Here is a 144,179-nt window from a genome sequence, read left to right on the forward strand (position 1 = left end):
GAGAAATTCCGGTCAGAGTTTATTGAGCTTAAAAACAATTGATAGGCAGGCTATATAAAGAATGACATCCTCAAGGCATGTAGATTTATAATATTTTAACTTAAAACTAGGCTACTTTTTGGGGCGCCCCAGTGGCGAACCACATAGCGCACTCAGCCGCGACACGCCGACCCGGGTTCGATTCCCGAACCCGTCGTTATTTGCCGAATGTCTTCCCCCCACTCGGTCTCCCATTCCTCCTCTATCTCTCTACTGGACTGCCCAGTAGAAATAAAGCGATAAAACACACAAAAAAAAAAAAAAAATTAAAAACTAGGCTACTTTTGCGTATACAGTCATTATATTCCAAATAAAATAAGTCCAGAGACTCCGTGCTGCTGACTTTAAATCAAATAGGTGTCTGGCCCGACATTAATAAACAGCAGTCTGTTATAATCACATTTTTATGAGCTAACGACATTTGTATTAATTATATCAAGCGAAGAACTGAGAAATTTGGCAGAGAGAGACGGCAACATTATCGTGGGTTTGCGTGATGAATCTCCACCTCCCAACGACTTATTTGCGAGAGTATGCCGCTGCAGAGATGCAGATTGAGCTGTTTTCAGGCCCTATCTGGGGACCGCTCAGCAGCGCCCCCCACCCAACAGCTGAATTGCCAATGGCTGAATTGGAGTATTGCACTGTGCCGGCACAGCTGGTGGGTTCTGTGGCTCTGCAGCTGCATGCACTCGCAAACCCAGCACTAAGCTCTCGCTGACAACGTCGTTGTCATTATTAGACCTGCTTGGTGAAGCAACGATGAAACAAATGTAATGATTGTTTCGTTCATCGCATAGGCTATTTAATTTTAGCCTATTTTAATACAATTCAAATAATCAAATTGTGCTTAGAAGGAATTATTTTCACCTGACATTATGACCGGAGAGATTAAATATGTCGGACTTCAACAGATTTTGCCGGTCAAATACCGGTAATTACCGGCTAACGGAAACCCTGGTGTACACGTTATGTTATTGTCATGTCCGTTACAACCAACACAACGACATACGCTACTGCATCAATGTTATGATTAACAAAGCAAGGCATTCGTTTTGTTGCATTAACGTTATATTACTATTGCTATCGATAAATCTAGGTGTTCTAAAATCTATTGCTATTACATAAAACTTAATGTTACTGTCGGGAAAGTCTCGCATAGCGCAATGGCGGACTTTCAGGAAGTAAACAAGCAAATGAGAGCTTCCGATTGGTCATTTCCTTTATTTCCCTTGAAACCAGTCACGTCACTCTACTGTGATTGGACCGTTGGCTTGAGTGCAATGTGGGACTTGTAGTTTAACGATTTATCGGCAAAAAAAAAAAAAAGCACGACTGAGGCTGAAATCATCACTTGCGAGTAATTGATTTTTCAGGTTCGCACACACATATTTCTAGGGGCATATGCGAGCAATATGGTCGCACTGTAGAGCCCTGCTACGGTTCCTAGCGGACCAGCGCCAAGTGCCGGCAGGTGCGCTTTGGGATTATCATCACATATGGCTACAGCAGTGCCGTATGTCGAGGTGGATGGAGAGAACGTTGAGGCGGGGGCTTGTGTTGCAGTTTGCACAACCCCACCCTCCGTTTTCAGGTTTGGTGCAGACCTTGTTGTCAGGGTCAGCAGCAGTGAGAGCTCTGGCCGACGAGATCCAATCTCTGTTAGCGAAGCAAGCCATAGTCGTGGTCCCAAGGGAGGACGCGATGTGTGGCGTTTACTTCCGGTATTTTCTGGTGCCCAAGAAAGCGGGAGGTGTCAGACCTATTCTGGATCGGTCTGCATTCAATCGGCTGATTGTGGCGAGGCGGTTCAGGATGTTGACCGTCAAACACCTGATAAACTCAGTCAGGGTGGGAGACTGGTTCACCTCCATAGACCTGAAGGATGCATATTTTCAATTTTCCCTCCTCACAGGAAATTCCTTCGCTTCCTTTTTCAGGGTGTGGCGTACGAATACCAGAGGCTGCCGTTCGGCTACTCTCTGGCCCCCCGCACATTCACCAAGTGCGTAGAGACCGCACTGGAGCCTCTACGTTGTCAGGGGATACGAGTTATTTTCTATCTCGACGACATTCTGCTCCTCAGCCGGTCGGAGGAGGTCGCCAGGTCTCATACCAGGCTGGTGGTGGAATTCCTCACCAAGCTGGGTTTTGCTGTGAACTGGGAGAAGAGTGCTCCTCTTCCCAGTCAACAGGTGGAGTACTTGGGCTTGGTTCTAAGCTCAAGGCCCATGAGGGCAACCCTCTCGGAGCGGCGGCGAGTGGCTATCCTCGACGCGCTCAGGGGGCTCCGTCCTGGCAGGACGGTTACGGCGCTGTCCGTGATGCGCCTACTCTGTATGATGGCATCTGCTCACTCTGTGGTCCCTCTTGGCCTCCTCTTCATGAGGAGGATACAGAGGTGGTTTTCCAGTATGGGAATAGACCTGGTGAGAGGCAAGTGGAAACGTCTGAAGGTTCCCATGTCAATACTGGGGTATCTCGACGGGGATGGGGGGGGGGGGGGGGACATGTCAGACCAACTCAGTAGGGGGCAGCTGGACGTGCCATGCTGCCCGGTCTGCTCTGCAAATCAAGCGGCTCGGCCACTAGGTGGTGGGCGAGCACGTGTTGGTCAGGATGGACAACACGACGACAGCGTCGTATATCAACAGACAGGGTGTTAGTACGCTCCATCCGTCTGCACCGGGCGGTGGTTGAGCTCTGGCTATGGGTGTCTCTCAATCTGCGCAGCCTGAGGGCGCTCCACATCCCTGGCAAGCAGAATGTGGGCGCGGATGTGATGTCGCGGGCGGTCCACGTTCCGACAAATGGGGACTACGTCCAGACAGTCAGACAAGTCTGGGACCGGTTCGGGGAAGCCACGGTGGATCTGTTTGCGAGCAGACAGTCTCACCAGTGCCCCTTATGGTTCTCGGTCAGTCGGGGGGACAATCCTCCCTTGGGGGTGGATGCCTTCTCGATGAATCCATGGCCGCCCGGGATTCTGTACACGTTTCCCCCATACATCTGATAGCTCAGCTGTTGGAGCGGATACGTCGGGAGCGACGGACCTTGATCGCGCCGGACCGGGGCACGGCTGTGTGGTTCCCGGTCCTGATCCAGCTCTTGGTAGCCCCGCCGTGGCCTGTTCCTTGGTCATCGCGGGCTCTCTCTCAGGCGCACGGGTCTCTGTGGCTGTTGCCTGTTCTGGGACGCGTGATTACCAAACCAAGCCGCATTTCTCGGAGACGCTCTCTGATTGGCACTGACTGACGCTCTCTGATCGGCCACTGACATGTTTGCCCAATAGCGTGACGAGCTGTGTCTTTGCCCATTTCCGCGTCGAACAGCCTGCAAACTAGGGGTGGACGGTATAAACGGTATACGGTATAAACGGTATGAATTTGCTCTATGGTATGGATTTTGACTATACTGTGTAACCGGTAGGGCAGCTCTAAAATAGTAATGACGTCATGTAACCACAGCGCGACTATTTCAATCGCATTTGCCCCTAAAAATAGATCGAATTAGTCATAGATAATAGATATGTGCAAACTGGAAAAAGTTATTTAGGAGGCTTCGCGCAGTGGGCGCATTGGGCGTATCAACACGCAATTGTCATTTCATAATAAACACATATCACCGCGGCGCACAGCAAGTTTCAATTTCAGTTCCTGGCATTTTTAACCAGTGGAGAAAGGTAAGAGATCTTACCTATCGTTTTTCTTATATGAATTATTCTACGTTAATAAAACATACCTGGTGATCAACTACAGTTTGCTGTAAACATTATGATATGTGTGTACTAGTGTTATGATAACGACGGGAGGACGGCTGCAGCAGTGGATTTGCGAAATATCATGCAGCTGCAGAGCCGCAGAGCCAGTGGCTCTTTCAGGTCTGGTCACAGGCCCGCTCAACAGCGCCCCCCCCACCAAACGGCTGAACGACCTGAAAGAGCCACTGGCTCTGCGGCTCTGCAGCTACATATGCTTCTAGCAAAATCCAGCCCCGCTGTTTGCAATGGGAGCAGCACGGAGTCTCGACTCGGGACTTATTTTATTTGGAATATAATGACTTTATACGCAAAAGTAGCCTAGTTTTAAGTTAAAATATTATAAATCTACATGCCTTGACTGCCTATCAGGCAAAAAAAAGTATTCTAACGGAAACACTGATACCGTGATATATACCGTTACCGTCTATGCTTCAAATTATACCGTGATATAAATTTTAGACCATATCGTCCACCCCTACTGCAAACTACCTGCCGTTCTATCGCCATGCTCTAAGACAAACTCTAACCTTAACCAACTTCGAAAGAGTGCCTAAGCTTAACTGTCGAAAGAACTTGCCGTCACGCTCTAAGACAAACTCTAACCTTAAGAGCAATTCCAACGTTATGGATGTTACATTCAGAGAGAACATTGGAAACTTAACTTAACATTGACAAGGCATCGATTTGATTTGGAAGTATAATTTACACATTTTAGTTACACTTATTGAGATAAAGATGAGCCTGCAGTAAGAAATGTTTTGACCTTTTGGATTTTGAGATAGGTGACAAAATACACAGCATTATGGATGTTACGGAAATTGACAAGCTTTTCGGACTCACTGAACACATGATGAAAACTCTGTGAATATCAAATTTTTTAAAGAATAACATGTTTACTATCACTTTGTAGGAAAGGGTTTGAGGTACACAAAAAGCACATTCAGGAAAACCTGGCATTTCCTCTCAAGGAATGAATCACAAAAAGTGCCGTTATGGATGTTACATTTTTGCGTTATGGATGTTACACGTCTGAAATAGACAAAAAACACTATCAAAAATAGGGCTTTACCCACATGTGTTTGACTTCGGTGGACCATTTTGAGGGTCACACCAGTCTGGATTCATGTTGTAGTATGAAAAAATGCCAAGAAATGCTGAGAATTGTTGAATATATATAGAACACAAATGTTCTAGAATGTTCGATTATGCATACTGTGACATCACAAATGTTCTAGAATGTTTGATTATGACATGATACTGTCTGTGACATCACAATTGTTCTAGAATGGTCTATTATGACCAGTGTTGTGCTAGTTACTGAAAAATAGTAACTCAGTTACTTTACTAGTTACTTCATTTCAAAGTAACTCCGTTACTGTACTAGTTACTTACACCCAAAAGTAATGAGTTACTGTGAAAAGTAACTATTTAGTAATTTTAAAAAAAATTTAAAAAAAAATTGCTCCCGAGTCCCATGCCCCAGATAGTATTCAAAATCGGTTGATCAACTTGACAGTTTCCATTCACATCACCGAACTCTGCTAAGCAATGTGGTCTAGATACAAACACAAATCTGACACAAACAAATGTTGTCCCGAGTCGATATAATAAGAAGTGCGGCGGTTGAAGGAACAGCCTTGATGTCGCCGGAGCCTTTCATTATAACCATTATAATTCAAGGGTACTACGACTATGCGTGCACCTCATGGTACCAAAGCACCTCAAAGGCGCTTAAAACAAAATTACAAACATCACAAAACAAACTGGTCAGACTACTACTTGACCTGAACCCCAGAACCCACCTCACCCCTGACCACTTTGACAACCTAGGATGGCTTAGAGTAGACGACAGAGTACAGCAACTTGCAATGGGCCTGGTCTACAAGATACACTATACGACCGGGGTACCCATGTACATGTCAAAATACTTCCCAAAGGTCAGTGAATACCACAACCACTACACCAGAGGAAGCTCAACAAATCATGTAAAACCCAGATTCGGCTCAAACAAGGGACTAAACACGTTTCGCAATTATGCCACAACAATGTGGAACGCCCTACCCAAAGCTAGGGGTAACAGTACTGTATATTTGAATACCGTTTATGTCACAAATGTATCAGTACTAAATACCTATATGTCCCTATGCCATAAATGTCATGTATGTTGTGTATGTCATAAATGTCTATATGAATTGAAAATGGGGGACCCTGATGGAAACAAGACAAACGTCTTTCTCAGGTCTGCATCCCCTTAACAATTGTATGTATTGAGCCGTACTGTATTGTACCCATTCTGCAATCTGTTAAATAAAGTTTTTCATTCATTCATTCACCATCTTGCAAGTTGCAACGTTGTTTAAGATATCAATCAAAGCATTGCAGCGTTAGAATAGTTAGGATATCAATTGTGCATGAAAGGACTATATTTATATTGTTTGATTAGTATTATGAGATTCCCTGGCAGATTTCGTACAGTCAAAATCCGTTGATCAACTTGAGTTTCAGTGAACACATTGCACTCGCCAAAGTCTGCGGTGGTCGAGATGTAGTAACGTTACGTTAGTCCAGTTGACTCCAGCAGCGCCTCAAACATGTTCTTTATCTCGTTTCCATGTTGTATATTAATTATCTCTCCAAGTAGTTGCTAAATGGTTTGTTAGTTTGTTACTGCGTTCTTTTTATGTAGATTCATAGCGAGCGTTTGTTTTCAATAGAGGGTCTATTTCTTTCCGTAGCCGCATTTCTGGTTTGCGCACTTCTGATTGGCCAGTGGCCAGACTCGCCTCGTATCATTCTACGCGGGTGGGGATGAGGATAATAATAATAATAATAATAATAATAATAATAATAATAATAATAATAATAATAATAATAACTACCGCTCGCTATCAATCTACGCCGTATATAACGCAAATAACGCAGTGACAAACCATTCAGTAACGTAAGTAGCGTTACTGAATTTCAAAAGTAATGCGTTAGAGTACTAGTTGCGGCAAAAAGTAACTTCGTTTCTGTAACGCGTTAGTCCCAACACTGATTATGACATCATACTGTGACATGTTCTAGAATGTTCTATTATGACATCATACTGTTACATAACAAAAATCACACAAAAAAAATATTCTGAAAATAAATTACAAAAAGTTTTTGGAAAATAGCTCTTTATTTGATTAACACTTTGATCGCCAAAAACGCCTTACCACGTCATTCCCCGCCATGCTCATTCTGCCAAAGACGCCGTACCACGTCTTTGATATCAATATTTCAAAAATCTGTGATCGCAATCATATTTCTCCCCCGGAGACTTGAGATCTACTGTTGATCCCCTCTCAACTCTCCAACGGTTCAAGAGCGCCATCTGGTGGCCGATCCAAACCGGAAACAGGAAACGGAAGCTGGTGCTCATTCCAATTCGGTCCAATCACTCGCTAATAGTCCCAGGACTCGAGCTAGACACAATGGATAGAAATCTGTTACCAATAACTCGATAAACAACATGAGTTTAGACGTATATACTATTATACAACCTGGAGATGGATCGCATATTTCTACATCCCATAATAGGAATATTTCTGCTCCACGCTCATCGCCCAACACTACGAGGAAGCTACGGTGAGATTCAGCGTTTTTTTTTAACGTGTTCGATATAAACTGCTCTGATGATCATATCACCCACACTAGATGAATCATCTAACGTTGGCCACGGAATTATAAACGACCCCCCCCCCATCCGGTCAACATCAGATGATAAGTAGTAACTTCTAGAAGCACGTCCATTTGAAATTTTTTATCTCGCGCAGATGATCATCAATATAATGCATTTAGGGCTATAAATCACGTTCTGGAGAATGCTGCAGAAAACGATAAAAACACTTATACTTTAGACCGTATTTTAGTATGAATATGTGAATGAAAAAGTATAACGTTGCTACACCCTGAACAATAGATACTTGACGTTGAATGGGCCATAGTAATGTCAATTTAGCAATACAATTTAAAAAGTTATAGCCCTGCAAAGAAGGGGAACTTCTCCATAGACAAATAGAGCTGGCGTGGGATGGTTTATTGTGAATATAAGCCTGGCGACCAAAGTGTTAACATAAAAAAGTGTTTTCTATACAGAGAACAGCAATATTAATATCGGTTAAATCAGAAAATGAGTTTTGGAGCAATTCCATGAAAATGTCAACCTCACCATGAAAAAGAAAGTTATAAAAAAATCAAGTCCAATTCACTCTGCCTGGACTGGTTCAGAGAAATGGTATCTCCCTCTGTTATCCATGTGAGGATTGAAGTGTTCACGAATCTGATCAAAACTGACCCAGGACTTGTCCTCTTTGGTTGGAAGTGCAGCGGTAAGCCTCCATAAGGGACATGGACATGTGGCATTTCTGAACCCTCTGCTTGACTCCTTCTCTTATGGTCACTGCATCCTTCATTCCTGGCGCCTGTCTTGAAATGTCGTCCCTGGAATAATACTGGAATAATGCTGGAATAATACTCATTTACTTTTTGGTTTCATTTGGGGTTTCTGTGTCTTTTGGGGTGGGTTTCTTGTCACGATACTCGGCAAAACAATAACAAATACACATGTAGGCTGAGCAGACGCGAGGGGGAGATGGCCGACAGCAGCCGATTAGCAGTAGGCTAACGTGGACACTGCTCTGCCTAGACCAACAATGTGTCAAAAAGTTGTGTCTGGGAATATGTTGGATTTTAATCAAACAAGGAGTCATAAAATACTTCTGATTTAAATCAAACAAAGGGGTCAAAGTTTACTACAATATACTCCTCTCCTGAGTCCTGACTAGTGACTTCATAGTCTTTCCAAACGCACGCACACACACAGAGAAAGGGAGAGTGCCCCCCCCCCATTTCCCTTTCCCCAGTCCACACTGTCTGCTGTTCTCTATGGCTCTGCCGCTGATCAGGATTAGCTTGTTAGCTTACGCTAACATAACGTTCATTTCGGGCGATGTGGGCATAAAGGAATGGCGACGATGCAATGCATGTTAGATGCATTTGACCCGTTGTGAGAAGAAGAAAAAACCACAGACTTATTTCGGCTCGCAAAATAGGCGCACTGCTGTGTAGCTCTGCTCTCAGGGAACAAACTTAACTTTTTGACTTACCAGCCATTTGGCTGGTAGATTTTAAAAACTACCAGCCAGGCAGATCTTTTACCAGCCATTGGCGGTTGACTGGTACTTATTTTGTTCCCTGCCGGAGGGTCATCAAAGAGAAGCCGCCTATTCTCAGTCCTTGCCCCACAATGGTGGAATGAACTACCCATCCCAGTTAGGACAGCCGAATCCCGTCCAATCTTTCGCCGTCGACTAAAGACTCACTTCTTCAACCATTATCTGAAATGATTATAAAAAAATAAATAAAAAAAACCTAACCCTGACTAACCTTACTGTCATGCACTTGTCCTAATAAACTAACCTACACACTGTAACACGCAACACTTGATGAACATTGTTACTCAGCTGATAGAGTTGTACCCTTCTTGCTGTCTTGTCGTACAGAACTTTTAAGTCGCTTTGGATAAAAGCGTCAGCTAAATGACTAAATGTAAATGTAATGTAAATGTGTAACATCCATAACGCAAAAATGTAACATCCATAACAGCACTTTTTTGTGATCATTCCTTGAGAGGAAATGCCAGGTTTTCCTGAATGTGCTTTTTGGGTACCTCAAACCCTTCCCTACAAAGTGATAGTAAACATGTTATTCTTTGAAAAAGATATTCACAGAGTTTTCATCATGTGTTCAGTGAGTCCGAAAAGCTTGTCAATTTCCGTAACATCCATAACGCTGTGTATTTTGTCACCTATCTCAAAATCCAAAAGGTCAACATTTCTTATTGCAGGCTCATCTTTATCTCAATAAGTGTAACTAAAATGTGTAAATTATACTTCAAACAAAGGGGTCATAATCGGACTTAACAACACACATTCACAATGTAACATCTGTCACTTGCAATGTAACATCCATAACGGTAACATACATAACACTTGTAAAGAATACAAAAAATAAGACCAGAATGACTAATTGTTGCTAATATGTCATCTTTATAAAAGTTAGCTTTGCTTAGGAAGTTTGGTTGACATTGCATTCCAGATGCATGTTTTATGACAACTTTTCCTGGAAAACGTTATGGATGTTACATTCGCTGTCCCATAAAGGGGCATTATAACAGCATGCTTCACCTGCCAATGGAAAGACACAAAGTACATAATTGATTCACATATTGATACAACAGCCCTTCATGACCAAAGGTGAGGTTAGAAAAATATCTGTTGATTTTTTTGCCATTCTGGCCATTCAGAAAGTCATACAATAGGTTAATCGAAAAATACATTTTTACATCATTGCGTCTCCTCCTGTAGTGTGAAAAAAAAACATGCATTCTCATAAATATTACGATCAAATCTATTTTGTACTTCAAAATATAGACCTTGATGATACATTTGAAATTAGTTGGTTATGATCATGTTATTTAAATTTTTTCATGGTGAGGTTGACATTTGCATGGAATTGCCCTTAACCAACTTCGAAGAGTGCCTAAGCTTAACCAGTGTAGAAACAGGCGTCGGCCAATCAGAGAGCGTCTCCGAGAAATGCGGCTTGATTTGGTAATCACGCTTCTGGGACGCGTGAATACTTTCGGCAACCAACATGCCCTTCCGCGTTTCTCTGATTGGCCAGCGATCGGCCAGCCCTCTACGCTCGTTTTCCCCCTACGCCGGTAACGTGCGCATGCGCATTTCGTACTTGTCTCCCTGTGGGGAGGCGGGGGCCGCTGGTGTACAGCTGAGAGCTCCAGCATAGCTATGTCCGCGAGCTAGGCGCAAGACAGAGTAAAACACAGTTTTCAATCAATCAATAATAACATTAACGAGACTCTCGTTGTGTCTATTCTGCTAACGCTACCTCGCATTGCTTTAACATTACCTAGGCTCTCGCGTCTATCTGCTAACGTTAACGTTAGCATTAGCATTAGGCTAACAAGCTGTAACGGCACCAGTCTCCCGTCTATCTGCTAACGTTAGCATTAGGTAATAACCGGGTTAAAATTGATGGTGATTACCTCACGTTGTGTCTATTCTACTAGCATTAACCATTAGTTACTAGTACAAACAATTAGGGATGCACCGATATGAAAATTGGCCGCCGATACCGATACCGATTGTTCAACTAACACTATCGGCCGATACCGATACCGATATTTGTATATAAGTATTTGTAAAAAAAAAAAAAAAAAAATTATTTTATTTTTATTTTTTTTAATGAAACTACTGTATATTTGTATGTGTATGTTTGTATTTGTAGGCCTCTTTACTTACTTAAAAAAAGGAAACATCAAGAAATATGTTTATGGTATCACTATCTCTCTCCCAGTATCGTCTTGCGGCCTGCAGAGGGATACTATTTTCTCAACCAGAGCTTTCAACCAATGAAATGGAACCATTCTTGCGGCCTGCAGCGGGATACTATTCTCTCAACCAGAGCTTTCAACCAATGCAATGGAACCATTTTGATTGACAGTCGATTCGGCCAATTACGCCACACCGCTAGCACCCACCTCCCGCTTGCCGACCAATCGGCAAGCGTTTATAAATGTTTCTACTTCCGGGCATGCCGCCATTGTTCTGTTTGCGAGAGCAGAACACACTTAACGTAGCTGCCCGCCGACCGGCGCTCCACGCATGACCAAATGAGACATAATGATTTTACTGCAACAAATGTTATAATAAAACAAAGCCTTTCTATACATTTGTCTGGTTGAAAACTTTATTAACAGATTGCAGAATGTGTAGTTGGGTACGGAATGAGCAACGGAATGGAACCGAGCTATGAACGGACTAACGGAGTAATGCCTTGTTTACTGCTATGTTCGGGTAAATAATATGCTTGTTATTGAACGTGTAACACTTCATTTTAACAGCAGATACTTTCTTAAATGCCATCTTCCCGAGAGAGGGTGTTGACGGGGAGTTGTGTTATTAATAGCATTGAACAGCTAACCGAAAGCTAGCGTTAACTATTGTTAAAGGTTTAGCCATAACGTTACCTTGGCTAAAGTTGGGGGTATTCATAATGCAGCAATAATGACTGCAGACCTGCAAGCAAAGTACAGCAAGTTGACAAAGGAGTATTCCAACGCAAATCACATTTTCACCAGTAACGTTAGTCTTGCATCTAATAGCTAATAACGTAGCTACGTTAGCTGCCCGGCCCGCCGACCGGCGCTCCACGCATGACCAAATGAGACATAATGATTTTACTGCAACAAATGTTATAATAAAACAAAGCCTTTCTATACATTTGTCTGGTTGAAAACTTTATTAACAGATTGCAGAATGTGTAGTTGGGTACGGAATGAGCAACGGAATGGAACCGAGCTAATGAACGGACTCGGAGTAATGCCTTGCTGCTATGGGTAATAATAATATGCTGATGTTATTGTCCGTGTAACACTAACTATATAACGCTAATGCCACAAAACGAATGCCTTGTTAATCATAAGTAGTTATTTTGATGCAGTAGATTGTGTGTGTGTGTGGGGGACGGCGGGCGTTGTGCAGGTAGGTCTCGAGTGAATTTTTTTTTTTTGCCTTTTGACGCTACACAAATTGATGGGTATTTATCGGCGACTGCTATCGGCACATTTGAGCTTATCGGCCGATAGGCCGATAGCAGTCAACAAGGCACTTATCGGCCGATACCGATACCCGACCGATATATCGGTGCACCCCTACAAACAATCAATAGCGAGTTATATTGATCACGCTATGTACGATAGCCATGCTAAAACGCTAGCACAACATTAGCACCTAAACTAACAACAAGCTCAACAAGTCAGCGATCTTTTTGTGAGACTAAACTCTCCGCTCTGTCTGTGGCTAATTGTGTTGATGTCGGTTTTGTTTCATCAATAAATGAGGCAGAATACACAGTGACTGTATCCTTTTTTGTTTATTGCACTTGTTCCTGCTGCAAATGAAATCCTATGCGAGACATTAAAGATGGCGGCTTTCTGTTTTTGTGGAGAGCCTCCAACGAGTGACGCGTCTCTCTTCTTTTTTTTCTTTTTTTTTTATTGGTCTTTTTCCCCCTCCATTTTCCTCCGATTTTCTCCCATCCCAATGTTAGTCGTATGCCAATTCCCAGTCCCTTCCTGGTCGCTGCGCTTTACCCCCCACAGTCAGATCATTTGGGAGAGTGGAGGCTACCACGTGCTTCCTCCGACACACGTCCAGCCAATCACCGCTTCTTTTCACCTGGCAGCGCGGATTCTCATTGAGAGGGCGTAGCGTGTGGGAGGACCACACTATCCCCCTCACGTCCAATCCGCGCTTAGCAGGCGCCCCGACCGAACTGTAGGAGTCGCTGTTTACAACGACCCGGACCCACCCCGCCAGCTTCTCCCACCCTCTGATACAGCCAATTGTATCAGTGCAGACGGCCAGCCAAGCTGGTGACAACCCCGGAGCTGTGAGCTGGATTCGAACAGGCGAATCAAGCTCACAGCTCCGGGGCTGGTGACGAACGCAATCTCCGCTCGACCACCTAACCGCCTGACGCGTCTCTCTTCTGACCAATCAGTGGTCTGCAGTGTTTCACGTGACTTTTCTGGTACCACAACATGCCTTTTGCGTTGCTCTGATTGGCCAGCGATCTTCTACGCTCGTTTCCCCCTACGCCGGTAACGCGCGCATGCGCATTATCGCTGGCCAATCAGAGCAACGCGGAAGGGCATGTTGGTTGCCGAAAGTATTCACGCTTCTGGGACAGTCGCTGATGGTTTGGCTGTTGAGAGGGTGAGTCTGGAGGGGATGGGTCTTGACCCTTCTGTGGTCGACACCATCCAAAACGCGCGTGCTCCCTCCACTATCGCGCTTTACGCGGGTAGGTGGCATACTTTTCAAGAGTGGTGTAAGGTGGGGGGCTGGGACGCTGTCCTTTCCTTCCTTCAGTCTATTTTGGATAAACTGTCGGCTTCGACGGTGAGGGTATATGCCGCGGCTATATCCTCTTGTCATGTGGGGTTTGTGAAGCGTTTCCTGCTTGGCGCTCGGCATCTCAAGCCGGTGGAACGTTCTGTCTCCGAGTTGGGACCTCCAACTGGTCCTCGGCCGGTTGTCTGAGGCCCCATTTGAGCCTCTTGAGCAGGCGTCTTTGGAGCAGCTGTCTTTCAAGACTGCGTTCCTGCTGGCCATCACCTCCGCTAAGCACGTGGGTGAGCCGTGTGCTCTCTCGTGCGGCCTGAGTACTTGTCTATTCGTGCCAATAGCGGTGCGACTCTGGCCTAATCCAGTCTTCGTGCCAAAAAATATCCGGAGCTCTTTTCGCTCCAGGGATTTTGTGATTCAGGCGTTTCATCCGCCTCCTCACGCTAGAGGCGAGCCTTCACCTGTCGTGTCCCGTCCAGGCTTTGGGGGTTTACCTCAGTCGGACTCGGGATCTCAGGGCTGCCGATCAGCTTTTTGTTTGTTACGGTGGCCCTCGCGCTGCTACACGTTGGCTGGACAGGCCCCCCCTGGGGGTGTCAGGGCGCACTCCACTCGTGGGGTGGCGGCCTCTGCCGCCTTGTTAGGGGGGGCCTCGGTGGAGGACATCTGTGCTGCGGCCTCCTGGTCCTCCCCGGGTCCTTTTGTCAAGTTTTACCTCATGGACATGACTGGGGGTTCTGTCTCCCAGGGGGTTCTGTGGTCTGGGACGCGTCTATGCCTTCTACAACGCTGTTCGGTTTCCGCGTTGCGGTTTTGCGCTCCGATTGGCCGAGCGCGCGCATACGCATGAGCCGCGATGCGGCCCTCAGCCGTGCTGCGATAAGGCTTTCGCCAGCGGGGAGAGGGGCTACCGCGAGCGGCATCGCTGCGCTCATCAACGACCCTCCGTGCTCCGGCTTTCAACAGCGGGGAGAGTATTATGGGGCTTATGCCGCGAAGCAGTAACACACATAGTTGCAATGCATCCGTCAGTCGTACTTAACTATGTGTTCACTGTTGTGTCACTGCTTCGCGGCATAAGCCCCATAATACTCTCCCCGCTGTTGAAAATTCCTCCCTCCCTCTTGCCGAGAGCAGTCGCATATTTCTTTCCTCTCCCTAGACCTTCAAGGTCGTTCCTCTCGCCGGCCCTAACTGCCTCCCTGACGGCGTGGATTCTACTTTCTTCAACAGACTTGGCTCCCTACTCAACTACAATGGATCAACTAGTAAGCTGGTCATTTGCAGCAATTGATCGAATTTTCTCTTCAAGGAAGCAGAACGCAGCTGATCCGCTGTGTCCAATCGGGACATATCAAGCGGGCTTTGCGATTGACAGTTGGAATAAATGGCGCTCAATATGCCTTTTTTTCTCTTGAAATTGAGGATGTTGAAGATGTGTACATCATCACAATCCTACTGATCGGCTTGGGAGCGATCGCAATCTGGATCTGGATTTGTACAAGAATAATCGGGAAAAGAGACGAACAAAAGGATGATAACCGCGTGGACCGCTGCCTGACAGCTGTGGCCAGACTGGAAGTCTCCCACATGGAACTTGTTAAAACCCACATGGAACTTGTTAAAAGACTCGCTGTCCATTCATCTGACGAACAAACAGAGTATTATGGGGCTTATGCCGCGAAGCAGTAACACAACAGTGAACACATAGTTAAGTACGACTGACAGATGCATTGCAACTATGTGTGTTACTGCTTCGTGGCATAAGCCCAGGGGAGGAAATTAGGCCACTTTACTCGCCAATTGAGAGTATTTTTTACGTTTGGCGAGTAATTCATGAAGAGCACTCGCCAGTCTGGCGAGTACTAGTAATTACAAAAACAAAAAAATCATTCTGCAATCTGCTGATTCGCTCACTGGCACAAACCGAACTCTGACTCCCCCCTTGATTCCTCCCATTTGCGCCACATAATAATCAGACCATAACCAATGAACATCATCGTTGTACAGATGCGCTCTAAGCTCCTCCAATCAACACTCGTTTTCTAGAAGATGCCGCCCATCTAGGGGAAGTGGACAGACCACTGCGCGCAGACCTACAAACTCCTGCCACCGGCAGCCGGCTTGACAACGTAGACAAACTTACAAAAACACATCAGTGGATGAAAATAATTGCATGTAGAGTCGTCGCTTTCGGATATCAGTGCGGTCTGACATGGGGGCGAACAACAGCACGCGACGCGTCTCATTCGAGTCGGATGAGAATGACAAGTCAACCAGCATTAGCCGGCTAGCTACCTAGCATGTAACAAGCTACCATAACGCGCATTCAACATAGTGGACGACTATACTGAGCGGCTTTGCTTAAATGCAGCCGAGTGACATTTTATTATTACCGAGTTTCCCCCCATATCACCACTCGCCCATATGCCCTTCACAACGGTGATGTTGTCATATTTGGCATTCAGAATACACCTGCTGAACCCCTAGCGTTGTCGATTCGGTTCCAATGTATTGTCATCTTACAGCACAAGTACAGTACAACCAGAATACATTTGGCATACAACCAGAGTGCAAATGTAACAAGTCAAGTTCAAGTTGTTTTATTTAGCTATTACATTACAGTGAAATGCTTGGTTCTTTCACTGCCCAACTCAGTCCAACCTAAACCAACCCAGTATTGATTGATTGATTGAAAACTTTATTAACAGATTGCAGAATGGGTACAATACAGTACAGCTCAATACACACAATTGTTAAGGGGATGCAGACCAGAGAAGGACTTTAGTCTTGTTTACATCAGGGTCCCCCATTTCAGTCCCGTTTGCTTAATGCCTTGTCCACTTCCTCCACACTCCAATATGCCCTTCAACCCTGCTCCTGTCAAACCTGCTCTTTCCATTCCCTCCATCATGTCCCCCCTTTCTGATGAATATTTCCTGCACTTAAGAGTCAGACACACATTCCTAGTAGTTGAGCTGTGATGAATGAATGAATGAAAACTTTATTTAACAGATTGCAGAATGGGTACAGTACAGTACGGCTCAATACATGCAATTGTTAAGCAAGGGGATGCAGACCAGAGAAAGACTTTCGTCTTGTTTACATCAGGGTCCCCCATTTTCAATTCATTTTCAATTCATCATTCAGTATAACCTAGACCAGCCCAACCCAGCATCTTTCACTGCCCAGTTCAGCCCAACCCAGTCCAGAATAGTTCCCTCTTTCATGTTAATATGTGATTTAATGATGTAATATTTTGAAGAGTAGAGACAGTGTGATTAATTTACTATGATTGAAAATCAATTTTAGACGAAGACGTACAAAGAAGTAATTATCACAATTAGCGATTTTTTTTGTCTGGTAAAAAATCTGTTTGGCTGGTAAAAAAAAATCAGATACCCGCCAGTTGGCTGGTAAGCCAAAAAGTTAGTTTCCTCCCCTGCATAAGCCCCATAATACTCTCCCTGCTGTTGAAAGCCGGAGCACGGAGGGTCGTTGATGAGCGCAGTGATGCCGTTCGCGGCGCCCCTCTCCCCGCTGGCGAAAGCCTTATCGCGTCGCGGCTCATGCGCATGCTCGGCCAATCAGAGCGCAAAACGGCAGCGCGGAAACCGAACAGCGTTGTAGAAGGCATGGACGCGTCTGGGACCTCCCCTGCGTCCCGCCTCTCTGTGGGTTAGCAGGGGTGTGTGCCACGGGGTGTTGTGTCACGCATGGTCCCGCCTGTACTGTGCGTTTTTAGGTGTCTCTAGTTCCCTCTTTTCATATTATTTGTGCAAGTAGTCTTAAGAAGTATTAAGTACAAACATGGCAGTGTCATAAACTACTTGTGATAAAATAGAAATTAACCACATGCCATCCTTTACTTTGAAATCATCACCGGAAGTGTTCCTCAGTGGAATTGTCTAGTTTTAGTGGTCGAATATATAATACTGCACATACGAAACGTCCTATTGATTCGATGTTAAATAATACTGCAGATACGAAACGTCCTATTGATTCGATGCGCATTCAATGTGTATTTCTGTAAGATCTACTTGTGAGACTGTATTCGAAAGTCACTTCGGTTAATTACAACAGCTTCCCGTGGTTGTTTTAATGCATTACCGTAAACCTGGAACTAATCGCGCACTCGAAAAACAGGAGCGGCTGGTTTGACCACGCAAAAGTGAAAGACGGCTCACTTGACCGCAGGGCCCAGGTGTGGATGAGCTAAAAGGCTATTAGGCCTACAGCCTTTCATTACACAGTAAATCATATAAAACGTTTTCAAAAGAAACAGACACAAACATCTCCATACCTGTGTGACACATCAGATGCACAATCATTAGGTTTGGTGTGCAGTTGCTTGGTTTCACCTGATAAACAGAACAGAACTAGCTACTGTAGTCAGCATGGAACACTATTAATGGACAATAGCTAGTTCGCCAGCTATACAGGAGCTAGCCAACATGCAGTCTCGTTAGCATTAGCCTACTTTCTCCGAGACTAAGCGAATACAAAGGTCAGTTAGTGATCTTGGATCCGAACAGAATGTACACAGGATGAGTGGAATATTTTACGGAACATGTAGCAACAAGTAGATAACGTTTAAAACACAAATTACAACGTTTATCCGGCGGAGATTAACCCGACACAACTCACCTCACGCTAGGCGCGTCTCTACAATTCGTAGCCGCATTTCTGCAGACCCCTCTCTGATTGGTTGAGGCCATTTCTGCAGACCCCTCTCTGATTGGCCGAGCGCGCGCATGCGCATGAGCCGCGACAAGCTCCTCTAGCCAGGAGTCGAAACTCCGTTAAGCTCCAGAGAGAGAGGCTGAAAACCCACAGTTGTTGCCCGACGGATGGGAGCCGAATCCCGGATCCGAGTTTTCTGATGAATAGCCCCAAAACATGGAGATCGCGAACGCAATTTATGAATGAATGAATGAATGAATGAATGAATGAATGAATGAATGAATGAATGAATGAATGAATGAAAACTTTATTTAACAGATTGCAGAATGGGTACAATACAGTACGGCTCAATACATACAATTGTTAAGGGGATGCAGACCTGAGAAAGACGTTTGTCTTGTTTCCATCAGGGTCCCCCATTTTCAATTCATATAGACATATATGACATACATGACATACAGATAGTCAGTACTGCTACATCTATACATTTATGACATACCAGATTTGCAAATACAGTACTGTTTGTGATACAGAAGGAGTCAAGAAAAGGGAGTATATACATTTGACGTAGAAACTGTACATTGGAGGAGGTTGGGTGGGGGGGGTTGGGTACATTGGGATATTGACAACCATACTGGGTAATTTACATTGGAGGTGGTTGGGGGGGGGGCGGGGGGCACACTGTATAAACAAGTAACACTGTACATTGAGGGGGGGGGGGGAGGAGACACTGTACAAACAAACACAATTGTACATTGAACTATTGACAAAACCATACTAGGTAAATGACTGTACATTGGAGGGGGTTGGGTTAGGATATTTACAGGGGCCAGTGTTGAATTGCAGTCTCCCGTAGGTGTCCCTTGAGAGAGGTTTTGAAAGTGGGTAGTGATCCACATTCCTTTACAGCTTTGGGTAGGGCGTTCCACATTGATGTGGCATAATTGCGAAACGTGTTTAGTCCCTTATTTGAGCCGAATCTGGGTTTAACATGATTTGTGGAGCTCCCTCTGGTGTTGTGATCGTGGTATTCACTGACCTTTGGGAAGTATTTTGACATGTACATGGGTACCTTGGTCGTGTAGTGTATCTTGTAGACCAGGCCCATTGCAAGTTGTTGTACTCTGTCGTCTACTCTAAGCCATCCTAGGTTGTCAAAGTGGGCAGGGGTGAGGTGGGTTCTAGGAGTAAGGTCAAGCAGTAGTCTGACCAGTTTGTTTTGAGATGTTTGTAATTTTGTTTTTAGCGCCTTTGAGGTGCTTTGGTACCATGAGGTGCAAGCATAGTCGTAGTACCCCTGAATGAGTGCTCCTGCCAGAGTCTTCAGGGTGTTCTTGTTTACCAGAGAGGAGATCCGGTACAAGAATCGAGTTCGTTGGTTGACTTTTTTTATTACATTGGATGCCATTTTGTCACAGGAGAGATTAGCCTCTAGGATGGAACCCAGGTAGGTAATTTCATCTTTCCTTGTGACAATATTGTCACCCACTGTAACTGAGAAGCCGTCGGTCTTGCTGAGTTTGTTATTTGAACCGAAGAGAATGGACTCTGTTTTGCCCATGTGTAATGATAGTTTGTTATCAGCGAGCCATATGCAGATTCTGCCTAGTTCCGAGCTGAGGGTTTTTTCAACCTGTAACTTGTTCTTGTCAGAGACCAGCAGGGCTGAGTCGTCCGCAAACAGGAACAAGTTGCAGTCACAAGCTGACGACATGTCATTTGCATAAATTAGGAACAGTAGCGGTCCTAGTATGCTTCCTTGTGGAGCACCACAGCTCACTGTGAGGGGGGGGGATAGGGTACCGTTTACCTCCACCATCTGTTCCCTCCCCTCAAGGTAGGATTGCATCCAGCTCACTGATAGACTATCAAAACCAATTGCTTTTAGCTTGTCAATCAGAATGGAGTGATTGACCGTGTCAAAGGCCTTTTGTAGGTCCAGCATGACCATGCCGCAGTATTTGCCTGCGTCCACCTCTTGTTTGATGTGGTCATTCAAATAGAGAAGGCATGTGTCAGTGGAGTGGGATGTTCTGAAGCCAGATTGGAATTCGTAGATTAGATTTTTTTCCGCTAGGTACTTTTCGACCTGTTCGTAGACAATTTTTTCCATGACTTTCGAGATGGAGGTGAGAATAGAAACAGGGCGGTAGTTGCCTGGGTCTAATTTGCTGCCCTTTTTGTGCAGAGGGGTCACCCTCGCAATTTTGAAGTCCTTGGGGACGTGTCCCTGTTTTATGGAGAGGTTTATTATGTGTGTGATGATTGGTGTGATGGCGGCTGCTGAGTCTCTGAGGAATTTGGAGGGGATGTTGTCATGGCCAGTGGCCTTGTTAGGTTGGAGGGCGCTCAGTTTATTGAGTACCTCATCTGTTGTTACCATTTCCAGCTTGAAGTCGTCCTTGCGGACCCCTAGGTTTTTGTAGTAAGCTACTATGTGTTCTACCCCATAAAGCCCTGAGTGGGAGGGTAGTTTGTTTACCAGTGTTGTGGCTATGTTTGTGAAGAAAATGTTTAAGTAATTGGCTACATCCAGCTTGTCTGTTATACGCATGGAAGTATTGATTACGCCATAACGAATCATTAAAAAAATATACCGTTAACTGGAATATGTTGTGTGTGCCTTTACACATATGTTGGATAGGATTATGTAATTGGTTTGTCATTAAAAACCAATAATAATCGCTCGCCGGCTTCGCTGACCAGAGCTCTCTCAGATTCAAAGTTTTAATTGCAGCCTGGATTTCGGAACCAATGTGTAACTAGACAGTTACAATATAACATTTATAGTAATTAACCCAGTTAATGCCTTAAGAGAAAGAGTCTGGTGGTCAATTGCTATGGAAATGTTGTGTCTTACATCTTACTAATAATAACTAATTCCTTGGTCAATAGAAGTCTCTGTGATACTTTCTGAATATGATTTGGGAACATCAAATGGGCAGGCCGCGAAATAACAACGTTACAATGTACAGTTTCTGACAGCTGGCTGTGTTGTGAAATGTGCATAACGTTATAAATAAACCACGAAGTCACGCGAAATAACGTTATACGCGAATCTGGTAGTACATTTCCAATCAGAGAGGGGTCTGCAGAAATGGCCTCAACCAATCAGAGAGGGGTCTGCAGAAATGCGGCTACGAATTGTAGAGACGCGTATGGCGTCCGAAAATACTGCGGCGGAGCCGTGCGCAAACGCACGTAATGACGTCACGGTGGGTGCGTTGATTGATTGATTGATTGATTGATTGATTGATTGATTGATTGATTGATTGAAAACTAGTATACAGCTCAATACATACAATTGTTAAGGGGATGCAGACCAGAGAAAGACTTTCGTCTTGTTTACATCAGGATCCCCCATTTTCAATTCATCATAACATAATGACATACATATAGACAATACTGCTACATCTATACATTTATGACATACCAGATTTGCAAATACAGTACTGTTTGTGATACAAAAAGAGTCTAAAAAAAGAGAGTATATACATTTGACATAGAAACTGTACATTGGAGGAGATTGGGTAGGTGGGGTGGGGTGGGGTGGGGTGGGGGGACTGTACATTGGAGGTGGTTGGGTGGGTGGGGTGGGTTGGGTAGGAGGGGTGGGTGGTTGGGTGGGTGGGGTGGGTTGGGTAGGAGGGGTGGGTGGAGGAAACTGTACAACTGTACAAGCAAAACTGTACATTGAAATATTGACAAAACCATACTTGGTTCCAAGAGGAGGGTCTCGTGTATTCTTGGGTTAGGTCATTTACTGTACATTGGAGGGGGTTGGGTTAGGACATTTACAGGGGCCAGTTTCGAATTGCAGTCTCTCCCATAGGTGTTCTTTGAGAGTGGTTTTGAAAGTGGGTAGTGATTCACATTCCTTTACAGCTCTGAACTCTGCAGAATCTGCACCTGGCTCGCTGATAACATACTATCATTACACCTGGGTAAAACAGAGTCCATTCTCTTTGGATCAAATAACAAACTCAGCAAGGCCAACGGCTTCTCTGTTACAGTTGGTGACAATATTGTCACAAGGAAAGATGAAATTACATACCGGGGCTCCATCCTAGAGGCAAATCTTTCCTGTGACAAAATGGCAACCAATGTAATAAAAAAAAAGTCAACCAACGAACAAGATTCTTGTACCGGATGTCCTCTCTGGTAAGCAAGAATACCCTGAAGACTAACAGGAGCACTCATTCAAGGGTACGACTATGCTTGCACCTCATGCCCATTTTGACATCCTAGGATGGCAGAGTACAGGAGCTTGCAATGGGCCTGGTCTACAAGATACACTACACAACCACTAAGATGCCCAGGTCGAAATACTTCCAAAAGGTCAGTGAATTCCATGACCACAACACCAGAGGGAGTTCCACAAATCATGTTCAACCCAGATTCGGCTCAAACAAGGAACTAAACATGTTTCGCAATTATGCCACAACAATGTGGAACCGGAACGCCCTACCCACAGCCGTAAAATAATGTGAATCCCTACCCACCTTCAAAACCGCCCTCAAAGAGCACCTACAGGAGGGTGCAATTAGAAACTGGCGCCCGTAAATGTCCCAACCCCCTCCTAATGTACAATTTCTTCCACCTCAAATGTATATATTTTCTTTTAGGATCCTACCATCGGATCCCGGAGTCCATGGGTCCCGTCAACATATTCAATCACAGATGTGATAATTTCTCTATATTCATTCCTCAGTGACCTTGAGTCAGCGCCACCATATTCACTCAGTTCAGATCCGTATCGACCCTCGTTTGGCTGTTAAACGTCAAGCTGTCATGGGCAGAACACATTGATACCATAGTGAAGAAGATGGGGAGTGGTATCTCCATGGTGAGGAAATGTCTTTCTTATGTCCCTACATATATTGTGGGACAGGTGGCGAAATCTTTAATTTTATGTCACCTAGATTATTGTGCACCAGTATGGTCCTCTGCATCCAAAGGTCAACTAAAGAAATAGCAAACTGCCCAGAACAGAGCTGCAAGGTTAGTCTTACATTGTTCCATGAGAACAAACACTATAACTATGCACCGGCATCTCTCATGGTTAACGGTAGAGAATAGGCTGATTTTCAACAGTTAAATTTTTCAGGAAGTCTTTTCGTCTCAACCCGTTTTCTTATACAAACAAATTGTCAGATGCAGTCAGGTTCATTCTTATTTTACTAGGTCAGCTGTAGGACAGATTATGTTACCACGTCCAAAATCAAATGCTTTAAAGAGGACTGTTGTTTATCGTGCCATAAATCATTGGAATAACTGCCCACTGAACATAAGTAAATTGAATAGTAAAGTGTCTTTCAAATACCACCTGAGAATGCACTATTTAAATATGTGAGCAAAATATTCTGATGTTGATAATGATGTCTACAATGTTTTACCGTTTTTAGATTATCATTGTTAATTGTGATTTATGTATCTCATGTTATGTTTTGCGTTTTCTGTTGTCTTTGTGTAGAGTGTGGACCCCAGGAAGACTAGCTCGCCACTAGGTGACAGCTAATCGGGATCCTTTTAAACAATAAGTACAGGCAAGAGAGACAATTGTCGAGAATTGCACTCCCCTGCATTTAGCTGACGCTTTTATCCAAAACAATTTACAAGTTCTGTACAACAAGTCAGCAGGAAGGAAACAACTCTGGCAGCTAAGAGTAAGTAACATTGTAAATCAAACAGTGTTGAGACTTTTTATTTTCCATGAATCGTTTAGTAGGCTCAATGACAGTATATCAAAAATAAATTAAACTTTAATGTTGATACAAAGAACAGAAAGTACAAAAATGCTCTCATTCCGAGTTTTATAATCCGTGAGAGAAGTTAGACATCGATCACTTATACAAGTTCAGTTCATTCTAACAGCACATTTAAAATGCAGACATTGAGCAAAGCAAAAAACACACATTGAACAGCCGACCACATTAGGCGTGTAGTTCACCAGTCTGAAAGGAATTAACTTTTTTTGGAAACTGAATATACAGGACCCTCGGCTAATCTATATTTAAAATTTAAAAAAAATTACATGGCTGAGGCATTGCTGCCTAGCAAGCAACACTTAGGAATGTACTACGAGACACAAAAGCCTGTTCGAGCTACTAAATGGATTTCTCAGTCAATAACTTGGCAGGCGGTAGGTTGGACAAGCATTAAAATGAAGCATAACTCAAACAAAAGTAAAACAGCCCTATTGAATTTCCCCTACATCCGGGGGAAAACAGGAGCTGCTTAACAGTGCAAGGTAGGAATGGTGCTTCAAAATCCTGGCTGATCAAGAAAAAAAAGCAGCTAGATCATTTCGATTGTAGAGTTTTCCAATTTCTCATTTAACGGCACCAATCAAATCAGATATTGTACTTAGTTAATAGGTGTGAGGTTAGAAAAAAGCTGCAAGAACAATTGCCCTCAAGTAGGAAAAAAATCTTCAACTTGTGTTTAAACATAGTTTGTCAATGAATGGCCAAAACTATGGCTACATTTGCACGATGCTTGAGCTGCAACATAGTAGAACTACAAAGAGAATCGGTCAACAACACATGGACATTTCTTAAGGGAGCGCATCTTTTAAATACAGCCAGTCAATGGATGATCTTGAATCGGGGAGAGTTTCTCGTGTGCAGCATAGCTGTATGATCCAGAGCGCCCCCCGTAGCTACCCCCGCTTCTAACTACTCCCTGTATCCACCGCCACTTCTGTATCCACCACCGCCGTAACTCCCACCGCCGCCATAGCTACGCTCTCCATAGCTTCCACCGCCGCCGCCTCCTCCTCCGCCGCCGTATCCTCCACCTCCGCCGTATCCTCCACCTCCGCCGTATCCTCCACCACCACGACCTCTGCTGCCGCCGCCGCCACCCTGCCCTGCTTCATTCACACGAATGGCTCTGCCGTCCAGTCTTGCCGTCCATTCCATCCATCGCATCTTTGGCGTCCGCTGGGTTTTCATATGTAACGAAGCCGAAGCCGCGAGACCTTCCCGTCTCTTTGTCCATGATGACGTTGCATCTGGCGACGTTTCCGTACTTTGAGAACGCTGCCGCCAACGAGTCATCGGTGGTGTCGAAGCTCAGTCCGCCGACGAAAAGTTTTCCCTCGTCGGACATCTTTTGTCTGTAAGCTACAGTAGCAAACTCGTGGCAAATGGAGGACCTGTGCGGTGCTGCTGCAAGTGAAGAGTGGGAGAGGTGAGACATAATTAGCATAGTAGGCAGTAATATAGGTGAGGTACATTCCTTAGTTAGCAAAGTTCATAATAGTACAAGGTTATTTCAGTCGACGACAGCCAATTGGGCGTGTTTGGGTAATGGTTTTGGTTTTGTAGGGCAGTGCAGATTTAACCCAATTATGGCCAGAAGGAATGGTTGACAGCCTACATTTAATTGCTGGGCCTGAGCGGTGGCAAGAGTTAGAATTCCTTTTGGAACATCACCAGTGAAGACCAGAATAGAATCAAAGCCTCTGACGAATGACCCCTCAAACCCTGCCCTCTTTTCCTGATCCTCCAATCACAACGGCTGCTTTCCTCTGACAAAACAGTTTGTCCAAGGGAAGCAACAGTTGTGATTGGATCAAGAAAGGGGGGTGGAGCTTATGTTACCGGCCTCAGACCTAGGAGAATCTGAATCGGCACAATCGATACGCAGACAAGGGTGCGCTGTGGATATGTGAATGATGTAGCCCCTTTCGGGTCTGTGATGCACGCCTGTCCGAAACCCTCGTGCAACAGAGTACCTTTGAAATGTCTGTGCGATACTTGTACAACGAGCGTTTTTCTGAGGACCAGTTCTTCAGAGTTAATTGTGGGATTTTTCTATGAAGGTATAAGGGACTGTGTATTCACTCGTCCAACCTTGTTGGCGTGCATCAGACCCGAAAGGGGCTATGAATGATGGAGAATAGACACCTTATCTCTTCTAGCCTCGCTCTGCTGGGAGTGGTTTGTTCTGAAGACAATATTCCTTTAACATTCCAATACTCCAATTACAATACTTTAATTCTTATTGTACAAAAATATAATAAACCAAATCATACAAAAATACAACCTTCAAATGTATTCTTTAGGAAACGAAATAAAGTGCAAAACAATTAACACTTTGACTGCCGGGACACGTCTTTTCACGTCTTTGCTGGCCATGCTAAAGTTGCCGGGGGACGCTGTACAGCGTCCTTATATCAATATTTCAAAAATCTGCGATCGGATTCATATTCCCCCTCCGCTGGCCTGAGATCCACCAGCAGGACCCACTCAGCTCTCTGGCGGTTCAGGAGCGCCATCTGGTGGCCGATCGGCGCAATCGCCACACAGGATATTGAATAGAGGTTGTCATGACGACCGTAGTACTTCCGGGCGCTCGCTATGGTTCATGGGACTCTGGCTCGTCACGCTACACGGTGATCAATTGGCAATAACTCGATAAACAACATGATTTGGACGTATATACCATTATACAAGCTGGAGATGGACCGGGTAAAAATATATCCCATAATGATAAAATTTCTACTCGACGATGATCGCCCAACGGCGCGCGGAGACTGGGGTGAGTTTTAGCGTGTAACGTTACCGTCTTAGATACTAACTGCTAGGGGTGCACCGATATATCGGTCGGGTATCGGTATCGGCCGATAAGTGCCTTGTTGACTGCTATCGGCCTATCGGCCGATAAGCTCAAATGTGCCGATAGCAGTCGCCGATAAATATCCATCAATTTGTGTAGCGTCAAAAGGCAAAAAAAAAATTCACTCGCGACCTACCTGCACAACGCCCGCCGTCCCCCACACACACACACAAGCTACTGCATCAGTTACTACTTATGATTAACAAGGCATTCGTTTTGTGGCATTAACGTTATATAGTTAGTGTTACACGGACAATAACATCAGCATATTATTATTACCCATAGCAGCAAGACATTACTCCGAGTCCGTTCATAGCTCAGTTCCATTCCATTGCAGCATGAGCTACCGGGAGGCAGAAGACTAACGTTACTGGTGAAAATGTGATTTACGTTGGAATACTCCTTTGCCAACTTGCTGTACTTTGCTTGCAGGTCTGCAGCCATTATTGCTGGATTATGAATAGCCCCAACTTTAGCCAACGTAACGTTATGGCTAAACCTTTAACATTAGTTAACGCTAGCTTTCGGTTAGCTGTTCAATGCTAATAACACAACCAAGCGAACCCATCAGAGCTCCCCATCAACACCGCTCTGTCGGGAGGATGGCATTTAAGAAAGTATCTGCTGTTAAAATGACACAAACATTCGTTTTGTGACATTAACGTTATATAGTTAGTTACACGTTCAATTACATCAGCATAGTATTTACCCGAAGATAGCAAGCAAGCCGTTCATAGCTCGGTTCCATTCCGTACCCAACTACCCATTCTGCAATCTGTTAATAAAGTTTTCAACCAGACAAATGTATAGAAAGGCTTTGTTTTATTATAACATTTGTTGCAGTAAAATCATTGTGTCTCGTTTGGCCATCCTGTGGAGCGCGCTGGTCGGCGGGCACTGCCGGGCAGCTAACGTATTAGCTTGTTGTGGTTCTGAGTTTGACTCGCATTCTCGCAAGCAGATCAATGGCGGCATGCCCCCGAAGTAGAAAATGAATAAACGCTTGCCGATTGGTGGTAAGAACAGCAGGAGGTGGGTGCTAGCGGTGTGGCGTAATTGGCCGAATCGACTGTCAATCAAAATGGTTCCATTGCATTGGTTGAAAGCTCTGGTTGAGAGAATAGTATCCCGCTGCAGGCCGCCAGAATGGTTCCATTGCATTGGTTGAAAGCTCTGGTTGAGAAAATAGTATCCCTCTGCAGGCCGCCAGACGATACTGGGAGATAGTGATACCATAAATTAAACATATTTCTTGATGTTTCCTTTTTTTAAGTAAGTAAAGAGGCCTACAAAGTTAGTACACTACACAGTATTGTATATTATATGGTAACTCAGTTACGTCTACTCTGCATCGAACATTGTACATATGTCTATACTGAACACTGTGACCTCATTTTTTTACTTCTAATTTACATGCTATACTATGTTATTTTATTTCATACTTATCTTGTCTTGCACAGTCTCTGGAGCGTAACAGTAAGAAGCATTTTGTATAAAAGTATTCTGTACTTCTGTATGACAACTATTAAAGAAACTTGAAAACTTGAACTTGAAACATACACATACAAATATACAGTAGTTTCATTTAAAAAAATAAATAAAAAAAAATTAAAATTAAATTAAAAAAAAAATTTAAAAAAATTACAAATACTTATTTTTTGCCACAAGTATCGGTATCGGCCGATTGTGTTAGTTGAACAATCGGTATCGGTATCGGTGGCCAATTTTCATATCGGTGCACCCCTACTAACTGCTATTATCAACATTTGACCCACATTAGATGATTGGTATAACGCTGCCCACGGAATTATAAACGCCCCCTCGCCCATCCGGTCAACATCAGATGACGTGTAGTAACTTCTAGAAGTACGTCTAGTTGGAATTTTTTATATCGCGCTGATTGCCATCAAACTGTATTTCATCATCAATATAATGCATTTGGGGCTATATATCACGTTCTGGAGAAAGCTGCAGAAAGAGATGAAAACATACTTATACATTAGACCATACTTTACTATGAATATGTGAATGAAAAAGTTTAACGTTGCTACACAATGAACAATACATATAGGACTTTGAATGGGCCCTAATAATGGCAATGTAGCAATAGAATTTAAAAAGTTATAGCCCTGCAAAGAAGGGGACTTTCTCCATAGACAAATAGCGCTGGCAATCTATGGTACATCATTAATTTAACCCAAGGCAACCAAAGTGTTAACCTTTTGGCATAAATTCAAACTATCCTTGAAGTGCAACCAATAAACCCTTTTGCATCGCCATCTATATTCTTACTTACAAATAAACGTAATACCTCATCCTGTAGTCCGAACAATCACATTCAATTCAATGTACAAAAACCAATTGTATACATCTTAAATTGAATACACATTAGCTACATAACCTTAGCTCAAATACACATTGACGGTAACACGCTGTCTTACACGCACGTACACACACACACAAGCACCGTCTATCTGTATGTCATGTATGTCATATGTTATGATGAACTGAAAATGGGGGACCCTGATGTAAACAAGACGAAAGTCTTTCTCTGGTCTGCATCCCCTTAACAATTGTATGTATTGAGCTGTACTGTACCCATTCTGCAATCTGTTAATAACGTTTTCAATCAATCAAAGCACCACGTGTACTACTGTCGGTGTAACACTGAAAATAGCTAGCTAGCAGTTAGCCATTATTCAACTCGACCATTTAAAAATACTCGTCCAAACTTGCAAACATGATCACGTACACACTCAAAACGTTACATAACATGTCACTGACAGTTCACATTCGTTTTTAAACATCGTTAGGAATGTTTTAGATAATAATTGTATTACCTGTGAATGGAGAATAGACACGTTATTTCTTCTAGCCTGGCTCTGCTGGCAGCGGTTTACTCTGACTGGACTGCGCATGCTTGGGAGCCAAGACTATACTGATTTCCTCTATCACTCACAGGAGCGCCATCTACTGACTTGGAAGTCTAATAATATGTAGCATCTCATTCAAAAGTAAATGACTGTACAGTTAGAGTAGTTGTGAATAATCTTAAAAAATAGGGCTTGTAGGGCGGCTACGTGGCGTAGTGGGCAAGGCGCTCGCCATGAATGCGGAGACGCTGGGCTCGCCTGTTTGAGCCCAGCGCTCCACATTGCTTTCAGTTTAGCTGGTCGTTCATACTAATACACATTGGCCGTATTAGGGGGTGGGAAACTGATGGGTGGGGATCGGGCGTTGTGGACAGCGACTCCTACAGGTCGGTTGGTGCGCCTGCGCAGTAGGATCAGGAAGTGTCTGGGGCAGCGTGAGCCTCCCACGCATTACTCCTCGCCACTGAGAGATCGAGCTGCGCAGGTGAAAAGATGCGACTGCTGTTACCTCAAGTACCGGAGGGGACTTGTGCTATGTATGACTTAGTCCACATTGCAGCCGGCTTGTGGGAGGCAAGAAACAGCGTTAGTGACAGGGGAGGGTTGAATTGGATGATGCGAAATTGGGATGGGAGAAAAATGTAGAAAATGGGAGAAAAAGTGGATAAAAAAAAAAATAGGGCTTGTATGTTTTTGTATACAACTTTACATGGAGGCATTTTCAAACCCTCTACAATTAGATACATTGAAAAAGGTCTGAGCTGGGCCTGGCTCACTCCTACGACCTTACTGGACACCTCGATGAGCCTGCTTAGACTGGGCTGTTAATGTCTGGAGAATAAATGTCTGAACCAGATGTTAATACAAAAGAGATTCAATAAATAATTCAGTGACAATTGACTTTAGGGGGTACAGATAAGAGCTAAGAAACCAGTGCATAGGAACACATTCAACCCGATTAGTTACCTTTAGAATTAGAGGTAAACAATACATTTGGGTAAATTGAGTTGAGTCAAATGGATAGTTCACCAAATGTAATTGGAAAGCCTTCAGGTAGAAGCCATTCAGGAAGGATTTCCTTTCACTGAGGATCTATTAAAATACAGAGCCCAAATAATTGCATTCAGTAACCACCTCAATCGCCCGGCCTTGAATGAATTATAACGGTTAAGCTACTACTTGTCTGAATCTGACCCTCAAGTCAAAACTCTTGTATTAACGTCACAATTTCCAGTGAAAGTTTATTGGTTTCTCAGATTACTTCTGTAAAGGGCGGCTAAGTGGCGCAGTGGGCAAGGCGCTCGCCACTAACGCAGGAGATGCTGGGTTCGAGCCCAGCTCTCGGCGTTGCTACCAGCTTGGCTGGTCGTTCATACTAACACAATTGTCAGTGTTAGGGGTGGGAAAGCTGGTGGGTGGGGATTGGACGTTGTGGACGGCGACTCCTACAGGTCGGTTGGTGCGCCTGTACAGCAGAATCAGGAAGCATCGGGGGCAGCGTGAGCCTCCCATGCGTTACTCCTCGCCACTGAGAGGTCACGCTGTATAAAAAGATGCGACAGCTGCCTCCTTGTGTACCGGAGGGGACACGTGATGCAAGGCTTGGACCTCACTGCAGCCGACCAGTGGGAGGCATAGTCTAGCAACATTCGAGACAGGGGAGAATTGAGTAAAACAGAGTTCATTCTCTTTGGATCAAATAACAAACTCAGCAAGGCCAACGGCTACTCTGTAGCAGTACTGTTGTGAAGGATCAGATTAAACCGAATATATATATTTATTTATGGATATATATTTAATAGTATTTGTATATCGTTTGATATCCCTTGTATATTCTTTGTACATATACACTGAATATCCCTTTAGTCTACTACAGCCCATAATAGTTCATTCTCTCATTGGACAAGAACCTGGCGCCAGCAGACAAGCCCCTTGAGTCAAGTTCAATAGTGCCGACGAACATGTCCCAACTAGCCCCGGTTCCGCGTAGGAATACGGCTACCGAAATACGAATGGTACTATTTGTTCACCGTGCATATAAATATGGCGCAAGTAAAGTAGAACTTTCTTTTAGTCCATTAGTCCTTTACCCTCCAACCTAGTAACAGACGTGAAGCCTCACCCACGACCCACGTGTGGTGCAGTATGGCCTATTTAGCCCCAGAATAGGCATTGAGACCTCGTGTAAATTCATAGCTGAATTGTCATAGTTTGGCACTGTACCGTCGAGTGGGACGTATTTCTATTAAGTTAATAATAGTCTATTATGTATGGTGCATCGTTCGGTTAGAGTTCTAAAGTGAGCAGCACCCCCATCGTTTCCTCGCGTTATCTAGAGTCTTAACCAGGCTGGGCAGACCACGCGTGGTGCTTTCATCCGAGGAGTTCTGGGCGAGGACGAGTGGACCTGCACATTGGATTACCTACCCGGACGACTGCTGAGCCTATACGGCATGGAATATCTATTTGCTTTGGGTGCTTTGATTTGTGGAGCGGATAACAGCCAACGCCGGTGAGTGTTGGAATTACCCCCGAGAGGAGCCCCGGTGAGACGGCGCTCAACCCAGACCGAGGCCGCCTCGCTTCTCCTTCGTTGTGGACCTACAGCCTACAGCTACCGTCTACAAGAGGGCCCAAGTGTATTCATCTGTGGATCAAGATCCTGCGGGCACTGTGTTCTGTACCTGAATTCTCCCCAGGAATCGTTGGCCAGATGGGATGCAGCTGACGGCTCTCCAAACCCCCCCCCCCCCTACTGACTTACAACCAGCAGGACCCCTTTAGTATCCCGCTATAATCCTTAAGTACCATCGCTATAGTTCCCTAAAGAACCAGGTTGTATACTTGCTTCCTGCGTAACCAGAGATTGGACATTCAGTGTTGATTTGCCTACGAATACTCATTTGCCTTACAAGTGCATTCAAATCATAAATGTAATTAAGTGAATGTTGTATATACCTTTTGCTATATTAAACCTTCGACTGTTATATTTGTGTGGACCTGATTTCATATGTGGGAAAGTGTTCATCATACTTAGATATTGTGTACTGTATGGCCAGACGTTAAAGTACATCAAGCGGTAGTGGTTTAATGATACCATACTTATCAATACAGTCAGGGAATTGTACCCCTCAGTTACAATTGGTCCTTCGAGCCGGAGGGTAACTAGTGTAATATTAATATAGTGTTATTAATATTGAAATGGCCTATGATGAACACTCCACGAAACGGTCCTCCTAACGTAGAACGCCCGCGGCGCAGACGACAGACACCTCAGTACTTAGAGGATTACGCTGTCAGTCAACTACCTAGCCTTCTACAGACGGTAAACGCGGTAAAAGTAGAAAGTAAAATTATGTCTGACCTTAACGACCAGGTTACCCCGACCACAGAGGCCCTAGTGGGTTCTAATGTAACTGACCAAGCTCACGGTGGGGACCAGGAGGGAACAGACATGCCTTTACCCCCCGCCAATACCGAAGAAGTAGTCCCTGACCAGCTCCGGGAGGAAGACAACCCTCCAGAGGTGGAACCCTGCACGGAACAAGATGAGGAGAGCGCCGAGGAGATAGAGCTCCAGGACTCCCCAACGAGTACAGCCAGGAGCGGCTCACCTCTACAAGCGTCTTCCCCCAGCGAGGCGGAGAGGATGCTGTCACAGGCGTTCCTCGTCAGCCTGACAGCCTCTACCGAACGCGATCGACTCCAGGGTGAACGCGATCGACTTCAGGGTGAACGCGATCGACTTCAGGGTGAACGCGATCGACTCCAAACACAGCAACGGAGCGAAGAAGAGCACAAACGCCTGGAGATGAGACGCCTTCAGACGGAAGAGAATATGGCAAGAGACCGGTCCGACACCCAGCGCGCCGCTGACGGTGCCCAAAGAGAAGCAGAGCGCGACATCGCTCTCATCCAGCGCGAAGCCGAGCGCGACAGACTACAGGGCGAGCGCGACAGACTACAAGCGCAGCTAATGGAGCAGCTGATCACCAAGGCAACACCCTCTCCCTCCGCCAGGGGTTTAAGGGCCTCGTCGAGACAACAGTCAAGGGCAGCATCCCCTAACCGACCAAGCGACCCTGAACTTGACCACCAGAGAGAGCCTATACCCCCCGCAGACCCCCTTCCCCGACCGGTCCAAGCGAGACCCAGCTACAAGGAAGGAGCAGCATACACTGCGGAGAGGCTAAATAAACGACTACAGGATCTAGAGGACCTGACAGAAGAAGAAGAGGGAGAGGAGGAGAACCAAGCCCGACGACAGCACAGTACTCCACCGGACCAGGAGGTCCAGTACAGCCCAGGCTATACCCCCGCGGCGCTGCGCTACAGACCCCCGACTCTATTCACGGGTGAGCATGACGCACGACCAGCCCCGAGGAACAGCACCTGGACCAGCGGGCCATGGTACCCTGCCGGTACCAGCCCACAGAGAGGCGCAAGAGGAGACTCGCCTAGGAGGCCTCTCTCCCAACGCTCACCGATGTGCCAGCCATCCACGGCGTCATACATTGGCACACCGACGTTTCCAGACTTCACCCATGAGAATCGAGCACAGTACACAGAGCTCCGGATGTGCTTAGAGACAATGATGGTGGATGTCGTTGACGAACGCCACAAGTATGCAATATTACTGAAGCACCTGAAAGTACCCCGAGCGCACAATATAGCGCTAGCCTATGCCACCTCTACGACCCCATACACCGCGGCTCTAGCAGCGCTGGACCAGAGATATGGACGTATATGGGATTACGTAATCCAAGAGATAAGGCATATTGACCGCCTACCCCCAGCAACAGACAATCGCTCACTAGACGACCTGTCTATAAAAGTGCAGTCCCTGGTAGGGATGCTGGGAGCGCAACGAGAAAAGGGTATGCACGAGCTATACTCCAACTCTAACGTCGAGAGTGTTGTAAATTCCCCATGATTTGTTATGCTGTGTATTGTCATTTCCAGTCAGGCACTTCTTTGATGGCCCAGGGGTCCTATTATTTATAGTCTGGCATCTCTCTGGACAGCCCAGGGGTCCTAATGGGTTTAAATACAGCGGCCATCTTGCCGCCCATGTGTTCCATTGCTGTCTGCTTTCCCAGTGAGAGAGTGCGTTCATGAACTAAAACACCACTCACTCAATCTTTGATTGCTCCATCCAGCCCTACGACCTGGATGGAAGCATATCGCTCAACAACAGAATCCTTAATAAATACGAAAGGACTGTTCTCTGTGTCTGCGTCCGCTCTCTGACCGGGGTGTGCCCTTCTGGATGAAGTGGCTCCAGCAAACTTTGCAAACAAGCATTATATCTTCAATATTGGTCCTTCGAGCCGGAGAACTTCACCCACGACGGCGCCATGGACACACAGAGAACAGCAGCAGACGAAAATGGAAGACGAGGAGGAAGGCTGCGACAGCTTCCAGCACACCTGCAAGGCTATCAGGTTAGCTTACCACAGTCCCTCATGCCTAATACTGCACCGCCTCTACCAGATGACAGCGAAGGTGCCACCGCACAGCAGCTGCGGTCACTCAGCCTGCAGACCGAGGTTGCAGCTACAGGTGACCAGCTCCACACTGCGCTCGGGCCCCCTCCCTGCCACTCATTGCCGGGAGCAGTCGATCAGACGCGACACGGGGACCTATCACCGTATGCTAACACCCGGCCTGACCAGCGGGAAGTGTGTGTGGGGCTCACATCGCCATCCCCATCAGAGCAGAGCCACCACAGTCGGAGCCTAACAGGTGGCACCTCTGACGCAAGAGGACCTTGCTCTACCATGCCCCTACGCCTTCCACCACCATTGTCACATCATAGTCTGAGTGTCCCACCCAGCCGCTCACCATGGTCGAGCCCGCTGCCACTAATACCGCTGCTGTGCCCAACAACTGCAACGTTACAGTCTCAAGCCACAACCTGTACACCGGGCCAAAGGCAGCAAGCCTACATGTCGACTCAGTCTCTACCGCCGACAGTAACCGCCGCACAGCTGTTCGGGGCAGCTCTGAGGCCCCCAGCCCCCACCGCGATGAGTCTGGTCATGCCACAGTCTGACTTCCAGGTGATGCTAGCAGTGGGTCACGTGGGCCAGCAAATGCCAACGGTACCAAGTCACCAGTCTACCTACCGGTCAAACCAGCCTGTGTCATCAATGGTGAGGAGCAGGCATGGCAGCACACCAGCGGCCGCACGGACCCGGTATGAGTTTACGCCGATGAGATCTGCATATCAAGCGTATCAATATACCACAGCTATGCCTGCACAGCCTAACTATCAACTCCAGACTGCAACAGCGCTCTACCCTGCACAACGGTTGCCCACTGCAACTGCTCTCCAGCCAGTGGGCCAACATACAGCAGGTGCACCTCAGCAGTCTACCCATCAACTACCCTCCTGGACAGCGGCATGTTCACCATACACAACCGCTGTTGCAGCAGCGAGGGCATATCGGCCTCAACCAATCATCACTGCTCAGCAAGTGTACCAAGCATTGCCGCACCAACTGAGCCACCATCCACAACCAGTGTATCAGCCTCAGCCTGCTCCATCGACTCAGCCAGCCTACCAGCTGGTGCATCCAACACCCGGTCCAGCACCCTACTATCATGTAGCAGTTCCACCGGTCCAGTATGTCCGTCAGGCCCAGTACACAGCACTACAGGATCCATACGCTCTCCAGCCTCCCAGGCAGCCAGTCCCTGTACCTAAACTGCCTAACCTGGTCCATGACAGCGAGAGAGAGTTTACAGACCTTAAGATGGCGCTGGATCACCTGCTCGATGCCCACCCTGAACTTTCTGAGCACTACAAGTACCGTGTACTTATGGAGCAGCTGGTTCTAGATGAGGCTAAGCTGATAGCCCAGTCCTGCAGGCATTATGCGCAACCCTACACCGCCGCCATGCAGGCCTTGCAGCGGCAATACGGACAGCCATATCAGCTTGCACAAAGCGAGATTGCCGCACTACTGAACGCTCCTGATCTCAAAGCAGGAGATACCAAAGCCTTCCAGAGCTTCGCCCTTAGCGTCGACTTGCTAGTGGGAATGCTCACATCACTGGAAGGACCTAACGGGATGGAAGTCAGGTCGACCGGCCATGTGGACCGGCTCCTGTGTAAACTCCCTACGCAAGTGAGAGATGGCTTTGTGGAGCACCTACAGGCTCGAGGTCGCCTCGACACGACCAGCCTAAACCCGTACGACCTTCGAGACCTCGCCGACTGGCTCAGGGTAAAGGCTGACGCTCAAAGACTGTCGGAGAGAATGGCACAGCGCCATCGGATGGAAGGGACACAGTTCCCTAAGAGAGATAAGCAAGTTCCCCCACCCAGACCTCGCAACCAGCCTTTCCACGTTTATCATGGCTCCGACAAGCCTGAACATGACAGCCGTCAGCCTGCTGAGACATCTCGATCAGAAGCCAAGAAGCAGCAGTTCAAGAGGATGTGTCTCTTCTGCAGGAGTGCCGAGCACTACCTATCGCAGTGTCCAGACATTGTCCAATGCTCGCCAGGAAAGGTTGAGGAGTGGATAGCAAATGGCAAACGTTGTCGTCATTGCGGTCGTACCAGCCACGAGCAAGATGCCTGCACCTTGAGGAAAGCATGCAGTGAGTGCCAGGAGGTCCACCTCAGAGTCCTCCACGCCATTGCCAAGCCAGGCCCCCGCTTCTACCTCATCACACCGAAGGAGGGCGCCTCTCTCTCCAACTCCAGACGAGGAGGGAAGGTGTACCTTAAGGTGGTACCAATCGTCATTACCAACGGAAGCAAGTCACTGCACACTTATGCGATCCTAGACGATGGAGCCGAACGCACGATAATACTGCCAGCTGCAGCTCGACACCTGGACCTTAAAGGCGAAGCGGAGTCCCTCGCACTGCGGACGATTCGCCAGGACGTGGCTCGCCTCACTGGCAAGTCTGTAGACTTCCATGTGGCCTCCCTGACTCATCCTTCTGAACAGCACCTGGTGAAGGGTGCCTTCACAGCGGGTCGATTAGCCCTGTCAGAGCAGTCTTACCCTGTGACGGCACTTCAGGAACGCTATCGCCACCTGAGGGGGCTCCCATTGCAGGACTTCAGTCAAGTGCATCCACTACTGCTAATTGGTGCAGACTGCACCCATCTGATCACACCGCAAGAACCCATCAGATTCGGCCCCAAAGGTGGACCCGCAGCAGTCCACACAGCGCTCGGCTGGGCACTCCAAGGCCCAGATGGTCTTGCGTCGCATGCTACTTCATGCTACTTTACCTCTCTCAAGTCTGCACCGGACGACCTCTATCAACACGTTGAACGTCTCTGGCAGCTTGATGTGCTTCCATTTAGAAGCGAAAAGCTAGCAGTAAGGTCCCGTCTGGACCACGAGGCTGTGGGCATCCTGGAAGCACGCACTGAGAGGGTGAAGGTTGGTGACACACTCCGATACGCCACGCCTCTGCTCCGCGTAAAGGACGCGCCGCCACTGAAAGCCACTGCCGAAGCAGTCATGCCAATACTCCGTAGCACCGAGCGACGACTGGTAAAGGATCCAGCCAAGGCTCAAATCTATGGAGCAGAGATCCAGAAGCTCATCGATGGAGGATGTGTTACCAAGCTGGGTAAAGAAGAGGTGACCAAGTCTGACGAGTCATGGTTCATCCCCCATCACCTTGTCCACCATAATGGGAAGGATCGTCTGGTCTTCGACTGCTCCTTCACCTGTCGCGGCCTCTCCCTCAATGAGCAACTTCTTCCAGGCCCAACCCTCGGACCAGCGCTCATCGGGGTCCTCCTGCGATTCCGGCAGTACACCGTCGCCATTAGTGGGGACATCCGAGCGATGTTCCATCAAGTTCGGCTGTTACCTGAGGACCAGCCACTGCTGCGGTTTTTCTGGCGAAACCTGCAAAGGGAGGAGCAACCGGACGTGTACCAATGGCAAGTCTTGCCGTTTGGGACCACAAGCAGCCCCTGCTGCGCAACATTTGCACTGCAGAAGCATGTCAAAGATCATGTGGAGGGAAACGAGGATATCCTGCAGTCCATAGAGAAGTCGTTCTATGTGGACAACTGTCTCCAGAGCCTTTCAACGCCAGAGGCTGCCAAGCACCTTGTGGACAAGATGCGGCAGTGTCTAGCCTTGGGAGGATTCGAGATCCGGCAGTGGGCGAGTAACGTCCCATCCGCGGTCTCCCATCTGCCCTCCACCGCTAGATCGGACAGCACAGAGCTATGGCTTGTAGAGAAGAACACTGACACCCAGGAGCCGGCCCTGGGCCTACGGTGGCATTGTCCAACTGATCAACTTGGCTACAAGTCCAAGCCTTTGGAGAGCGAGATTCCCACCATGCGCTATGTCTACAGGGTGCTAGCCCGCCAATATGACCCTCTTGGAGCCATCATTCCCTACACAACACGGGCCAAGGTTATAGTCCAGAGACTGTGGGCTAAGAAGAGGGACTGGGATGACCCAAATCTCCCTCCTGACATCCTTGAGGCCTGGTTACGCTGGGAAAGGGAACTCCCTGACTTGCCAAACATCTCCCTACCGCGAAGCTACGCACCGCTGGAGGTTGCCACAGAAGCCACAGACTACACTCTCCACATCTTCTCTGATGCCTCTGAACAGGCGTATGGCTCGGTAGCCTACCTCACAATGAGGAGTAATGACAGAGTCCACGTCTCATTTGTTATGGCACGGTCTAGGGTGGCCCCAAAGCGTCAGCAGTCGATGCCACGGTTAGAGCTCTGTGCAGCACTGGCAGGAGCCCAGTTGTGCTCCCTGATTCATCGGGAGCTCATCCTAAGCATCTCCCAGACCTTTCTCTGGACTGACTCTACCACAGTCTTAACCTGGCTGACATCAGAGTCCTGCAGGTTCAAGGTGTTCGTGGGAACCAGGGTCTCCGAGATCCAAGACCTGACAGCCCTGCACACCTGGCGCTACGTGGACACAGCCAACAATCCAGCCGATGATCTCACCCGCGGCAAAACCCTAGCTGAACTGGCGGCACCAAATCGGTGGATTCAAGGACCATCATTCCTCCGTGGTCCACCAGACAGATGGCCATTGCTTCCCACCTCTACAGACCCAGAAGATGCGGCCGAGCTCAAGCAGAGTATCTTCTGTGGCCTCACACAGATTAATCCGGCATCCCAAACACCCGATGTTTCGCAGTTCAGCAGCTGGACGGACCTGGTCAAAGCCACCCAGCAGTTTCTTTACGGGGCGGCGGCCGACTCCTCTCTACCTCACCCTGACCTGCACGACGCCGAAGTCTTCTTGCTGAAGGCCAGCCAGGCGGACTGCTTCCCCGAGGAACTTAAGTGTCTCAGAGCCGGAAACCCAGTACTGCCCAGTAGTAAGCTCGGTACGCTCTCACCAGAGATGGATCATACAATGGGTCTTCTGCGAGTTGGTGGACGGTTTCGCCACCTGGACATCTCCTCCTCTACCGACATCCACCCCATAGTTCTCCACCCTGGCCATGCAGTGACAAAACTCCTCATCAAGGATGTGGATGCACGCCTACTCCACCCGATCGGGTCTTTGCAGAAGTCAGGCGCCAGTACTGGGTCCTGCGGGGTAGACAGGCCATCAAACATCATCAAAGGACCTGCCCAGAATGTAGGAAGTGGAGAGGGAAGCCGGTGGTTCCAATGATGGCCGACTTACCTCCTGCCCGCTTGCGGATCCTTAAGCCGCCATTCTTCTCGACAGGAATCGACTGCTTCGGGCCATATACCATCAAGGTCGGGCGGGGCACCAGAAAATGTTGGGGAGTCATCTTTAAATGCCTGACCACTCGCTGTGTCCACTTAGACCTGCTGAGTAGTATCGACACCGATGCCTTCCTCTTGGCTTTGAGACGATTCATCGCCCGGAGAGGCACCCCCTTTGAGATTCTCTCGGATCAGGGGACGAACTTCCGAGGTGCAGAAAGGGAACTGAGGGAGGCATTCGCCTCGATGGAGCCACAGCTGCAGTTCAACCCACCAGCAGCTCCCCACTTTGGTGGTGCCTGGGAACGTGAGATACAATCCGTCAAGAAGGCTCTGCAGGTGGTGATCGGTACTCAGCCTCTCCAGGAAGAAGTCCTGCTCACTGTTATGGTCGAAGTGGAAGGCATCCTCAATGCCAAACCTTTAGGATACGTGTCGTCAGACATTGCGGATCCGGACCCTGTGACACCAAACATGTTGCTGATGGGGCGGCGGGACGCCTCCCTGCCACAAGTGTCCTACGCTCCGGACCTACTCACCAGGAGACGGTGGCGGCATTGCCAAATGATGGTGGACCACTTCTGGGTGCAATTCCTCAGAAGCTACTTGCCATCCCTTCAAGTCCGCCAGAAGTGGCGACAACACACTGATGGTCTCCTCCAGGACACCGTCGTGATGATTGTCGACCCTCAGCTGCCACGTGCTCACTGGCCCGTTGGGAGGGTTGTCAGACTAAATGCAAGTGCAGATGGATGCATCCGGTCGGCTGAGGTCCGAGTTGGAGACAAGACGTACCTACGACCGGTAGCACGCCTTGTCCAGCTGCCGGCTGTGGCACACGATGTTGACAATCCATAGACCTCGGTAGCCACTTAGGGAATTTGACTGTTTACATAATAGCTATGCTATTCTTGGGGCGGCTGTTGTAAATTCCCCATGATTTGTTATGCTGTGTATTGTCATTTCCAGTCAGGCACTTCTTTGATGGCCCAGGGGTCCTATTATTTATAGTCTGGCATCTCTCTGGACAGCCCAGGGGTCCTAATGGGTTTAAATACAGCGGCCATCTTGCCGCCCATGTGTTCCATTGCTGTCTGCTTTCCCAGTGAGAGAGTGCGTTCATGAACTAAAACACCACTCACTCAATCTTTGATTGCTCCATCGACCTGGATGGAAGCATATCGCTCAACAACAGAATCCTTAATAAATACGAAAGGACTGTTCTCTGTGTCTGCGTCCGCTCTCTGACCGGGGTGTGCCCTTCTGGATGAAGTGGCTCCAGCAAACTTTGCAAACAAGCATTATATCTTCAATAGAGAGGATTTTAGAGAAGCTGCCGCCCGCCAGACAAGAGCGCTTTAGGCGGCAAAGAGACCACCGTGATCCTAACGGTCCCGAACCATCCCTCCTCGATTTAGCCGACTTCCTGACGAGAGAAGTCAGCAGCCTACGCTTGGATACATTCGTGCGGAGCACACCAAGCTCCAGAGAGGGACCTAGGAGAGTAAACGATGGAAGAAGATCAGTGACTGTCATGCACCAATCAGAATCAGTACCGAGCAGTAAGAACCACAGTACCCCCTCGAGAAAAGAGAAGTGGAAGATGGTGTGCCCGTACTGCGAGAAGGAACACTGGCTGTCACAATGTGACCTGTTCAAGAAGATGAATGCAGAAGAAGTGAGTCAATGGATAAAGTCCAACAGGCGCTGTTACCGATGTGCGCGCAGTCACATGGCAGCCGAGTGCCGCCTAAAGAAGAGGTGCAGTCGGTGTGACGGAGCCCACCTAGATGTCCTACACGACAGTAACAGAAGAAAGCCTGCACCTGCACCATCGAGCAGCACAAAGGCAAGTGTCATGTACATTGACCCCGCCAGCAGCAGCGGCGCCCAGGTGCTCTTAAAGGTAGTCCGTGTAACATTGAGCCACCAAGATAAAGTCATGGACACTTACGCCGTCCTTGATGACGGGTCAGAGAAGACCCTTCTCCTCGCATCCGCTGCGGCCCAGCTGGGACTGCGGGGGAGCGAGAACCAGATGACGATTCGGACAATAAGAAGAGATTTAAAGACGATAAAAGGCGAGAATGTCTCCTTCACTATCGCAGCAAGCGGGCAGCCAGAGAGACGGTATAGGATTACAAATGCTTTCACCAGCCAAGAAATAGGACTATCACAGTACACCTACCCCATCGCCAAACTGATGGATAAATATGTGCACCTGCGTCAACTACCTATCCCGCTCATAGACGGCGCCACCCCGACCCTGCTGATAGGCTCCGACCATGCAGACCTCATAGTCCCGATAGACCGGGTCCATACAGGACCCAGAGGCTGTCCTGCAGCAGTCGAGACCCGCCTAGGATGGACATTACAAGGCCCCCTCGCTAAATCTCTCAACCGAACAGCAGCCACTAGCTGCCTCCACTCCAGAGTGACAGAAGAAGACACCACTCTCCTGCAGCATGTCGAGAGGCTATGGACACTAGAGACAATGCCCTTTAAGAACGAAAAGAAAGACATTCGTTCTAAAGAAGACATTTACGCCATAAACCTCCTCGAGCAAGGGACAAAGAGAGTCACAGTCGGCGGAGTGATGAGATACGCAACTCCACTCCTGAGGCGAGAGGGAATGCCCACCTTTCACGCCACGAAAGAAGCTACGGAGCGGTATCTATTGAACACAGAGCGGCGCCTAGCCAAAGACCCCGCTCAAGAGAGTGTGTACCGCGCTGAGATTGAGAAGCTAATCACAGCGAGACACGTAATGAAGATTGACATTAAAGAGGCCGATCAGACGACCGAATCATGGTACGTGCCGCACCACAAGGTCCACCACAACGGCAAGGATCGCATTGTGTTTAACTGCAGCTACCAGATCGGATCCCAGAATCTGAATAAAGAGCTCTTGCCCGGCCCCACACTCGGCCCCTCTCTACTAGGCGTGCTACTACGCTTCCGCCAAGACAAGGTGGCTATCAGCGGGGATATCAAAGGGATGTTCCTGCAGGTGAGACTAGTGGAGGAGGATAAGCCCCTACTGCGGTTCCTATGGAGAGAGAGGATCGGAGATGAGCACCCAGCCATCTACCAATGGGAAGTCCTCCCCTTCGGAACCACATGCAGCCCGTGCTGTGCTACATTTGCACTGCAGAAACACGTCGCAGAGGACCCAGCAGCAGATGAAGAGGTCCGACACAGTGTGAAGAACAGTTTCTACGTGGACAACTGTTTACAAAGCGTTTCGACCCAAGAAGAAGCCGAGGCTCTCCTACTCAAGCTACGCGCCTCCCTGATCAAAGGCGGCTTTGATCTCAGGCAGTGGGCCAGCAGCGACCCGCAAGTATTGCGCAGCCTCTCCCCCGCGGACAAGGCAGCCAGTAGAGAGACCTGGATGGCGACCATCCCAGGAGAAGCCCAAGAAATGACACTAGGACTAGTCTGGTGCTTCAAAACAGACTCGCTCCACTATAGACACAAACCCCTGACCACGGAGCAGGGAAGGTCGACGGCGATACCGACCACCAGACGGAGTGTGTACAGAACACTCGCCAGACAATATGACCCGTTGGGATGTATTCTACCTTACACCACCAGGGCAAAGATGATTGTACGAGCACTATGGGACAAGGACCAGGGCTGGGACGACCCAATACCCGCACACCTTGCCTCCACATGGAGAGAGTGGGAGACGGAACTCCGCTCACTCCCAGGCGTCAACATACGCCGCAGCTACTTCCCACCCACAGTGAGGCCAGAGACATGCAAGATGGATCTACACGTCTTCAGCGACGCCTCCGAAGTAGCCTATGGATCTGTGGCCTACTTGCGTGCCCAAGAGAAGGGAGGAGAGATACACACCGCTTTCATCCTGGCTCGCTCAAGAATAGCCCCACGAAAGCAACAATCTATCCCGCGTCTAGAGCTCTGCGCAGCCCTAGCAGGAGCGCATCTAGCCACGTTAATCCAACGTGAACTCACCATCCCGGTGCAAAGAACAATCTTGTGGTCAGACTCTACGACAGTACTCACATGGATCAAGTCTGATTCATGCAGATACAAGGTCTTCGTGGGAGTCAGAGTCACAGAGATTCAAGAGTTAACAGAAGCAGCGAGCTGGCGGTATGTGGACACCAAACACAACCCAGCTGACGTCATCACCCGGGGAATGTCCCTAGATGACCTCACCCGTCACAACATCTACAGTGACGGACCAGAGTTCCTCAAGCTCCCGGAAGAAGAGTGGCCTACGCCCACCCCACGGGAGGCGAGTAAAGAGGAGGCTGAAAACAAGAAACCTATGTTCTGTGGATTGAGCACAGTTGCCTCCACAGACCCCAACATAGATGATTGCCTCACCCTACAGAGTGCGCAACTAAAGACATTCCTGTGGCACCACCCAGAGATTCAGCCCACCACTGACATTTCAGCAGCTGACTACGAAGAAGCAGAACTTCTTCTACTACAACGAGCCCAGAGAGACTCGTTCCCCGATGAGCTAGACTGTCTACAGGGAGGAAAGCCCGTCCCATCAGACAGCAGACTGCTCCACCTGGCACCCGAGAGTGACGCCCATAATCTCATCAGAGTGGGTGGTCGTCTGCGGAGAGCCCCCGACCTACCGGATGACGTTAAGTACCCGATAGTCTTGAACAGCCGACACAAGGTCACAGAGCTGATCATAAAGAAATACGACGAGGATGTGCACCACGCAGGAGCAGAGAGAGTCTTCGCGGAGATCAGACGTCGCTATTGGATACTTCAAGGGAGAGAAGCAGTGTGACGCTTCCAGCGAACCTGTCTAGACTGCCGAAAGTGGCGCGCGCAGCCCAGCATACCCCGGATGGCTGACCTACCTCCCTGTCGCCTCCGACTCGGCGACAAGCCCTTTCACTCCACAGGCATGGACTGTTTTGGCCCGTTGTATATAAAGAAAGGAAGAGGAACCGAGAAGCGGTGGGGTATTGTATTCAAATGCATGACCACCAGAGCGATACATATCGAACTCCTTCCAACCATGAGCACAGACTCATTCCTTATGGCCTTCCGAAGATTCACATCGCGGAAAGGAAAACCGTCTACATTGTTGTCTGATCACGGGACAAACTTCAAAGGCGGAGAAAGAGAGCTGAGAGAGAGCTTCCAAGCTATGGGCCCAGAACTTAAGACCCACCTCGCTCCATCCCAGATTGACTTCCAGTTTAATCCCCCGAACGCACCCCACTTCGGTGGAACCTGGGAACGAGAAGTACGTTCTATAAAGACAGCCCTGTACGCCGTGGTTGGGGCCCAGACTGTGGCGGAAGAAGTCCTAATGACAGTCCTCACGGAGATCGAGGGAGTATTGAACTCCAAGCCCCTCGGTTACGTCTCAAGTGATGTAGCAGATGTCGACCCAGTCACCCCCAACACACTCTTGATGGGGCGGCTGGACCCCGCGCTACCCCAGACAATGTACAGGCCTGAAGAAGCGAACGGCCGAAGAATGTGGAGGTACAGTCAAGTACTGGCTGACAAGTTTTGGAATAGCTTCCTACTCCACTATCTACCGTCTCTACAGACCCGCCAGAAGTGGGTAAAAGAGAGAGACAATTTGACAGAAGGAACAGTCGTCATGATTATCGACCAGTCACTACCCAGAGCTATGTGGCCGGCTGGCCGCGTAAGCAAAGTGATCACCGGTGCCGATGGCAAGGTCCGAGCAGCTGAAGTGCTCGTCCAAGGGCGGGCTTACACACGACCCGTGGCGAGGCTAATAGAACTGCCAAGACTCCCAGACACTATCGATGACGACCATGACCCCACGACTTTGTGAGTTGACTGACCCTTACAGCGGACCTTGAGTGGTAGACAGTGCGGTTAATCTGTCTCTGCTTAGCTAATTAGGTGGGACTAATTAGGGGGCGGCTGTTGTGAAGGATCAGATTAAACCGAATATATATATTTATTTATGGATATATATTTAATAGTATTTGTATATCGTTTGATATCCCTTGTATATTCTTTGTACATATACACTGAATATCCCTTTAGTCTACTACAGCCCATAATAGTTCATTCTCTCATTGGACAAGAACCTGGCGCCAGCAGACAAGCCCCTTGAGTCAAGTTCAATAGTGCCGACGAACATGTCCCAACTAGCCCCGGTTCCGCGTAGGAATACGGCTACCAAAATACGAATGGTACTATTTGTTCACCGTGCATATAAATATGGCGCAAGTAAAGTAGAACTTTCTTTTAGTCCATTAGTCCTTTACCCTCCAACCTAGTAACAGACGTGAAGCCTCACCCACGACCCACGTGTGGTGCAGTATGGCCTATTTGGCCCCAGAATAGGCATTGAGACCTCGTGTAAATTCATAGCTGAATTGTCATAGTTTGGCACTGTACCGTCGAGTGGGACGTATTTCTATTAAGTTAATAATAGTCTATTATGTATGGTGCATCGTTCGGTTAGAGTTCTAAAGTGAGCAGCACCCCCATCGTTTCCTCGCGTTATCTAGAGTCTTAACCAGGCTGGGCAGACCACGCGTGGTGCTTTCATCCGAGGAGTTCTGGGCGAGGACGAGTGGACCTGCACATTGGATTACCTACCCGGACGACTGCTGAGCCTATACGGCATGGAATATCTATTTGCTTTGGGTGCTTTGATTTGTGGAGCGGATAACAGCCAACGCCGGTGAGTGTTGGAATTACCCCCGAGAGGAGCCCCAGTGAGACGGCGCTCAACCCAGACCGAGGCCGCCTCGCTTCTCCTTCGTTGTGGACCTACAGCTACCGTCTACAAGAGGGCCCAAGTGTATTCATCTGTGGATCAAGATCCTGCGGGCACTGTGTTCTGTACCTGAATTCTCCCCAGGAATCGTTGGCCAGATGGGATGCAGCTGACGGCTCTCCAAACCCCCCCCCCCTACTGACTTACAACCAGCAGGACCCCTTTAGTATCCCGCTATAATCCTTAAGTACCATCGCTATAGTTCCCTAAAGAACCAGGTTGTATACTTGCTTCCTGCGTAACCAGAGATTGGACATTCAGTGTTGATTTGCCTACGAATACTCATTTGCCTTACAAGTGCATTCAAATCATAAATGTAATTAAGTGAATGTTGTATATACCTTTTGCTATATTAAACCTTCGACTGTTATATTTGTGTGGACCTGATTTCATATGTGGGAAAGTGTTCATCATACTTAGATATCGTGTACTGTATGGCCAGACGTTAAAGTACATCAAGCGGTAGTGGTTTAATGATACCATACTTATCAATACAGTCAGGGAATTGTACCCCTCAGTTACAAGTACTGTCTATCTGTATGTCGTGTATGTCATATATGTTATGATGAATTGAAAATGGGGGACCCTGATGTAAACAAGACGAAAGTCTTTCTCTGGTCTGCATCCCCTTAACAATTTGTGTGTATTGAGCTGTACTGTATTGTACCCATTCTGCAATCTGTTAATAACGTTTTCAATCAATCTGTTACAGTGGGTGACAATATTGTCACAAGGAAAGATGAAATTACATACCGGGGCTCCATCCTAGAGGCAAATCTTTCCTGTGACAAAATGGCAACCAATGTAATAAAAAAAAGTCAACCAACAAACAAGATTCTTGTACCGGATCTCCTCTCTGGTAAGCAAGAATACCCTGAAGACTTAACAGGAGCACTCATTCAAGGGTACGACTATGCTTGCACCTCATGGTACCAAAGCACCTCATGCCCATTTTGACATCCTAGGATGGCAGAGTACAGCAGCTTGCAATGGGCCTGGTCTACAAGATACACTACACCACTAAAATGCCCAGGTGGAAATACTTCCAAAAGGTCAGTGAATTCCACGACCACAACACCAGAGGGAGTTCCACAAATCATGTTCAACCCAGATTCGGCTCAAACAAGGGACTAAACACGTTTCGCAATTATGCCACAACAATGTGGAACCGGAACGCCCTACCCACAGCCGTAAAATAATGTGTATCCCTACCCACCTTCAAAGAGCATCTACGGGAGGGTGCAATTCGAAACTGGCCCCCGTAAATGTCCCAACCCCCTCCTAATGTACAGTTTCTTCCACCTCAAATGTATATATTTTCTTTTATGATCCTCCCATCGGATCCCGGAGTCCTGGGTCCCGTCAACATATTCAATCACAGATGTCATTACTCTATATTCATTCCTCAGTGACCTTGAGTCAGCGCCGCCATATTCACTCAGTTCAGATCCGTATCGACCCTCATTTGGCTGTTAAACGTCAAGTACAGGCAAGAGAGACAATTGTCGAGAATTGCACTCCCCTACATTTAGCTGACGCTTTTATCCAAAACAACTTACAAGTTCTGTACAACAAGTAAGCAGGAAGGAAACAACTCTGGCAGCTAAGAGTAAGTAACATTGTAAATCAAACAGTGTTGAGACTTTTTATTTTCCCTGAATCGTTTAGTAGGCTCAATGACAGTATATCAAAAATAAATTAAACTTTAATGTTGATACAAAGAACAGAAAGTACAAAAATGCTCTCATTCCGAGTTTTATAATCCGTGAGAGAAGTTAGACATCGATCACTTATACAAGTTCAGTTCATTCTAACAGCACATTTAAAATGCAGACGTTGAGCAAAGCAAAAAACACACATTGAACAGCCGACCACATTAGGTGTGTAGTTCACCAGTCTGAAAGGAATTAACTTTTTTTGGAAACTGAATATACAGGACCCTCGGCTAATCTATATTTAAAATTTAAAAAAAAATTACATGGCTGAGGCATTGCTGCCTAGCAAGCAACACTTAGGAATGTACTACGAGACACAAAAGCCTGTACGAGCTACTAAATGGATTTCTCAGTCAATAACTTGGCAGGCGGTAGGTTGGACAAGCATTAAAATGAAGCATAACTCAAACAAAAGTAAAACAGCCCTATTGAATTTCCCCTACATCCGGGGGAAAACAGGAGCTGCTTAACAGTGCAAGGTAGGAATGGTGCTTCAAAATCCTGGCTGATCAAGAAAAAAAAGCAGCTAGATCATTTCGATTGTAGAGTTTTCCAATTTCTCATTTAACGGCACCAATCAAATCAGATATTGTACTTAGTTAATAGGTGAGGTTAGAAAAAAGCTGCAAGAACAATTGCCCTCAAGTAGGAAAAAAATCTTCAACTTGTGTTTAAACATAGTTTGTCAATGAATGGCCAAAACTATGGCTACATTTGCACGATGCTTGAGCTGCAACATAATAGAACTACAAAAAGAATCGGTCAACAACACGTGGACATTTCTTAAGGGAGCGCATCTTTTAAATACAGCCAGTCAATGGATGATCTTGAATCGGGGAGAGTTTCTCGTGTGCAGCATAGCTGTATGATCCAGAGCGCCCCCCGTAGCTACCCCCGCTTCTAACTACTCCCTGTATCCACCGCCACTTCTGTATCCACCACCGCCGTAACTCCCACCGCCGCCAGAGCTACGCTCTCCATAGCCGCCTCCGCCGCCGTATCCTCCTCCGCCGCCGTATCCTCCTCCGCCGCCGTATCCTCCACCTCCGCCGTATCCTCCACCACCACGACCTCTGCTGCCGCCGCCGCCACCCTGCCCTGCTTCATTCACACGAATGGCTCTGCCGTCCACAGTCTTGCCGTCCATTCCATCCATCGCATCTTTGGCGTCCGCTGGGTTTTCATATGTAACGAAGCCGAAGCCGCGAGACCTTCCCGTCTCTTTGTCCATGATGACGTTGCATCTGGCGACGTTTCCGTACTTTGAGAACGCTGCCGCCAACGAGTCATCGGTGGTGTCGAAGCTCAGTCCGCCGACGAAAAGTTTTCCCTCGTCGGACATCTTTTGTCTGTAAGCTACAGTAGCAAACTCGTGGCAAATGGAGGACCCGTGCGGTGCTGCTGCAAGTGAAGAGTGGGAGAGGTGAGACATAATTAGCATAGTAGGCAGTAATATAGGTGAGGTACATTCCTTAGTTAGCAAAGTTCATAATAGTACAAGGTTATTTCAGTCGACGACAGCCAATTGGGCGTGTTTGGGTAATGGTTTTGGTTTTGTAGGGCAGTGCAGATTTAACCCAATTATGGCCAGAAGGAATGGTTGACAGCCTACATTTAATTGCTGGGCCTGAGCGGTGGCAAGAGTTAGAATTCCTTTTGGAACATCACCAGTGAAGACCAGAATAGAATCAAAGCCTCTGACGAATGACCCCTCAAACCGTGCCCTCTTTTCCTGATCCTCCAATCACAACGGTTGCTTTCCTCTGACAAAACAGTTTGTCCAAGGGAAGCAACAGTTGTGATTGGATCAAGAAAGGGGGGGTGGAGCTTATGTTACCGGCCTCAGACCTAGGAGAATCTGAATCGGCACAAGCGATACGCAGACAAGGGTGCGCTGTGGATCTGTGAATGATGTAGCCCCTTTCGGGTCTGTGATGCACGCCTGTCCGAAACCCTCGTGCAACAGAGTACCTTTGAAATGTCTGTGCGATACTTGTACAACGAGCGTTTTTCTGAGGACCAGTTCTTCAGAGTTAATTGTGGGATTTTTCTATGAAGGTATAAGGGACTGTGTATTCACTCGTCCAACCTTGTTGGCGTGCATCAGACCCGAAAGGGGCTATGAATGATGGAGAATAGACACCTTATCTCTTCTAGCCTCGCTCTGCTGGGAGTGGTTTGTTCTGAAGACAATATTCCTTTAACATTCCAATACTCCAATTACAATACTTTAATTCTTATTGTACAAAAATATAATAAACCAAATCATACAAAAATACAACCTTCAAATGTATTCTTTAGGAAACGAAATAAAGTGCAAAACAATTAACCTTTTGGCATAAATTCAAACTATCCTTGAAGTGCAACCAATAAACCACTTTGCATCGCCATCTATATTCTTACTTACAATTAATAAACTTAATACCTCATCCTGTAGTCCGAACAATCACATTCAATTCAATGTACAAAAACCAATTGTATACATCTTACATTGAATACACATTAGCTACATAACCTTAGCTCAAATACACATTGACGGTAACACGCACGTACACACACACACACAAGCACCGTCTATCTGTATGTCATGTATGACATATGTTATGATGAACTGAAAATGGGGGACCCTGATGTAAACAAGACGAAAGTCTTTCTCTGGTCTGCATCCCCTTAACAATTGTATGTATTGAGCTGTACTGTACCCATTCTGCAATCTGTTAATAAAGTTTTCAATCAATCAAAGCACCACGTGTACTACTGTCGGTGTAACACTGAAAATAGCTAGCTAGCAGTTAGCCATTATTCAACTCGACCATTTAAAAATACTCGTCCAAACTTGCAAACATGTTCATGTACACACTCAAAACGTTACATAACATGTCACTGACAGTTCACGTTCGTTTTTAAACATCGTTAGGAATGTTTTAGATAATTATTGTATTACCTGTGAATGGAGAATAGACACGTTATTTCTTCTAGCCTGGCTCTGCTGGCAGCGGTTTACTCTGACTGCGCATGCTTGGGAGCCAAGACTATACTGATTTCCTCTATCACTCACAGGAGCGCAGGAGCGCCATCTACTGACTTGGAAGTCTAATAATATGTAGCATCTCATTCAAAAATAAATGACTGTACAGTTAGAGTAGTTGTGAATAATCTTAAAAAATAGGGCTTGTAGGGCGGCTACGTGGCGTAGTGGGCAAGGCGCTCGCCATGAATGCGGAGACGCTGGGCTCGCCTGTTTGAGCCCAGCGCTCCACATTGCTTTCAGTTTAGCTGGTCGTTCATACTAATACACATTGGCCGTATTAGGGGGTGGGAAACTGATGGGTGGGGATCGGGCGTTGTGGACAGCGACTCCTACAGGTCGGTTGGTGCGCCTGCGCAGTAGGATCAGGAAGTGTCGGGGGCAGCGTGAGCCTCCCACGCGTTACTCCTCGCCACTGAGAGATCGAGCTGCGCAGGTGAAAAGATGCGACTGCTGTTACCTCAAGTACCGGAGGGGACTTGTGCTATGTATGACTTAGTCCACATTGCAGCCGGCTTGTGGGAGGCAAGAAACAGCGTTCGTGACAGGGGAGGGTTGAATTGGATGATGCGAAATTGGGATGGGAGAAAAATGTAGAAAATGGGAGAAAAAGTGGATAAAAAAAAAAAAAATAGGGCTTGTATGTTTTTGTATACAACTTTACATGGAGGCATTTTCAAACCCTCTACAATTAGATACATTGAAAAAGGTCTGAGCTGGGCCTGGCTCACTCCTACGACCTTACTGGACACCTCGATGAGCCTGCTTAGACTGGGCTGTTAATGTCTGGAGAATAAATGTCTGAACCAGATGTTAATACAAAAGAGATTCAATAAATAATTCAGTGACAATTGACTTTAGGGGGTACAGATAAGAGCTAAGAAACCAGTGCATAGGAACACATTCAACCCGATTAGTTACCTTTAGAATTAGAGGTAAACAATAAATTTGGGTAAATTGAGTTGAGTCAAATGGATAGTTCACCAAATGTAATTGGAAAGCCTTCAGGTAGAAGCCATTCAGGAAGGATTTCCTTTCACTGAGGATCTATTAAAATACAGAGCCCAAATAATTGCATTCAGTAACCACCTCAATCGCCCGGCCTTGAATGAATTATAACGGTTAAGCTACTACTTGTCTGAATCTGACCCTCAAGTCAAAACTCTTGTATTAACGTCGCAATTTCCAGTGAAAGTTTATTGGTTTCTCAGATTACTTCTGTAAAGGGCGGCTAAGTGGCGCAGTGGGCAAGGCGCTCGCCACTAACGCAGGAGATGCTGGGTTCGAGCCCAGCTCTCGGCGTTGCTACCAGCTTGGCTGGTCGTTCATACTAACACAATTGTCAGTGTTAGGGGTGGGAAAGCTGGTGGGTGGGGATTGGACGTTGTGGACGGCGACTCCTACAGGTCGGTTGGTGCGCCTGTACAGCAGAATCAGGAAGCATCGGGGGCAGCGTGAGCCTCCCATGCGTTACTCCTCGCCACTGAGAGGTCACGCTGTATAAAAAGATGCGACAGCTGCCTCCTTGTGTACCGGAGGGGACACGTGATGCAAGGCTTGGACCTCACTGCAGCCGACCAGTGGGAGGCATAGTCTAGCAACATTCGAGACAGGGGAGAATTGAGTAAAACAGAGTTCATTCTCTTTGGATCAAATAACAAACTCAGCAAGGCCAACGGCTACTCTGTAGCAGTACTGTCTATCTGTATGTCGTGTATGTCATATATGTTATGATGAATTGAAAATGGGGGACCCTGATGTAAACAAGACGAAAGTCTTTCTCTGGTCTGCATCCCCTTAACAATTTGTGTGTATTGAGCTGTACTGTATTGTACCCATTCTGCAATCTGTTAATAACGTTTTCAATCAATCTGTTACAGTGGGTGACAATATTGTCACAAGGAAAGATGAAATTACATACCGGGGCTCCATCCTAGAGGCAAATCTTTCCTGTGACAAAATGGCAACCAATGTAATAAAAAAAAGTCAACCGACAAACAAGATTCTTGTACCGGATCTCCTCTCTGGTAAGCAAGAATACCCTGAAGACTTAACAGGAGCACTCATTCAAGGGTACGACTATGCTTGCACCTCATGGTACCAAAGCACCTCATGCCCATTTTGACATCCTAGGATGGCAGAGTACAGCAGCTTGCAATGGGCCTGGTCTACAAGATACACTACACCACTAAAATGCCCAGGTGGAAATACTTCCAAAAGGTCAGTGAATTCCACGACCACAACACCAGAGGGAGTTCCACAAATCATGTTCAACCCAGATTCGGCTCAAAACACGTTTCGCAATTATGCCACAACAATGTGGAACCGGAACGCCCTACCCACAGCCGTAAAATAATGTGTATCCCTACCCACCTTCAAAGAGCATCTATGGGAGGGTGCAATTCGAAACTGGCCCCCGTAAATGTCCCAACCCCCTCCTAATGTACAGTTTCTTCCACCTCAAATGTATATATTTTCTTTTATGATCCTCCCATCGGATCCCGGAGTCCTGGGTCCCGTCAACATATTCAATCACAGATGTCATTACTCTATATTCATTCCTCAGTGACCTTGAGTCAGCGCCGCCATATTCACTCAGTTCAGATCCGTATCGACCCTCATTTGGCTGTTAAACGTCAAGTACAGGCAAGAGAGACAATTGTCGAGAATTGCACTCCCCTACATTTAGCTGACGCTTTTATCCAAAACAACTTACAAGTTCTGTACAACAAGTAAGCAGGAAGGAAACAACTCTGGCAGCTAAGAGTAAGTAACATTGTAAATCAAACAGTGTTGAGACTTTTTATTTTCCCTGAATCGTTTAGTAGGCTCAATGACAGTATATCAAAAATAAATTAAACTTTAATGTTGATACAAAGAACAGAAAGTACAAAAATGCTCTCATTCCGAGTTTTATAATCCGTGAGAGAAGTTAGACATCGATCACTTATACAAGTTCAGTTCATTCTAACAGCACATTTAAAATGCAGACGTTGAGCAAAGCAAAAAACACACATTGAACAGCCGACCACATTAGGTGTGTAGTTCACCAGTCTGAAAGGAATTAACTTTTTTTGGAAACTGAATATACAGGACCCTCGGCTAATCTATATTTAAAATTTAAAAGAAAATTACATGGCTGAGGCATTGCTGCCTAGCAAGCAACACTTAGGAATGTACTACGAGACACAAAAGCCTGTACGAGCTACTAAATGGATTTCTCAGTCAATAACTTGGCAGGCGGTAGGTTGGACAAGCATTAAAATGAAGCATAACTCAAACAAAAGTAAAACAGCCCTATTGAATTTCCCCTACATCCGGGGGAAAACAGGAGCTGCTTAACAGTGCAAGGTAGGAATGGTGCTTCAAAATCCTGGCTGATCAAGAAAAAAAAGCAGCTAGATCATTTCGATTGTAGAGTTTTCCAATTTCTCATTTAACGGCACCAATCAAATCAGATATTGTACTTAGTTAATAGGTGAGGTTAGAAAAAAGCTGCAAGAACAATTGCCCTCAAGTAGGAAAAAAATCTTCAACTTGTGTTTAAACATAGTTGGTCAATGAATGGCCAAAACTATGGCTACATTTGCACGATGCTTGAGCTGCAACATAATAGAACTACAAAGAGAATCGGTCAACAACACGTGGACATTTCTTAAGGGAGCGCATCTTTTAAATACAGCCAGTCAATGGATGATCTTGAATCGGGGAGAGTTTCTCGTGTGCAGCATAGCTGTATGATCCAGAGCGCCCCCCGTAGCTACCCCCGCTTCTAACTACTCCCTGTATCCACCGCCACTTCTGTATCCACCACCGCCGTAACTCCCACCGCCGCCAGAGCTACGCTCTCCATAGCCGCCTCCGCCGCCGTATCCTCCTCCGCCGCCGTATCCTCCTCCGCCGCCGTATCCTCCACCTCCGCCGTATCCTCCACCACCACGACCTCTGCTGCCGCCGCCGCCACCCTGCCCTGCTTCATTCACACGAATGGCTCTGCCGTCCACAGTCTTGCCGTCCATTCCATCCATCGCATCTTTGGCGTCCGCTGGGTTTTCATATGTAACGAAGCCGAAGCCGCGAGACCTTCCCGTCTCTTTGTCCATGATGACGTTGCATCTGGCGACGTTTCCGTACTTTGAGAACGCTGCCGCCAACGAGTCATCGGTGGTGTCGAAGCTCAGTCCGCCGACGAAAAGTTTTCCCTCGTCGGACATCTTTTGTCTGTAAGCTACAGTAGCAAACTCGTGGCAAATGGAGGACCCGTGCGGTGCTGCTGCAAGTGAAGAGTGGGAGAGGTGAGACATAATTAGCATAGTAGGCAGTAATATAGGTGAGGTACATTCCTTAGTTAGCAAAGTTCATAATAGTACAAGGTTATTTCAGTCGACGACAGCCAATTGGGCGTGTTTGGGTAATGGTTTTGGTTTTGTAGGGCAGTGCAGATTTAACCCAATTATGGCCAGAAGGAATGGTTGACAGCCTACATTTAATTGCTGGGCCTGAGCGGTGGCAAGAGTTAGAATTCCTTTTGGAACATCACCAGTGAAGACCAGAATTGAATCAAAGCCTCTGACGAATGACCCCTCAAACCCTGCCCTCTTTTCCTGATCCTCCAATCACAACGGTTGCTTTCCTCTGACAAAACAGTTTGTCCAAGGGAAGCAACAGTTGTGATTGGATCAAGAAAGGGGGGGTGGAGCTTATGTTACCGGCCTCAGACCTAGGAGAATCTGAATCGGCACAAGCGATACGCAGACAAGGGTGCGCTGTGGATCTGTGAATGATGTAGCCCCTTTCGGGTCTGTGATGCACGCCTGTCCGAAACCCTCGTGCAACAGAGTACCTTTGAAATGTCTGTGCGATACTTGTACAACGAGCGTTTTTCTGAGGACCAGTTCTTCAGAGTTAATTGTGGGATTTTTCTATGAAGGTATAAGGGACTGTGTATTCACTCGTCCAACCTTGTTGGCGTGCATCAGACCCGAAAGGGGCTATGAATGATGGAGAATAGACACCTTATCTCTTCTAGCCTCGCTCTGCTGGGAGTGGTTTGTTCTGAAGACAATATTCCTTTAACATTCCAATACTCCAATTACAATACTTTAATTCTTATTGTACAAAAATATAATAAACCAAATCATACAAAAATACAACCTTCAAATGTATTCTTTAGGAAACGAAATAAAGTGCAAAACAATTAACCTTTTGGCATAAATTCAAACTATCCTTGAAGTGCAACCAATAAACCACTTTGCATCGCCATCTATATTCTTACTTACAATTAATAAACTTAATACCTCATCCTGTAGTCCGAACAATCACATTCAATTCAATGTACAAAAACCAATTGTATACATCTTACATTGAATACACATTAGCTACATAACCTTAGCTCAAATACACATTGACGGTAACACGCACGTACACACACACACAAGCACCGTCTATCTGTATGTCATGTATGACATATGTTATGATGAACTGAAAATGGGGGACCCTGATGTAAACAAGACGAAAGTCTTTCTCTGGTCTGCATCCCCTTAACAATTGTATGTATTGAGCTGTACTGTACCCATTCTGCAATCTGTTAATAAAGTTTTCAATCAATCAAAGCACCACGTGTACTACTGTCGGTGTAACACTGAAAATAGCTAGCTAGCAGTTAGCCATTATTCAACTCGACCATTTAAAAATACTCGTCCAAACTTGCAAACATGTTCATGTACACACTCAAAACGTTACATAACATGTCACTGACAGTTCACGTTCGTTTTTAAACATCGTTAGGAATGTTTTAGATAATTATTGTATTACCTGTGAATGGAGAATAGACACGTTATTTCTTCTAGCCTGGCTCTGCTGGCAGCGGTTTACTCTGACTGCGCATGCTTGGGAGCCAAGACTATACTGATTTCCTCTATCACTCACAGGAGCGCAGGAGCGCCATCTACTGACTTGGAAGTCTAATAATATGTAGCATCTCATTCAAAAATAAATGACTGTACAGTTAGAGTAGTTGTGAATAATCTTAAAAAATAGGGCTTGTAGGGCGGCTACGTGGCGTAGTGGGCAAGGCGCTCGCCATGAATGCGGAGACGCTGGGCTCGCCTGTTTGAGCCCAGCGCTCCACATTGCTTTCAGTTTAGCTGGTCGTTCATACTAATACACATTGGCCGTATTAGGGGGTGGGAAACTGATGGGTGGGGATCGGGCGTTGTGGACAGCGACTCCTACAGGTCGGTTGGTGCGCCTGCGCAGTAGGATCAGGAAGTGTCGGGGGCAGCGTGAGCCTCCCACGCGTTACTCCTCGCCACTGAGAGATCGAGCTGCGCAGGTGAAAAGATGCGACTGCTGTTACCTCAAGTACCGGAGGGGACTTGTGCTATGTATGACTTAGTCCACATTGCAGCCGGCTTGTGGGAGGCAAGAAACAGCGTTCGTGACAGGGGAGGGTTGAATTGGATGATGCGAAATTGGGATGGGAGAAAAATGTAGAAAATGGGAGAAAAAGTGGATAAAAAAAAAAAAAATAGGGCTTGTATGTTTTTGTATACAACTTTACATGGAGGCATTTTCAAACCCTCTACAATTAGATACATTGAAAAAGGTCTGAGCTGGGCCTGGCTCACTCCTACGACCTTACTGGACACCTCGATGAGCCTGCTTAGACTGGGCTGTTAATGTCTGGAGAATAAATGTCTGAACCAGATGTTAATACAAAAGAGATTCAATAAATAATTCAGTGACAATTGACTTTAGGGGGTACAGATAAGAGCTAAGAAACCAGTGCATAGGAACACATTCAACCCGATTAGTTACCTTTAGAATTAGAGGTAAACAATAAATTTGGGTAAATTGAGTTGAGTCAAATGGATAGTTCACCAAATGTAATTGGAAAGCCTTCAGGTAGAAGCCATTCAGGAAGGATTTCCTTTCACTGAGGATCTATTAAAATACAGAGCCCAAATAATTGCATTCAGTAACCACCTCAATCGCCCGGCCTTGAATGAATTATAACGGTTAAGCTACTACTTGTCTGAATCTGACCCTCAAGTCAAAACTCTTGTATTAACGTCGCAATTTCCAGTGAAAGTTTATTGGTTTCTCAGATTACTTCTGTAAAGGGCGGCTAAGTGGCGCAGTGGGCAAGGCGCTCGCCACTAACGCAGGAGATGCTGGGTTCGAGCCCAGCTCTCGGCGTTGCTACCAGCTTGGCTGGTCGTTCATACTAACACAATTGTCAGTGTTAGGGGTGGGAAAGCTGGTGGGTGGGGATTGGACGTTGTGGACGGCGACTCCTACAGGTCGGTTGGTGCGCCTGTACAGCAGAATCAGGAAGCATCGGGGGCAGCGTGAGCCTCCCATGCGTTACTCCTCGCCACTGAGAGGTCACGCTGTATAAAAAGATGCGACAGCTGCCTCCTTGTGTACCGGAGGGGACACGTGATGCAAGGCTTGGACCTCACTGCAGCCGACCAGTGGGAGGCATAGTCTAGCAACATTCGAGACAGGGGAGAATTGAGTAAAACAGAGTTCATTCTCTTTGGATCAAATAACAAACTCAGCAAGGCCAACGGCTACTCTGTAGCAGTACTGTCTATCTGTATGTCGTGTATGTCATATATGTTATGATGAATTGAAAATGGGGGACCCTGATGTAAACAAGACGAAAGTCTTTCTCTGGTCTGCATCCCCTTAACAATTTGTGTGTATTGAGCTGTACTGTATTGTACCCATTCTGCAATCTGTTAATAACGTTTTCAATCAATCTGTTACAGTGGGTGACAATATTGTCACAAGGAAAGATGAAATTACATACCGGGGCTCCATCCTAGAGGCAAATCTTTCCTGTGACAAAATGGCAACCAATGTAATAAAAAAAAGTCAACCGACAAACAAGATTCTTGTACCGGATCTCCTCTCTGGTAAGCAAGAATACCCTGAAGACTTAACAGGAGCACTCATTCAAGGGTACGACTATGCTTGCACCTCATGGTACCAAAGCACCTCATGCCCATTTTGACATCCTAGGATGGCAGAGTACAGCAGCTTGCAATGGGCCTGGTCTACAAGATACACTACACCACTAAAATGCCCAGGTGGAAATACTTCCAAAAGGTCAGTGAATTCCACGACCACAACACCAGAGGGAGTTCCACAAATCATGTTCAACCCAGATTCGGCTCAAACAAGGGACTAAACACGTTTCGCAATTATGCCACAACAATGTGGAACCGGAACGCCCTACCCACAGCCGTAAAATAATGTGTATCCCTACCCACCTTCAAAGAGCATCTATGGGAGGGTGCAATTCGAAACTGGCCCCCGTAAATGTCCCAACCCCCTCCTAATGTACAGTTTCTTCCACCTCAAATGTATATATTTTCTTTTATGATCCTCCCATCGGATCCCGGAGTCCTGGGTCCCGTCAACATATTCAATCACAGATGTCATTACTCTATATTCATTCCTCAGTGACCTTGAGTCAGCGCCGCCATATTCACTCAGTTCAGATCCGTATCGACCCTCATTTGGCTGTTAAACGTCAAGTACAGGCAAGAGAGACAATTGTCGAGAATTGCACTCCCCTACATTTAGCTGACGCTTTTATCCAAAACAACTTACAAGTTCTGTACAACAAGTAAGCAGGAAGGAAACAACTCTGGCAGCTAAGAGTAAGTAACATTGTAAATCAAACAGTGTTGAGACTTTTTATTTTCCCTGAATCGTTTAGTAGGCTCAATGACAGTATATCAAAAATAAATTAAACTTTAATGTTGATACAAAGAACAGAAAGTACAAAAATGCTCTCATTCCGAGTTTTATAATCCGTGAGAGAAGTTAGACATCGATCACTTATACAAGTTCAGTTCATTCTAACAGCACATTTAAAATGCAGACGTTGAGCAAAGCAAAAAACACACATTGAACAGCCGACCACATTAGGTGTGTAGTTCACCAGTCTGAAAGGAATTAACTTTTTTTGGAAACTGAATATACAGGACCCTCGGCTAATCTATATTTAAAATTTAAAAGAAAATTACATGGCTGAGGCATTGCTGCCTAGCAAGCAACACTTAGGAATGTACTACGAGACACAAAAGCCTGTACGAGCTACTAAATGGATTTCTCAGTCAATAACTTGGCAGGCGGTAGGTTGGACAAGCATTAAAATGAAGCATAACTCAAACAAAAGTAAAACAGCCCTATTGAATTTCCCCTACATCCGGGGGAAAACAGGAGCTGCTTAACAGTGCAAGGTAGGAATGGTGCTTCAAAATCCTGGCTGATCAAGAAAAAAAAGCAGCTAGATCATTTCGATTGTAGAGTTTTCCAATTTCTCATTTAACGGCACCAATCAAATCAGATATTGTACTTAGTTAATAGGTGAGGTTAGAAAAAAGCTGCAAGAACAATTGCCCTCAAGTAGGAAAAAAATCTTCAACTTGTGTTTAAACATAGTTGGTCAATGAATGGCCAAAACTATGGCTACATTTGCACGATGCTTGAGCTGCAACATAATAGAACTACAAAGAGAATCGGTCAACAACACGTGGACATTTCTTAAGGGAGCGCATCTTTTAAATACAGCCAGTCAATGGATGATCTTGAATCGGGGAGAGTTTCTCGTGTGCAGCATAGCTGTATGATCCAGAGCGCCCCCCGTAGCTACCCCCGCTTCTAACTACTCCCTGTATCCACCGCCACTTCTGTATCCACCACCGCCGTAACTCCCACCGCCGCCAGAGCTACGCTCTCCATAGCCGCCTCCGCCGCCGTATCCTCCTCCGCCGCCGTATCCTCCTCCGCCGCCGTATCCTCCACCTCCGCCGTATCCTCCACCACCACGACCTCTGCTGCCGCCGCCGCCACCCTGCCCTGCTTCATTCACACGAATGGCTCTGCCGTCCACAGTCTTGCCGTCCATTCCATCCATCGCATCTTTGGCGTCCGCTGGGTTTTCATATGTAACGAAGCCGAAGCCGCGAGACCTTCCCGTCTCTTTGTCCATGATGACGTTGCATCTGGCGACGTTTCCGTACTTTGAGAACGCTGCCGCCAACGAGTCATCGGTGGTGTCGAAGCTCAGTCCGCCGACGAAAAGTTTTCCCTCGTCGGACATCTTTTGTCTGTAAGCTACAGTAGCAAACTCGTGGCAAATGGAGGACCCGTGCGGTGCTGCTGCAAGTGAAGAGTGGGAGAGGTGAGACATAATTAGCATAGTAGGCAGTAATATAGGTGAGGTACATTCCTTAGTTAGCAAAGTTCATAATAGTACAAGGTTATTTCAGTCGACGACAGCCAATTGGGCGTGTTTGGGTAATGGTTTTGGTTTTGTAGGGCAGTGCAGATTTAACCCAATTATGGCCAGAAGGAATGGTTGACAGCCTACATTTAATTGCTGGGCCTGAGCGGTGGCAAGAGTTAGAATTCCTTTTGGAACATCACCAGTGAAGACCAGAATTGAATCAAAGCCTCTGACGAATGACCCCTCAAACCCTGCCCTCTTTTCCTGATCCTCCAATCACAACGGTTGCTTTCCTCTGACAAAACAGTTTGTCCAAGGGAAGCAACAGTTGTGATTGGATCAAGAAAGGGGGGGTGGAGCTTATGTTACCGGCCTCAGACCTAGGAGAATCTGAATCGGCACAAGCGATACGCAGACAAGGGTGCGCTGTGGATCTGTGAATGATGTAGCCCCTTTCGGGTCTGTGATGCACGCCTGTCCGAAACCCTCGTGCAACAGAGTACCTTTGAAATGTCTGTGCGATACTTGTACAACGAGCGTTTTTCTGAGGACCAGTTCTTCAGAGTTAATTGTGGGATTTTTCTATGAAGGTATAAGGGACTGTGTATTCACTCGTCCAACCTTGTTGGCGTGCATCAGACCCGAAAGGGGCTATGAATGATGGAGAATAGACACCTTATCTCTTCTAGCCTCGCTCTGCTGGGAGTGGTTTGTTCTGAAGACAATATTCCTTTAACATTCCAATACTCCAATTACAATACTTTAATTCTTATTGTACAAAAATATAATAAACCAAATCATACAAAAATACAACCTTCAAATGTATTCTTTAGGAAACGAAATAAAGTGCAAAACAATTAACCTTTTGGCATAAATTCAAACTATCCTTGAAGTGCAACCAATAAACCACTTTGCATCGCCATCTATATTCTTACTTACAATTAATAAACTTAATACCTCATCCTGTAGTCCGAACAATCACATTCAATTCAATGTACAAAAACCAATTGTATACATCTTACATTGAATACACATTAGCTACATAACCTTAGCTCAAATACACATTGACGGTAACACGCACGTACACACACACACAAGCACCGTCTATCTGTATGTCATGTATGACATATGTTATGATGAACTGAAAATGGGGGACCCTGATGTAAACAAGACGAAAGTCTTTCTCTGGTCTGCATCCCCTTAACAATTGTATGTATTGAGCTGTACTGTACCCATTCTGCAATCTGTTAATAAAGTTTTCAATCAATCAAAGCACCACGTGTACTACTGTCGGTGTAACACTGAAAATAGCTAGCTAGCAGTTAGCCATTATTCAACTCGACCATTTAAAAATACTCGTCCAAACTTGCAAACATGTTCATGTACACACTCAAAACGTTACATAACATGTCACTGACAGTTCACGTTCGTTTTTAAACATCGTTAGGAATGTTTTAGATAATTATTGTATTACCTGTGAATGGAGAATAGACACGTTATTTCTTCTAGCCTGGCTCTGCTGGCAGCGGTTTACTCTGACTGCGCATGCTTGGGAGCCAAGACTATACTGATTTCCTCTATCACTCACAGGAGCGCAGGAGCGCCATCTACTGACTTGGAAGTCTAATAATATGTAGCATCTCATTAAAAAATAAATGACTGTACAGTTAGAGTAGTTGTGAATAATCTTAAAAAATAGGGCTTGTAGGGCGGCTACGTGGCGTAGTGGGCAAGGCGCTCGCCATGAATGCGGAGACGCTGGGCTCGCCTGTTTGAGCCCAGCGCTCCACATTGCTTTCAGTTTAGCTGGTCGTTCATACTAATACACATTGGCCGTATTAGGGGGTGGGAAACTGATGGGTGGGGATCGGGCGTTGTGGACAGCGACTCCTACAGGTCGGTTGGTGCGCCTGCGCAGTAGGATCAGGAAGTGTCGGGGGCAGCGTGAGCCTCCCACGCGTTACTCCTCGCCACTGAGAGATCGAGCTGCGCAGGTGAAAAGATGCGACTGCTGTTACCTCAAGTACCGGAGGGGACTTGTGCTATGTATGACTTAGTCCACATTGCAGCCGGCTTGTGGGAGGCAAGAAACAGCGTTCGTGACAGGGGAGGGTTGAATTGGATGATGCGAAATTGGGATGGGAGAAAAATGTAGAAAATGGGAGAAAAAGTGGATAAAAAAAAAAAAATAGGGCTTGTATGTTTTTGTATACAACTTTACATGGAGGCATTTTCAAACCCTCTACAATTAGATACATTGAAAAAGGTCTGAGCTGGGCCTGGCTCACTCCTACGACCTTACTGGACACCTCGATGAGCCTGCTTAGACTGGGCTGTTAATGTCTGGAGAATAAATGTCTGAACCAGATGTTAATACAAAAGAGATTCAATAAATAATTCAGTGACAATTGACTTTAGGGGGTACAGATAAGAGCTAAGAAACCAGTGCATAGGAACACATTCAACCCGATTAGTTACCTTTAGAATTAGAGGTAAACAATACATTTGGGTAAATTGAGTTGAGTCAAATGGATAGTTCACCAAATGTAATTGGAAAGCCTTCAGGTAGAAGCCATTCAGGAAGGATTTCCTTTCACTGAGGATCTATTAAAATACAGAGCCCAAATAATTGCATTCAGTAACCACCTCAATCGCCCGGCCTTGAATGAATTATAACGGTTAAGCTACTACTTGTCTGAATCTGACCCTCAAGTCAAAACTCTTGTATTAACGTCGCAATTTCCAGTGAAAGTTTATTGGTTTCTCAGATTACTTCTGTAAAGGGCGGCTAAGTGGCGCAGTGGGCAAGGCGCTCGCCACTAACGCAGGAGATGCTGGGTTCGCGCCCAGCTCTCGGCGTTGCTACCAGCTTGGCTGGTCGTTCATACTAACACAATTGTCAGTGTTAGGGGTGGGAAAGCTGGTGGGTGGGGATTGGACATTGTGGACGGCGACTCCTACAGGTCGGTTGGTGCGCCTGTACAGCAGAATCAGGAAGCATCGGGGGCAGCGTGAGCCTCCCATGCGTTACTCCTCGCCACTGAGAGGTCACGCTGTATAAAAAGATGCGACAGCTGCCTCCTTGTGTACCGGAGGGGACACGTGATGCAAGGCTTGGACCTCACTGCAGCCAACCAGTGGGAGGCATAGTCTAGCAACATTCGAGACAGGGGAGAATTGAGTAAAACAGAGTTCATTCTCTTTGGATCAAATAACAAACTCAGCAAGGCCAACGGCTACTCTGTAGCAGTACTGTCTATCTGTATGTCGTGTATGTCATATATGTTATGATGAATTGAAAATGGGGGACCCTGATGTAAACAAGACTAAAGTCTTTCTCTGGTCTGCATCCCCTTAACAATTTGTGTGTATTGAGCTGTACTGTATTGTACCCATTCTGCAATCTGTTAATAACGTTTTCAATCAATCTGTTACAGTGGGTGACAATATTGTCACAAGGAAAGATGAAATTACATACCGGGGCTCCATCCTAGAGGCAAATCTTTCCTGTGACAAAATGGCAACCAATGTAATAAAAAAAAGTCAACCGACAAACAAGATTCTTGTACCGGATCTCCTCTCTGGTAAGCAAGAATACCCTGAAGACTTAACAGGAGCACTCATTCAAGGGTACGACTATGCTTGCACCTCATGGTACCAAAGCACCTCATGCCCATTTTGACATCCTAGGATGGCAGAGTACAGCAGCTTGCAATGGGCCTGGTCTACAAGATACACTACACCACTAAAATGCCCAGGTGGAAATACTTCCAAAAGGTCAGTGAATTCCACGACCACAACACCAGAGGGAGTTCCACAAATCATGTTCAACCCAGATTCGGCTCAAACAAGGGACTAAACACGTTTCGCAATTATGCCACAACAATGTGGAACCGGAACGCCCTACCCACAGCCGTAAAATAATGTGTATCCCTACCCACCTTCAAAGAGCATCTACGGGAGGGTGCAATTCGAAACTGGCCCCCGTAAATGTCCCAACCCCCTCCTAATGTACAGTTTCTTCCACCTCAAATGTATATATTTTCTTTTATGATCCTCCCATCGGATCCCGGAGTCCTGGGTCCCGTCAACATATTCAATCACAGATGTCATTACTCTATATTCATTCCTCAGTGACCTTGAGTCAGCGCCGCCATATTCACTCAGTTCAGATCCGTATCGACCCTCATTTGGCTGTTAAACGTCAAGTACAGGCAAGAGAGACAATTGTCGAGAATTGCACTCCCCTACATTTAGCTGACGCTTTTATCCAAAACAACTTACAAGTTCTGTACAACAAGTAAGCAGGAAGGAAACAACTCTGGCAGCTAAGAGTAAGTAACATTGTAAATAAAACAGTGTTGAGACTTTTTATTTTCCCTGAATCGTTTAGTAGGCTCAATGACAGTATATCAAAAATAAATTAAACTTTAATGTTGATACAAAGAACAGAAAGTACAAAAATGCTCTCATTCCGAGTTTTATAATCCGTGAGAGAAGTTAGACATCGATCACTTATACAAGTTCAGTTCATTCTAACAGCACATTTAAAATGCAGACGTTGAGCAAAGCAAAAAACACACATTGAACAGCCGACCACATTAGGCGTGTAGTTCACCAGTCTGAAAGGAATTAACTTTTTTTGGAAACTGAATATACAGGACCCTCGGCTAATCTATATTTAAAATTTAAAAAAAAATTACATGGCTGAGGCATTGCTGCCTAGCAAGCAACACTTAGGAATGTACTACGAGACACAAAAGCCTGTACGAGCTACTAAATGGATTTCTCAGTCAATAACTTGGCAGGCGGTAGGTTGGACAAGCATTAAAATGAAGCATAACTCAAACAAAAGTAAAACAGCCCTATTGAATTTCCCCTACATCCGGGGGAAAACAGGAGCTGCTTAACAGTGCAAGGTAGGAATGGTGCTTCAAAATCCTGGCTGATCAAGAAAAAAAAGCAGCTAGATCATTTCGATTGTAGAGTTTTCCAATTTCTCATTTAACGGCACCAATCAAATCAGATATTGTACTTAGTTAATAGGTGAGGTTAGAAAAAAGCTGCAAGAACAATTGCCCTCAAGTAGGAAAAAAATCTTCAACTTGTGTTTAAACATAGTTTGTCAATGAATGGCCAAAACTATGGCTACATTTGCACGATGCTTGAGCTGCAACATAATAGAACTACAAAGAGAATCGGTCAACAACACGTGGACATTTCTTAAGGGAGCGCATCTTTTAAATACAGCCAGTCAATGGATGATCTTGAATCGGGGAGAGTTTCTCGTGTGCAGCATAGCTGTATGATCCAGAGCGCCCCCCGTAGCTACCCCCGCTTCTAACTACTCCCTGTATCCACCGCCACTTCTGTATCCACCACCGCCGTAACTCCCACCGCCGCCAGAGCTACGCTCTCCTCCGCCGCCTCCGCCGCCGTATCCTCCTCCGCCGCCGTATCCTCCTCCGCCGCCGTATCCTCCTCCGCCGCCGTATCCTCCACCTCCGCCGTATCCTCCACCACCACGACCTCTGCTGCCGCCGCCGCCACCCTGCCCTGCTTCATTCACACGAATGGCTCTGCCGTCCACAGTCTTGCCGTCCATTCCATCCATCGCATCTTTGGCGTCCGCTGGGTTTTCATATGTAACGAAGCCGAAGCCGCGAGACCTTCCCGTCTCTTTGTCCATGATGACGTTGCATCTGGCGACGTTTCCGTACTTTGAGAACGCTGCCGCCAACGAGTCATCGGTGGTGTCGAAGCTCAGTCAACGAGTCATCGGTGGTGTCGAAGCTCAGTCCGCCGACGAAAAGTTTTCCCTCGTCGGACATCTTTTGTCTGTAAGCTACAGTAGCAAACTCGTGGCAAATGGAGGACCCGTGCGGTGCTGCTGCAAGTGAAGAGTGGGAGAGGTGAGACATAATTAGCATAGTAGGCAGTAATATAGGTGAGGTACATTCCTTAGTTAGCAAAGTTCATAATAGTACAAGGTTATTTCAGTCGACGACAGCCAATTGGGCGTGTTTGGGTAATGGTTTTGGTTTTGTAGGGCAGTGCAGATTTAACCCAATTATGGCCAGAAGGAATGGTTGACAGCCTACATTTAATTGCTGGGCCTGAGCGGTGGCAAGAGTTAGAATTCCTTTTGGAACATCACCAGTGAAGACCAGAATAGAATCAAAGCCTCTGACGAATGACCCCTCAAACCGTGCCCTCTTTTCCTGATCCTCCAATCACAACGGTTGCTTTCCTCTGACAAAACAGTTTGTCCAAGGGAAGCAACAGTTGTGATTGGATCAAGAAAGGGGGGGTGGAGCTTATGTTACCGGCCTCAGACCTAGGAGAATCTGAATCGGCACAAGCGATACGCAGACAAGGGTGCGCTGTGGATCTGTGAATGATGTAGCCCCTTTCGGGTCTGTGATGCACGCCTGTCCGAAACCCTCGTGCAACAGAGTACCTTTGAAATGTCTGTGCGATACTTGTACAACGAGCGTTTTTCTGAGGACCAGTTCTTCAGAGTTAATTGTGGGATTTTTCTATGAAGGTATAAGGGACTGTGTATTCACTCGTCCAACCTTGTTGGCGTGCATCAGACCCGAAAGGGGCTATGAATGATGGAGAATAGACACCTTATCTCTTCTAGCCTCGCTCTGCTGGGAGTGGTTTGTTCTGAAGACAATATTCCTTTAACATTCCAATACTCCAATTACAATACTTTAATTCTTATTGTACAAAAATATAATAAACCAAATCATACAAAAATACAACCTTCAAATGTATTCTTTAGGAAACGAAATAAAGTGCAAAACAATTAACCTTTTGGCATAAATTCAAACTATCCTTGAAGTGCAACCAATAAACCACTTTGCATCGCCATCTATATTCTTACTTACAATTAATAAACTTAATACCTCATCCTGTAGTCCGAACAATCACATTCAATTCAATGTACAAAAACCAATTGTATACATCTTACATTGAATACACATTAGCTACATAACCTTAGCTCAAATACACATTGACGGTAACACGCACGTACACACACACACACAAGCACCGTCTATCTGTATGTCATGTATGACATATGTTATGATGAACTGAAAATGGGGGACCCTGATGTAAACAAGACGAAAGTCTTTCTCTGGTCTGCATCCCCTTAACAATTGTATGTATTGAGCTGTACTGTACCCATTCTGCAATCTGTTAATAAAGTTTTCAATCAATCAAAGCACCACGTGTACTACTGTCGGTGTAACACTGAAAATAGCTAGCTAGCAGTTAGCCATTATTCAACTCGACCATTTAAAAATACTCGTCCAAACTTGCAAACATGTTCATGTACACACTCAAAACGTTACATAACATGTCACTGACAGTTCACGTTCGTTTTTAAACATCGTTAGGAATGTTTTAGATAATTATTGTATTACCTGTGAATGGAGAATAGACACGTTATTTCTTCTAGCCTGGCTCTGCTGGCAGCGGTTTACTCTGACTGCGCATGCTTGGGAGCCAAGACTATACTGATTTCCTCTATCACTCACAGGAGCGCAGGAGCGCCATCTACTGACTTGGAAGTCTAATAATATGTAGCATCTCATTCAAAAATAAATGACTGTACAGTTAGAGTAGTTGTGAATAATCTTAAAAAATAGGGCTTGTAGGGCGGCTACGTGGCGTAGTGGGCAAGGCGCTCGCCATGAATGCGGAGACGCTGGGCTCGCCTGTTTGAGCCCAGCGCTCCACATTGCTTTCAGTTTAGCTGGTCGTTCATACTAATACACATTGGCCGTATTAGGGGGTGGGAAACTGATGGGTGGGGATCGGGCGTTGTGGACAGCGACTCCTACAGGTCGGTTGGTGCGCCTGCGCAGTAGGATCAGGAAGTGTCGGGGGCAGCGTGAGCCTCCCACGCGTTACTCCTCGCCACTGAGAGATCGAGCTGCGCAGGTGAAAAGATGCGACTGCTGTTACCTCAAGTACCGGAGGGGACTTGTGCTATGTATGACTTAGTCCACATTGCAGCCGGCTTGTGGGAGGCAAGAAACAGCGTTCGTGACAGGGGAGGGTTGAATTGGATGATGCGAAATTGGGATGGGAGAAAAATGTAGAAAATGGGAGAAAAAGTGGATAAAAAAAAAAAAAATAGGGCTTGTATGTTTTTGTATACAACTTTACATGGAGGCATTTTCAAACCCTCTACAATTAGATACATTGAAAAAGGTCTGAGCTGGGCCTGGCTCACTCCTACGACCTTACTGGACACCTCGATGAGCCTGCTTAGACTGGGCTGTTAATGTCTGGAGAATAAATGTCTGAACCAGATGTTAATACAAAAGAGATTCAATAAATAATTCAGTGACAATTGACTTTAGGGGGTACAGATAAGAGCTAAGAAACCAGTGCATAGGAACACATTCAACCCGATTAGTTACCTTTAGAATTAGAGGTAAACAATAAATTTGGGTAAATTGAGTTGAGTCAAATGGATAGTTCACCAAATGTAATTGGAAAGCCTTCAGGTAGAAGCCATTCAGGAAGGATTTCCTTTCACTGAGGATCTATTAAAATACAGAGCCCAAATAATTGCATTCAGTAACCACCTCAATCGCCCGGCCTTGAATGAATTATAACGGTTAAGCTACTACTTGTCTGAATCTGACCCTCAAGTCAAAACTCTTGTATTAACGTCGCAATTTCCAGTGAAAGTTTATTGGTTTCTCAGATTACTTCTGTAAAGGGCGGCTAAGTGGCGCAGTGGGCAAGGCGCTCGCCACTAACGCAGGAGATGCTGGGTTCGAGCCCAGCTCTCGGCGTTGCTACCAGCTTGGCTGGTCGTTCATACTAACACAATTGTCAGTGTTAGGGGTGGGAAAGCTGGTGGGTGGGGATTGGACGTTGTGGACGGCGACTCCTACAGGTCGGTTGGTGCGCCTGTACAGCAGAATCAGGAAGCATCGGGGGCAGCGTGAGCCTCCCATGCGTTACTCCTCGCCACTGAGAGGTCACGCTGTATAAAAAGATGCGACAGCTGCCTCCTTGTGTACCGGAGGGGACACGTGATGCAAGGCTTGGACCTCACTGCAGCCGACCAGTGGGAGGCATAGTCTAGCAACATTCGAGACAGGGGAGAATTGAGTAAAACAGAGTTCATTCTCTTTGGATCAAATAACAAACTCAGCAAGGCCAACGGCTACTCTGTAGCAGTACTGTCTATCTGTATGTCGTGTATGTCATATATGTTATGATGAATTGAAAATGGGGGACCCTGATGTAAACAAGACGAAAGTCTTTCTCTGGTCTGCATCCCCTTAACAATTTGTGTGTATTGAGCTGTACTGTATTGTACCCATTCTGCAATCTGTTAATAACGTTTTCAATCAATCTGTTACAGTGGGTGACAATATTGTCACAAGGAAAGATGAAATTACATACCGGGGCTCCATCCTAGAGGCAAATCTTTCCTGTGACAAAATGGCAACCAATGTAATAAAAAAAAGTCAACCGACAAACAAGATTCTTGTACCGGATCTCCTCTCTGGTAAGCAAGAATACCCTGAAGACTTAACAGGAGCACTCATTCAAGGGTACGACTATGCTTGCACCTCATGGTACCAAAGCACCTCATGCCCATTTTGACATCCTAGGATGGCAGAGTACAGCAGCTTGCAATGGGCCTGGTCTACAAGATACACTACACCACTAAAATGCCCAGGTGGAAATACTTCCAAAAGGTCAGTGAATTCCACGACCACAACACCAGAGGGAGTTCCACAAATCATGTTCAACCCAGATTCGGCTCAAACAAGGGACTAAACACGTTTCGCAATTATGCCACAACAATGTGGAACCGGAACGCCCTACCCACAGCCGTAAAATAATGTGTATCCCTACCCACCTTCAAAGAGCATCTATGGGAGGGTGCAATTCGAAACTGGCCCCCGTAAATGTCCCAACCCCCTCCTAATGTACAGTTTCTTCCACCTCAAATGTATATATTTTCTTTTATGATCCTCCCATCGGATCCCGGAGTCCTGGGTCCCGTCAACATATTCAATCACAGATGTCATTACTCTATATTCATTCCTCAGTGACCTTGAGTCAGCGCCGCCATATTCACTCAGTTCAGATCCGTATCGACCCTCATTTGGCTGTTAAACGTCAAGTACAGGCAAGAGAGACAATTGTCGAGAATTGCACTCCCCTACATTTAGCTGACGCTTTTATCCAAAACAACTTACAAGTTCTGTACAACAAGTAAGCAGGAAGGAAACAACTCTGGCAGCTAAGAGTAAGTAACATTGTAAATCAAACAGTGTTGAGACTTTTTATTTTCCCTGAATCGTTTAGTAGGCTCAATGACAGTATATCAAAAATAAATTAAACTTTAATGTTGATACAAAGAACAGAAAGTACAAAAATGCTCTCATTCCGAGTTTTATAATCCGTGAGAGAAGTTAGACATCGATCACTTATACAAGTTCAGTTCATTCTAACAGCACATTTAAAATGCAGACGTTGAGCAAAGCAAAAAACACACATTGAACAGCCGACCACATTAGGTGTGTAGTTCACCAGTCTGAAAGGAATTAACTTTTTTTGGAAACTGAATATACAGGACCCTCGGCTAATCTATATTTAAAATTTAAAAGAAAATTACATGGCTGAGGCATTGCTGCCTAGCAAGCAACACTTAGGAATGTACTACGAGACACAAAAGCCTGTACGAGCTACTAAATGGATTTCTCAGTCAATAACTTGGCAGGCGGTAGGTTGGACAAGCATTAAAATGAAGCATAACTCAAACAAAAGTAAAACAGCCCTATTGAATTTCCCCTACATCCGGGGGAAAACAGGAGCTGCTTAACAGTGCAAGGTAGGAATGGTGCTTCAAAATCCTGGCTGATCAAGAAAAAAAAGCAGCTAGATCATTTCGATTGTAGAGTTTTCCAATTTCTCATTTAACGGCACCAATCAAATCAGATATTGTACTTAGTTAATAGGTGAGGTTAGAAAAAAGCTGCAAGAACAATTGCCCTCAAGTAGGAAAAAAATCTTCAACTTGTGTTTAAACATAGTTGGTCAATGAATGGCCAAAACTATGGCTACATTTGCACGATGCTTGAGCTGCAACATAATAGAACTACAAAGAGAATCGGTCAACAACACGTGGACATTTCTTAAGGGAGCGCATCTTTTAAATACAGCCAGTCAATGGATGATCTTGAATCGGGGAGAGTTTCTCGTGTGCAGCATAGCTGTATGATCCAGAGCGCCCCCCGTAGCTACCCCCGCTTCTAACTACTCCCTGTATCCACCGCCACTTCTGTATCCACCACCGCCGTAACTCCCACCGCCGCCAGAGCTACGCTCTCCATAGCCGCCTCCGCCGCCGTATCCTCCTCCGCCGCCGTATCCTCCTCCGCCGCCGTATCCTCCACCTCCGCCGTATCCTCCACCACCACGACCTCTGCTGCCGCCGCCGCCACCCTGCCCTGCTTCATTCACACGAATGGCTCTGCCGTCCACAGTCTTGCCGTCCATTCCATCCATCGCATCTTTGGCGTCCGCTGGGTTTTCATATGTAACGAAGCCGAAGCCGCGAGACCTTCCCGTCTCTTTGTCCATGATGACGTTGCATCTGGCGACGTTTCCGTACTTTGAGAACGCTGCCGCCAACGAGTCATCGGTGGTGTCGAAGCTCAGTCCGCCGACGAAAAGTTTTCCCTCGTCGGACATCTTTTGTCTGTAAGCTACAGTAGCAAACTCGTGGCAAATGGAGGACCCGTGCGGTGCTGCTGCAAGTGAAGAGTGGGAGAGGTGAGACATAATTAGCATAGTAGGCAGTAATATAGGTGAGGTACATTCCTTAGTTAGCAAAGTTCATAATAGTACAAGGTTATTTCAGTCGACGACAGCCAATTGGGCGTGTTTGGGTAATGGTTTTGGTTTTGTAGGGCAGTGCAGATTTAACCCAATTATGGCCAGAAGGAATGGTTGACAGCCTACATTTAATTGCTGGGCCTGAGCGGTGGCAAGAGTTAGAATTCCTTTTGGAACATCACCAGTGAAGACCAGAATTGAATCAAAGCCTCTGACGAATGACCCCTCAAACCCTGCCCTCTTTTCCTGATCCTCCAATCACAACGGTTGCTTTCCTCTGACAAAACAGTTTGTCCAAGGGAAGCAACAGTTGTGATTGGATCAAGAAAGGGGGGGTGGAGCTTATGTTACCGGCCTCAGACCTAGGAGAATCTGAATCGGCACAAGCGATACGCAGACAAGGGTGCGCTGTGGATCTGTGAATGATGTAGCCCCTTTCGGGTCTGTGATGCACGCCTGTCCGAAACCCTCGTGCAACAGAGTACCTTTGAAATGTCTGTGCGATACTTGTACAACGAGCGTTTTTCTGAGGACCAGTTCTTCAGAGTTAATTGTGGGATTTTTCTATGAAGGTATAAGGGACTGTGTATTCACTCGTCCAACCTTGTTGGCGTGCATCAGACCCGAAAGGGGCTATGAATGATGGAGAATAGACACCTTATCTCTTCTAGCCTCGCTCTGCTGGGAGTGGTTTGTTCTGAAGACAATATTCCTTTAACATTCCAATACTCCAATTACAATACTTTAATTCTTATTGTACAAAAATATAATAAACCAAATCATACAAAAATACAACCTTCAAATGTATTCTTTAGGAAACGAAATAAAGTGCAAAACAATTAACCTTTTGGCATAAATTCAAACTATCCTTGAAGTGCAACCAATAAACCACTTTGCATCGCCATCTATATTCTTACTTACAATTAATAAACTTAATACCTCATCCTGTAGTCCGAACAATCACATTCAATTCAATGTACAAAAACCAATTGTATACATCTTACATTGAATACACATTAGCTACATAACCTTAGCTCAAATACACATTGACGGTAACACGCACGTACACACACACACAAGCACCGTCTATCTGTATGTCATGTATGACATATGTTATGATGAACTGAAAATGGGGGACCCTGATGTAAACAAGACGAAAGTCTTTCTCTGGTCTGCATCCCCTTAACAATTGTATGTATTGAGCTGTACTGTACCCATTCTGCAATCTGTTAATAAAGTTTTCAATCAATCAAAGCACCACGTGTACTACTGTCGGTGTAACACTGAAAATAGCTAGCTAGCAGTTAGCCATTATTCAACTCGACCATTTAAAAATACTCGTCCAAACTTGCAAACATGTTCATGTACACACTCAAAACGTTACATAACATGTCACTGACAGTTCACGTTCGTTTTTAAACATCGTTAGGAATGTTTTAGATAATTATTGTATTACCTGTGAATGGAGAATAGACACGTTATTTCTTCTAGCCTGGCTCTGCTGGCAGCGGTTTACTCTGACTGCGCATGCTTGGGAGCCAAGACTATACTGATTTCCTCTATCACTCACAGGAGCGCAGGAGCGCCATCTACTGACTTGGAAGTCTAATAATATGTAGCATCTCATTCAAAAATAAATGACTGTACAGTTAGAGTAGTTGTGAATAATCTTAAAAAATAGGGCTTGTAGGGCGGCTACGTGGCGTAGTGGGCAAGGCGCTCGCCATGAATGCGGAGACGCTGGGCTCGCCTGTTTGAGCCCAGCGCTCCACATTGCTTTCAGTTTAGCTGGTCGTTCATACTAATACACATTGGCCGTATTAGGGGGTGGGAAACTGATGGGTGGGGATCGGGCGTTGTGGACAGCGACTCCTACAGGTCGGTTGGTGCGCCTGCGCAGTAGGATCAGGAAGTGTCGGGGGCAGCGTGAGCCTCCCACGCGTTACTCCTCGCCACTGAGAGATCGAGCTGCGCAGGTGAAAAGATGCGACTGCTGTTACCTCAAGTACCGGAGGGGACTTGTGCTATGTATGACTTAGTCCACATTGCAGCCGGCTTGTGGGAGGCAAGAAACAGCGTTCGTGACAGGGGAGGGTTGAATTGGATGATGCGAAATTGGGATGGGAGAAAAATGTAGAAAATGGGAGAAAAAGTGGATAAAAAAAAAAAAAATAGGGCTTGTATGTTTTTGTATACAACTTTACATGGAGGCATTTTCAAACCCTCTACAATTAGATACATTGAAAAAGGTCTGAGCTGGGCCTGGCTCACTCCTACGACCTTACTGGACACCTCGATGAGCCTGCTTAGACTGGGCTGTTAATGTCTGGAGAATAAATGTCTGAACCAGATGTTAATACAAAAGAGATTCAATAAATAATTCAGTGACAATTGACTTTAGGGGGTACAGATAAGAGCTAAGAAACCAGTGCATAGGAACACATTCAACCCGATTAGTTACCTTTAGAATTAGAGGTAAACAATAAATTTGGGTAAATTGAGTTGAGTCAAATGGATAGTTCACCAAATGTAATTGGAAAGCCTTCAGGTAGAAGCCATTCAGGAAGGATTTCCTTTCACTGAGGATCTATTAAAATACAGAGCCCAAATAATTGCATTCAGTAACCACCTCAATCGCCCGGCCTTGAATGAATTATAACGGTTAAGCTACTACTTGTCTGAATCTGACCCTCAAGTCAAAACTCTTGTATTAACGTCGCAATTTCCAGTGAAAGTTTATTGGTTTCTCAGATTACTTCTGTAAAGGGCGGCTAAGTGGCGCAGTGGGCAAGGCGCTCGCCACTAACGCAGGAGATGCTGGGTTCGCGCCCAGCTCTCGGCGTTGCTACCAGCTTGGCTGGTCGTTCATACTAACACAATTGTCAGTGTTAGGGGTGGGAAAGCTGGTGGGTGGGGATTGGACATTGTGGACGGCGACTCCTACAGGTCGGTTGGTGCGCCTGTACAGCAGAATCAGGAAGCATCGGGGGCAGCGTGAGCCTCCCATGCGTTACTCCTCGCCACTGAGAGGTCACGCTGTATAAAAAGATGCGACAGCTGCCTCCTTGTGTACCGGAGGGGACACGTGATGCAAGGCTTGGACCTCACTGCAGCCAACCAGTGGGAGGCATAGTCTAGCAACATTCGAGACAGGGGAGAATTGAGTAAAACAGAGTTCATTCTCTTTGGATCAAATAACAAACTCAGCAAGGCCAACGGCTACTCTGTAGCAGTACTGTCTATCTGTATGTCGTGTATGTCATATATGTTATGATGAATTGAAAATGGGGGACCCTGATGTAAACAAGACTAAAGTCTTTCTCTGGTCTGCATCCCCTTAACAATTTGTGTGTATTGAGCTGTACTGTATTGTACCCATTCTGCAATCTGTTAATAACGTTTTCAATCAATCTGTTACAGTGGGTGACAATATTGTCACAAGGAAAGATGAAATTACATACCGGGGCTCCATCCTAGAGGCAAATCTTTCCTGTGACAAAATGGCAACCAATGTAATAAAAAAAAGTCAACCGACAAACAAGATTCTTGTACCGGATCTCCTCTCTGGTAAGCAAGAATACCCTGAAGACTTAACAGGAGCACTCATTCAAGGGTACGACTATGCTTGCACCTCATGGTACCAAAGCACCTCATGCCCATTTTGACATCCTAGGATGGCAGAGTACAGCAGCTTGCAATGGGCCTGGTCTACAAGATACACTACACCACTAAAATGCCCAGGTGGAAATACTTCCAAAAGGTCAGTGAATTCCACGACCACAACACCAGAGGGAGTTCCACAAATCATGTTCAACCCAGATTCGGCTCAAACAAGGGACTAAACACGTTTCGCAATTATGCCACAACAATGTGGAACCGGAACGCCCTACCCACAGCCGTAAAATAATGTGTATCCCTACCCACCTTCAAAGAGCATCTACGGGAGGGTGCAATTCGAAACTGGCCCCCGTAAATGTCCCAACCCCCTCCTAATGTACAGTTTCTTCCACCTCAAATGTATATATTTTCTTTTATGATCCTCCCATCGGATCCCGGAGTCCTGGGTCCCGTCAACATATTCAATCACAGATGTCATTACTCTATATTCATTCCTCAGTGACCTTGAGTCAGCGCCGCCATATTCACTCAGTTCAGATCCGTATCGACCCTCATTTGGCTGTTAAACGTCAAGTACAGGCAAGAGAGACAATTGTCGAGAATTGCACTCCCCTACATTTAGCTGACGCTTTTATCCAAAACAACTTACAAGTTCTGTACAACAAGTAAGCAGGAAGGAAACAACTCTGGCAGCTAAGAGTAAGTAACATTGTAAATAAAACAGTGTTGAGACTTTTTATTTTCCCTGAATCGTTTAGTAGGCTCAATGACAGTATATCAAAAATAAATTAAACTTTAATGTTGATACAAAGAACAGAAAGTACAAAAATGCTCTCATTCCGAGTTTTATAATCCGTGAGAGAAGTTAGACATCGATCACTTATACAAGTTCAGTTCATTCTAACAGCACATTTAAAATGCAGACGTTGAGCAAAGCAAAAAACACACATTGAACAGCCGACCACATTAGGCGTGTAGTTCACCAGTCTGAAAGGAATTAACTTTTTTTGGAAACTGAATATACAGGACCCTCGGCTAATCTATATTTAAAATTTAAAAAAAAATTACATGGCTGAGGCATTGCTGCCTAGCAAGCAACACTTAGGAATGTACTACGAGACACAAAAGCCTGTACGAGCTACTAAATGGATTTCTCAGTCAATAACTTGGCAGGCGGTAGGTTGGACAAGCATTAAAATGAAGCATAACTCAAACAAAAGTAAAACAGCCCTATTGAATTTCCCCTACATCCGGGGGAAAACAGGAGCTGCTTAACAGTGCAAGGTAGGAATGGTGCTTCAAAATCCTGGCTGATCAAGAAAAAAAAGCAGCTAGATCATTTCGATTGTAGAGTTTTCCAATTTCTCATTTAACGGCACCAATCAAATCAGATATTGTACTTAGTTAATAGGTGAGGTTAGAAAAAAGCTGCAAGAACAATTGCCCTCAAGTAGGAAAAAAATCTTCAACTTGTGTTTAAACATAGTTTGTCAATGAATGGCCAAAACTATGGCTACATTTGCACGATGCTTGAGCTGCAACATAATAGAACTACAAAGAGAATCGGTCAACAACACGTGGACATTTCTTAAGGGAGCGCATCTTTTAAATACAGCCAGTCAATGGATGATCTTGAATCGGGGAGAGTTTCTCGTGTGCAGCATAGCTGTATGATCCAGAGCGCCCCCCGTAGCTACCCCCGCTTCTAACTACTCCCTGTATCCACCGCCACTTCTGTATCCACCACCGCCGTAACTCCCACCGCCGCCAGAGCTACGCTCTCCTCCGCCGCCTCCGCCGCCGTATCCTCCTCCGCCGCCGTATCCTCCTCCGCCGCCGTATCCTCCTCCGCCGCCGTATCCTCCACCTCCGCCGTATCCTCCACCACCACGACCTCTGCTGCCGCCGCCGCCACCCTGCCCTGCTTCATTCACACGAATGGCTCTGCCGTCCACAGTCTTGCCGTCCATTCCATCCATCGCATCTTTGGCGTCCGCTGGGTTTTCATATGTAACGAAGCCGAAGCCGCGAGACCTTCCCGTCTCTTTGTCCATGATGACGTTGCATCTGGAGACGTTTCCGTACTTTGAGAACGCTGCCGCCAACGAGTCATCGGTGGTGTCGAAGCTCAGTCCGCCGACGAAAAGTTTTCCCTCGTCGGACATCTTTTGTCTGTAAGCTACAGTAGCAAACTCGTGGCAAATGGAGGACCCGTGCGGTGCTGCTGCAAGTGAAGAGTGGGAGAGGTGAGACATAATTAGCATAGTAGGCAGTAATATAGGTGAGGTACATTCCTTAGTTAGCAAAGTTCATAATAGTTAGGGATGTCCCGATCGCCTTTTTTTGCTTCCGATCCGATCCCGAGCATGTGATTTTAAATATCTATCGATCCGATCGTTTCCGATCCGATCTTTCACATTAGTAATCAATTTTGACGCATTTTTGTCAGAAACTAGAGCGAGACAAGCCCATCTGTTGCCTATAATAGTCCGGGGCGCGAGAGCGGAGGCTTTTATTATTACATTCACCCTGAGAAATGTGCTTCTGCTTCATATGAGAAATATTAAAAGTTTCAATATATGTTTGCACATTAGGATACATTCAGTGTTCGACTTACGTAATGGTCCATTCTGGTCTGAAACGGCGACGATAAACCTCAGTCACGTAACGTTATCCTCCAGGTGAAAATTTAGTCTGAAAACTTCGCCTCCAGCCTGCTGCTTCATGAATTTTTCCTCCACGCGGAATCTCCTCCTTGCAAACATTGCAACTGGCTTGACTTTATATTTTAAAATGCTTAGTTCCAAACCTCTGACATTAAGTCTAGCTGCTCAAGTCAGTGGATATTAACTGTGTTTCGGGAGCGACGTGTTGTTGTTGTGGTCGCGTGTAGCGTGTAGCGTCTAAATTAAAGGGAATGTTTGTTGCAACGGTGAAAATTAAAGGGGAATGTGTTTGTTGTGGATAATTATTCTGCTCTGTGTGACAATAAATACATTAATGATGATATATTATATGTAATTTAAAACCAAAACTAAGGCCTCCGTATGAGTTTAAGACGTGGACATGGTCATGTTTGTTGAATAAAAATTCTTTTTTTGACTGCCGATTTTTATTATAATTTTTTCCCGATCGCCGATACTCTGAAAAGCACGTGATCGACGCCGATTCCGATCACGTGATCGGATCGGGACATCCCTAATAATAGTACAAGGTTATTTCAGTCGACGACAGCCAATTGGGCGTGTTTGGGTAATGGTTTTGGTTTTGTAGGGCAGTGCAGATTTAACCCAATTATGGCCAGAAGGAATGGTTGACAGCCTACATTTAATTGCTGGGCCTGAGCGGTGGCAAGCGTTAGAATTCCTTTTGGAACATCACCAGTGAAGACCAGAATAGAATCAAAGCCTCTGACGAATGACCCCTCAAACCCTGCCCTCTTTTCCTGATCCTCCAATCACAACGGTTGCTTTCCTCTGACAAAACAGTTTGTCCAAGGGAAGCAACAGTTGTGATTGGATCAAGAAAGGGGGGGGGGGGTGGAGCTTATGTTACCGGCCTCAGACCTAGGAGAATCTGAATCGGCACAAGCGATACGCAGACAAGGGTGCGCTGTGGATCTGTGAATGATGTAGCCCCTTTCGGGTCTGTGATGCACGCCTGTCCGAAACCCTCGTGCAACCGAGTACCTTTGAAATGTCTGTGCGATACTTGTACGACGAGCGTTTTTCTGAGGACCAGTTCTTCAGAGTTAATTGTGGGATTTTTCTATGAAGGTATAAGGGACTGTATTCACTCGTCCAACCTTGTTGGCGTGCATCAGACCCGAAAGGGGCTATGAATGATGGAGAATAGACACCTTATCTCTTCTAGCCTCGCTCTGCTGGGAGTGGTTTGTTCTGAAGACAAAATATTCCTTTAACATTCCAATACTCCAATTACAATACTTTAATTCTTATTGTACAAAAATATAATAAACCAAATCATACAAAAATACAACCTTCAAATGTATTCTTTAGGAAACGAAATAAAGTGCAAAACAATAAAAACCTTTTGGCATAAATTCAAACTATCCTTGAAGTGCAACCAATAAACCCTTTTGCATCGCCATCTATATTCTTACTTACAAATAAACTTAATACCTCATCCTGTAGTCCGAACAATCACATTCAATTCAATGTACAAAAACCAATTGTATACATCTTAAATTGAATACACATTAGCTACATAACCTTAGCTCAAATACACATTGACGGTAACACGCCGTCTTACACGCACGTACACACACACACAAGCACCGTCTATCTGTATGTCATGTATGTCATATGTTATGATGAATTGAAAATGGGGGACCCTGATGTAAACAAGACGAAAGTCTTTCTCTGGTCTGCATCCCCTTAACAATTGTATGTATTGAGCTGTACTGTACCCATTCTGCAATCTGTTAATAAAGTTTTCAATCAATCAAAAGCACCACGTGTACTACTGTCGGTGTGACACTGAAAATAGCTAGCTAGCAGTTAGCCATTATTCAACTCGACCATTTAAAAATACTCGTCCAAACTTGCAAACATGTTCATGTACACACTCAAAACGTTACATAACATGTCACTGACAGTTGACATTCGTTTTTAAACATCTTTAGGAATGTTTTAGATAATTATTGTATTACCTGTGAATGGAGAATAGACACGTTATTTCTTCTAGCCTGGCTCTGCTGGCAGCGGTTTATTCTGACTGCGCATGCTTGGGAGCCAAGACTATACTGATTTCCTCTATCACTCACAGGAGCGCAGGAGCGCCATCTACTGACTTGGAAGTCTAATAATATGTACCATCTCATTCAAAAGTAAATGACTGTACAGTTAGAGTAGTTGTGAATAATCTTAAAAAATAGGGCTTGTATGTTTTTGTATACAACTTTACATGGAGGCATTTTCAAACCCTCTACAATTAGATACATTGAAAAAGGTCTGAGCTGGGCCTGGCTCACTCCTACGACCTTACTGGACACCTCGACGAGCCTGCTTAGACTGGGCTGTTAATGTCTGGAGAATAAATGTCTGAACCAGATGTTAATACAAAAGAGATTCAATAAATAATTCAGTGACAATTGACTTTAGGGGGTACAGATAAGAGCTAAGAAACCAGTGCATAGGAACACATTCAACCCGATTAGTTACCTTTAGAATTAGAGGTAAACAATAATTTTGGGTAAATTGAGTTGAATCAAATGGATTGTTCACCAAATGTAATTGGAAAGCCTTCAGGTAGAAGCCATTCAGGAAGGATTTCCTTTCACTGAGGATCTATTCAAATACAGAGCCCAAATAATTGCATTCAGTAACCACCTCAATCGCCCGGCCTTGAATGAATTATAACGGTTAAGCTACTACTTGTCTGAATCTGACCCTCAAGTCAAAACTCTTGTATTAACGTCACAATTTCCAGTGAAAGTTTATTGGTTTCTCAGATTACTTCTGTAAAGGGCGGCTAAGTGGCGCAGTGGGCAAGGCGCTCGCCACTAATGCAGGAGATGCTGGGTTCGAGCCCAGCTCTCGGCGTTGCTACCAGCTTGGCTGGTCGTTCATACTAACACAATTGTCAGTGTTAGGGGTGGGAAAGCTGGTGGGTGGGGATTGGACGTTGTGGACAGCGACTCCTACAGGTCGGTTGGTGCGCCTGTACAGCAGAATCAGGAAGCATCGGGGGCAGCGTGAGCCTCCCATGCGTTACTCCTCGCCACTGAGAGGTCGCGCTGTATAAAAAGATGCGACAGCTGCCTCCTTGTGTACCGGAGGGGACACGTGATGCAAGGCTTGGACCTCACTGCAGCCGACCAGTGGGAGGCATAGTCTAGCAACGTTCGAGACAGGGGAGGGGAGAATTGAGTAAAACAGAGTTCATTCTCTTTGGATCAAATAACAAACTCAGCAATGCCAACGGCTTCTCTGTAGCAGTACTGTCTATCTGTATGTCGTGTATGTCATATATGTTATGATGAATTGAAAATGGGGGACCCTGATGTAAACAAGACGAAAGTCTTTCTCTGGTCTGCATCCCCTTAACAATTGTGTGTATTGAGCTGTACTGTATTGTACCCATTCTGCAATCTGTTAATAACGTTTTCAATCAATCTGTTACAGTGGGTGACAATATTGTCACAAGGAAAGATGAAATTACATACCGGGGCTCCATCCTAGAGGCAAATCTTTCCTGTGACAAAATGGCAACCAATGTAATAAAAAAAAGTCAACCAACAAACAAGATTCTTGTACCGGATCTCCTCTCTGGTAAGCAAGAATACCCTGAAGACTAACAGGAGCACTCATTCAAGGGTACGACTATGCTTCCACCTCATGGTACCAAAGCACCTCATGCCCATTTTGACATCCTAGGATGGCAGAGTACAGCAGCTTGCAATGGGCCTGGTCTACAAGATACACTAAAATGCCCAGGTGGAAATACTTCCAAAAGGTCAGTGAATTCCACGACCACAACACCAGAGGGAGTTCCACAAATCATGTTAAACCCAGATTCGGCTCAAACAAGGGACTAAACACATTTCGCAATTATGCCACCACAATGTGGAACCGGAACGCCCTACCCACAGCCGTAAAATAATGTGTATCCCTACCCACCTTCAAAGAGCACCTACGGGAGGGTGCAATTTGAAACTGGCCCCCGTAAATGTCCCAACCCCCTCCTAATGTACAGTTTCTTCCACCTCAAATGTATATATTTTCTTTTAGGATCCTCCCATCGGATCCCGGAGTCCCGTCAACATATTCAATCACAGATGTCATTACTCTATATTCATTCCTCAGTGACCTTGAGTCAGCGCCGCCATATTCACTCAGTTCAGATCCGTATCGACCCTCGTTTGGCTGTTAAACGTCAAGTACAGGCAAGAGAGACAATTGTCGAGAATTGCACTCCCCTACATTTAGCCGACGCTTTTATCCAAAACAACTTACAAGTTCTGTACAACAAGTAAGCAGGAAGGAAACAACTCTGGCAGCTAAGAGTAAGTAACATTGTAAATCAAACAGTGTTGAGACTTTTTATTTTCCCTGAATCGTTTAGTAGGCTCAATGACAGTATATCAAAAATAAATTAAACTTTAATGTTGATACAAAGAACAGAAAGTACAAAAATGCTCTCATTCCGAGTTTTATAATCCGTGAGAGAAGTTAGACATCGATCACTTATACAAGTTCAGTTCATTCTAACAGCACATTTAAAATGCAGACGTTGAGCAAAGCAAAAAACACACATTGAACAGCCGACCACATTAGGCGTGTAGTTCACCAGTCTGAAAGGAATTAACTTTTTTTGGAAACTGAATATACAGGACCCTCGGCTAATCTATATTTAAAATTTAAAAAAAAATTACATGGCTGAGGCATTGCTGCCTAGCAAGCAACACTTAGGAATGTACTACGAGACACAAAAGCCTGTACGAGCTACTAAATGGATTTCTCAGTCAATAACTTGGCAGGCGGTAGGTTGGACAAGCATTAAAATGAAGCATAACTCAAACAAAAGTAAAACAGCCCTATTGAATTTCCCCTACATCCGGGGGAAAACAGGAGCTGCTTAACAGTGCAAGGTAGGAATGGTGCTTCAAAATCCTGGCTGATCAAGAAAAAAAAGCAGCTAGATCATTTCGATTGTAGAGTTTTCCAATTTCTCATTTAACGGCACCAATCAAATCAGATATTGTACTTAGTTAATAGGTGAGGTTAGAAAAAAGCTGCAAGAACAATTGCCCTCAAGTAGGAAAAAAATCTTCAACTTGTGTTTAAACATAGTTTGTCAATGAATGGCCAAAACTATGGCTACATTTGCACAATGCTTGAGCTGCAACATAATAGAACTGCAAAGAGAATCGGTCAACAACACGTGGACATTTCTTAAGGGAGCGCATCTTTTAAATACAGCCAGTCAATGGATGATCTTGAATCGGGGAGAGTTTCTCGTGTGCAGCATAGCTGTATGATCCAGAGCGCCCCCCGTAGCTACCCCCGCTTCTAACTACTCCCTGTATCCACCGCCACTTCTGTATCCACCACCGCCGTAACTCCCACCGCCGCCAGAGCTACGCTCTCCTCCGCCGCCGTATCCTCCTCCGCCGCCGTATCCTCCTCCGCCGCCGTATCCTCCTCCGCCGCCGTATCCTCCACCTCCGCCGTATCCTCCACCACCACGACCTCTGCTGCCGCCGCCGCCACCCTGCCCTGCTTCATTCACACGAATGGCTCTGCCGTCCACAGTCTTGCCGTCCATTCCATCCATCGCATCTTTGGCGTCCGCTGGGTTTTCATATGTAACGAAGCCGAAGCCGCGAGACCTTCCCGTCTCTTTGTCCATGATGACGTTGCATCTGGAGACGTTTCCGTACTTTGAGAACGCTGCCGCCAACGAGTCATCGGTGGTGTCGAAGCTCAGTCCGCCGACGAAAAGTTTTCCCTCGTCGGACATCTTTTGTCTGTAAGCTACAGTAGCAAACTCGTGGCAAATGGAGGACCCGTGCGGTGCTGCTGCAAGTGAAGAGTGGGAGAGGTGAGACATAATTAGCATAGTAGGCAGTAATATAGGTGAGGTACATTCCTTAGTTAGCAAAGTTCATAATAGTACAAGGTTATTTCAGTCGACGACAGCCAATTGGGCGTGTTTGGGTAATGGTTTTGGTTTTGTAGGGCAGTGCAGATTTAACCCAATTATGGCCAGAAGGAATGGTTGACAGCCTACATTTAATTGCTGGGCCTGAGCGGTGGCAAGCGTTAGAATTCCTTTTGGAACATCACCAGTGAAGACCAGAATAGAATCAAAGCCTCTGACGAATGACCCCTCAAACCCTGCCCTCTTTTCCTGATCCTCCAATCACAACGGTTGCTTTCCTCTGACAAAACAGTTTGTCCAAGGGAAGCAACAGTTGTGATTGGATCAAGAAAGGGGGGGGGGGGGGGGGTGGAGCTTATGTTACCGGCCTCAGACCTAGGAGAATCTGAATCGGCACAAGCGATACGCAGACAAGGGTGCGCTGTGGATCTGTGAATGATGTAGCCCCTTTCGGGTCTGTGATGCACGCCTGTCCGAAACCCTCGTGCAACCGAGTACCTTTGAAATGTCTGTGCGATACTTGTACGACGAGCGTTTTTCTGAGGACCAGTTCTTCAGAGTTAATTGTGGGATTTTTCTATGAAGGTATAAGGGACTGTATTCACTCGTCCAACCTTGTTGGCGTGCATCAGACCCGAAAGGGGCTATGAATGATGGAGAATAGACACCTTATCTCTTCTAGCCTCGCTCTGCTGGGAGTGGTTTGTTCTGAAGACAAAATATTCCTTTAACATTCCAATACTCCAATTACAATACTTTAATTCTTATTGTACAAAAATATAATAAACCAAATCATACAAAAATACAACCTTCAAATGTATTCTTTAGGAAACGAAATTAAAGTGCAAAACAATAAAAACCTTTTGGCATAAATTCAAACTATCCTTGAAGTGCAACCAATAAACCCTTTTGCATCGCCATCTATATTCTTACTTACAAATAAACTTAATACCTCATCCTGTAGTCCGAACAATCACATTCAATTCAATGTACAAAAACCAATTGTATACATCTTAAATTGAATACACATTAGCTACATAACCTTAGCTCAAATACACATTGACGGTAACACGCCGTCTTACACGCACGTACAGGATGGCTTAGAGTAGACGACAGAGTACAACAACTTGCAATGGGCCTGGTCTACAAGATACACTACACGACCAAGGTACCCATGTACATGTCAAAATACTTCCCAAAGGTCAGTGAATACCACGATCACAACACCAGAGGGAGCTCCACAAATCATGTTAAACCCAGATTCGGCTCAAATAAGGGACTAAACACGTTTCGCAATTATGCCACATCAATGTGGAACGCCCTACCCAAAGCTGTAAAGGAATGTGGATCACTACCCACTTTCAAAACCTCTCTCAAGGGACACCTACGGGAGACTGCAATTCAACACTGGCCCCTGTAAATATCCTAACCCAACCCCCTCCAATGTACAGTCATTTACCTAGTATGGTTTTGTCAATAGTTCAATGTACAATTGTGTTTGTTTGTACAGTGTCTCCTCCCCCCCCCTCAATGTACAGTGTTACTTGTTTATACAGTGTGCCCCCCGCCCCCCCCCAACCACCTCCAATGTAAATTACCCAGTATGGTTGTCAATATCCCAATGTACCCAACCCCCCCCACCCAACCTCCTCCAATGTACAGTTTCTACGTCAAATGTATATACTCCCTTTTCTTGACTCCTTCTGTATCACAAACAGTACTGTATTTGCAAATCTGGTATGTCATAAATGTATAGATGTAGCAGTACTGACTATCTGTATGTCATGTATGTCATATATGTCCATATGAATTGAAAATGGGGGACCCTGATGGAAACAAGACAAACGTCTTTCTCAGGTCTGCATCCCCTTAACAATTGTATGTATTGAGCCGTACTGTATTGTACCCATTCTGCAATCTGTTAAATAAAGTTTTCATTCATTCATTCATACACACACACACAAGCACCGTCTATCTGTATGTCATGTATGTCATATGTTATGATGAATTGAAAATGGGGGACCCTGATGTAAACAAGACGAAAGTCTTTCTCTGGTCTGCATCCCCTTAACAATTGTATGTATTGAGCTGTACTGTACCCATTCTGCAATCTGTTAATAAAGTTTTCAATCAATCAAAAGCACCACGTGTACTACTGTCGGTGTGACACTGAAAATAGCTAGCTAGCAGTTAGCCATTATTCAACTCGACCATTTAAAAATACTCGTCCAAACTTGCAAACATGTTCATGTACACACTCAAAACGTTACATAACATGTCACTGACAGTTGACATTCGTTTTTAAACATCTTTAGGAATGTTTTAGATAATTATTGTATTACCTGTGAATGGAGAATAGACACGTTATTTCTTCTAGCCTGGCTCTGCTGGCAGCGGTTTATTCTGACTGCGCATGCTTGGGAGCCAAGACTATACTGATTTCCTCTATCACTCACAGGAGCGCAGGAGCGCCATCTACTGACTTGGAAGTCTAATAATATGTACCATCTCATTCAAAAGTAAATGACTGTACAGTTAGAGTAGTTGTGAATAATCTTAAAAAATAGGGCTTGTATGTTTTTGTATACAACTTTACATGGAGGCATTTTCAAACCCTCTACAATTAGATACATTGAAAAAGGTCTGAGCTGGGCCTGGCTCACTCCTACGACCTTACTGGACACCTCGACGAGCCTGCTTAGACTGGGCTGTTAATGTCTGGAGAATAAATGTCTGAACCAGATGTTAATACAAAAGAGATTCAATAAATAATTCAGTGACAATTGACTTTAGGGGGTACATATAAGAGCTAAGAAACCAGTGCATAGGAACACATTCAACCCGATTAGTTACCTTTAGAATTAGAGGTAAACAATAATTTTGGGTAAATTGAGTTGAGTCAAATGGATTGTTCACCAAATGTAATTGGAAAGCCTTCAGGTAGAAGCCATTCAGGAAGGATTTCCTTTCACTGAGGATCTATTCAAATACAGAGCCCAAATAATTGCATTCAGTAACCACCTCAATCGCCCGGCCTTGAATGAATTATAACGGTTAAGCTACTACTTGTCTGAATCTGACCCTCAAGTCAAAACTCTTGTATTAACGTCACAATTTCCAGTGAAAGTTTATTGGTTTCTCAGATTACTTCTGTAAAGGGCGGCTAAGTGGCGCAGTGGGCAAGGCGCTCGCCACTAATGCAGGAGATGCTGGGTTCGAGCCCAGCTCTCGGCGTTGCTACCAGCTTGGCTGGTCGTTCATACTAACACAATTGTCAGTGTTAGGGGTGGGAAAGCTGGTGGGTGGGGATTGGACGTTGTGGACAGCGACTCCTACAGGTCGGTTGGTGCGCCTGTACAGCAGAATCAGGAAGCATCGGGGGCAGCGTGAGCCTCCCATGCGTTACTCCTCGCCACTGAGAGGTCGCGCTGTATAAAAAGATGCGACAGCTGCCTCCTTGTGTACCGGAGGGGACACGTGATGCAAGGCTTGGACCTCACTGCAGCCGACCAGTGGGAGGCATAGTCTAGCAACGTTCGAGACAGGGGAGGGGAGAATTGAGTAAAACAGAGTTCATTCTCTTTGGATCAAATAACAAACTCAGCAATGCCAACGGCTTCTCTGTAGCAGTACTGTCTATCTGTATGTCGTGTATGTCATATATGTTATGATGAATTGAAAATGGGGGACCCTGATGTAAACAAGACGAAAGTCTTTCTCTGGTCTGCATCCCCTTAACAATTGTGTGTATTGAGCTGTACTGTATTGTACCCATTCTGCAATCTGTTAATAACGTTTTCAATCAATCTGTTACAGTGGGTGACAATATTGTCACAAGGAAAGATGAAATTACATACCGGGGCTCCATCCTAGAGGCAAATCTTTCCTGTGACAAAATGGCAACCAATGTAATAAAAAAAAGTCAACCAACAAACAAGATTCTTGTACCGGATCTCCTCTCTGGTAAGCAAGAATACCCTGAAGACTAACAGGAGCACTCATTCAAGGGTACGACTATGCTTCCACCTCATGGTACCAAAGCACCTCATGCCCATTTTGACATCCTAGGATGGCAGAGTACAGCAGCTTGCAATGGGCCTGGTCTACAAGATACACTAAAATGCCCAGGTGGAAATACTTCCAAAAGGTCAGTGAATTCCACGACCACAACACCAGAGGGAGTTCCACAAATCATGTTAAACCCAGATTCGGCTCAAACAAGGGACTAAACACATTTCGCAATTATGCCACCACAATGTGGAACCGGAACGCCCTACCCACAGCCGTAAAATAATGTGTATCCCTACCCACCTTCAAAGAGCACCTACGGGAGGGTGCAATTTGAAACTGGCCCCCGTAAATGTCCCAACCCCCTCCTAATGTACAGTTTCTTCCACCTCAAATGTATATATTTTCTTTTAGGATCCTCCCATCGGATCCCGGAGTCCCGTCAACATATTCAATCACAGATGTCATTACTCTATATTCATTCCTCAGTGACCTTGAGTCAGCGCCGCCATATTCACTCAGTTCAGATCCGTATCGACCCTCATTTGGCTGTTAAACGTCAAGTACAGGCAAGAGAGACAATTGTCGAGAATTGCACTCCCCTACATTTAGCTGACGCTTTTATCCAAAACAACTTACAAGTTCTGTACAACAAGTAAGCAGGAAGGAAACAACTCTGGCAGCTAAGAGTAAGTAACATTGTAAATCAAACAGTGTTGAGACTTTTTATTTTCCCTGAATCGTTTAGTAGGCTCAATGACAGTATATCAAAAATAAATTAAACTTTAATGTTGATACAAAGAACAGAAAGTACAAAAATGCTCTCATTCCGAGTTTTATAATCCGTGAGAGAAGTTAGACATCGATCACTTATACAAGTTCAGTTCATTCTAACAGCACATTTAAAATGCAGACGTTGAGCAAAGCAAAAAACACACATTGAACAGCCGACCACATTAGGCGTGTAGTTCACCAGTCTGAAAGGAATTAACTTTTTTTGGAAACTGAATATACAGGACCCTCGGCTAATCTATATTTAAAATTTAAAAAAAAATTACATGGCTGAGGCATTGCTGCCTAGCAAGCAACACTTAGGAATGTACTACGAGACACAAAAGCCTGTACGAGCTACTAAATGGATTTCTCAGTCAATAACTTGGCAGGCGGTAGGTTGGACAAGCATTAAAATGAAGCATAACTCAAACAAAAGTAAAACAGCCCTATTGAATTTCCCCTACATCCGGGGGAAAACAGGAGCTGCTTAACAGTGCAAGGTAGGAATGGTGCTTCAAAATCCTGGCTGATCAAGAAAAAAAAGCAGCTAGATCATTTCGATTGTAGAGTTTTCCAATTTCTCATTTAACGGCACCAATCAAATCAGATATTGTACTTAGTTAATAGGTGAGGTTAGAAAAAAGCTGCAAGAACAATTGCCCTCAAGTAGGAAAAAAATCTTCAACTTGTGTTTAAACATAGTTTGTCAATGAATGGCCAAAACTATGGCTACATTTGCACGATGCTTGAGCTGCAACATAATAGAACTACAAAGAGAATCGGTCAACAACACGTGGACATTTCTTAAGGGAGCGCATCTTTTAAATACAGCCAGTCAATGGATGATCTTGAATCGGGGAGAGTTTCTCGTGTGCAGCATAGCTGTATGATCCAGAGCGCCCCCCGTAGCTACCCCCGCTTCTAACTACTCCCTGTATCCACCGCCACTTCTGTATCCACCACCGCCGTAACTCCCACCGCCGCCAGAGCTACGCTCTCCTCCGCCGCCGTATCCTCCTCCGCCGCCGTATCCTCCTCCGCCGCCGTATCCTCCTCCGCCGCCGTATCCTCCACCTCCGCCGTATCCTCCACCACCACGACCTCTGCTGCCGCCGCCGCCACCCTGCCCTGCTTCATTCACACGAATGGCTCTGCCGTCCACAGTCTTGCCGTCCATTCCATCCATCGCATCTTTGGCGTCCGCTGGGTTTTCATATGTAACGAAGCCGAAGCCGCGAGACCTTCCCGTCTCTTTGTCCATGATGACGTTGCATCTGGAGACGTTTCCGTACTTTGAGAACGCTGCCGCCAACGAGTCATCGGTGGTGTCGAAGCTCAGTCCGCCGACGAAAAGTTTTCCCTCGTCGGACATCTTTTGTCTGTAAGCTACAGTAGCAAACTCGTGGCAAATGGAGGACCCGTGCGGTGCTGCTGCAAGTGAAGAGTGGGAGAGGTGAGACATAATTAGCATAGTAGGCAGTAATATAGGTGAGGTACGCAAAGTTCATAATAGTACAAGGTTATTTCAGTCGACGACAGCCAATTGGGCGTGTTTGGGTAATGGTTTTGGTTTTGTAGGGCAGTGCAGATTTAACCCAATTATGGCCAGAAGGAATGGTTGACAGCCTACATTTAATTGCTGGGCCTGAGCGGTGGCAAGCGTTAGAATTCCTTTTGGAACATCACCAGTGAAGACCAGAATAGAATCAAAGCCTCTGACGAATGACCCCTCAAACCCTGCCCTCTTTTCCTGATCCTCCAATCACAACGGTTGCTTTCCTCTGACAAAACAGTTTGTCCAAGGGAAGCAACAGTTGTGATTGGATCAAGAAAGGGGGGGGGGGGGGTGGAGCTTATGTTACCGGCCTCAGACCTAGGAGAATCTGAATCGGCACAAGCGATACGCAGACAAGGGTGCGCTGTGGATCTGTGAATGATGTAGCCCCTTTCGGGTCTGTGATGCACGCCTGTCCGAAACCCTCGTGCAACCGAGTACCTTTGAAATGTCTGTGCGATACTTGTACGACGAGCGTTTTTCTGAGGACCAGTTCTTCAGAGTTAATTGTGGGATTTTTCTATGAAGGTATAAGGGACTGTATTCACTCGTCCAACCTTGTTGGCGTGCATCAGACCCGAAAGGGGCTATGAATGATGGAGAATAGACACCTTATCTCTTCTAGCCTCGCTCTGCTGGGAGTGGTTTGTTCTGAAGACAAAATATTCCTTTAACATTCCAATACTCCAATTACAATACTTTAATTCTTATTGTACAAAAATATAATAAACCAAATCATACAAAAATACAACCTTCAAATGTATTCTTTAGGAAACGAAATTAAAGTGCAAAACAATAAAAACCTTTTGGCATAAATTCAAACTATCCTTGAAGTGCAACCAATAAACCCTTTTGCATCGCCATCTATATTCTTACTTACAAATAAACTTAATACCTCATCCTGTAGTCCGAACAATCACATTCAATTCAATGTACAAAAACCAATTGTATACATCTTAAATTGAATACACATTAGCTACATAACCTTAGCTCAAATACACATTGACGGTAACACGCCGTCTTACACGCACGTACAGGATGGCTTAGAGTAGACGACAGAGTACAACAACTTGCAATGGGCCTGGTCTACAAGATACACTACACGACCAAGGTACCCATGTACATGTCAAAATACTTCCCAAAGGTCAGTGAATACCACGATCACAACACCAGAGGGAGCTCCACAAATCATGTTAAACCCAGATTCGGCTCAAATAAGGGACTAAACACGTTTCGCAATTATGCCACATCAATGTGGAACGCCCTACCCAAAGCTGTAAAGGAATGTGGATCACTACCCACTTTCAAAACCTCTCTCAAGGGACACCTACGGGAGACTGCAATTCAACACTGGCCCCTGTAAATATCCTAACCCAACCCCCTCCAATGTACAGTCATTTACCTAGTATGGTTTTGTCAATAGTTCAATGTACAATTGTGTTTGTTTGTACAGTGTCTCCTCCCCCCCCCCCTCAATGTACAGTGTTACTTGTTTATACAGTGTGCCCCCCGCCCCCCCCCCCAACCACCTCCAATGTAAATTACCCAGTATGGTTGTCAATATCCCAATGTACCCAACCCCCCCCACCCAACCTCCTCCAATGTACAGTTTCTACGTCAAATGTATATACTCCCTTTTCTTGACTCCTTCTGTATCACAAACAGTACTGTATTTGCAAATCTGGTATGTCATAAATGTATAGATGTAGCAGTACTGACTATCTGTATGTCATGTATGTCATATATGTCTATATGAATTGAAAATGGGGGACCCTGATGGAAACAAGACAAACGTCTTTCTCAGGTCTGCATCCCCTTAACAATTGTATGTATTGAGCCGTACTGTATTGTACCCATTCTGCAATCTGTTAAATAAAGTTTTCATTCATTCATTCATACACACACACACAAGCACCGTCTATCTGTATGTCATGTATGTCATATGTTATGATGAATTGAAAATGGGGGACCCTGATGTAAACAAGACGAAAGTCTTTATCTGGTCTGCATCCCCTTAACAATTGTATGTATTGAGCTGTACTGTACCCATTCTGCAATCTGTTAATAAAGTTTTCAATCAATCAAAAGCACCACGTGTACTACTGTCGGTGTGACACTGAAAATAGCTAGCTAGCAGTTAGCCATTATTCAACTCGACCATTTAAAAATACTCGTCCAAACTTGCAAACATGTTCATGTACACACTCAAAACGTTACATAACATGTCACTGACAGTTGACATTCGTTTTTAAACATCTTTAGGAATGTTTTAGATAATTATTGTATTACCTGTGAATGGAGAATAGACACGTTATTTCTTCTAGCCTGGCTCTGCTGGCAGCGGTTTATTCTGACTGCGCATGCTTGGGAGCCAAGACTATACTGATTTCCTCTATCACTCACAGGAGCGCAGGAGCGCCATCTACTGACTTGGAAGTCTAATAATATGTACCATCTCATTCAAAAGTAAATGACTGTACAGTTAGAGTAGTTGTGAATAATCTTAAAAAATAGGGCTTGTATGTTTTTGTATACAACTTTACATGGAGGCATTTTCAAACCCTCTACAATTAGATACATTGAAAAAGGTCTGAGCTGGGCCTGGCTCACTCCTACGACCTTACTGGACACCTCGACGAGCCTGCTTAGACTGGGCTGTTAATGTCTGGAGAATAAATGTCTGAACCAGATGTTAATACAAAAGAGATTCAATAAATAATTCAGTGACAATTGACTTTAGGGGGTACAGATAAGAGCTAAGAAACCAGTGCATAGGAACACATTCAACCCGATTAGTTACCTTTAGAATTAGAGGTAAACAATAATTTTGGGTAAATTGAGTTGAGTCAAATGGATTGTTCACCAAATGTAATTGGAAAGCCTTCAGGTAGAAGCCATTCAGGAAGGATTTCCTTTCACTGAGGATCTATTCAAATACAGAGCCCAAATAATTGCATTCAGTAACCACCTCAATCGCCCGGCCTTGAATGAATTATAACGGTTAAGCTACTACTTGTCTGAATCTGACCCTCAAGTCAAAACTCTTGTATTAACGTCACAATTTCCAGTGAAAGTTTATTGGTTTCTCAGATTACTTCTGTAAAGGGCGGCTAAGTGGCGCAGTGGGCAAGGCGCTCGCCACTAATGCAGGAGATGCTGGGTTCGAGCCCAGCTCTCGGCGTTGCTACCAGCTTGGCTGGTCGTTCATACTAACACAATTGTCAGTGTTAGGGGTGGGAAAGCTGGTGGGTGGGGATTGGACGTTGTGGACGGCGACTCCTACAGGTCGGTTGGTGCGCCTGTACAGCAGAATCAGGAAGCATCGGGGGCAGCGTGAGCCTCCCATGCGTTACTCCTCGCCACTGAGAGGTCGCGCTGTATAAAAAGATGCGACAGCTGCCTCCTTGTGTACCGGAGGGGACACGTGATGCAAGGCTTGGACCTCACTGCAGCCGACCAGTGGGAGGCATAGTCTAGCAACGTTCGAGACAGGGGAGGGGAGAATTGAGTAAAACAGAGTTCATTCTCTTTGGATCAAATAACAAACTCAGCAATGCCAACGGCTTCTCTGTAGCAGTACTGTCTATCTGTATGTCGTGTATGTCATATATGTTATGATGAATTGAAAATGGGGGACCCTGATGTAAACAAGACGAAAGTCTTTCTCTGGTCTGCATCCCCTTAACAATTGTGTGTATTGAGCTGTACTGTATTGTACCCATTCTGCAATCTGTTAATAACGTTTTCAATCAATCTGTTACAGTGGGTGACAATATTGTCACAAGGAAAGATGAAATTACATACCGGGGCTCCATCCTAGAGGCAAATCTTTCCTGTGACAAAATGGCAACCAATGTAATAAAAAAAAGTCAACCAACAAACAAGATTCTTGTACCGGATCTCCTCTCTGGTAAGCAAGAATACCCTGAAGACTAACAGGAGCACTCATTCAAGGGTACGACTATGCTTCCACCTCATGGTACCAAAGCACATCATGCCCATTTTGACATCCTAGGATGGCAGAGTACAGCAGCTTGCAATGGGCCTGGTCTACAAGATACACTAAAATGCCCAGGTGGAAATACTTCCAAAAGGTCAGTGAATTCCACGACCACAACACCAGAGGGAGTTCCACAAATCATGTTAAACCCAGATTCGGCTCAAACAAGGGACTAAACACATTTCGCAATTATGCCACCACAATGTGGAACCGGAACGCCCTACCCACAGCCGTAAAATAATGTGTATCCCTACCCACCTTCAAAGAGCACCTACGGGAGGGTGCAATTTGAAACTGGCCCCCGTAAATGTCCCAAACCTCAAATGTATATATTTTCTTTTAGGATCCTCCCATCGGATCCCGGAGTCCCGTCAACATATTCAATCACAGATGTCATTTCTCTATATTCATTCCTCAGTGACCTTGAGTCAGCGCCGCCATATTCACTCAGTTCAGATCCGTATCGACCCTCGTTTGGCTGTTAAACGTCAAGTACAGGCAAGAGAGACAATTGTCGAGAATTGCACTGCCCTACATTTAGCTGACGCTTTTATCCAAAACAACTTACAAGTTCTGTACAACAAGTAAGCAGGAAGGAAACAACTCTGGCAGCTAAGAGTAAGTAACATTGTAAATCAAACAGTGTTGAGACTTTTTATTTTCCCTGAATCGTTTAGTAGGCTCAATGACAGTATATCAAAAATAAATAAAACTTTAATGTTGATACAAAGAACAGAAAGTACAAAAATGCTCTCATTCCGAGTTTTATAATCCGTGAGAGAAGTTAGACATCGATCACTTATACAAGTTCAGTTCAGTCCATTCTAACAGCACATTTAAAATGCAGACGTTGAGCAAAGCAAAAAACACACATTGAACAGCCGACCACATTAGGCGTGTAGTTCACCAGTCTGAAAGGAATTAACTTTTTTTGGAAACTGAATATACAGGACCCTCGGCTAATCTATATTTAAAATTAAAAAAAAAATTACATGGCTGAGGCATTGCTGCCTAGCAAGCAACACTTAGGAATGTACTACGAGACACAAAAGCCTGTTCGAGCTACTAAATGGATTTCTCAAGTCAATAACTTGGCAGGCGGTAGGTTAGACAAGCATTAAAATGAAGCATAACTCAAACAAAAGTAAAACAGCCCTATTGAATTTCCCCTACATCCGGGGGAAAACAGGAGCTGCTTAACAGTGCAAGGTAGGAATGGTGCTTCAAAATCCTGGCTGATCAAGAAAAAAAAGCAGCTAGATCATTTCGATTGTAGAGTTTTCCAATTTCTCATTTAACGGCACCAATCAAATCAGATATTGTACTTGGTTAATAGGTGTGAGGTTAGAAAAAAGCTGCAAGAACAATTGCCCTCAAGTAGGAAAAAAATCTTCAACATGTGTTTAAACATAGTTTGTCAATGAATGGCCAAAACTATGGCTACATTTGCACGATGCTTGAGCTGCAACATAATAGAACTACAAAGAGAATCGGTCAACAACACGTGGACATTTCTTAAGGGAGCGCATCTTTTAAATACAGCCAGTCAATGGATGATCTTGAATCGGGGAGAGTTTCTCGTGTGCAGCATAGCTGCATGATCCAGAGCGCCCCCCGTAGCTACCCCCGCTTCTAACTACTCCCTGTATCCACCACCGCCGTAACTCCCACCGCCGCCATAGCTACGCTCTCCAGCTTCCACCGCCGCCGCTGCCTCCTCCTCCGCCGCCGTATCCTCCTCCGCCGCCGTATCCTCCACCTCCGCCGTATCCTCCACCACCACGACCTCTGCTGCCGCCGCCGCCACCCTGCCCTGCTTCATTCACACGAATGGCTCTGCCGTCCACAGTCTTGCCGTCCATTCCATCCATCGCATCTTTGGCGTCCGCTGGGTTTTCATATGTAACGAAGCCGAAGCCGCGAGACCTTCCCGTCTCTTTGTCCATGATGACGTTGCATCTGGAGACGTTTCCGTACTTTGAGAACGCTGCCGCCAACGAGTCATCGGTGGTGTCGAAGCTCAGTCCGCCGACGAAAAGTTTTCCCTCGTCGGACATCTTTTGTCTGTAAGCTACAGTAGCAAACTCGTGGCAAATGGAGGACCCGTGCGGTGCTGCTGCAAGTGAAGAGTGGGAGAGGTGAGACATAATTAGCATAGTAGGCAGTAATATAGGTGAGGTACATTCCTTAGTTAGCAAAGTTCATAATAGTACAAGGTTATTTCAGTCGACGACAGCCAATTGGGCGTGTTTGGGTAATGGTTTTGGTTTTGTAGGGCAGTGCAGATTTAACCCAATTATGGCCAGAAGGAATGGTTGACAGCCTACATTTAATTGCTGGGCCTGAGCGGTGGCAAGCGTTAGAATTCCTTTTGGAACATCACCAGTGAAGACCAGAATAGAATCAAAGCCTCTGACGAATGACCCCTCAAACCCTGCCCTCTTTTCCTGATCCTCCAATCACAACGGTTGCTTTCCTCTGACAAAACAGTTTGTCCAAGGGAAGCAACAGTTGTGATTGGATCAAGAAAGGGGGGGGGGGGGGGGTGGAGCTTATGTTACCGGCCTCAGACCTAGGAGAATCTGAATCGGCACAAGCGATACGCAGACAAGGGTGCGCTGTGGATCTGTGAATGATGTAGCCCCTTTCGGGTCTGTGATGCACGCCTGTCCGAAACCCTCGTGCAACCGAGTACCTTTGAAATGTCTGTGCGATACTTGTACGACGAGCGTTTTTCTGAGGACCAGTTCTTCAGAGTTAATTGTGGGATTTTTCTATGAAGGTATAAGGGACTGTATTCACTCGTCCAACCTTGTTGGCGTGCATCAGACCCGAAAGGGGCTATGAATGATGGAGAATAGACACCTTATCTCTTCTAGCCTCGCTCTGCTGGGAGTGGTTTGTTCTGAAGACAAAATATTCCTTTAACATTCCAATACTCCAATTACAATACTTTAATTCTTATTGTACAAAAATATAATAAACCAAATCATACAAAAATACAACCTTCAAATGTATTCTTTAGGAAACGAAATTAAAGTGCAAAACAATAAAAACCTTTTGGCATAAATTCAAACTATCCTTGAAGTGCAACCAATAAACCCTTTTGCATCGCCATCTATATTCTTACTTACAAATAAACTTAATACCTCATCCTGTAGTCCGAACAATCACATTCAATTCAATGTACAAAAACCAATTGTATACATCTTAAATTGAATACACATTAGCTACATAACCTTAGCTCAAATACACATTGACGGTAACACGCCGTCTTACACGCACGTACAGGATGGCTTAGAGTAGACGACAGAGTACAACAACTTGCAATGGGCCTGGTCTACAAGATACACTACACGACCAAGGTACCCATGTACATGTCAAAATACTTCCCAAAGGTCAGTGAATACCACGATCACAACACCAGAGGGAGCTCCACAAATCATGTTAAACCCAGATTCGGCTCAAATAAGGGACTAAACACGTTTCGCAATTATGCCACATCAATGTGGAACGCCCTACCCAAAGCTGTAAAGGAATGTGGATCACTACCCACTTTCAAAACCTCTCTCAAGGGACACCTACGGGAGACTGCAATTCAACACTGGCCCCTGTAAATATCCTAACCCAACCCCCTCCAATGTACAGTCATTTACCTAGTATGGTTTTGTCAATAGTTCAATGTACAATTGTGTTTGTTTGTACAGTGTCTCCCCCCCCCCCCCTCAATGTACAGTGTTACTTGTTTATACAGTGTGCCCCCCGCCCCCCCCCCAACCACCTCCAATGTAAATTACCCAGTATGGTTGTCAATATCCCAATGTACCCAACCCCCCCCACCCAACCTCCTCCAATGTACAGTTTCTACGTCAAATGTATATACTCCCTTTTCTTGACTCCTTCTGTATCACAAACAGTACTGTATTTGCAAATCTGGTATGTCATAAATGTATAGATGTAGCAGTACTGACTATCTGTATGTCATGTATGTCATATATGTCTATATGAATTGAAAATGGGGGACCCTGATGGAAACAAGACAAACGTCTTTCTCAGGTCTGCATCCCCTTAACAATTGTATGTATTGAGCCGTACTGTATTGTACCCATTCTGCAATCTGTTAAATAAAGTTTTCATTCATTCATTCATACACACACACACAAGCACCGTCTATCTGTATGTCATGTATGTCATATGTTATGATGAATTGAAAATGGGGGACCCTGATGTAAACAAGACGAAAGTCTTTATCTGGTCTGCATCCCCTTAACAATTGTATGTATTGAGCTGTACTGTACCCATTCTGCAATCTGTTAATAAAGTTTTCAATCAATCAAAAGCACCACGTGTACTACTGTCGGTGTGACACTGAAAATAGCTAGCTAGCAGTTAGCCATTATTCAACTCGACCATTTAAAAATACTCGTCCAAACTTGCAAACATGTTCATGTACACACTCAAAACGTTACATAACATGTCACTGACAGTTGACATTCGTTTTTAAACATCTTTAGGAATGTTTTAGATAATTATTGTATTACCTGTGAATGGAGAATAGACACGTTATTTCTTCTAGCCTGGCTCTGCTGGCAGCGGTTTATTCCAATAGGGTCCAGCTGCAGACTCGGAGCCTCGAGGTCCAGATTGGTACTTCCGACCGCCACAGGACTTCCGACCGCCACAGGAATGAATGAATGAATGAAAACTTTATTTAACAGATTGCAGAATGGGTACAATACAGTACGGCTCAATACATACAATTGTTAAGGGGATGCAGACCTGAGAAAGACGTTTGTCTTGTTTCCATCAGGGTCCCCCATTTTCAATTCATATAGACATATATGACATACATGACATACAGATAGTCAGTACTGCTACATCTATACATTTATGACATACCAGATTTGCAAATACAGTACTGTTTGTGATACAGAAGGAGTCAAGAAAAGGGAGTATATACATTTGACGTAGAAACTGTACATTGGAGGTTGGGTGGGGGGGGTTGGGTACATTGGGATATTGACAACCATACTGGGTAATTTACATTGGAGGTGGTTGGGGGGGGGGGGGGGGGGCGGGGGGCACACTGTATAAACAAGTAACACTGTACATTGAGGGGGGGGGGGGAGGAGACACTGTACAAACAAACACAATTGTACATTGAACTATTGACAAAACCATACTAGGTAAATGACTGTACATTGGAGGGGGTTGGAATGATTGGGTTAGGATATTTACAGGGGCCAGTGTTGAATTGCAGTCTCCCGTAGGTGTCCCTTGAGAGAGGTTTTGAAAGTGGGTAGTGATCCACATTCCTTTACAGCTTTGGGTAGGGCGTTCCACATTGATGTGGCATAATTGCGAAACGTGTTTAGTCCCTTATTTGAGCCGAATCTGGGTTTGACATGATTTGTGGAGCTCCCTCTGGTGTTGTGATCGTGGTATTCACTGACCTTTGGGAAGTATTTTGACATGTACATGGGTACCTTGGTCGTGTAGTGTATCTTGTAGACCAGGCCCATTGCAAGTTGTTGTACTCTGTCGTCTACTCTAAGCCATCCTAGGTTGTCGAAGTGGGCAGGGGTGAGGTGGGTTCTAGGAGTAAGGTCAAGCAGTAGTCTGACCAGTTTGTTTTGAGATGTTTGTAATTTTGTTTTTAGCGCCTTTGAGGTGCCTTTGAGGTGCTAATGCGGAAGTATCTCGAAGTACGTCTGACGTATCTCGAATTACGTCTGACGTTTCTCTTCATAAAATAATATAAAATCAGCAGCATGGGGAGGGCCGGGGGGAGGGGAGGTACAGGTAGTAGAAGACATAGAGGTACAGGTCACATAATTATAGTACAGTGGAGAAGTAAAAATGGAATAAAAAGGCAGTGTAAACAATATACAATATTATTAACTCTAATAATAACACGCCTCGCGGGCTCATTATAATACGAGAGCCGTGGGTCTGCATTGTATAGAGCGGATCCCCCGGCCGTATTCAAGCGCTGGAGCGCTTTGCGATGGATCAAACTGTATTAATATCTATAGTAATAATAGTAGTTGGCTAGTTGCGCGCTTCTGGCCACCTCCCGCAGTGCGCGCATACACACATACTGTCTGTAGCTATACAGTACGTGCAAAATTAATTGTCAAGAGCCTCATCTCATCTGGCTCTGCAAATAGATCTAGAGTCTGAATATCATATAATAGCCTGCTGATGATCTCTCTCTCGAGTCAAATCCATTCTGAGAACGGAATGCAGTGCCCGCGACGAGGGTCTTGATTGATTGATTGATTGATTGATTGATTGATTGATTGATTGATTGATTGAAAATTGTATTAACAGATCATGCTGGACCTACAAAAGGCCTTTGACACTGTCAATCACTCCATTCTTGATTGAACATTTTATTAACAGATTGCAGAATGGGTACAGTACAGTACGGCTCAATACACACAATTGTTAAGGGGATGCAGACCAGAGAAAGACTTTCGTCTTGTTTACATCAGGGTCCCCCATTTTCAATTCATCAGGACATATATGACATACCAGATTTGCAAATACAGTATTGTTTGTGATACAAAAAGAGTCCAGAAAAGAGAGTATATACATTTGACGTAGAAACTGTACATTGGAGGAGGTTGGGTAGGTGGGGGGGGGGGGGGGGGACTGTACATTGGAGGTGGTTGGGGGGGGGGGGGGGGGGGGTCGGGTAGGAGGGGTGGGGGGGGGGGACACACACACTGTACAACTGTACAAGCAAAACTGTACATTGAAATATTGACAACCATACTTGGTCATTTACTGTACATTGGAGGGGGTTGGGTTACAACACAGGAGCAGAGTATAAACAACAGTACAGTACTGTTTCTCATTCCTGTACTGTTGTTTATACTCTGCTCCTGTGTTGTAACCCAACCCCCTCCAATGTACAGTAAATGACCAAGTATGGTTTTGTCAATATTCCAATGTACAGTTTTGCTTGTACAGTTGTACAGTGTCCCCCACCCCTCCTACCCGACCCCCCCCCCCCAAGGCGAAAGTCTTTCTCTGGTCTGCATCCCCTTAACAATTGTGTGTATTGAGCTGTACTGTACTGTACCCATTCTGCAATCTGTTAATAAAATGTTCAATCAAGAATGGAGTGATTGACAGTGTCAAAGGCCTTTTGTAGGTCCAGCATGATCTGTTAATACAATTTTCAATCAATCAATCAATCAATCAATCAATCAATCAATCAATCAATCAATCAAGACCCTCGTCGCGGGCACTGCATTCCGTTCTCAGAATGGATTTGACTCGAGAGAGAGATCATCAGCAGGCTATTATATGATATTCAGACTCTAGATCTATTTGCAGAGCCAGATGAGATGAGGCTCTTGACAATTAATTTTGCACGTACTGTATAGCTACAGACAGTATGTGTGTATGCGCGCACTGCGGGAGGTGGCCAGAAGCGCGCAACTAGCCAACTACTATTATTACTACTATATTAATACAGTTTGATCCATCGCAAAGCGCTCCAGCGCTTGAATACGGCCGGGGGATCCGCTCTATACAATGCAGACCCACGGCTCTCGTATTATAATGAGCCCGCGAGGCGTGTTATTATTAGAGTTAATAATATTGTATATTGTTTACACTGCCTTTTTATTCCATTTTTACTTCTCCACTGTACTATAATTATGTGACTCGTATTATAATGAGCCCGCGAGGCGTGTTATTATTAGAGTTAATAATATTGTATATTGTTTACACTGCCTTTTTATTCCATTTTTACTTCTCCACTGTACTATAATTATGTGACCTGTACCTCTATGTCTTCTACTACCTGTACCTCCCCTCCCCCCGGCCCTCCCCATGCTGCTGATTTTATATTATTTTATGAAGAGAAACGTCAGACGTAATTCGAGATACGTCAGACGTACTTCGAGATACTTCCGCATTAGTCCTGTGGCGGTCGGAAGTCCTGTGGCGGTCGGAAGTACCAATCTGGACCTCGAGGCTCCGAGTCTGCAGCTCGACCCTACTCATTCTGACTGCGCATGCTTGGGAGCCAAGACTATACTGATTTCCTCTATCACTCACAGGAGCGCAGGAGCGCCATCTACTGACTTGGAAGTCTAATAATATGTACCATCTCATTCAAAAGTAAATGACTGTACAGTTAGAGTAGTTGTGAATAATCTTAAAAAATAGGGCTTGTATGTTTTTGTATACAACTTTACATGGAGGCATTTTCAAACCCTCTACAATTAGATACATTGAAAAAGGTCTGAGCTGGGCCTGGCTCACTCCTACGACCTTACTGGACACCTCGACGAGCCTGCTTAGACTGGGCTGTTAATGTCTGGAGAATAAATGTCTGAACCAGATGTTAATACAAAAGAGATTCAATAAATAATTCAGTGACAATTGACTTTAGGGGGTACAGATAAGAGCTAAGAAACCAGTGCATAGGAACACATTCAACCCGATTAGTTACCTTTAGAATTAGAGGTAAACAATAATTTTGGGTAAATTGAGTTGAGTCAAATGGATTGTTCACCAAATGTAATTGGAAAGCCTTCAGGTAGAAGCCATTCAGGAAGGATTTCCTTTCACTGAGGATCTATTCAAATACAGAGCCCAAATAATTGCATTCAGTAACCACCTCAATCGCCCGGCCTTGAATGAATTATAACGGTTAAGCTACTACTTGTCTGAATCTGACCCTCAAGTCAAAACTCTTGTATTAACGTCACAATTTCCAGTGAAAGTTTATTGGTTTCTCAGATTACTTCTGTAAAGGGCGGCTAAGTGGCGCAGTGGGCAAGGCGCTCGCCACTAATGCAGGAGATGCTGGGTTCGAGCCCAGCTCTCGGCGTTGCTACCAGCTTGGCTGGTCGTTCATACTAACACAATTGTCAGTGTTAGGGGTGGGAAAGCTGGTGGGTGGGGATTGGACGTTGTGGACGGCGACTCCTACAGGTCGGTTGGTGCGCCTGTACAGCAGAATCAGGAAGCATCGGGGGCAGCGTGAGCCTCCCATGCGTTACTCCTCGCCACTGAGAGGTTGCGCTGTATAAAAAGATGCGACAGCTGCCTCCTTGTGTACCGGAGGGGACACGTGATGCAAGGCTTGGACCTCACTGCAGCCGACCAGTGGGAGGCATAGTCTAGCAACGTTCGAGACAGGGGAGGGGAGAATTGAGTAAAACAGAGTTCATTCTCTTTGGATCAAATAACAAACTCAGCAATGCCAACGGCTTCTCTGTAGCAGTACTGTCTATCTGTATGTCGTGTATGTCATATATGTTATGATGAATTGAAAATGGGGGACCCTGATGTAAACAAGACGAAAGTCTTTCTCTGGTCTGCATCCCCTTAACAATTGTGTGTATTGAGCTGTACTGTATTGTACCCATTCTGCAATCTGTTAATAACGTTTTCAATCAATCTGTTACAGTGGGTGACAATATTGTCACAAGGAAAGATGAAATTACATACCGGGGCTCCATCCTAGAGGCAAATCTTTCCTGTGACAAAATGGCAACCAATGTAATAAAAAAAAGTCAACCAACAAACAAGATTCTTGTACCGGATCTCCTCTCTGGTAAGCAAGAATACCCTGAAGACTAACAGGAGCACTCATTCAAGGGTACGACTATGCTTCCACCTCATGGTACCAAAGCACATCATGCCCATTTTGACATCCTAGGATGGCAGAGTACAGCAGCTTGCAATGGGCCTGGTCTACAAGATACACTAAAATGCCCAGGTGGAAATACTTCCAAAAGGTCAGTGAATTCCACGACCACAACACCAGAGGGAGTTCCACAAATCATGTTAAACCCAGATTCGGCTCAAACAAGGGACTAAACACATTTCGCAATTATGCCACCACAATGTGGAACCGGAACGCCCTACCCACAGCCGTAAAATAATGTGTATCCCTACCCACCTTCAAAGAGCACCTACGGGAGGGTGCAATTTGAAACTGGCCCCCGTAAATGTCCCAAACCTCAAATGTATATATTTTCTTTTAGGATCCTCCCATCGGATCCCGGAGTCCCGTCAACATATTCAATCACAGATGTCATTTCTCTATATTCATTCCTCAGTGACCTTGAGTCAGCGCCGCCATATTCACTCAGTTCAGATCCGTATCGACCCTCGTTTGGCTGTTAAACGTCAAGTACAGGCAAGAGAGACAATTGTCGAGAATTGCACTGCCCTACATTTAGCTGACGCTTTTATCCAAAACAACTTACAAGTTCTGTACAACAAGTAAGCAGGAAGGAAACAACTCTGGCAGCTAAGAGTAAGTAACATTGTAAATCAAACAGTGTTGAGACTTTTTATTTTCCCTGAATCGTTTAGTAGGCTCAATGACAGTATATCAAAAATAAATAAAACTTTAATGTTGATACAAAGAACAGAAAGTACAAAAATGCTCTCATTCCGAGTTTTATAATCCGTGAGAGAAGTTAGACATCGATCACTTATACAAGTTCAGTTCAGTCCATTCTAACAGCACATTTAAAATGCAGACGTTGAGCAAAGCAAAAAACACACATTGAACAGCCGACCACATTAGGCGTGTAGTTCACCAGTCTGAAAGGAATTAACTTTTTTTGGAAACTGAATATACAGGACCCTTGGCTAATCTATATTTAAAATTAAAAAAAAAATTACATGGCTGAGGCATTGCTGCCTAGCAAGCAACACTTAGGAATGTACTACGAGACACAAAAGCCTGTTCGAGCTACTAAATGGATTTCTCAAGTCAATAACTTGGCAGGCGGTAGGTTAGACAAGCATTAAAATGAAGCATAACTCAAACAAAAGTAAAACAGCCCTATTGAATTTCCCCTACATCCGGGGGAAAACAGGAGCTGCTTAACAGTGCAAGGTAGGAATGGTGCTTCAAAATCCTGGCTGATCAAGAAAAAAAAGCAGCTAGATCATTTCGATTGTAGAGTTTTCCAATTTCTCATTTAACGGCACCAATCAAATCAGATATTGTACTTGGTTAATAGGTGTGAGGTTAGAAAAAAGCTGCAAGAACAATTGCCCTCAAGTGGGAAAAAAATCTTCAACTTGTGTTTAAACATAGTTTGTCAATGAATGGCCAAAACTATGGCTACATTTGCACGATGCTTGAGCTGCAACATAATAGAACTACAAAGAGAATCGGTCAACAACACGTGGACATTTCTTAAGGGAGCGCATCTTTTAAATACAGCCAGTCAATGGATGATCTTGAATCGGGGAGAGTTTCTCGTGTGCAGCATAGCTGCATGATCCAGAGCGCCCCCCGTAGCTACCCCCGCTTCTAACTACTCCCTGTATCCACCGCCACTTCTGTATCCACCACCGCCGTAACTCCCACCGCCGCCATAGCTACGCTCTCCAGCTTCCACCGCCGCCGCTGCCTCCTCCTCCGCCGCCGTATCCTCCTCCGCCGCCGTATCCTCCACCTCCGCCGTATCCTCCACCACCACGACCTCTGCTGCCGCCGCCGCCACCCTGCCCTGCTTCATTCACACGAATGGCTCTGCCGTCCACAGTCTTGCCGTCCATTCCATCCATCGCATCTTTGGCGTCCGCTGGGTTTTCATATGTAACGAAGCCGAAGCCGCGAGACCTTCCCGTCTCTTTGTCCATGATGACGTTGCATCTGGCGACGTTTCCGTACTTTGAGAACGCTGCCGCCAACGAGTCATCGGTGGTGTCGAAGCTCAGTCCACCGACGAAAAGTTTTCCCTCGTCGGACATCTTTTGTCTGTAAGCTACAGTAGCAAACTCGTGGCAAATGGAGGACCCGTGCGGTGCTGCTGCAAGTGAAGAGTGGGAGAGGTGAGACATAATTAGCATAGTAGGCAGTAATATAGGTGAGGTACATTCCTTAGTTAGCAAAGTTCATAATAGTACAAGTGTTGTGAAGGATCAGATTAAACCGAATATATATATTTATTTATGGATATATATTTAATAGTATTTGTATATCGTTTGATATCCCTTGTATTTTCTTTGTACATATACACTGAATATCCCTTTAGTCTACTACAGCCCATAATAGTTCATTCTCTCATTGGACAAGAACCTGGCGCGAGCAGACAGGCCCCTTGAGTCAAGTTCAATAGTGCCGACGAACATGTCCCAACTAGCCCCGGTTCCGCGTAGGAATACGGCTACCGAAATACGAATGGTACTATTTGTTCACCGTGCATATAAATATGGCGCAAGTAAAGTAGAACTTTCCTTTTAGTCCATTAGTCCTTTACCCTCCAACCTAGTAACAGACGTGAAGCCTCACCCACGACCCACGTGTGGTGCAGTATGGCCTATTTGGCCCCAGAATAGGCATTGAGACTAGGGATGCCCCCCGGACCCCGGTTTTAAACGGGAACCGGTACTATATTAGAAAATACCAGAGTATTTATAAGCTCCGACGTCCTCGGTACTGCTATCGATACTCTAGAGAAATTATTATTATTATTATTTAAAAGTTGCAAACGATCTATCCTCTCTCTGTCTCTGCACGAGAAGCGAGCCACAGCGAGTCATTATTACACACACTCCTCGCGAGTCGCTCGCTAGTAGTGCTACAAGATACGGGTACTCCTTAATGAAAGTTCTCCGTGCTGAAGCGCGCTGCACACAGACACAGACAGCTCTGAGTCTGCATGCACCGTGACTCGTGATGGCGGATAGAGCGAAGCGTTCTAAAGAAAGTATGGATATACAACGCACGTTGCCACAAGTGCAACAAAACATTTGCCAGTAAGGGTGGCAATACGAGCAATTTATCAAAACATCTGTTGGCAAAACATGATATTAGTGTGCAGAAATGCGCGTATTCGACTGCCTTGCGCGCAGTGTTCCATCTGCATCCACGTCCACTGCCGCCGGTAAGCCAAGATACGGAGTTTCCTAGGCTAATAACGAATTATTACAAATAGGCTAATAAACAAAATAATTGTTTAGCTACAAATACTACAATCTAAACTTTTTATAGATCGTCAAGCTGAGGCGTCAGCCACCAATGTGTCCCAGGCCAGTGAGCCCAGGGCCACCACACATCCTTCCCTCTACCTCCCTCCACCACCCAAAGTCCTTTCTCCCTAGCAGCTAGAGGAAGGATGACAGAGGATAGGGTGAACGAGTGTCATAGTTCTGTTAGCCTTTTGCATTTGTTGTTTATTATAAAAAGTCTATAATTCAGAGTCAGACACATTTAAAACATTGTTGCTGCTGTTGCTGAAGAAATTATATTCATTTATTATATTTATTTATAAAGTTATATAAAAGAACATTGCTGCTGCTGTTGCTGAAGAAATTATATTTATTTATAATACTTATTTATAAAGTTGTATTTATAAATAATAAAGCAATGTTGATTCTGTTCTTAATTAATTGTCTTTTCTTGCAAAAAAAGAACCAAAAAGAACCGATAAGAGTATCGATAAAGTACCGAACCGTTAAGCAGTATCGATAAGAGTAGTAGTATCGATAAAATCCTAACGATACCCATCCCTAATTGAGACCTCGTGTAAATTCATAGCTGAATTGTCATAGTTTGGCACTGTACCGTCGAGTGGGACGTATTTCTATTAAGTTAATAATAGTCTATTATGTATGGTGCATCGTGCGGTATCGAGTTCTAAAGTGAGTAGCACCCCCATCGCCTCCTCGTGTTATCTAGAAGCTTAACCAGGCTGGGCAGACCACGTGTGGTGCTTGCATCCGAGGAGTTCTAGACGAGGACCGAGGGGGACCTGCACATTGGATTACCTACCCGGACGACTGCTGAGCCTATACGGCATGGAATATCTATTTGCTTTGGGTGCTTTGATTTGTGGAGCGGATAACAGCCAACGCCGGTGAGTGTTGGAATTACCCCCGAGAGGAGCCCAGGTGAGACGGCGCTCAACCCAGACCGAGGCCGCCTCGCTTCTCCTTCGTTGTGGACCTACAGCTACCGTCTACAAGAGGGCCCAAGTGTATTCATCTGTGGATCAAGATCCTGCGGGCACTGTGTTCTGTACCTGAATTCTCCCCAGGAATCGTTGGCCAGATGGGATGCAGCTGACGGCTCTCCAAACCCCCCCCCCCCTACTGACTTACAACCAGCAGGACCCCTTTAGTATCCCGCTATAATCCTTAAGTACCATCGCTATAGTTCCCTAAAGAACCAGGTTGTATACTTGCTTCCTGCGTAACCAGAGATTGGACATTCAGTGTTGATTTGCCTACGAATACTCATTTGCCTTACAAGTGCATTCAAATTATAAATGTAATTAAGTGAATGTTGTATATACCTTTTGCTATATTAAACCTTCGACTGTTATATTTGTGTGGACCTGATTTCATATGTGGGAAAGTGTTCATCATACTTAGATATCGTGTACTGTATGGCCAGAAGTTAAAGTACATCAAGCGGTAGTGGTTTAATGATACCATACTTATCAATACAGTCAGGGAATTGTACCCCTCAGTTACAATTGGTCCTTCGAGCCGGAGGGTAACTAGTGTAATATTAATATAGTGTTATTAATATTGAAATGGCCTATGATGAACACTCCACGAAACGGTCCTCCTAACGTAGAACGCCCGCGGCGCAGACGACAGACACCTCAGTACTTAGAGGATTACGCTGTCAGTCAACTACCTAGCCTTCTACAGACGGTAAACGCGGTAAAAGTAGAAAGTAAAATTATGTCTGACCTTAACGACCAGGTTACCCCGACCACAGAGGCCCTAGTGGGTTCTAATGTAACTGACCAAGCTCACGGTGGGGACCAGGAGGGAACAGACATGCCTTTACCCCCCGCCAATACCGAAGAAGTAGTCCCCGACCAGCTCCGGGAGGAAGACAACCCTCCAGAGGTGGAACCCTGCACGGAACAAGATGAGGAGAGCGCCGAGGAGATAGAGCTCCAGGACTCCCCAACGAGTACAGCCAGGAGCGGCTCACCTCAACAAGCGTCTTCCCCCAGCGAGGCGGAGAGGATGCTGTCACAGGCGTTCCTCGTCAGCCTGACAGCCTCTACCGAACGCGATCGACTCCAGGGTGAACGCGATCGACTTCAGGGTGAACGCGATCGACTCCAAACACAGCAACGGAGCGAAGAAGAGCACATACGCCTGGAGATGAGACGCCTTCAGACGGAAGAGAATATGGCAAGAGACCGGTCCGACACCCAGCGCGCCGCTGACGGTGCCCAAAGAGAAGCAGAGCGCGACATCGCTCTCATCCAGCGCGAAGCCGAGCGCGACAGACTACAGGGCGAGCGCGACAGACTACAAGCGCAGCTAATGGAGCAGCTGATCACCAAGGCAACACCCTCTCCCTCCGCCAGGGGTTCAAGGGCCTCGTCGAGACAACAGTCAAGGGCAGCATCCCCTAACCGACCAAGCGACCCTGAACTTGACCACCAGAGAGAGCCTATACCCCCCGCAGACCCCCTTCCCCGACCGGTCCAAGCGAGACCCAGCTACAAGGAAGGAGCAGCATACACTGCGGAGAGGCTAAATAAACGACTACAGGATCTAGAGGACCTGACAGAAGAAGAAGAGGGAGAGGAGGAGAACCAAGCCCGACGACAGCACAGTACTCCACCGGACCAGGAGGTCCAGTACAGCCCAGGCTATACCCCCGCGGCGCTGCGCTACAGACCCCCGACTCTATTCACGGGTGAGCATGACGCACGACCAGCCCCGAGGAACAGCACCTGGACCAGCGGGCCATGGTACCCTGCCGGTACCAGCCCACAGAGAGGCGCAAGAGGAGACTCGCCTAGGAGGCCTCTCTCCCAACGCTCACCGATGTGCCAGCCATCCACGGCGTCATACATTGGCACACCGACGTTTCCAGACTTCACCCATGAGAATCGAGCACAGTACACGGAGCTCCGGATGTGCTTAGAGACAATGATGGTGGATGTCGTTGACGAACGCCACAAGTATGCAATATTACTGAAGCACCTGAAAGTACCCCGAGCGCACAATATAGCGCTAGCCTATGCCACCTCTACGACCCCATACACCGCGGCTCTAGCAGCGCTGGACCAGAGATATGGACGTATATGGGATTACGTAATCCAAGAGATAAGGCATATTGACCGCCTACCCCCAGCAACAGACAATCGCTCACTAGACGACCTGTCTATAAAAGTGCAGTCCCTGGTAGGGATGCTGGGAGCGCAACGAGAAAAGGGTATGCACGAGCTATACGCCAACTCTAACGTCGAGAGGATTTTAGAGAAGCTGCCGCCCGCCAGACAAGAGCGCTTTAGGCGGCAAAGAGACCACCGTGATCCTAACGGTCCCGAACCATCCCTCCTCGATTTAGCCGACTTCCTGACGAGAGAAGTCAGCAGCCTACGCTTGGATACATTCGTGCGGAGCACACCAAGCTCCAGAGAGGGACCTAGGAGAGTAAACGATGGAAGAAGATCAGTGACTGTCATGCACCAATCAGAATCAGTACCGAGCAGTAAGAACCACAGAACCCCCTCGAGAAAAGAGAAGTGGAAGATGGTGTGCCCGTACTGCGAGAAGGAACACTGGCTGTCACAATGTGACCTGTTCAAGAAGATGAATGCAGAAGAAGTGAGTCAATGGATAAAGTCCAACAGGCGCTGTTACCGATGTGCGCGCAGTCACATGGCAGCCGAGTGCCGCCTAAAGAAGAGGTGCAGTCGGTGTGACGGAGCCCACCTAGATGTCCTACACGACAGTAACAGAAGAAAGCCTGCACCTGCACCATCGAGCAGCACAAAGGCAAGTGTCATGTACATTGACCCCGCCAGCAGCAGCGGCGCCCAGGTGCTCTTAAAGGTAGTCCGTGTAACATTGAGCCACCAAGATAAAGTCATGGACACTTACGCCGTCCTTGATGACGGGTCAGAGAAGACCCTTCTCCTCGCATCCGCTGCGGCCCAGCTGGGACTGCGGGGGAGCGAGAACCAGATGACGATTCGGACAATAAGAAGAGATTTAAAGACGATAAAAGGCGAGAATGTCTCCTTCACTATCGCAGCAAGCGGGCAGCCAGAGAGACGGTATAGGATTACAAATGCTTTCACCAGCCAAGAAATAGGACTATCACAGTACACCTACCCCATCGCCAAACTGATGGATAAATATGTGCACCTGCGTCAACTACCTATCCCGCTCATAGACGGCGCCACCCCGACCCTGCTGATAGGCTCCGACCATGCAGACCTCATAGTCCCGATAGACCGGGTCCATACAGGACCCAGAGGCTGTCCTGCAGCAGTCGAGACCCGCCTAGGATGGACATTACAAGGCCCCCTCGCTAAATCTCTCAACCGAACAGCAGCCACTAGCTGCCTCCACTCCAGAGTGACAGAAGAAGACACCACTCTCCTGCAGCATGTCGAGAGGCTATGGACACTAGAGACTAGAGCCATATGAAATCCGCGTTCACGGAATCGCGGAATTAACCAATAAAAATGGAATCAACTGCAAAACGTGGAATATTGCAGAATTTGGCCTAATCTGGACTGAAATTTCGTTTTTGGGTGGAACGTTTGGTGCACACACGACCGGGGAGGCGGGGACTCTACAGCGTGTTACACACAACACAGCCACGGTGCTCAAGCGTCTGGCTGCTTCAGTGTTAACATCGTTAAGAAGCTAAACTATTCCACAATAAGCCCTCAATTCAGAGCAGAACAGTATCCTAATGACTTTTATGCCTCCGGTGATAAGGTGTTTTGCTAATTCTGTCAACGTTCCGTGGACTGGACCCGCAAAAACACTTGCGACACTATTGTGATTAAATAGCTATAACGTTAGGACGTTTAGCTTCTAGCTAAATCTAGTGCACACATCCATTTGGTTAACGATTGTCATTATACACTGCCCTTTATAAACTAAATACACTTAAATAGCTATGTAACGTTATAGGACTATCTATGGAAATGATAGCTTCTAGAAGTTCTAGCTAAATCTGGTGCACCCATCGATTTGTTTAATGCAAACGATTGTCATTATCCACTGCCCTTTATAATCTAAATAAACTTAAATAGCTATGAAACGTTACAGTACATAGGACTATAGATGGAAATGATAGCTTCTTGCTAAATCTGGTGCACCCATCGATTTGTTTAATGCAAACGATTGTCATTATACACTGCCCTTTATAATCTAAATAAACTTAAATAGCTATGAAACGTTACAGTACATAGGACTATAGATGGAAATGATAGCTTCTTGCTAAATCTAGTGCACCCATCCATTTGTTTAATGCAAACGATTGCCATTATACACTGTCCTTTATAAACGAAATAAACTAAACTAAAGGTGCCTAAATTATGCATTACTATATTTCATCACAATATAATAGATATAGCTAGGTTACTGACATTGTCATTGTGATAATGTCAGTAGTAGCTAGCTGTATCTATTGTTTACACTTGAAATATGTATTTTTATTTTGTCACAATATTAATTGAAAAATATTGTGTAAAATTGAACTGTATTTCTGAGTTGCAGCACTTAAAAACATTAAATGGACTGTTATATCTTATTCAATTGTGGACATTTATTCATTCCCACTTATTAGACACTATTTCTGATGGTAAAATGAGCATAAAAGGCAAAATACAGAATTCTGAAATATTAAAACGGAAAAAATTGAATTTGGGAAAAAATAAAATGGAATTTGGAAAATAATAAAACGGATTTCATATGGCTCTACGTAGAGACAATGCCCTTTAAGAACGAAAAGAAAGACATTTGTTCTAAAGAAGACATTTACGCCATAAACCTCCTCGAGCAAGGGACAAAGAGAGTCACAGTCGGCGGAGTGATGAGATACGCAACTCCACTCCTGAGGCGAGAGGGAATGCCCACCTTTCACGCCACGAAAGAAGCTACGGAGCGGTATCTATTGAACACAGAGCGGCGCCTAGCCAAAGACCCCGCTCAAGAGAGTGTGTACCGCGCTGAGATTGAGAAGCTAATCACAGCGAGACACGTAATGAAGATTGACATTAAAGAGGCCGATCAGACGACCGAATCATGGTACGTGCCGCACCACAAGGTCCACCACAACGGCAAGGATCGCATTGTGTTTAACTGCAGCTACCAGATCGGATCCCAGAATCTGAATAAAGAGCTCTTGCCCGGCCCCACACTCGGCCCCTCTCTACTAGGCGTGCTACTACGCTTCCGCCAAGACAAGGTGGCTATCAGCGGGGATATCAAAGGGATGTTCCTGCAGGTGAGACTAGTGGAGGAGGATAAGCCCCTACTGCGGTTCCTATGGAGAGAGAGGATCGGAGATGAGCACCCAGCCATCTACCAATGGGAAGTCCTCCCCTTCGGAACCACATGCAGCCCGTGCTGTGCTACATTTGCACTGCAGAAACACGTCGCAGAGGACCCAGCAGCAGATGAAGAGGTCCGACACAGTGTGAAGAACAGTTTCTACGTGGACAACTGTTTACAAAGCGTTTCGACCCAAGAAGAAGCCGAGGCTCTCCTACTCAAGCTACGCGCCTCCCTGATCAAAGGCGGCTTTGATCTCAGGCAGTGGGCCAGCAGCGACCCGCAAGTATTGCGCAGCCTCTCCCCCGCGGACAAGGCAGCCAGTAGCGAGACCTGGATGGCGACCATCCCAGGAGAAGCCCAAGAAATGACACTAGGACTAGTCTGGCGCTTCAAAACAGACTCGCTCCACTATAGACACAAACCTCTGACCACGGAGCAGGGAAGGTCGACGGCGATACCGACCACCAGACGGAGTGTGTACAGAACACTCGCCAGACAATATGACCCGTTGGGATGTATTCTACCTTACACCACCAGGGCAAAGATGATTGTACGAGCACTATGGGACAAGGACCAGGGCTGGGACGACCCAATACCCGCACACCTTGCCTCCACATGGAGAGTGGGAGACGGAACTCCGCTCACTCCCAGGCGTCAACATACGCCGCAGCTACTTCCCACCCACAGTGAGGCCAGAGACATGCAAGATGGATCTACACGTCTTCAGCGACACCTCCGAAGTAGCCTATGGATCTGTGGCCTACTTGCGTGCCCAAGAGAAGGGAGGAGAGATACACACCGCTTTCATCCTGGCTCGCTCAAGAATAGCCCCACGAAAGCAACAATCTATCCCGCGTCTAGAGCTCTGCGCAGCCCTAGCAGGAGCGCATCTAGCCACGTTAATCCAACGTGAACTCACCATCCCGGTGCAAAGAACAATCTTGTGGTCAGACTCTACGACAGTACTCACATGGATCAAGTCTGATTCATGCAGATACAAGGTCTTCGTGGGAGTCAGAGTCACAGAGATTCAAGAGTTAACAGAAGCAGCGAGCTGGCGGTATGTGGACACCAAACACAACCCAGCTGACGTCATCACCCGGGGAATGTCCCTAGATGACCTCACCCGTCACAACATCTACAGTGACGGACCAGAGTTCCTCAAGCTCCCGGAAGAAGAGTGGCCTACGCCCACCCCACGGGAGGCGAGTAAAGAGGAGGCTGAAAACAAGAAACCTATGTTCTGTGGATTGAGCACAGTTGCCTCCACAGACCCCAACATAGATGATTGCCTCACCCTACAGAGTGCGCAACTAAAGACATTCCTGTGGCACCACCCAGAGATTCAGCCCACCACTGACATTTCAGCAGCTGACTACGAAGAAGCAGAACTTCTTCTACTACAACGAGCCCAGAGAGACTCGTTCCCCGATGAGCTAGACTGTCTACAGGGAGGAAAGCCCGTCCCATCAGACAGCAGACTGCTCCACCTGGCACCCGAGAGTGACGCCCATAATCTCATCAGAGTGGGTGGTCGTCTGCGGAGAGCCCCCGACCTACCGGATGACGTTAAGTACCCGATAGTCTTGAACAGCCGACACAAGGTCACAGAGCTGATCATAAAGAAATACGACGAGGATGTGCACCACGCAGGAGCAGAGAGAGTCTTCGCGGAGATCAGACGTCGCTATTGGATACTTCAAGGGAGAGAAGCAGTGTGACGCTTCCAGCGAACCTGTCTAGACTGCCGAAAGTGGCGCGCGCAGCCCAGCATACCCCGGATGGCTGACCTACCTCCCTGTCGCCTCCGACTCGGCGACAAGCCCTTTCACTCCACAGGCATGGACTGTTTTGGCCCGTTGTATATAAAGAAAGGAAGAGGAACCGAGAAGCGGTGGGGTATTGTATTCAAATGCATGACCACCAGAGCGATACATATCGAACTCCTTCCAACCATGAGCACAGACTCATTCCTTATGGCCTTCCGAAGATTCACATCGCGGAAAGGAAAACCGTCTACATTGTTGTCTGATCACGGGACAAACTTCAAAGGCGGAGAAAGAGAGCTGAGAGAGAGCTTCCAAGCTATGGGCCCAGAACTTAAGACCCACCTCGCTCCATCCCAGATTGACTTCCAGTTTAATCCCCCGAACGCACCCCACTTCGGTGGAACCTGGGAACGAGAAGTACGTTCTATAAAGACAGCCCTGTACGCCGTGGTTGGGGCCCAGACTGTGGCGGAAGAAGTCCTAATGACAGTCCTCACGGAGATCGAGGGAGTATTGAACTCCAAGCCCCTCGGTTACGTCTCAAGTGATGTAGCAGATGTCGACCCAGTCACCCCCAACACACTCTTGATGGGGCGGCTGGACCCCGCGCTACCCCAGACAATGTACAGGCCTGAAGAAGCGAACGGCCGAAGAATGTGGAGGTACAGTCAAGTACTGGCTGACAAGTTTTGGAATAGCTTCCTACTCCACTATCTACCGTCTCTACAGACCCGCCAGAAGTGGGTAAAAGAGAGAGACAATTTGACAGAAGGAACAGTCGTCATGATTATCGACCAGTCACTACCCAGAGCTATGTGGCCGGCTGGCCGCGTAAGCAAAGTGATCACCGGTGCCGATGGCAAGGTCCGAGCAGCTGAAGTGCTCGTCCAAGGGCGGGCTTACACACGACCCGTGGCGAGGCTAATAGAACTGCCAAGACTCCCAGACACTATCGATGACGACCATGACCCCACGACTTTGTGAGTTGACTGACCCTTACAGCGGACCTTGAGTGGTAGACAGTGCGGTTAATCTGTCTCTGCTTAGCTAATTAGGTGGGACTAATTAGGGGGCGGCTGTTGTGAAGGATCAGATTAAACCGAATATATATATTTATTTATGGATATATATTTAATAGTATTTGTATATCGTTTGATATCCCTTGTATATTCTTTGTACATATACACTGAATATCCCTTTAGTCTACTACAGCCCATAATAGTTCATTCTCTCATTGGACAAGAACCTGGCGCCAGCAGACAAGCCCCTTGAGTCAAGTTCAATAGTGCCGACGAACATGTCCCAACTAGCCCCGGTTCCGCGTAGGAATACGGCTACCGAAATACGAATGGTACTATTTGTTCACCGTGCATATAAATATGGCGCAAGTAAAGTAGAACTTTCCTTTTAGTCCATTAGTCCTTTACCCTCCAACCTAGTAACAGACGTGAAGCCTCACCCACGACCCACGTGTGGTGCAGTATGGCCTATTTGGCCCCAGAATAGGCATTGAGACCTCGTGTAAATTCATAGCTGAATTGTCATAGTTTGGCACTGTACCGTCGAGTGGGATGTATTTCTATTAAGTTAATAATAGTCTATTATGTATGGTGCATCGTGCGGTATCGAGTTCTAAAGTGAGTAGCACCCCCATCGCCTCCTCGTGTTATCTAGAAGCTTAACCAGGCTGGGCAGACCACGTGTGGTGCTTGCATCCGAGGAGTTCTAGACGAGGACCGAGGGGGACCTGCACATTGGATTACCTACCCGGACGACTGCTGAGCCTATACGGCATGGAATATCTATTTGCTTTGGGTGCTTTGATTTGTGGAGCGGATAACAGCCAACGCCGGTGAGTGTTGGAATTACCCCCGAGAGGAGCCCAGGTGAGACGGCGCTCAACCCAGACCGAGGCCGCCTCGCTTCTCCTTCGTTGTGGACCTACAGCTACCGTCTACAAGAGGGCCCAAGTGTATTCATCTGTGGATCAAGATCCTGCGGGCACTGTGTTCTGTACCTGAATTGTCCCCAGGAATCGTTGGCCAGATGGGATGCAGCTGACGGCTCTCCAAACCCCCCCCCCCCCCTACTGACTTACAACCAGCAGGACCCCTTTAGTATCCCGCTATAATCCTTAAGTACCATCGCTATAGTTCCCTAAAGAACCAGGTTGTATACTTGCTTCCTGCGTAACCAGAGATTGGACATTCAGTGTTGATTTGCCTACGAATACTCATTTGCCTTACAAAATACTCATTTGCCTTACAAGTGCATTCAAATCATAAATGTAATTAAGTGAATGTTGTATATACCTTTTGCTATATTAAACCTTCGACTGTTATATTTGTGTGGACCTGATTTCATATGTGGGAAAGTGTTCATCATACTTAGATATCGTGTACTGTATGGCCAGAAGTTAAAGTACATCAAGCGGTAGTGGTTTAATGATACCATACTTATCAATACAGTCAGGGAATTGTACCCCTCAGTTACAACAAGGTTATTTCAGTCGACGACAGCCAATTGGGCGTGTTTGGGTAATGGTTTTGGTTTTGTAGGGCAGTGCAGATTTAACCCAATTATGGCCAGAAGGAATGGTTGACAGCCTACATTTAATTGCTGGGCCTGAGCGGTGGCAAGAGTTAGAATTCCTTTTGGAACATCACCAGTGAAGACCAGAATAGAATCAAAGCCTCTGACGAATGACCCCTCAAACCCTGCCCTCTTTTCCTGATCCTCCAATCACAACGGTTGCTTTCCTCTGACAAAACAGTTTGTCCAAGGGAAGCAACAGTTGTGATTGGATCAAGAAAGGGGGGTGGAGCTTATGTTACCGGCCTCAGACCTAGGAGAATCTGAATCGGCACAAGCTATACGCAGACAAGGGTGCGCTGTGGATCTGTGAATGATGTAGCCCCTTTCGGGTCTGTGATGCACGCCTGTCCGAAACCCTCGTGCAACCGAGTACCTTTGAAATGTCTGTGCGATACTTGTACGACGAGCGTTTTTCTGAGGACCAGTTCTTCAGAGTTAATTGTGGGATTTTTCTATGAAGGTATAAGAGACTGTATTCACTCGTCCAACCTTGTTGGCGTGCATCAGACCCGAAAGGGGCTATGAATGATGGAGAATAGACACCTTATCTCTTCTAGCCTCGCTCTGCTGGGAGTGGTTTGTTCTGAAGACAAAATATTCCTTTAACATTCCAATACTCCAATTACAATACTTTAATTCTTATTGTACAAAAATATAATAAACCAAATCATACAAAAATACAACCTTCAAATGTATTCTTTAGGAAACGAAATAAAGTGCAAAACAATAAAAACCTTTTGGCATAAATTCAAACTATCCTTGAAGTGCAACCAATAAACCCTTTTGCATCGCCATCTATAATCTTACTTACAAATAAACTTAATACCTCATCCTGTAGTCCGAACAATCACATTCAATTCAATGTACAAAAACCAATTGTATACATCTTAAATTGAATACACATTAGCTACATAACCTTAGCTCAAATACACATTGACGGTAACACGCCGTCTTACACGCACGTACACACACACACAAGCACCGTCTATCTGTATGTCATGTATGTCATATGTTATGATGAATTGAAAATGGGGGACCCTGATGTAAACAAGACGAAAGTCTTTCTCTGGTCTGCATCCCCTTAACAATTGTATGTATTGAGCTGTACTGTACCCATTCTGCAATCTGTTAATAAAGTTTTCAATCAATCAAAGCACCACGTGTACTACTGTCGGTGTAACACTGAAAATAGCTAGCTAGCAGCTAGTCATTATTCAACTCGACCATTTAAAAATACTCGTCCAAACTTGCAAACATGTTCATGTACACACTCAAAACGTTACATAACATGTCACTGACAGTTGACATTCGTTTTTAAACATATTTAGGAATGTTTTAGATAATTATTGTATTACCTGTGAATGGAGAATAGACACGTTATTTCTTCTAGCCTGGCTCTGCTGGCAGCGGTTTATTCTGACTGCGCATGCTTGGGAGCCAAGACTATACTGATTTCCTCTATCACTCACAGGAGCGCAGGAGCGCCATCTACTGACTTGGAGGTCTAATAATATGTACCATCTCATTCAAAAGTAAATGACTGTACAGTTAGAGTAGTTGTGAATAATCTTAAAAAATAGGGCTTGTATGTTTTTGTATACAACTTTACATGGAGGCATTTTCAAACCCTCTACAATTAGATACATTGAAAAAGGTCTGAGCTGGGCCTGGCTCACTCCTACGACCTTACTGGACACCTCGACGAGCCTGCTTAGACTGGGCTGTTAATGTCTGGAGAATAAATGTCTGAACCAGATGTTAATACAAAAGAGATTCAATAAATAATTCAGTGACAATTGACTTTAGGGGGTACAGATAAGAGCTAAGAAACCAGTGCATAGGAACACATTCAACCCGATTAGTTACCTTTAGAATTAGAGGTAAACAATAATTTTGGGTAAATTGAGTTGAGTCAAATGGATTGTTCACCAAATGTAATTGGAAAGCCTTCAGGTAGAAGCCATTCAGGAAGGATTTCCTTTCACTGAGGATCTATTAAAATACAGAGCCCAAATAATTGCATTCAGTAACCACCTCAATCGCCCGGCCTTGAATGAATTATAACGGTTAAGCTACTACTTGTCTGAATCTGACCCTCAAGTCAAAACTCTTGTATTAACGTCACAATTTCCAGTGAAAGTTTATTGGTTTCTCAGATTACTTCTGTAAAGGGCGGCTAAGTGGCGCAGTGGGCAAGGCGCTCGCCACTAACGCAGGAGATGCTGGGTTCGAGCCCAGCTCTCGGCGTTGCTACCAGCTTGGCTGGTCGTTCATACTAACACAATTGTCAGTGTTAGGGGTGGGAAAGCTGGTGGGTGGGGATTGGACGTTGTGGACGGCGACTCCTACAGGTCGGTTGGTGCGCCTGTACAGCAGAATCAGGAAGCATCGGGGGCAGCGTGAGCCTCCCATGCGTTACTCCTCGCCACTGAGAGGTTGCGCTGTATAAAAAGATGCGACAGCTGCCTCCTTGTGTACCGGAGGGGACACGTGATGCAAGGCTTGGACCTCACTGCAGCCGACCAGTGGGAGGCATAGTCTAGCAACGTTCGAGACAGGGGAGGGGAGAATTGAGTAAAACAGAGTTCATTCTCTTTGGATCAAATAACAAACTCAGCAATGCCAACGGCTTCTCTGTAGCAGTACTGTCTATCTGTATGTCGTGTATGTCATATATGTTATGATGAATTGAAAATGGGGGACCCTGATGTAAACAAGACGAAAGTCTTCCTCTGGTCTGCATCCCCTTAACAATTGTGTGTATTGAGCTGTACTGTATTGTACCCATTCTGCAATCTGTTAATAACGTTTTCAATCAATCTGTTACAGTGGGTGACAATATTGTCACAAGGAAAGATGAAATTACATACCGGGGCTCCATCCTAGAGGCAAATCTTTCCTGTGACAAAATGGCAACCAATGTAATAAAAAAAAGTCAACCAACAAACAAGATTCTTGTACCGGATCTCCTCTCTGGTAAGCAAGAATACCCTGAAGACTAACAGGAGCACTCATTCAAGGGTACGACTATGCTTCCACCTCATGGTACCAAAGCACCTCATGCCCATTTTGACATCCTAGGATGGCAGAGTACAGCAGCTTGCAATGGGCCTGGTCTACAAGATACACTAAAATGCCCAGGTGGAAATACTTCCAAAAGGTCAGTGAATTCCACGACCACAACACCAGAGGGAGTTCCACAAATCATGTTAAACCCAGATTCGGCTCAAACAAGGGACTAAACACATTTCGCAATTATGCCACCACAATGTGGAACCGGAACGCCCTACCCACAGCCGTAAAATAATGTGTATCCCTACCCACCTTCAAAGAGCACCTACGGGAGGGTGCAATTTGAAACTGGCCCCCGTAAATGTCCCAACCCCCTCCTAATGTACAGTTTCTTCCACCTCAAATGTATATATTTTCTTTTAGGATCCTCCCATCGGATCCCGGAGTCCCGTCAACATATTCAATCACAGATGTCATTTCTCTATATTCATTCCTCAGTGACCTTGAGTCAGCGCCGCCATATTCACTCAGTTCAGATCCGTATCGACCCTCGTTTGGCTGTTAAACGTCAAGTACAGGCAAGAGAGACAATTGTCGAGAATTGCACTGCCCTACATTTAGCTGACGCTTTTATCCAAAACAACTTACAAGTTCTGTACAACAAGTAAGCAGGAAGGAAACAACTCTGGCAGCTAAGAGTAAGTAACATTGTAAATCAAACAGTGTTGAGACTTTTTATTTTCCCTGAATCGTTTAGTAGGCTCAATGACAGTATATCAAAAATAAATAAAACTTTAATGTTGATACAAAGAACAGAAAGTACAAAAATGCTCTCATTCCGAGTTTTATAATCCGTGAGAGAAGTTAGACATCGATCACTTATACAAGTTCAGTTCAGTCCATTCTAACAGCACATTTAAAATGCAGACGTTGAGCAAAGCAAAAAACACACATTGAACAGCCGACCACATTAGGCGTGTAGTTCACCAGTCTGAAAGGAATTAACTTTTTTTGGAAACTGAATATACAGGACCCTCGGCTAATCTATATTTAAAATTTAAAAAAAATTACATGGCTGAGGCATTGCTGCCTAGCAAGCAACACTTAGGAATGTACTACGAGACACAAAAGCCTGTTCGAGCTACTAAATGGATTTCTCAAGTCAATAACTTGGCAGGCGGTAGGTTGGACAAGCATTAAAATGAAGCATAACTCAAACAAAAGTAAAACAGCCCTATTGAATTTCCCCTACATCCGGGGGAAAACAGGAGCTGCTTAACAGTGCAAGGTAGGAATGGTGCTTCAAAATCCTGGCTGATCAAGAAAAAAAAGCAGCTAGATCATTTCGATTGTAGAGTTTTCCAATTTCTCATTTAACGGCACCAATCAAATCAGATATTGTACTTAGTTAATAGGTGTGAGGTTAGAAAAAAGCTGCAAGAACAATTGCCCTCAAGTAGGAAAAAAATCTTCAACTTGTGTTTAAACATAGTTTGTCAATGAATGGCCAAAACTATGGCTACATTTGCACGATGCTTGAGCTGCAACATAATAGAACTACAAAGAGAATCGGTCAACAACACGTGGACATTTCTTAAGGGAGCGCATCTTTTAAATACAGCCAGTCAATGGATGATCTTGAATCGGGGAGAGTTTCTCGTGTGCAGCATAGCTGTATGATCCAGAGCGCCCCCCGTAGCTACCCCGGCTTCTAACTACTCCCTGTATCCACCGGCACTTCTGTATCCACCACCGCCGTAACTCCCACCGCCGCCATAGCTACGCTCTCCATAGCTTCCACCGCCGCCGCTGCCTCCTCCTCCGCCGCCGTATCCTCCTCCGCCGCCGTATCCTCCTCCGCCGCCGTATCCTCCACCTCCACGACCTCTGCTGCCGCCGCCGCCACCCTGCCCTGCTTCATTCACACGAATGGCTCTGCCGTCCACAGTCTTGCCGTCCATTCCATCCATCGCATCTTTGGCGTCCGCTGGGTTTTCATATGTAACGAAGCCGAAGCCGCGAGACCTTCCCGTCTCTTTGTCCATGATGACGTTGCATCTGGCGACGTTTCCGTACTTTGAGAACGCTGCCGCCAACGAGTCATCGGTGGTGTCGAAACTCAGCCCGCCGACGAAAAGTTTTCCCTCGTCGGACATCTTTTGTCTGTAAGCTACAGTAGCAAACTCGTGGCAAATGGAGGACCCGTGCGGTGCTGCTGCAAGTGAAGAGTGGGAGAGGTGAGACATAATTAGCATAGTAGGCAGTAATATATAGGTGAGGTACATTCCTTAGTTAGCAAAGTTCATAATAGTACAAGGTTATTTCAGTCGACGACAGCCAATTGGGCGTGTTTGGGTAATGGTTTTGGTTTTGTAGGGCAGTGCAGATTTAACCCAATTATGGCCAGAAGGAATGGTTGACAGCCTACATTTAATTGCTGGGCCTGAGCGGTGGCAAGAGTTAGAATTCCTTTTGGAACATCACCAGTGAAGACCAGAATAGAATCAAAGCCTCTGACGAATGACCCCTCAAACCCTGCCCTCTTTTCCTGATCCTCCAATCACAACGGTTGCTTTCCTCTGACAAAACAGTTTGTCCAAGGGAAGCAACAGTTGTGATTGGATCAAGAAAGGGGGGGTGGAGCTTATGTTACCGGCCTCAGACCTTGATACGCAGACAAGGGTGCGCTGTGGATCTGTGAATGATGTAGCCCCTTTCGGGTCTGTGATGCACGCCTGTCCGAAACCCTCGTGCAACCGAGTACCTTTGAAATGTCTGTGCGATACTTGTACGACGAGCGTTTTTCTGAGGACCAGTTCTTCAGAGTTAATTGTGGGATTTTTCTATGAAGGTATAAGGGACTGTATTCACTCGTCCAACCTTGTTGGCGTGCATCAGACCCGAAAGGGGCTATGAATGATGGAGAATAGACACCTTATCTCTTCTAGCCTCGCTCTGCTGGGAGTGGTTTGTTCTGAAGACAAAATATTCCTTTAACATTCCAATACTCCAATTACAATACTTTAATTCTTATTGTACAAAAATATAATAAACCAAATCATACAAAAATACAACCTTCAAATGTATTCTTTAGGAAACGAAATAAAGTGCAAAACAATAAAAACCTTTTGGCATAAATTCAAACTATCCTTGAAGTGCAACCAATAAACCCTTTTGCATCGCCATCTATATTCTTACTTACAAATAAACGTAATACCTCATCCTGTAGTCCGAACAATCACATTCAATTCAATGTACAAAAACCAATTGTATACATCTTAAATTGAATACACATTAGCTACATAACCTTAGCTCAAATACACATTGACGGTAACACGCTGTCTTACACGCACGTACACACACACACACACAAGCACCGTCTATCTGTATGTCATGTATGTCATGATGAATTGAAAATGGGGGACCCTGATGTAAACAAGACGAAAGTCTTTCTCTGGTCTGCATCCCCTTAACAATTGTATGTATTGAGCTGTACTGTACCCATTCTGCAATCTGTTAATAAAGTTTTCAATCAATCAAAGCACCACGTGTACTACTGTCGGTGTAACACTGAAAATAGCTAGCTAGCAGTTAGTCATTATTCAACTCGACCATTTAAAAATACTCGTCCAAACTTGCAAACATGTTCATGTACACACTCAAAACGTTACATAACATGTCACTGACAGTTGACATTCGTTTTTAAACATCTTTAGGAATGTTTTAGATAATTATTGTATTACCTGTGAATGGAGAATAGACACGTTATTTCTTCTAGGCTGGCTGCCTCTGCTCTGCTGGCAGCGGTTTATTCTGACTGCGCATGCTTGGGAGCCAAGACTATATTGATTTCCTCTATCACTCACAGGAGCGCAGGAGCGCCATCTACTGACTTGGAAGTCTAATAATATGTACCATCTCATTCAAAAGTAAATGACTGTACAGTTAGAGTAATTGTGAATAATCTTAAAAAATAGGGCTTGTATGTTTTTGTATACAACTTTACATGGAGGCATTTTCAAACCCTCTACAATTAGATACATTGAAAAAGGTCTGAGCTGGGCCTGGCTCACTCCTACGACCTTACTGGACACCTCGATGAGCCTGCTTAGACTGGGCTGTTAATGTCTGGAGAATAAATGTCTGAACCAGATGTTAATACAAAAGAGATTCAATAAATAATTCAGTGACAATTGACTTTAGGGGGTACAGATAAGAGCTAAGAAACCAGTGCATAGGAACACATTCAACCCGATTAGTTACCTTTAGAATTAGAGGTAAACAATAATTTTGGGTAAATTGAGTTGAGTCAAATGGATAGTTCACCAAATGTAATTGGAAAGCCTTCAGGTAGAAGCCATTCAGGAAGGATTTCCTTTCACTGAGGATCTATTAAAATACAGAGCCCAAATAATTGCATTCAGTAACCACCTCAATCGCCCGGCCTTGAATGAATTATAACGGTTAAGCTACTACTTGTCTGAATCTGACCCTCAAGTCAAAACTCTTGTATTAACGTCACAATTTCCAGTGAAAGTTTATTGGTTTCTCAGATTACTTCTGTAAAGGGCGGCTAAGTGGCGCAGTGGGCAAGGCGCTCGCCACTAACGCAGGAGATGCTGGGTTCGAGCCCAGCTCTCGGCGTTGCTACCAGCTTGGCTGGTCGTTCATACTAACACAATTGTCAGTGATAGGGGTGGGAAAGCTGGTGGGTGGGGATTGGACGTTGTAACTGAGGGGTACAATTCCCTGACTGTATTGAGAGTATGGTATTATTAAACCACTACTTAGTTATGTACTTTAATTACTGGCCATACAGTACATGAATATATCTGGTGAACACCCACACAAGAATACGGCAATGACACATAAAGTTCTAGTTAGAGGGATTTATTATTATTAGAGCAGCAACGGTAGGTTACAGATTGAGAATTATACTTGCGCTTGTAAGGCGAAGAACACTTAAAGTAGGTCAAGAGCGTAAGTCCATGAGAATAGTAAGATGGGTATAACTGACGCCACCTGTAGCATAGCAATTACATAAGGCACACTAGTAGTCAGCTGGAGACACTGGGGGGTTCCCTCCGGTTGTAAGCCGGCAGGGTAGAGGAATGTTCGGGTGCAAAGTCTGGGTCAACGCGGAATAACGAGGCTCCAGATACAGGAGCCAGTGCAGTACTCCCTTGGTCCGCAGACAAAGCAACAGCTATAATCCAGTATGCCCGACAGCATGGATGAAAGCTAGCCAGCCTCTGGTCCTAGAGGCGGGCTCGAGGGTGCTCCTCACAGGGGTAGATCCCACACGACAGTGGGGTAGACGGTTCTCTGCTCCAGCAGCCACGGTACCAAAGCAATATAATCCAGCCAGAAAAGGCTCTGCATTCGCCGGTGTAGGTTCTCCGGTGTACATATCCAACGGTTCTCGTCTAGGACTCCTCGGGTGGTGGCACAAGTTTAGGCCGCCCAGCCTGGATAAGTGCACTAGCTATAGGTACGACGAACCGGTGGTAATGCTGGTCACTGAAGAACGGTAGCCGCACGATACACTATAAATGATAGACTATTACTTCACATTAGAATAAGTCGAACTCGACGATACAGCGTTAAACTCTGACACTTTAGCTATATATTCGCACGCGGTTCTCAAGGCTCTATTCAGGGGCAAAGAGGCCCACTTCACGGCACGTTGTCTCGTGGTTAAGGCTTCAACTTTTGGGATAAGACTACTGCTGTATCCACGTATTTATACGTAAGGTGAATAATCTAGTGCCAACCTCAGTTCTGTCTCGTATTACTGCGCAAACCTGGACATGTTGAGACATGCCTTGGCGTTGCCTTTGAACTTGCCATTGGGGGTATGGCCGTTGGCGCCTAGGGGTCGCTGTCCAATAGGAGAACGAATATTATGGTCTGGTTTGTACCTAGGTAAAGGGATATTCCGTGTATATATACAAAGAATATACAAGGGATATCAAACGATATACAAATATTATACAAGGGATCTCAAGCAATAAATATATATATTCGGTTTAATCTGACCCTTTGTAACAGCCGCCTCCTAATTAGTCCGCACCTAATTAGATAAGCAGAGACAGATTAACCGTCTTGTCAACTACTCAATGTCTGTTGTGGGGAGTAGGGCAATTCACAAAGTCAGTGGGTCATGGTCGTCATCAAGGGAGTCAGGGAGCCTTGGCAACTCTATCAGCCTCGCCACGGGTCGGGTGTATGTCCGTCCCTGGACAAGAACTTCTGCCGCTCTGACCTTTCCGTCGGCACCAGTGATCACTTTGCTTACGCGGCCGGCCGGCCACATAGCTCGGGGTAGTGACTGGTCTACGATCATGACGACTGTGCCCTCCGTCAAGTTGTCTCTATCTTTTACCCATTTCTGGCGGGTTTGTAGAGACGGTAGGTAGTGGAGGAGGAAACTGTTCCAAAACTTGTCAGCCAATACTTGACTGTACCTCCACATTCTTCGACCGTTCGCTTCCTCAGGTCTGTACACCGTCTGTGGGAGCACGGGGTCCAGCCGCCCCATCAAGAGAGTGTTGGGGGTGACTGGGTCGACATCTGCTACATCACTTGAGACGTAACCGAGGGGCTTTGAGTTCAGTACTCCCTCGATCTCTGTGAGGACTGTCGTGAGGACTTCTTCAGCCACGGTCTGGGCCCCAAGCACGGCGTACAGGGCTGTCTTTATTGAACGTACTTCTCGTTCCCAGGTTCCCCCGAAGTGAGGGGCATTCGGGGGGTTAAACTGGAAGTCAATCTGAGAGGGAGCGAGGTGGGTCTTAAGTTCTGGGCCCATAGCTTGGAAGCTCTCTCTCAGCTCTCTTTCTCCGCCTTTGAAGTTTGTCCCGTGATCAGACAATAATATAGACGGTTTTCCTTTTCGCGCTGTGAATCTCCGGAAGGCCATAAGGAATGAGTCCGTACTCATGGTCGGAAGGAGTTCTATGTGCATTGCTCGGGTGGTCATGCATTTGAATACAATGCCCCACCTCTTCTCCGTCCCTCTTCCTTTCTTCACGTACAGCTGCCGAAGCAATCCATGCCGGTGGAGTGAAACGGCTTGTCGCCAAGTCGGAGGCGACAGGGAGGCAGGTCAGCCATCCTGGGTATACTGGGCTGTGCTCGCCACTTGCGACAGTCTAGACAGGTCCGCTGGAAGCGTTGTACTGCTTCTCTTCCTTGCAGTATCCAATAGCGACGTCGGATCTCAGCGAAGACTCTCTCTGCCCCAGCGTGGTGCACATCCTCATCGTATTTCTTTATGATGAGCTCGGTGACCTTGTGTCGGCTGTTGAGAACTATAGGGAACTTGACGTCGTCCGTTAAGTCCGGGGCCCGTCTCAGACGACCACCCACTCTGATGAGATCATGGGCGTCGCGCTCAGGGGCCAAGTGGAGCAGTCTGCTGTCTGACGGGACTGGCTTTGATCCCTGCAGACAGTCTAGCTCGTCGGGGAACGAGTCTCTTTGGGCTCGCTGTAGCAGAAGGAGTTCTGCTTCTTCGTAATTAGCTGCATTAATGTCAGTAGTGGAGGGAACCTCAGGGTGGTGCCACAGGAATGTCTTTAACTGCGCACTCTCAAGGGTGGGGCAGTCGTCTATGTTAGGGTCGGTGGGGACTGGTGTGTGCGTCAACCCACAGAACATAGATTTCTTCATCTCTGCCTCCTCTTGACTAGCCTCCCGTGGGGTGGGTTTAGGCCACTCTTCTTCCGGGAGCTTGAGGAACTCGGGACCGTCACTGTAGATATTGTGACGTGTGAGGTCATCTAGGGACATCCCCCGTGTGATGACATCTGCTGGGTTCTGTTTTGTGTCCACGTACCCCCAGCATGCTGATTCTGTTAAGTCTTGGATCTCTGTGATTCTGACTCCCACGAAGACCTTGTATCTACACGAATCGGACTGGATCCATGTGAGTACGGTCATGGAGTCTGACCACAGGATTGTTCTTTGCACCGGGATGGTGAGTTCACGTTGGATTAACGTGGCGAGTTGCGCGCCTACTAGAGCTGCGCAGAGCTCTAGACGCGGGATCGATTGTTGCTTGCGGGGGGCTATCCTTGAGCGAGCCAGGATGAAGGCGGTGTGTATTTCTCCTCCCTCCTCTCGGGCCCGCAAGTAAGCCACCGAGCCATAGGCTACTTCTGAGGCGTCGCTGAAGACGTGCAGGTCCATCTGGCACGTCTCCAGCCGCACTGTGGGTGGGAAATAGCTGTGGCGTATGTTTACATTTGGGAGCGAGTTGAGTTATTTTTCCCACTCTCTCCATGTGGAAGCAAGGTGGTCGGGTATGGGGTCGTCCCAGCCCTGTTCCTTGTCCCACAGCTCTCGTACAATAATTTTTGCCCTGGTGGTGTAAGGTAGGATACATCCCAACGGGTCATATTGTCTGGCGAGTGTTCTGTATACACTCCGTCTGGTGGTCGGTAGTGAAATCGACCTTCCCTGCTCCTTGGTCAGGGGTGTGTGTCTGTAATGGAGCGAGTCTGTTTTGAAGCGCCAGACTAGTCCTAATGTCATTTCTTGGGCTTCACCTGGGATGGTCGCCATCCAGGTCTCGCTGCTTGCTGCTTTGTTCTCTGGGGAGAGGCTGCGAAGTACTTGAGGGTCGCTGCTGGCCCACTGCCGGAGATCAAAGCCGCCTTTGATCAGGGAGGCGCGGAGCTTGAGTAGGAGGGCTTCGGCTTCTTCTGGCGTCGAGACGCTTTGCAGACAGTTGTCCACGTAGAAACTCCTCTCTACACTTTGTCGGACCTCCTCGTCAGCTGCTGGGTCCTCTGCGACATGTTTTTGCAGTGCGAACGTAGCACAGCATGGGCTGCATGTGGTTCCGAAAGGGAGGACCTCCCATTGGTAGATGGATGGTTGCTCATCCCCGATCCTCTCTCTCCATAAGAACCGCAGCAGGGGCTTGTCCTCTTCTAGTCGCACCTGCAGGAACATCCCTTTGATGTCGCCGCTGATGGCCACCTTGTCTTGGTGGAAACGTAGCAACACGCCTAGTAGAGAGGGGCCGAGTGTTGGGCCGGGCAAGAGTTCTTTATTCAGATTCTGTAGTCCGATCTGGTAGCTGCAGTTGAACACAATACGATCCTTGCCGTTGTGGTGGACCTTGTGGTGGGGCACGTACCATGATTCGGTCGTCTGATCGGCCTCTTGAATGTCAATTTTCTTTATGTGTCCCGCTGTGATTAGCTTGTCAATCTCAGCGCGGTACACAGTGGCTTGAGTGGGGTCTCTGGCTAGACGCCGCTCGGTGTTCAGTAGATATCGCTCCGTCGCTTCTTTTGAGGCGTGGAAGGTGGGCATATCCTCTCGCCTCAAGAGTGGAGTTGCGTATCTCATCACTCCATTGACCTCGACTCTCTTTGTCCTCTGCTCGAGGAGGGTTATGGCATAAGTGTCTTCCTTTGAACGAACAAGTTTCTTTTCATTCTTAAAGGGCATTGTGTCTAATGTCCATAGCCTCTCGACGTGCTGTAAGAGGGTGGTGTCTTCTTCTGTTATTCTGGAGTGGAGGCAGCGAGTGGCTGCTGGTCGGTTGGGAGACCTGGAGAGGGGGCCTTGTAGTGACCATCCTAGGCGGGTCTCGACTGCTGCTGGACAGCCTCTGGGCCCGATGTGGACCCGGTCCGTTGGGACGATGAGGTGTGCGTGGTCGGATCCTATGAGCAGGGTCGGGGTGGCGCCGTCGATGAGCGGTATAGGTAGTTGACGTAGGTGCACGTATTTTTCCATCAGCTTGGGGATGGGGTAGGTGTACTGTGACAGGCCTATGTCTTGGCTGGTGAAAGCGTTAGTAATCCTATACTGCCTCTCGGGCTGCCCGATTGCTGCGATAGTGAAGGAGACATTTTCACCCTTTATGGTCTTCAGGTCTCTTCTTATAGTACGAATTGTCATTGTTTCTTCGCTCCCCCGCAGACCCAGCCGGGCTGCAGCGGATGCGAGGAGGAGAGTCTTTTCTGACCCATCGTCAAGGACGGCGTAAGTGTCCATGACCTTGTCCTCGTAGCTTAATATCACTCGGACCACTTTCAAGAGCACTCGGGAGCTCCCGCTGCTGGCGGGGTCGATATACATGACGTTTACTCTCGAGCTACTTGGGGGTGCGAGTTTCTTCCTGTTGCTGTCATGCAAGACATCCAAGTGGGCGCCGTCACACCTGCTGCATTTCTTCTTTAAGCGGCACTTGGCTGCCATATGGCTGCGCGCGCAGCGGAAACAGCGGCGGTTGGCTTTGATCCACTGACTCACTTTGTCAGCGGTCATCTTCTTGAAAGTGTCACATTGAGACAGCCAATGTTCTTTCTCGCAGTACTGGCATACAATCTTCCACTTCTCTTTTGTCGAGGGGGTGTTGTGGTTCTTGTGATGCGGTACTGATTCGGCTTGGTGCATAACGGTCACCGACCGGCGGTTATCATTAGATCTCCGAGGTCCATCTCTTGGGCTTGGTCCACTCCGCACGAACGTATCCAGTCGTAGGCTGCTGACTTCTCTCGCAAGGAAGTCGGCCAGGTCTAGGAGGGATGGCTCGGGACCGTCGGGATCACGGTGGTCTCTCTGCCGCCGAAAGCGCTCTTGGCGGGCTGGAGGGAGCTTCTCTAGTATTCGTTCTACATTGGAGTTAGCATATAGTTCATTTCTCCCCTTTTCCTTTTGGGACCCCAGCATCCCTACCAGGGATTGTACCTTGATAGAGAGGTCATCCAATGATCTATTGTCTGTGGCTGGGGGGAGACGGTCAATATTCCTTATTTCTTGTATCACGTAGTCCCATATGCGTCCATAACGCTGGTCGAGGGCTACTAGAGCCGCGGAGTATGGGGTGCTTGAGTTGGAATATGCCAGCGCTATATTATGCGCTCTGGGCACCTTGAGATGCTTGAGGAGGATAGCATATTTGTACGACTCATCAGGGACGTCGGACATCATAGTCTCTAAGCACATCCGTAATTCCGTGTACTGTGCTCTGTCCTCGTTCGTAAAGTCCGGGAACATCGGTGTGCCAAGGTACGATGCCATGGATGGCTGGCACATCGGTGAGCGTTGGGGGAGAGGCCTCCTGGGCGAGTCTCCCCGTACGTGTTGTCGTGGGCTGGTACTTGGTGGGTACCAGAGGCCGGGTACCCAGGTGCTGTTCCTCGGTGCTGGCTGTGCGTCAAACTCACCCTTGAGTTGAGTCGGCGAGCAATTATTATTGGTTTTTAATGACAAACCAAGTACATAATCCTATCCAACATATGTGTAAAGGCACACACAACATATTCCAGTTAACGGTATATTTTTTTAATGATTCGTTATGGCGTAATCAATACTTCCATGCGTATAAATTGCGTTCGCGACCTCCATGTTTTGGGGCTATTCATCAGAAAACTCGGATCCGAGATTCGGCTCCCATCCGGCGGGCAACAACTGTGGGTTTTCAGCCTCTCTCTCTGGAGCTTAACGGAGTTTCGACTCCTGACTAGAGGAGCTTGTCGCGGCTCATGCGCATGCGCGCGCTCGGCCAATCAGAGAGAGGTCTGCAGAAATGGAGCTCAACCAATCAGAGAGGGGTCTGCAGAACTGGAGCTACTATTTGTAGAGACGCCCCTCTGCTACCCCCGAGCTTCATTTTACCAATCAGAGAGGGGCTTCGCTCAACCAATCAGAGAGGGGTCTGCAGAAATGGGCTCAACCAATCAGAGAGGGGTCTGCAGAAATGCGGCTACGGAAAGTATAGACGCATCTACGCTAAGTCAAGTTGGAAGCAAGATTACGACCATGGTCTTCGTTTCATAAGCGACGCGAGGAAGGGACCACGGTGTAAACCACAAGATGGCGCCGGTGTTCAAGACAATGTTTATCAACAACAGCATCTGGAAGAAGGAATCAGCGTAACGTTCTAAGCTCACATTCTTCACTATTATATTTGCAAAAGCCAAATGGTTGGACACTTGATAAGAATTAGTGTTCTAACAAAGGGTAGTTTTGTAAACGTGTTAGAAGGGTGATAGGAGTGAGTCACAACTACAAGGTGTCGCCTTTTTCCATGTGTTTAATTTTGTAACGTGAAACACCGTATTCTTTAGATCCCCATTAATGCAAGTATTGAAATAAGAGCTAAAGCCTGTTCCACCCCAGGTGAAAATCTGCATAAAATGTATACCTAGGTACAGTGGTGCAGTCGTAATATGGGAACTGGTAACATGCCACGCACGCGCACGCGCGTACTTAGCGCACAACGAATGGATAGAGCGCATCTTTGTGCGCGCGTACTGATCATCTAGTAACACGGCGTGTAACCGTGTGTGACCACGACTGCACCACTGCCTAGGTAAATGGAATATTGCTCCACTTCTACAAGGGCTATTTGCATATTCTTGGTATCTAGGAACATCTATGGACCTCAATGAATGTATTCTCAGTGTCAGAAATATTGTGTCTATTACTAGGCTTGCTTAAATTGTGATGAAACAAAGGAAAATATGAATTATGATTTTTCTTTTCATCTTTGACAGTGAATAAAACCATGATAATAATGACCAAACTGTTAGGGTTTGTAACCGACCCCAAGCGCAACGGCACAGAGAGTTGTTTCAGAGTTAGCCAAAAACAAGGGCGTGTTTATTCACAGAGTCACAAGATTGAATTAGGTGGAGAACAGAACAAACGGGGAATCTGGCATGTGAAGAATGTTTGCGGCTCTGCAGATTCTCCCAGAAGGTGATGGTGAGGAATTTGCCTGTGACGTCTGAGCCGCTCTGCAGATCCCCCCAGCATACACTCCAGGTGGAAGCGGAGAGAGAGAGAGAAATCCCAGTTAGCTCAGCGCACAATAGAAACAGAGAGGTGACTGATCCAAACAATATATCCAAGTGACTTGATCTTCGGTGTGATACACACAGTTAGCAGTGTCCAGAGAAAAAACAATAAGGTAATCCAACGTGTAAATCCAACAACAAAAAATAGGTGAGAACAGTATAACAAAAACGGGATCTCTTCGGTGTTTCACAAACACACAAAAACGATTGATCCAAAAAAGACTGTTTACTTCCAACAGGGATACTTCACGAGAGTCCTGGGGAGCAACAGACAGCGACGGGAAAGAAAGGCAGATTCAGGGAATATTCAAAACGATCCAACATCGGTATTAGGGAGATCAGGGTATTTAAAGCCACGGGGCGCTAAATGACAAGCTGTGACAGCTGCGGGATGAAATTGATCATTGCTCCAGAAGCGTGTGGTGGGGAGAGCACCAATCAACACGGCATCTTACAGGAAAGAAGCGTGAGGCGCGGAATGCAATTAATTAACAAAATACCTTAAAGGAACGGAGCGAGTGGGTGGGGAGCGGACAAAACCTCACAGTACCCCCCCCTCCACGGGAGCCACCCGGCGACCCGGCCGACCCGGCTCGCCCGGATGGGCACGATGGAAGTCGGTGATCAGGCCGGGATCCACGATGAGCTGGCGGGAGACCCAGCTCCGTTCCTCCGGGCCGTACCCCTCCCAGTCCACCAGGTACTGGAACCCCCGACCCCGCCGTCGAACGCCCATCAACCGGCGGACCTGCCACTGGGGGTGACCGTCCACCATCTTGGGAGGAGGTGGATCCGGAGCAGGAGGCATCAGGGGACTGAGAGAGACAGGCTTAACCCGGGACACATGGAAAACGGGGTGAATGTGCATGGACGCAGGAAGCTTAAGACGCACCGCCGCCGGACTGAGTACCTTCAGAACCTCGAAAGGTCCGACGAACCGGGGGTTAAGTTTCTTGGCCGAGGACCGAAGTGGGAGGTCCCTCGCGGAAAGCCACACCCTCTGCCCAGGGTGGTACGTCGGCGCAGGAACCCGGCGCCGGTCAGCCCCACGATCCTGGCGATCTCCCAGACCCGACGGCACCGGTCGAGGTGGTCCTGCACGGAGGGAACTGCCACCTCCGTCTCCTGTGCAGGGAAAAGAGGGGGTTGGTAGCCCAGGGATACCTCAAAGGGTGAGAGGCTGGTGGCGGAACTGACCATGGAGTTGATGGAGTACTCGACCCAGGGAAGGAAACGGCTCCAAGAAGCTGGTCTCTCGGCAGCCACACACCAAAGAGCAGACTCCACGCTCTGGTTCATCCTCTCCGTTTGTCCGTTAGTCTGGGGATGATAACCAGAGGAAAGACTGACCGTTGCCCCCAATCCCTTGCAAAAAGCCTGCCATACCTGTACCGGGACCGGACCGAGTCGGGGACGAAGAGACGATGAACCGGTACATTGCCTGGAGCGCTATGGAAGCGTAGGGCACGCCTTACCACCCCCTCGATGCCCAAGGTGACGACTCCTACCACCCTGGCCTCTGGGAGGATGGGAGTCGGGTCCTCAGTGGTTGGAGCCCCCTTGGAGTGTAACCGGGACAGGGAGTCGGCCTTCGTGTTGCGGGAACCAGAGGAAGCTGGCCCATCTTGCCTGCCGGCCATTGAGGCGCTTGGAAGCACGGATGTACGTCAGGTTCTTGTGGTCCGTCCAAATGATAAACGGCTCCTCGGCCCCCTCTAGCCAATGACGCCACTCCTCCAAGGCAGCCACAACCGCCAGCAGCTCCCGATTGCCGATGTCATAGTTCCTCTCGGCAGGGAGGAACCGACGCGAGTAGAAGGCGCACGGATGTACCTTCTGGTCCGTTGCCGACCGCTGGGATAAGATAGCTCCCAGTCCAGTATCCGAGGCGTCCACCTCTCTTGGGGTCTGGATGGAGCAAGATCGGGGCGGAAGTGAACCTCTTCTTGAGGGAGCGGAACGCAGCACACGCCGCTGGGGACCAGTCGAACGGCAGGGCGGGAGAGGTCAGTCTGGTAAGCGGTTCCACCACTTGACTGTAGTTCCGGATGAACCTTCGGTAGAAGTTGGCGAACCAGAGGAAGCTCTGTAACTCCTTCCGAGAGGTGGGTTCCGGCCATTCCTCCACGGCCTGGATCTTGCGAGGATCAGCTCGGGTCAAGCCTTTCTCCACGATGAAGCCCAGGTAATCGACAGAGTCGGAGTGGAATCGGCACTTCTCCGCTTTGACGAAGAGCCGATTGTGGAGGAGGCGCTCCAGCACACGGCGGACATGCTGGATGTGTTCCTCGAGGGTCTTGGAGAAGATGAGGATGTCGTCTAGGTATACTACCACAAACTCCTCCAGCATGTCACGAAGGACGTCGTTCATGAGCGCCTGGAATACCGCCGGAGCGTTGGTGAGGCCGAACGGCATCACCAGGTACTCGTAGTGGCCCCTGGGAGTCTTGAAGGCGGTCTTCCATTCATCGCCCTCACGGATACGGACTAGATGGTAGGCACTCCGGAGGTCCAGCTTGGTAAAGACGGTAGCCTGGGAGAGGCTCGAAGGTGGAGTTCATGAGAGGTAGAGGATACTTGTTCTTAATGGTGATCTCGTTGAGCTGGCGATAGTCGATGCAGGGTCGAAGGTCCTTTGAGTCCTTCTTCCCAACAAAGAAGAAACCGGCTGCCACAGGAGAGGAGGAAGGCCGAATGAGTCCTGCTTCCAAGGACTCAGAGATGTATTGATCCATCGCCGACTTCTCCGGGACGGTCAGACTGTAGAGGCGGCTGCCGGGAAGGGGAACCCCTGAGCGGAGGTCGATGGCACAGTCGTAAGGCCGGTGAGGCGGAAGGGCCTGAGCCCTGGACTTACTGAAAACCTCCATGAGGTCGTGGTACTCAGGGGGTATGGTCGAGAGGTCCGGAGGCGGCTCACCAACGGATCTCCGGGGCGGGGGACAGGACGCCGCCTGAAGACACTGGGCATGACAGGAGGAGCTCCAACCCTTGATGGTACCGGAGGACCAGGCGATGTGGGGCTCGTGCAGCTCGAGCCAGGGCCGGCCCAGGACTACTGGGACAAGAGGGGATCTGGTGATAAGGAACTGGAGTCTCTCAACGTGGTTACCAGCAATGGTGAGCAGACAGGGCAGGTGCGTTGAGTGATGTCAGCCAGGCGGTGTTGGTCCAATGCGAATACCTCCAATGGCCTCACTAGGTCCTCAAGTGGAATGTTGGCCCGGGTAGCAAACTCGAAGTCTAGGAAACTCTCGTCTGCCCCCGAGTCAATGAGTGCCTCCACCGTGGCCCGTTGGTCCGCCCAGGCCAGGGTGACGCTCATCAGATGGCCAGGTGGTGCACGGCTCTGGGAACGAGAAAAACGGCTCACCAGGATCTCCCGGGGTCCCGGCGAGCCTGGTCTTTTGGCCGGGTGGGGCAGTTGGCGATACGGTGTCCCTCCCGACCGCAGTAGAGGCAAAGGCCGGACCTGAACCTCGCCTCCCGTTTAGCTTGGCTCAGATGAGAACGTCCCAGCTGCATGGGTTCCTCCTCGGGTACCGAACGGGAGGGAAAAAAACTGTATGGCGACTATCCAAACATTTATGGAGTCACCGAGAGACTAAACCGGGGAAATAATTCTACCTGCCAGACGCGCCGATTGTCATGAAATCACTGCTCCAGGATACTGCGTTTGGTTACTTTATTGCGATTAAAAGCAGTTGATATAGTAACGTCATTAAAAGCAAATCACAGCTTGATTGGATATTGTGTAACGTGCGGTTAGCAAAGTATGACTTCCCCGTTCACTCCCTCATCATTTCAATACCTGAAACCCGCCGGTGAACAGCTGACTTTTACTCATACTACTACACCACGTGACCCATTTGTGAATGACGTGACCATAACAACCCGTCTTGTCTATACCTGTCACCAACATGCCGGCCCCTAATTATTACATAATCTCATTTCACAGTAATAATTACTAACACTTCAATTAATATAAAACACCACAATACAAATTTCGTTCAATTTTTTTTGTCTTTTTTCGATTTTTTTTGTGCGCAAGGAGTTCATAGTTCATAAGGTCTTGATACTCTTCTTAAATCGAACCCCCCCCCCCAAAATCAAGTCAATTCAAACGTCAAAGTCACAAAAAAGTCAAAATAATCCAAAATCATGAAAAGAAACAAAGCCTTCATGACTGTTGACTCCTGAATAAGGCAAATCTTTGTCACAGGTCTATAGAGAAAGCTGCAGGTCCGCGTCTTAATCCAGACCTGTCGCACAAGTCCGATCTCGTCTGGCATCGTCTCTGTAATCCTCCCAATGATCCACGAATTCCGTGGTGCGGAATCGTCCATTATTGAGCACTATGTCACCGGGGATGAAGTTCCGCTTGATCTTTGTTCTGTCGTTCCTGTACTTGTGGCAGGTATGTGAGATGTCTACTGTTGAGAATTGATTCCATTTCGTCGAGTACTGTATGGAGTCCCTCCTCATCCTCTTCTCTCCATCCCATCCTCCTCTCCTCTCCTCCTCCATTCTCTTCTCTCTGTCCTCTCTTCCTCCTCCTCTTGCCATCCTCTCCTCTCTTTCTCCATGTGCTGCTCTCTCAGCTTCTGCAAGTTGATTCTGAAACTTCTCCATAGATCCATATCTCTGAGACACCACGTCACTGAGGCTGCGTTGTTCTCTCTCCGCCTGCTCCTTCATCCTCTTCAAACTCTTCCTCAACCAACCAACACCTCCATCATTCTCTACTGAGGCTTTATGTGCTGCAGTACCAGTCTTATGCACTGGGGGAAGACCACTCCCTCCATCTTTCCAGTATGGATTCAACTCCAGCCTATGCAGACCAGCCTGTTGGATGGCCTCTGCTTTGGCTTTCTCCTCCTCTTGTCTCTTCTTCTCCTTTTTGATATTTTTTGACCTTTTCTTCTTCTTGGTCTTGAAGATGGTCTCCTGCTGTATCTGATGAAGACGTTGGTCGAGCTCTGGGAGGAGCCATGTGTTCTCTCCTCTCTGTATCTTTAACTCCTGCTTGGCCTCGTCGATCACCTCCCGATGAACTTTACGTTTATACTCCATCTTATTGGTGCTGCTTGAGCTTTCAGAACTAGCTCCGAACGCTGCCATGACACTGTCGACTCCTCCAACTGGTCCATTTACAGTCCATCCAAGCATCGTATTGACTGCATATGGCCCTCCATTCACACTTCGGATGACTTCCAGTGGTTCTAAGGCTCTGGGAACGTTCAGACCAATCAACATTTCCACGTCTGCATCTATCTGTGGCAGATAAACATGCTTCAGATGAGGCCATTTTTCCAGATCTTGCAGTTGTGGGATTGATTGATTGATTGATTGAAAAGTTTATTAACAGATTGCAGAATGGGTACAGTACAGTACAGCTCAATACATACAATTGTTAAGAGGATGCAGACCTGAGAAAGACTTTCGTCTTGTTTCCATCAGGGTCCCCCATTTTCAATTCATCATATGACACACATGACATACAGATAGACAGTACTGCTACATCTATACATTTATGACATACCAGATTTTCAAATACAGTACTGTTTGTGATACTAAAAAAATCCAGAAGAAGAGTATATACATTTGACATAGAAACTGTGCATTGGGGGAGGTTGGGTAGGTGGGGTGGGGCTGTACATTGGAGGTGTGGGGGGGGGGGGGGGGGGGGGGTAGGGGGGGGGGGGACACTGTACATTGGAATACTGACATACATTTGACATGGAAACTGTACATTGGAGGAGGTTGGGTAGGTGGGGTGGGGTTGGGTGGGGCTGTACATTGGAATACTGACAAAGCCATGCTTGGTCTTTATTGTACAACTGGGTTAGGACATTTGTAGGGGCCAGTTTTGAATTGCAGTCTCCCGTAGGTGTTCTTTGAGTTGATGTTGTTCTTTGAGTTGATTTGATGTTGTGCAAAGATTTTTGGTATTTTACAGTATCGGTCACTGTCCAATCCAGCGACTTCCAAGTCAGATGTAGTGCAACTGTCAACCACCTTTTCTTGGCCCATGGTATGTAGAAGGATCCTTGTTTTACTCCCAGATAGTCCTAGTTTATCCATCAGACCCATTGTGCAGAAGGACGCTGAGCTCCCTGGGTCTAGAAAGGCATAGGTTTCCACTGACCTTTGACCTGTGCTTGATTTAACCTTAACTGGTACGATGGCAAGCTTGCAATCTTGATCACCGGCCCCAGTAAGGCCACCGGTATGGATCTCGACTAGAGTTCTGTCCACTGCTCTGTCTGAGTTGCTCCTGCCTTTCTCTGCATCTCCATTCTCCTTAGAGTGGATGTGAAGCAAGCTGGGGTGTCGTGAGCCACATGTCCTGCAAAACAGACGTTCCCTGCACTCTCTGCTGATGTGCCCAGTGCACAAGCATCCAAAGCAAACTCCATTCTCCTTCAGGAACTCCATCTTCTCACTGTGAGCTCTCCTCTCCAATAGAGTACATGACTCCAGTGTGTGTCCACCCTCTTTGCAGAAAAGGCAAGTCTCCTCATATCCATCCTTAACTCTGTTTTCCCAATGAGCATCTCTTTCAATTGTGGAGAACGTTGTGGCAAAACTACTCCCTCTAGCCTGAAGACGAGGCACAGGTCTAGCTCTGCCACTTTCCTTGAAAGCCCCCGTCATTGGAGCGTCTTGTATGTCTCCAAATACAGGGTCTGTAGCGATTCTCGCTTCCCGCTCAATAAAAGTCACAATATCAGTAAACATAGCACGTTTGCGATGTCTTTCCTGGATGTTACATGCTTCTGTTTGCCATTTGTCCCTCAGCTTGTAGGGCAACTTCTTGATAACAGCAAGCATGTTTGCAGATGTATTTAGGTCACATAGGTTATGCACGTCTTTCATGGCATTGCAGCATCCGCGCAAGAATAGGCTGTATGCTTGTAAGGCTTTCCCATCCTCAGACTTAATAGCTGGCCATGCAAAGATTTTGTCCATGTAAGCGGATGCTATGACGTGCTCATTTCCAAAGTGTTCCTGGAGTAAAGCCTTCGCCGTAGCATAGCCAGTGCCATCAGTCATAAGTTGACAACTTCTGACTAGTTGTTTAGGCTGCCCCCTGGTGTATTGCTCCAAATAGTGCAGGTAATCAACAGCATTGTCAGTCCTCCTTTCTATGGTCTGTTCAAAGGACTGCATAAAGCCATGGTACTGCAGAGGGTCACCTTCAAATGGTTGGATGTCTCTTTTAGGCAGTGAAGCAATGCATTGTTGATGCACCAACATGGAAGTGATGTCGTTTTGTTTTTGCATAATAGACATCATGTTGTTCTGTTCACTGCTGTTGTTCCTGGACACAGATTGTATGTCTCTATACAAAGACAATGGAGGCCCTGTAGCCTTTTGGACCGTGCTCTGTCTCTGTGTGAGCGCTGGGTACGTAGGGTTTGAGATTATAGTCTGGGTCTGTGTGAGTGATGAGGGCTTCTGGAGGTATTTGGCTCCATCAGATTGTCTTTGCCTTGGCCGTGTGCCTCCGACATATGCAGGTTGTCCTCTTCTATCCTTGGGTGGTATAAATGCCTCTGCATTAATGTTGAGGCCCTTTTCAAAGTAGGATTCCATTCCATCTGATCTACAAGAAGCGGCACTCCACACCCCTGACCCAGAGGGTCTCAGAACATTCAGCCTTGCTGCCGATGCGGCTATGTCCGCTTCAAACTGAAGTTGTTCCTTTTGTTTCTTTATTTGAGCTTCCTGGTCTTCAAGAGCATGCCTTGCTATGTCTGCTTGTTTCTTTATTTGAGCTTCCTGGTCTTCAAGAGCATGTTTTTGTTCAAGCAA

General features: G+C 46.3%; 7 protein-coding genes and 2 pseudogenes across 10 annotated transcripts; all 9 read right to left on the reverse strand.

Annotated features, from left to right (window-relative positions):
* Window positions 1–24,135: 24,135 nt before the first annotated feature.
* LOC311241980 lies at window positions 24,136–58,039 on the reverse strand (annotated as a pseudogene). The gene is made up of 4 exons (XR_014620990.1): window positions 57,980–58,039; window positions 55,946–56,438; window positions 41,001–41,068; window positions 24,136–25,613 (listed from the first exon to the last, which is right to left on the reverse strand). The product of XR_014620990.1 is annotated as an uncharacterized misc_RNA (transcript).
* Window positions 49,054–52,141, reverse strand: LOC311241858 (cold-inducible RNA-binding protein B-like). Its single transcript, XM_084330792.1, has 2 exons — window positions 52,082–52,141; window positions 49,054–50,538 (listed from the first exon to the last, which is right to left on the reverse strand). Exon 2 carries the CDS (start codon window positions 50,477–50,479, stop codon window positions 50,042–50,044), a length of 438 nt encoding a protein of 145 aa, XP_084186918.1. The 5' UTR covers window positions 50,480–50,538; window positions 52,082–52,141; the 3' UTR covers window positions 49,054–50,041.
* Window positions 58,040–60,862: 2,823 nt separating the features above from the next.
* LOC311241859 (cold-inducible RNA-binding protein B-like) lies at window positions 60,863–63,948 on the reverse strand. The gene is made up of 2 exons (XM_084330793.1): window positions 63,889–63,948; window positions 60,863–62,347 (listed from the first exon to the last, which is right to left on the reverse strand). The coding sequence occupies exon 2, from the start codon at window positions 62,286–62,288 to the stop codon at window positions 61,851–61,853; it is 438 nt and encodes a 145-aa protein (XP_084186919.1). The 5' UTR covers window positions 62,289–62,347; window positions 63,889–63,948; the 3' UTR covers window positions 60,863–61,850.
* Window positions 63,949–66,770: 2,822 nt separating this feature from the next.
* LOC311241855 (cold-inducible RNA-binding protein B-like) lies at window positions 66,771–69,925 on the reverse strand (annotated as a pseudogene). Its single transcript has 2 exons — window positions 69,848–69,925; window positions 66,771–68,304 (listed from the first exon to the last, which is right to left on the reverse strand). The product of its transcript is annotated as a cold-inducible RNA-binding protein B-like (transcript).
* A 2,805-nt stretch (window positions 69,926–72,730) lies between these two features.
* On the reverse strand, window positions 72,731–82,666 carry LOC311241981 (uncharacterized protein). The gene is made up of 4 exons (XM_084330935.1): window positions 82,591–82,666; window positions 79,629–80,142; window positions 79,444–79,469; window positions 72,731–74,215 (listed from the first exon to the last, which is right to left on the reverse strand). The coding sequence occupies exons 2-4, from the start codon at window positions 80,081–80,083 to the stop codon at window positions 73,719–73,721; spliced, it is 978 nt and encodes a 325-aa protein (XP_084187061.1). The 5' UTR covers window positions 80,084–80,142; window positions 82,591–82,666; the 3' UTR covers window positions 72,731–73,718.
* A 2,301-nt stretch (window positions 82,667–84,967) lies between these two features.
* On the reverse strand, window positions 84,968–95,245 carry LOC311241982 (uncharacterized protein). The gene is made up of 4 exons (XM_084330936.1): window positions 95,170–95,245; window positions 92,252–92,756; window positions 92,067–92,092; window positions 84,968–86,461 (listed from the first exon to the last, which is right to left on the reverse strand). Exons 2-4 carry the CDS (start codon window positions 92,695–92,697, stop codon window positions 85,956–85,958), a joined length of 978 nt encoding a protein of 325 aa, XP_084187062.1. The 5' UTR covers window positions 92,698–92,756; window positions 95,170–95,245; the 3' UTR covers window positions 84,968–85,955.
* Window positions 95,246–98,547: 3,302 nt separating this feature from the next.
* On the reverse strand, window positions 98,548–101,483 carry LOC311241886 (cold-inducible RNA-binding protein B-like). The gene is made up of 2 exons (XM_084330826.1): window positions 101,422–101,483; window positions 98,548–98,996 (listed from the first exon to the last, which is right to left on the reverse strand). Exon 2 carries the CDS (start codon window positions 98,935–98,937, stop codon window positions 98,563–98,565), a length of 375 nt encoding a protein of 124 aa, XP_084186952.1. The 5' UTR covers window positions 98,938–98,996; window positions 101,422–101,483; the 3' UTR covers window positions 98,548–98,562.
* Window positions 101,484–107,193: 5,710 nt separating this feature from the next.
* LOC311241887 (cold-inducible RNA-binding protein B-like) lies at window positions 107,194–121,953 on the reverse strand. Its single transcript, XM_084330827.1, has 2 exons — window positions 121,878–121,953; window positions 107,194–108,687 (listed from the first exon to the last, which is right to left on the reverse strand). The coding sequence occupies exon 2, from the start codon at window positions 108,626–108,628 to the stop codon at window positions 108,254–108,256; it is 375 nt and encodes a 124-aa protein (XP_084186953.1). The 5' UTR covers window positions 108,629–108,687; window positions 121,878–121,953; the 3' UTR covers window positions 107,194–108,253.
* Window positions 121,954–124,254: 2,301 nt separating this feature from the next.
* Window positions 124,255–127,348, reverse strand: LOC311241925 (cold-inducible RNA-binding protein B-like). 2 transcript variants are annotated; one of them, XM_084330878.1, is made up of 2 exons: window positions 127,278–127,348; window positions 124,255–125,749 (listed from the first exon to the last, which is right to left on the reverse strand). In XM_084330878.1, exon 2 carries the CDS (start codon window positions 125,688–125,690, stop codon window positions 125,250–125,252), a length of 441 nt encoding a protein of 146 aa, XP_084187004.1. In that variant the 5' UTR covers window positions 125,691–125,749; window positions 127,278–127,348; the 3' UTR covers window positions 124,255–125,249. The 2 variants fall into 2 exon arrangements, with proteins under 2 accessions (XP_084187004.1, XP_084187005.1); XM_084330879.1 differs by having other exon boundaries at window positions 124,255–125,746; window positions 127,278–127,335.
* Between the last annotated feature and the right edge of the window lie 16,831 nt (window positions 127,349–144,179).

This window comes from Notolepis coatsorum, assembly GCF_963971535.1.
Source record: "Notolepis coatsorum genome assembly, chromosome: 15".
NCBI classification, from domain to species: Eukaryota; Metazoa; Chordata; class Actinopteri; order Aulopiformes; family Paralepididae; genus Notolepis; species Notolepis coatsorum.

Coding starts and splice junctions, on each gene's coding strand:
- LOC311241858 (XM_084330792.1), bottom strand. CDS start 50,479: ATGTCCGACGAGGGAAAACTTTTCGTCGGCGGACTGAGCTTCGACACC.
- LOC311241859 (XM_084330793.1), bottom strand. CDS start 62,288: ATGTCCGACGAGGGAAAACTTTTCGTCGGCGGACTGAGCTTCGACACC.
- LOC311241981 (XM_084330935.1), bottom strand. CDS start 80,083: ATGTCCGACGAGGGAAAACTTTTCGTCGGCGGACTGAGCTTCGACACC. Junction 79,470..79,628: donor GGCGGTGGATACAGGGAGTA/GTTAGAAGCGGG, acceptor TTCTCTTTGTAG/TTCTATTATGTTGCAGCTCA. Junction 74,216..79,443: donor TATGTTGCAGCTCAAGCATC/GTGCAAATGTAG, acceptor CTTCACTTGCAG/CAGCACCGCACGGGTCCTCC.
- LOC311241982 (XM_084330936.1), bottom strand. CDS start 92,697: ATGTCCGACGAGGGAAAACTTTTCGTCGGCGGACTGAGCTTCGACACC. Junction 92,093..92,251: donor GGCGGTGGATACAGGGAGTA/GTTAGAAGCGGG, acceptor TTCTCTTTGTAG/TTCTATTATGTTGCAGCTCA. Junction 86,462..92,066: donor TATGTTGCAGCTCAAGCATC/GTGCAAATGTAG, acceptor CTTCACTTGCAG/CAGCACCGCACGGGTCCTCC.
- LOC311241886 (XM_084330826.1), bottom strand. CDS start 98,937: ATGTCCGACGAGGGAAAACTTTTCGTCGGCGGACTGAGCTTCGACACC.
- LOC311241887 (XM_084330827.1), bottom strand. CDS start 108,628: ATGTCCGACGAGGGAAAACTTTTCGTCGGTGGACTGAGCTTCGACACC.
- LOC311241925 (XM_084330878.1), bottom strand. CDS start 125,690: ATGTCCGACGAGGGAAAACTTTTCGTCGGCGGGCTGAGTTTCGACACC.